We start from the raw sequence: 108451 nt of genomic DNA, 5'->3' as shown, positions 1-108451 counted from the left end.
AGCCCCTGAACAAGCATGCAGCATATCAGGTGTTTCTGACATTATTGTCAGATCTAACTAGATTAGCTGCATGCTTGTTCCTGGCGTTATTCAGACACTACTGCAGCCAAATAGACCAGCAGGGCTGCCAGGCAACTGGTATTGTTTAACAGGAAATAAATATGGCAGCCTCCATATTCTTCTCACTTCAGTTGTTCTTTAAGGGTTGTTAAAATATCTCGACTGAGCCCAGATCAATACTGCAGTAGACCAGCTGCAACCTGCAACTTGTGTCCAGGGCAGAGACATCTTTTAAATATCTATGTGTGCCTTGAAGTCAGGAAACAACAGTTCTTCTTGATAAGAGGTGGAGCAAACAGCCCCACCCCCTCCAACTGACCAATAAACATCTTCTCCAGCAGACAAGGATTGATGGAGTTTTTATTGCTATGTACATAATATGTAAATACGTCTATTTATTTGCCTGTTCTGATTGGTTTGTGAATAAACTGAGATGAAGAAGCTGTTTCCAAGCAGCCCAGCTAAGAACAATGTTTTCACTCTTCCTTATTGTCTGTGGGCATTTTTATTTATGTTGGAGACTTGGAGCGGCCATTTGGTGGCATCAACACTATGAGAATTCACAGTATTTTTTTATTTTTTTTTACAGGACTTCTTAATTTTACTTTAAAGAGACACTGAAGCGAACTAATTTTTCCCATTTTACCTTATAATTTGCTTCAATGCTCTCATGACAAGTAAACCGCCGCATCCCCACCACAAAACGAGGGTTGCAGAGCCCCCAAATCCCTGGGGGACAATCTAGCCGGTGCTTCCTGGAAGGGGCAAAGCTTTCAGCTTCAGCTCTGCCCCTCCTGATGTCAATCGCGGCGGATCTCTGCCTCTCTCCGCCCCTCTCACTCTTCCTTTACAGAGAGGGGCGGGGAGAGGCGGCGATCCGTGCGGCGATTGACGGCAAGAGAGGCAGAGCTACAGCTCATAGTTCTGCCTCTCAGAGCAGCAAAATGCTGGTCGTGAATATTTGCAGAGGGATTTGGGGGCTCTGCAGCCCTCGTTTTGCGGCGGGGACGCTGTGATTTACTTGGCATGAGAGCACTGAAGCGAATTATAAGGTAAAATAAGCAAAATTAGTTTGCTTCAGTGTCTCTTTAAAATCTGGCCACAGTCACACAAAAATGTAAGTGAACTATCTGTACATAGAAATATTAGGAGAACTCAGAACACATTCATTTAGTCGAATGAACTTTTGTACGCCAGATGTGTCTGTCAATCACTGCTTCTTTCAGCTGTTGCATAGGCATAGCGTAGTATGGATACAGAGGCGCCAAAAGGATAAAAGTATCTAAAAAGTTTGTTATACTAAGAAATTGCTTTGTGAGTATAGCTTATTACTCTATCATACTTCAGTTCATCTACCAGTACAGTACAAACTACACTATATTTGGCTCTTAGTGTCCCTACTCTGTGTTCTGTGTTGAATAGGCATGTTCATAGCATCACATATGCTGTCTATGCATCTCAGCCCCTGGCGTCTTCTTCTGTTGCCCTCAATTTTTCCAAGCTTTAGGCTAATTTCCCACCAGGACGTTGCGTTTAGGGGACGTTATAGGGCGCATAACGTGCCCCTAACCAGTCATGCTCAATTTCTACCCAGGAGAAATTCGGATAGTTGCTATCCGGATAACTCCCAGGAATGCTGTGCGAGGGGGTCAATCTTACCTGAATGACGTCTTCATCGGGTCTGTACGCGTCGCCTCCCACCATGCGTTCCAAGAGCCGCATTCGCCCATCACGTGACACAAACACTTCCTCCTTCAACCCGGAAGGAGGAAGTGTTTGTAGTTACGTGACCGGCGAATGCGACGCTTGGAATGCATGGAGGGAGCCGACGCGTATGGACCCGATGAAGACGTCATTCAGGTAAGATTGACCCCCTCGCACAGCATTCCTGGGAGTTATCCGGATAGCAACTATCCGAATTTCTCCCGGGTAGAAATTGAGCATGACTGCCCCTAACGCAACGCCTGGTGGTGTTGGAGCAGGATGCTACCAAGAGCCACATTAAAAGCAGCTCTTGGTGCGCCTGCTCTGTCGGATGCGCTGTGGAGACCACGTGAGCGGAGCTCCCCGCATCACGTGGTCCCGCCAGCCAATCAGCGGCTGCTCCTGGAAGTAAACACTGCAAGTGCAGTGAATATAAAGTAGCCATGTGCCTGGCTACGTAGTGGCCTCTCCCCGCCTCCTCTCCGCTTACAAAATAGAAAAAAACACCCATACTGAGCATGTGCAAACAGTCTAACGTGGCTTAAGCCGCTAGAACGCATCGTATGCTGCACGTCAAACGAACGTGCAGCGTTACTGTGTAACGCAACGTGGGCACTGTGAACAGCCCATTGATTTTTCATTGCTGTGCGGTGGGGTGCGTTACAGGCTGCTCTAACGTGCACCTGTAACGTCCCACTGTGAAAGCAGCCTTAAAGGACAACTGAAGTGAGAGGGATATGGAGGCTGCCATATTTATTACCTTTCAAGGCTTGTTGAAAATAAGGGCGTTTGCGGGTGTTTTCTGAGCGCAGGCGATTTCAGAAATCGCCCTAACAGCGCTTGTGCAACGATTCCCTATGAGTGTTTTCACATATGACCGGTTCCATTCTGATCCGCTCAGCAAAGCGTTGCCTGTACCATTTTTAGGGTGATTTGCCTATAATGACAGGTATAGGGAAATCACAAAGTGCTTGAAAAAACGATTTGTATAGCGATCTCCCTAGCGCTTTTGATGAATAAATACATTGTATTTATTCATTTCCTGGTACAAGACTTCACTTCCTGACTGACGTCAGGAAGTGAAAAAAAACACCTTTGCTTTCTAAGCGCTTAGAAAATGTATGAATCGTAAAAAATTGCTCAGCGCTTAAAGAGAACCCGAGGTGGGGTTCTTACAACGCAATCCCCATACAGAGGCTGAGCCTGCCTATAGAGCCCAGCCTCTGTTGCTAGTCAGATTCCCCCTAAGCCCCCCCTGTGCGCTGTCAGACCCCAATAATCATAGCCGCGCTGTGCTTGCTGTGTGTACCTCACTAATGTCGTTGCTATTTAGCTTCCTCCAAAACCCCCCCTGCACGCTGTGAGACCCCATTAATCACAGCCGCGCTGTCGACACGCAGCGTGTCGCAGCCGGGTGTGTTTACCTTACTAATGTCAGTCTCCGCTCTCCCCCGCCTCCTGAATCGCTCCGGTCCCCGCCCACGTCCCTTCCCTCGCCGCTGATTGGAGGGAAGGGATGTGGGCGGGGACCGGAGCGATTCAGGAGGCGGGGGAGAGCGGAGACTGACATTAGTGAGGTAAACACACCCGGCTGCGACACGCTGCGTGTCGACAGCGCGGCTCTGATTGATGGGGTCTCACAGCGCGCAGGGGGGTCTTTGGAGGAAGCTAAATAGCAACAGAGGCTGGGCTCTATAGGCAGACCCAGCCTCTGTATGGGAATAACATTCTCAGAACCCCACCTCGGGTTCTCTTTAAAAAGCGCTGGGCAATTCATAATGTGAACAAGGCCTTAAAGTGAATGGGAACCCATATTTTAAAAAAAAAAAGTCAGATACTCACCTAAGGAGATGGAGGCTCTGGGTCCCATAGAGCATTCCCTCTCCTCTCCCGGTCCCCGCTGTTGCACTGGCTCCCCAGTAGCGATATTCGACCGTTTCGGTCAAATACCGCGGTTTCCCCGCCGAAGGGAGGCTTCGGAAATGCTTCGGGAGCCCGAGTGCTCCCTGAAGACGGGACACTCTACACTGCGCACGCGCGAGCACCCTTTATGACGCACTCGTGCGTGCGCAGTATGGCGCCGCCTGTCTTCGGGAGGTCTCGGCTCCCGAAGACTTCCGAAGTCCACTCAGCGTGGGACGAGAACGGAGGAGCCAGCGCAGCACCGGGGGCACCGGGAGAGGAGAGGGAAGGCTCATTAGGACCGAGTCTTCCCTCTCCTTAGGTGAGTATCTGATTTTTTTATTTAAATATGGATTCCCATTAGCTTTAAGCAATACCAGTTACCTGGATATCCTGCTGATCCTCTGTCTCTAATACTGTTAGCCATAGACCCTGAAAAAATATGCAGTAGATCAGGTGTTTTTGATATTATTGTCAGATCTGCCAAGATTATAGGCAAGCTTATTTCTGGTGTGATTCAGACATTACTGCAGCCAGGTAGCAGGGCTGCCAGGCAACTGGTATTGTTTAAAAGGAAATAAACATGGCATCTGCCATATTTTTCTCCCTACAGTTGTCCTTTGAGAATTTCTCCAAATAAATCTTTGGAGAAATCCTTGATGCTTAATCTGGAGAATATACCTTTAATTCATTAGTGATAGCCTGCATTGAATTTAAAAAAAAAAGTTACAATGCCAATACAGACATTGCACTCCAAGGTTGCCAGATGTTCTGCATTTCTACTCCTTCCCAGTGTTGGTTAATCAACACTGGTGTCTTTCCCATAATTTTAAAGTTAAATCTTAAAGTGTACTTGTAGCTAAAATGCAATGAGGTTCGCAGACAGCAAACTGTCAGGACCACATCACACTGTGGTCAGCCACAATATCAGCCATACAGAGTTCCCTGATGATCTATTCGAGAAAATGTAAAGATTTCTCCTGGAAAGGGGGTATCAGCTTCTGATTGGAATGAAGATCAATCTGGGGTTACATTTTTTTCAAGTTACAGGTTTACTTTGATATGGCTCATTCCCCACACAGAGTATCACAACATAAATTAGATTGATTGTGAGCAGGGATGAGGGAATCAGCTGAAAACAGATTTGCAAAAGTTCCCCATCTTCATGGAGCTTAAAGAGGAACTGTAACGACAAAACGTCCCCTGGGGGGTACTCACCTCGGATGGGGGAAGCCTCAGGATCCTAATGAGGCTTCCCACGCCGTCCTCCGTCCCTCAGGGGTCTCGCTGCAGCCCTCCGTACAAGAGGACGTCAATATTTACCTTCCCGGCTCCTGCGCAGGCGCTCTGACGGCTGTCGGCTCCGAAGTAGGCGGAAATACCCGATCGCCGTCGGGTCTGCTCTACTGCGCAGGCGCAAGTTTCTGGCGCCTGCACAGTAGAGCGGACCCGACGGAGATCGGGTATTTCCGTCTATTTCCGTGCCGAAAGCAGCCACAGCGCCCCCGCTGGAGCCAGCAAAGGTAAATATTGAAGCTATAGTCGGCTCTGTCGCCGGCTGTTCGGAGGGCTGCAGCGAGACCCCCGTGGGACAGAGGACGGCGTGGGAAGCCTCATTAGGATCCGGAGGCTTCCCCCACCCAAGGTGAGTACCCCCCAGGGGAGGTTTTTGTTGTTACAGAGTCTCTTTAAAGAGACTCTGAAGCGAGAATAAATCTCGCTTCAGAGCTTATATTCAGCAGGGGCATGTGTGCCCCTGCTAAAACGCCGCTATCCCGCGGCTAAACGGGGCTCCCTTACCCCCCAAATCCCCCCTGCAAATTCAACGACCAACTTGGTCGTAGATTTTGCTGCTGCTGGAGGCAGGGCTAACGGCTGCAGCCCTGCCTCTCAGCGCCTTCTATCAGCAGCGGATCTCCTCCTCTCCCTGCCCCTCTCAGCGAAGTAAGACTGAGGGGGCGGGCGAGAGGCGGAGATACGCGCTGACAGACGCGTTTAAGGCAGGGCTGCGGCCATTAGCCCTGCCAAGAGATCCCCGCAAAGAACGGAGGGGATTTGGGAGTTAAGGGACCCCCGTTCAGCCGCGGGATGGCGGCGTTTTAGCAGGGGCACACATGCCCCTGCTGAATATAAGCTCTGAAGCGAGTTTTATTCTAGCTTCAGACTCTCTTTAAGGGGAATCTGTAGTGAAAATAAACTAATGATATAATGAATTTAGTACAGCTAAGCACGTGATCATGCGCACCGCACGCTGGCAGCAGCACAGCCTATCTGGACGGATATATTCGTCCAGATAGGCTTAAGTGGTTAAAGCTGAGTTAACGCAAGTACCTTCTGTTTTAGGGCTGGTTCAGACGGACGCTTGCGGAACGTCACGGTAAATGCTCCCATTCAAGTGAATGGGAGCGTTTACACCGAGCTTTTGCGCGCTTTTACCCGAACGCAGCGTTTGGGTCCTGATTTTTGCGAGCGTTCGAGCTGCCCCTGGAAGCGACATGTCGCTTCCAGGGAGCAGCCAACCGCGACGGCTAATGTTCCCCTAGGGGGAAAAAAAACGCGACCGCATCGGAACGAGGTAGAAAAGGAAATAGTCAACTCCCCAATCATGGTGCTTTTCCGCCTTAGGTTCAGGAAGATTTCACCTTACAGTGCACCTGAGAAGAACTGCAGTGCAGCATTTATACTTACCTCAGGCTTCCTCCGGCCACATGCAGGGCTCCCTCACCGTCCTTCTGGGCTTCTCCATTGTCCCGTAGTCAGCTTCTGAAATTTTAGAGGAGGAAGCCCCAGGTAAGTATAAATGCTGCACTACTGTTCATCTTAGGTGCACATTAAGTGAATCAGCTAGACTTAGCAAATCTTGCAGTGGGAGTTGCTTGCGATCCCTGTAAAAGCAGGAACGCAATGATATGAAACCCGGAAAGTGGCACCCCACGTTATCCGCACATTGCAGTGCTTACAGTGAAGCATACAGTAAATGAAAAGTATGCTTTCCTGTCACTGTTATTACTCACATTTTGTGGTAACATGCTGCACGCTGAAAGTCTGCACTTCAACTGCATCTGAGTTGTTTCATTTAAAATTCATTGTGGTAATGTACAGAACCAAAATTCGAAAAATTAGAAATTATGAAAAATTAGAAAATTAGAAAAATTAGTAAGTTGTCTCTGATCAAAGATTTATGGACCTGATTGTAAATCTTAACTTTTTCCACAATTAAGATTTCCTTAAAAATGGTTCAACTCAATACTGCAAAGATAAGTTCAACAGAGCCTCATTTAAGCACTTTATCCACCACTACAGTATATTTATGTCCTCTGTGACTTTATCTAAGCCACGAGGGCATAAATATACGTCTTGTAGCTGAAGCACAACTGTGCAGGATTGAGCTTGTTCCTGTGCACACCTCCAGCACTATCTAATGCAGCACTAATTGGTGAAAGGGAATATATGTTCCCTGAACCAATAAGATTGATTTATTACCATTAAAGAGAACCCGAGGTGGGGATCTTAGAGTTAAATCTATACACAGAGGCTGGGTCTGGCTATAGTGCCCAGCCTCTGTTGCTAGTTGAATCTTCCCTAAATCCCCCCTGCGCTCTACACTAGCCCATAAATTACAGCGCGCTGGCAACACTGAGCGTGTCGCAGCGGGCTGTTTACCATTCTTTGTGCCACTCACGCAGCTCCCCCGCCTCCTGCAGAGCGCCGATCCACGCCCACGTCCCTTCCCTCGCCGCTGATTAGAGAGAAGGGACTTGGGCAGGGACCGGCGCTCTGCAGGAGGCGGGGGGGAGCGGTGTGAGTGGCACTAGAAAGGTAAACAGAGTCTGACAGCGTGGCTGCAATTTATGGGCTAGTGTAGAGCACAGGGGGGATTTAGGGAATATTTAACTAGCAACAGAGGTTGGGCACTATAGCCAGACCCAGTGTGATGATCCGCTCAGCTGGCTGCACAGGCAGACAGCTGTTTGTCCATTCCTCTAGTCTGTGGGCTGCAGGTCTCTGGAACAGAGACCTGTCTTTCCATTGCAAGTTTCTGGTCTGTTCTCTTGCTGGGGAATTTGCATACATTCTTTATGCAAATCCCCTACCTGCCTTCTTTGATGACTGGCACTATAAGAGCTTTATGTTTCCCAGAAGGCTTGGCTGGTCATTGCCCTTCCATGGTCTGTTCCTGATGGACACTGCTGGAGTGTCAGCCGTTGCTATCTAGTATAGTTAATTCCTGGGGGTTGCTTTAGGCTCCCCTTCTAGCCCAGTCAGGTTGTATTATCTGTTTGTTTGTTCTGTTGCCATTGTCCTGTCCCAACGGTGGTCGACAGGAAATGGTTCTGATCTCTGTTCTTGGAGTATAGCTGGTGCAGCGGTTGCTACCAGCTATCTCTTCTGTTCTGTCTCCTGGGATCGCGCTAGCCACTTTTCGCTAGCGCTGGGGATCCTTCTGTTCCGTCTTCTGGGATCGCGCTAGCCACTTTTCGCTAGCGCTGGGGATCCTTCTGTTCTGCTACTCTGTACCTGGATCGCGCTAGCCACTTTTCGCTAGTGCTGTGGATCCTATCTCTCGCTTGTCCCTGTTTTCGTGTGTCTGTCTTGTCTGCTACGCTTGCTGGAGGCTCGGTGAGGTAACCGTTAAGCAAGCGCTCGCGTCCTCTGTTTCATGTTTGTCTGTTAATGGTTAGTTAGGCGTGCTTGTCTCTATTGTGCTTATCACATGGAGACCGCGCATAACCGCGTGCACTGTTGCGAATGAGTGCGGTGTTCACGGTTAGCTAGCGTTTGTTATTTTCCGTATCTCCTTATTGTATTATTTGCTGTGCCTTTGCTACCCTCGTGCCCTGTTTTGCTCAGTCTTGTGTCTCTGTCGGCAATCGCCATTCTTGCGATTGCATTCCCACTTCGTTTCCGCCGTTGTGTGTTCACCGTCGCTGGGTGGCGACTAGTTTGGTGGACACACATTGGTTCTGTCCCTTTGCTCTGTTTCTTGTGGGCTATCCAGCCCTGCCTGATCGTACCTTGTCCTGGATCTGTAGAATTCCCGTCTGGCATCTGTGGCTGTGCAGCGACTGTGTTCGCCTGCACTCCACAGCGCCATCTGCCGGAGGGAATTGCCCTCTGCGGGTGCATAGCACCTATCCTGGGTGTCCTCAAATATACGCTTGTGGAGGAAATCCGCCGCGTCAGCGCACGTCCGGTGCGCTGACCGCGAATACGATTCCACAATCGTTACACCCAGCCTCTGTGTATAGATTTAACTCTAAGATCCCCACCTCGGGTTCTCTTTAAGGCTGCTTTCACAGTAAGACGTTACAGGTGCACATTAGTGCAGCCTGTAACGCAGCCCACCGCACAGCAATGAAAAATCAATGGGCTGTTCACAGTGCCCACGTTGCGTTACATTGTTGCTATACGCTATATTATTATTATTTATTATATTTATAAAGCGCCAACATATTATGCAGCGCTGGACATTAATTTAGGTTACAGACAATATTTAGGGGTGACGTACAGCAATATGACAATACATGAATACAAGAAAACCAGATCACACAGCACAGTATGAGTACAAGGTAATGCTTAGTCAGTCACTGGATGGGAGCATGGAGATTAGGCAAGTTAGGTTCACTCAGATGCATAGCATGGGCTCACAGTAATGGAGGTGCATGATCAGGTAGGACACAAAAGGAGGAGGACCCTGCTCCAAAGGCTTTATGGAGATGAAGATTTCATTTTTCAGCACGACCTGGCACCTGCTCACAGTGCCAAAACCACTGGTAAATGGTTTACTGACCATGGTATTACTGTGCTCAAATGGCCTGCCAACTCTCCTGACCTGAACCCCATAGAGAATCTGTGGGATATTGTGAAGAGAAAGTTGGAAGACGCAAGACCCAAAACTCTGGATGAGCTTAAGTCCGCTATCGAAGCATCCTGGGCCTCCATAACACCTGAGCAGTGCCACAGGCTGATTGCCTCCATGCCACGCCGCATTGAAGCAGTCATTTCTGCAAAAGGATTCCCGACCAAGTATTAAGTGCATAACTGAACATAATTATTTGAAGGTTGACTTTTTTTGTTTTAAAAACACTTTTCTTTTATTGGTCGGATGAAATATGCTAATTTTTTGAGATAGGAATTTTGGGTTTTCATGAGCTGTATTTCCAAAATCATCAATATTAAAACAATAAAAGGCTTTTAACTACTTCAGTTGTGTGTAATGAATCTAAAATATATGAAAGTCTAATGTTTATCAGTACATTACAGAAAATAATGAACTTTATCACAATATGCTAATTTTTTGAAAAGATCCTGTATATATATATATATATATAGGGTCTAGTTAAAAATGGCGCCATTTACCGTTTTTAAAAAATGGCGCCCCATATAAATGCATTATTGAACGTTATTTTTCGTTTTATACTGTTAAAAAATGGCGCCGCCGTCCAAAACGCTATTTTTCGTTTAGGTGACAATTAGTCCGTGGTTTTGAACGGTATTTATCGTTTATGTAATCATTTCTCCAAAACGATATTTGTCGTTCTTTAATAGTTCCTTTCGACCCATCTTCTAATTATTCAATTATTTTTGTTATACATTTTTCCTAAACGATATTTTTCGTTCTTTAATAGTTTATTTCGAACCGCCTTCTAATAATTTTTTGGCAAACATTTCTCCTAAACGATATTTTTCGTCCTTTCTTAGTTAACAATTTTTTTTTTATTTATTTATTTATTTTTTAAAACCATTGTAGTTATTATCAATATTATTTAAATATGTGACAATCAATGAATGTATTATTTTTATTCTTCTTTATTTACATCAATTAAATCAGTTCATGAAATGTATTAAATATTATGCATCATCTATCATTTATATATCCTTTTCTATGAAAATAATTATAGAATGAAAAGAATCTATTTAAGAATGTTCTGTGTTATATTTTTAAAAGATATATAAAAAATTTTTTTTTTAAGTCTCCTGAGATTTGAACTCGCAAAATTATGAGTCTGCTAACCACAGGCATCTGACTAATCCATTACACTATGCCCTTTTTTTTTTTTTTCACTGCTATTTAAATACTTGTGTTCATTGTGTTAATATATCCTACAAACAGTGCCATCTACTGTTTAAATGAAATATAGTTATGAAGGTTTTCATTTCGAATCAATTTTGTATTTGCCTTAAAGGGAAGGTTCAGGGAGGGGATTAAAAAAATAAAAATAATTTTCCACTTACCTGGGGCTTCCTGCAGCCCGTGGCAGGCAGGAGGTGCCTTCGCCGCCGCTCCCGGTGGTCTCCGGTGCCCGACCCGACCTGGCCAGGGCGGCTGCCAGTTCGGGCTCTTCTGCGCTCCATTTCTTGGCACTTCTGCGTCCCACGTCCGTGCGCTGACGTCATCGGACGTCCGCCGGTTCTGCACATGCGCAGTACAGCCCGGCGGACGTCCGATGACGTCAGCGCGCCGGCGTGGGACGCAGAAGTGCAAAGAAATGGAGCGCAAAGAGCCGGACCTGGCAGCCGCCCTGGCCAGGTCGGGTCGGGCACCGGAGACCACGGAGTACGTGTACTGTTCAGTGAACCCGCCACTGCATACCTGTACTGTTCAGTGAACCCGCCACTGTTCAAAACATTTCCCACACTCAGCACATGAATACGGCTTCTCACCAGTGGGAGATCTCTCATGTCTGATAAGGTTTCCTTTCTCTCCAAAACATTTCCCACATGTGGAACAGGAATGAGACCCTCCAGCAGGGGGAGATCTGTGCTGGGTATGGGGCCTTTCAGGGTTAGACAGGTGAGGGGAGTCTGGGAGAATATTTGGGGTAAACAGGATATCTGCAGGAGACTCTTGTCCAATGACATCATCATCCATTGTACAGTCTGTGGATACAGAGAGACGACTCTCTGAGAGGTTCCTGATGCCGGGACTCCACCCTGTTTTGCTCTCTGTAACAGTTTCCTCCTCTTTATTTGTCCTCATCATGTCACCCTCCTCCACAGACTGCTGATCAGTCACTCCTCACATATGTCTCCTCTTCTTCCTCTTTACTTGTCCTCATGGCACCTTCCTCCACAGACTGCTGATCACTCCTCACATACATCTCTTCAAAGAACAGGTATGCAGTGGCGGGTTCACTGAACAGAACAGGTATGCAGTGACGTGTTCACTGAACAGTACAGGTATGCAGTGGTGGGTTCAACTGTTCTGTTCAGTGAACCCGCCACTGCATACCTGTTCTGTTCAGTGAACACGTCACTGCATACCTGTTCTGTTCAGTGAACCCGCCACTGCATACCTGTTCTGTGAATAGATATATGTGAGGAGTGATCAGCAGTCTGTGGAGGAAGGTGACATGAGGACAAGTAAAGAGGAAGAAGAGGAGACATACGTGAGGAGTGACTGATCAGCAGTCTGTGGAGGAGGGTGACATGATGAGGACAAATAAAGAGGAGGAAACTGTTACAGAGAGCAAAACAAGGTGGAGTCCCGGCATCAGGAACCTCTCAGAGAGTCGTCTCTCTGTATCCACAGACTGTACAATGGATGATGATGTCATTGGACAAGAGTCTCCTGCAGATATCCTGTTTACCCCAAATATTCTCCCAGACTCCTCTCACCTGTCTAACCCTGAAGGGCCCCATACCCAGCACAGATCTCCCCCTGCTGGAGGGTCTTATTCCTGTTCCACATGTGGGAAATGTTTTGGAGAGAAAGGAAACCTTATCAGACATGAGAGATCTCACACTGGTGAGAAGCGCTATTCATGTGGTGAGTGTGGGAAATGTTTTGGAGAGAAAGGAAACCTTATCAGACATGAGAGATCTCACACTGGTGTGAAACCGTATTCATGTGGTGAGTGTGGGAAATGTTTTGGAGAGAAAGGAAACCTTATCAGACATGAGAGATCTCACACTGGTGTGAAACCGTATTCATGTGGTGAGTGTGGGAAATGTTTTGAACAGTGGCGGGTTCACTAAACAGTACAGGTATGCAGTGGCGGGTTCACTGAACAGGTATGCAGTGGTGGGTTGACAGTAGAGGTATGCAGTGGTGGGTTCACAGAACAGGTATGCAGCCAGGAACAAGCTAAGCCTAACTAATCTTTCCCTATGAGAGACAGTCTGCAGCAGCTCGCCCTACTCTCAATAACGCAGGCACACGAGTGACCGTAATGGCCGCTGCCTGCCTTTTATTAGGGGGGGGAGTGGCTCCAGGGGCTAGTGTAGCCTAATTGGCTACACTGGGCCTGCTGACTGTGATGTAGAGGGTCAAAGTTGACACCTCAGGGTGCATTATGGGGCGAACCGAACTTCTGCAAAAGTTTGAAAAAGTTCGCGTTCGCGAACCACCGAAGTTCACGCGAACTAGTTCGCCGGCGAACCGTTCGGACCATCTCTACTCCTGAGCAGGACGTGAAGCTGCTGGCTCCGATGCTTTCTCTCACCATGTGCCTGCACCTGTCACCCTCACCTAGCCTGGCACCCGGTGCACACATGGTTGACAGGCTAGCTGAGAGTGACAAGTGAGGAGGTAGGGAAAAACAGCAGGAGCCGGCAGCTATGTTTACGAAAGGACGCATTCTCTGCTATGTGGGTGGTGGCTACGGAGATCTTCAATCAACTTAATCTAAGATAGCAACATAAGAGGATACAGTTCTTTGGATCGTTTAAAGTGGATATTTGAGACGGAAATCTTTTTTAAAGGTACAGGTAAGTATTTTTGATTAATGTAGAATAATAAAAGACTTTTCTTCGTGGTTGTGTTTTAATTTCATTTAACCCTTGGTGTAAATGGGTAAGGGGTACTTTGTACCCCTATACTCAATTCTCCTGGTAGGGGGATGGGCATCTGGGGTCCCCTTCTTAAAGGGGACTCCTATATGCCACCATGATCCCCCTCCCCAGGGACTCGTCGCCCACACCTCCTCCTGGGGCACCAGAGGTGGGGAAGATCCCCTTGTCAATGGATTGGACAAGGGCTAAGGGGGGGGGGGGTTTGGAGGGGAAGGCTTGGCCCACCCCCCCCCCCCCCCGGAGCCCCCCCATACCTTGAACCATGCAGGATGGTATAGCGCAGGGTGCGAAGCCCCAGTCGTCCGGGGCTATACATTATGGCTATCCAAGCCTGCATGGGGGAAAAGAGGTTAGAGAGGCTTGGGAGCGGGTAACACACGCCATTTGTTTTTTCAGATTTTGCACACACAGCAAATAAAAATAATAACAAAAAATTAAAAAAATTGTGTAAAGGACTTCCAAGGCCACAAATGTGAAACAAAGCTCAATACATTTTTATAATCCACATCCATTGAGGACGCCATACGCACACTACAGTTCATTCCCCCATGGCTCACGGAGTAATAACGAAGCCGGTCGAGTCCAGACCCCTCTTAACGGGTCGGGTTCTCAACTCATTACCCCCTCAATATGGCCAAAACAGATTTCCGCGTCTGCGCAGTCCGCATAGACGTAATTGTGGCTGCATTTGATGTATTCACGCATACTGATGATGCGGTGGAAGGAGGGCCTAAAGCTGCGCAGCCACAATTACGTCTATGCGGACTGCGCATCCACGGAAATCTGTGGCAGCCATATTGAGGGGTAAATAAGAAAGAACACGAACCGTTTGTAGGGTTTGGGAACCGACCGGGGCCGTTATTACTGCGGGTGCCAGGGCGGAATGAACGGGAGGGCGCAAATGGCGTCCTCCATGGATATGGATTATGAAATAGTATTTAACTTTTTTCATACTTGTGGCCTCGTAAGTCCAGCCTTGTTTGGGCTGATCTGTGCAGCATAGGCTCTACAGCCCACAGCACAGATCAGAAGACAGCTAGGGCTAACAGACTTACCATCTTTTTTACCCGGTAGGGGGATGTCCTGCTGGGGGACTCTGATCACCACCAGCTATTTGCTATCAGGGAGGGGAGGGGAGGTTGGCTAATCAAAGCCCCCCTCCGTAGCGATTTTCAGCCTCCCTCACCTTCACTCCCTCTCCTCTTTCCCCCGGGCGGCGCAGGACGGAGATCCGTCCTGCACCGCCTCTAATAGACTTCAGCCTATCAGCTGCCGGCGTTCGTCGACCAATCAGATGCCGGGGATTGACAATCTCCTTTACGGTGCTGCTGCGCAGCGTCCGAAAACTTATGATGTAAATAGGGTGGATTTCTTCCACGTGTGTTAACATATTACATGCGAGCCACGATTGCCGACTCGCAGATTGTTCACAGAGGCACCCTCCATGAACTATGTAGAGGTAGAGGTAAACTAACACTATGACATAAATGCGATAAATATCGTTTAAGTGAAGTGACATCTAATGACATATATAGATTAAAAACGAGAACTATCCATTAAAACGATAAATAACGTTTATGTAATTATTGTAACCACATGCATAGATTAAAAACGACAACTACTCAATCAAACGAAAATTAACGTTTACTTCACAAAAACGATAAATATCGTTTAATGCAAATTTATCGTCGGAAATCTGGCGCCATTTTTTGGCCGGCGCCATTTTTAACGGACCCGATATATATATATATATATATATATATATATATATATATATATATATATATATGCACAAACATCACTTCCTGGTTAGTGGCCATGTTTTTTGTTTGTAAACACTGCCTAAACTGGCAATTAAAAGCTGGGGAGCGGCGGAAACAGCAAAGAGGGACCCATCACAGTGACTCGATTGGTATGTATTTTATTGTACAAATCCGACAGTACAGATTCTCTTTGAGGGCCCGCTTCCACTGGCCACCGCGCGCGGCTGCGAGACACGCGATGGCACTTCCTGGTCAGTGGGAACGCTGACGAATCCCAGAAGCTGTGCCATGCACGGCTAAGGGATTCGCAGCCTCCCGCACGGAAACTGACGGCAATGTTGACCGAATTGCTAAGGTAAGTGATTCGGCCGGCGGCGCCATAGTTTCCTATGGCAGAGTTTCCCCGCACGGTTCACCTGCGGGAAACTCTCCGAATTCGGCCTGGTTTCCGCAGTAGTGGAAACGGGCCCCTCGAGGTTGTTTATTTGTTAGGCAGCCAATAAAGCTTGCACAAATAGAAAAAAGTCTACCGCTGATTGCTGCACAGATATTAAAATAAACTGTTTTTCTCTTTGCTAAGAGAAAACCAATACTAAATACTAAACCAATACTTGTGTCCTGCTGAACCCCATGTCCTCCCGTGTGCAGGGCTGTCTCTGTATGGGAGATAAGCCAGTCAGGGAGTGTCACCGCTATGACATCAGAGGCCTGACAGATAAGACTGAAACAACTTTTATGATATGATATGAAAGAGCAGGACGACATTCCCTCCTTCTACCTAATCCCCATGTAATCCTGCTACAACCCCTGGCAGGCAATCTCACTGAGCCTCCACTCACGTATTTATTATTTTCACAAAACAGAGATGGATTAAGATGTAATGCGGCCCTAAGCAAGGTAGTAGGTTTGGGGGCCCCCCATGTGGTCTTTTGGTAAGCTGACATGGAGAGAGGTCAGGGCCCCTTGACACCCACTAGGCCCCAAGCACCTGCCTAGGTTGCCTGGTGGATGATCCTGCTCTGGGTATATATTTATATTTCTTCCCGGTTGAACTTGATGTATAGAATAGAAGTCTTTTTTTTCAACCAAACTAACTATGCAACCACATAATGGCAATGAGGGGTGTATCAGCAGCACATGGCGCCCCCCAGCGGAATTAGTATGGGGCCCTTTGGGATCAAATCTCCCATTGCCCTCCTGCCTCTTGCATACACACACCTTCCGCCGGCACCCACTCCCCACCTTGCAGAGTAGCGGAGCCTCGGGTCTGGGCTCCGCCTACTGATCACATGACAGGCATCAGGAGCAGGAGGGTGGCAGCATACAGCGTGCGGCTGTTGGAAAGAAAAGATGGGATCCAGCGCAGCACTGGAGCAGGTATACACGGCACTAATTCCCTGCTAATATGCAGAAAGGGAAACCTTCTTCTGGGGGCCATAGCTACACCACTGACAGAGGAGGAATCAATCAACTAAAGTCCACCAAAAGACTCAACCTCAGAGTGAGGGGAACAGTAATAACTGTTTATTAATGTAAAGCCTTCTGCGGTGAATGTATAACTCCACCCACAGGAATAGGTGTGGCTTTACATTGTTTTATTCATGCCAGTGTATTAACTGCAGCAGGTTTAACTTATTAAATAGGCTTCTCTATAATTAATATGTATCTTGCATTGAGGCTGGCTGGCATCAGGACTCCCTGGTGATTTCCCTGCCATTATGCGCTTTATGTGAAGGACCCCAAACAGCAGCGGCTAAGGCCATTACTTAAAGGGAACCTGAGCAGTACCATATAATCCAGGCATGGGCAAACTCGGCCCTCCAGCTGTTACGGAACTAGAAGTCCCACAATGCATTTGCCTTTATCAGTCATGACTGTGGCTTTCAGACTCCTGCAATGCATTGTGGGACTTGAAGTTCCGTAACAGCTGGAGGGCCGAGTTTGCCCATGCCTGATATAATCCAAAATTTCACTCACCTGGGGCTTCCTCCAGGCCAACATAGGCTGCAAGGTCCCCCGGCGTCCTCCTGGCTCCTGTCCGTGTCCCTCCGGTGGATCCGTTACCGGCGACACCCGGGTTGGGTGTTGGGCCGGCTCTTCCTGGTTCCTGTTGCTTCGCGTCATCACGCCGGCCGCTGCGCGTCATCGTCCTGTGCATGCGCGCTTTTTAAACCACACATGTGCTGGACTTTCATGCCGCTGATGACCCGTAGTGGCCGGCATGATGACGTGGAGCGTCAGGATCCAGGAAGAGCCGGCCCGACACCTTCAGCAGGTGTCGCCGGTAACAGATCCGCCGGAGGGACACGGACAGGAGCCAAGAGGACGCCGTGGGACCTTGCAGCCTACGGTGGCCTGGAGGAAGTCCCAGGTAAGTGAAATTTTTGATTATACGGTACTGCTCAGGGTCCCTTTAAAGGGAACCTGAACTGAGTAAAAGTATTTAAAATAAGCACATGTTGTACCTGCAAATGAATATTACATATACTTACCTCGCTGTCAGTTCCTCTCCTCTCAGAAGCTCACCGTTTACTCCTAACAATTATTCCTTCCAGTTCTGACAAGATTTTTGTCAGAACTGAAATATATCAGTGGCTATTAGTTATATATCCGTTGCTGTTGGTTATTCCTGAAAGGACAACTGATGTGCAAGGTAATGTCCATGTTTCCCTTTGGCTCATATGAGTGATATTACAGTTTAACAGTGTGCTGACCAGGAAGCTGTTATGGGGTAATGGCCATTTTCAAAATGGAGGACAGAGAATTCCATTGATCACAGTAGACAAATGGGACGCAGGAGAGGAGAAAGATTGACGAGTAGACTATATGGGAGGTAAGTATAACGTGTGTATATTTACTTTTGACTTAATTTTCAGTTCAGGGATGCTTTAAGTGCATGTATGGAGGTGTGGTAGTGGGCGGGCTTCTTATACAGCAGTACCACCACTATACTTTACCGAGTCTCTCGTTTTACTACTACTAATATTACTATGTGCTTTTATTATAATTACAAGATCATATTTTGTTTCTCTGTACAGAATGCATTCCTACCTAATAAAAGCCCAGAAATCTGCATCCATGGGCTGTGTCTGTGTCAGGCAGCGAGTATGCAGGCACGGAGCCGCGGCTGTTGTCTTGTGTGCGGGCATGGAGCGGACGTGGGCTCACCCGCGTGGAGGTGCACTGGCAACCGCATGCACTATTTGTCAGTCTAGTGACTGTTTTATCAAATGGGCCTAATTGACTAGTATATGTATAATAATATACAATATAACCAGCGGTGCCTCTAGTCATTTTGTCACTCCAGGCGAGAAAACCTGTGGCGCCCCCCCAAGCCCCTCCCCCCCAGGAAAATAATCATAATGCAGCATCGTTTCACCAGAAAATAATCATAATGCAGCATCGTTTCACCAGAAAATAATCATAATGCGGCAGTGTTTCATCAGAAAATAATAGTAATTATCGTAATTCAGAATTGTAATAAACCAGAAAATAATCGTAATGTGGCAGTGTTTCACCAGAAAATACACTTATTGCAGCAGCAGTAAACCGGAAAATATTCGTAAGGTGGCAGCAATTCACCAGAAAATACACTTATTGCAGCAGCATTTCACCAGAAATTAATCATAGGGCAGCAGCGTTTCACCAGAAAATAATCGTAATGGGGCAGCGTTGTCAGAAAATAATCATAATGCGGAAGCGTTTCACCAGAAAATACACGTAATCCGAGCAGATGGAAAGAGTAGAGAGGGAGAGGCAGCATAAGATGTAAGAGGGGGGTAGCGGAACAGAGAGGGAGAGGGAGAGACAGCATAAGATGGAAGAGAGTGCAGAGGAACAGAGAGGGGTAGAGACAGCATAAGATGGAAGAGGGGGCAGAGGAACAGAGAGGGGAGAGGGAGAGACAGCACAGCACTAAAGCACAGGTTTACAGCCTAACCAGCTTTCAAAGAAAACTCTAGTATCAAAAGAGCAGGGCACATTCTAGCAGTTATAACAGTACTGGGAGTCTGCACACAGGACAGGAAGTGTTCTTAGCAGCCTGCCTGCATACCTTCTCTTCTGCCTGTGCATGCAGCTTATCATCTCTGGAGTAGTGATGGGTAGAGATGAGCGTAATGACCTAATTACGATTTCGCGAAATTTCGCGTAATTAGTGTAATTACGATTATGGCCGCAAGTACATAATCGTAATGAAGAAGGATTTCGCAAAATTTCGCGTAAGCGTAATTTTCGCGTAATTTTCGCATTACAATGGGTATTTGTTCATGCCGTAATTTCGCATTAAACGCTACCGTAATTTCGCGTTAATCCGTAACGCTCCTTATAATATAAAAAATCCGCCGACTTTAAGGGTTAATAGCAAAGCCCCCTTAAATGCTAAGAGCCTCAAATTTGGAGAATATATTAAGGAGATCAGGAGGAATAAGAGGAAAATTTTTTTTTTCAAAAAGACCTTATAGTTTTTGAGAAAATCGATGTTAAAGTTTCAAAGTAAAAATGTATACATTTAAAAACCCACCGACTTTAACGGTTAATAGCAAAGCCTGCTTAAAGTTTAGGAACACCAAATTCCTAGGGTATATTAAGGGGATCAGTGGGAATAAGAGGAAACATTTTTTTTTCAAAAAGACCTTATAGTTTTTGAGAAAATCGATGTTTAAGTTTCAAGGGCAAAAATGTCTTTTAAATGCGGAAAATGTCCGTTTTTTTTTTGCACAGGTAACAATAGTGTATTATTTTCATAGATTCCCCCAAGTGGGAAGAGTTTTACTTACTTCATTCTGAGTGTGGGAAATATAAAAAAAAAAACGACGTGGGGTCCCCCCTCCCAGACCTCTTTAACCCCTTGTCCCCCATGCAGGCTGGGATAGCCAGAATGCGGAGCACCGGCCGCGTGGGGCTCCGCACCCTGACTATACCAGCCCGCATGGTCCATGGATTGGGGGGTCTCGGAAGGGGAGGGGCAACCAAGCTTTCCCCTCCCCCTCCGAGCCCTTGTCCAATCCAAGGACAAGGGGCTCTTCTCCACCTCCGATGGGCGGTGGAGGTGGAGGCCGCGATTTCCTGGGTGGGGGGTTCATGGTGGAATCTGGGAGTCCCCTTTAAAAAGGGGTCCCCCAGATGCCCACCCCCCCTCCCAGGAGAAATGAGTATAGAGGTACTTGTACCCCTTACCCATTTCCTTTAAGAGTTAAAAGTAAATAAACACACAAACACATAGAAAAAGTATTTTAATTGAACAAAAAACATAACCACGAAAAAAGTCCTTTAATATTCTTAATTAACCATTAATACTTACCTGTCCCTTTAAATAAATGATCCCACGCAATATCCTCGGAAATGTTCTATCAGTTACAATGTAACAAAGTTGTTACAATGTAACAACTTTGTTACATTGTAACTACGCCGCACCCGACGTCACTCGCCGCTCACCCGCCGCACGGACCCGACAGAGCTCTGAGCTATATAGCTCAGAGCTCTCTAAGCATCTTTGTATTTGGGCTCCAAGGAGCCCCATTGGTCCTTAGCAGACCAATGGGGTTCCTTCTGATTTGAAGAAACCCCATTGGTCTGCTAAGGACCAATGGGGCTCCTTGGAGCCAAAATACAAAGATGCTTCTCAGAGCTCTGAGCTATATAGCTCAGAGCTCTGTCGGGTCCGTGCAGGACGCTAAGTCCCCGCCGGCTCCGCTGCCCTCCCCGCCTCTCCCACATGTCACCCACATGTCACCCACATGTGGGTGACATGTGGGTGACAGATGTGGGCGGGGTGGACAGCGGGAGCCGGCGGGGACTTAGCGTCCTGCAAGGACGCGTAAGTGTATGCGGTGGCTGAGCGGCGAGTGACGTCGGGTGCGGCGTAGTTACAATGTAACAAAGTTGTTACATTGTAATAACTTTGTTACATTGTAACTGATAGAACATTTCGGAGGATATTGCGTGGGATCATTTATTTAAAGAGGAACTCCAGTGAAAATAATCTAATAAAAAAAGTGCTTCATTTTTACAATAATTATGTATACATGATTTAGTCAGTGTTTGCTCATTGTAAAATCTTTCCTCTCCCAGATTCACATTCTGACATGTTTTACATGGTGACATTGTTACTGTGGGCAGATTATGTAGCTGGTCTGGCTTTAACAGACAGCTGTAAGCAGCTATTTCCTGTCTGAACATTGTTACATTGTGGCAGTTTGCCCAGAGTACCGTACGGTACCAGAGCCTCTTGTGGGAGGGGTTTCAGCACAAAATCAGTCATACAGCGCCCCCTGATGGTCTGTTTGTGAAAATCATTATTTTTCTCATGTAAAAGTGGGTATCAGCTACTGATTGGGATAAAGTTCAATTCTTGGTCGGAGTTTCTCTTTAAAGGGACAGGTAAGTATTAATGGTTAATTAAGAATATTAAAGGACTTTTTTCGTGGTTATGTTTTTTGTTCAATTAAAATACTTTTTCTATGTGTTTGTGTGTTTATTTACTTTTAACTCTTAAAGGAAATGGGTAAGGGGTACAAGTACCTCTATACTCATTTCTCCTGGGAGGGGGGGTGGGCATCTGGGGGACCCCTTTTTAAAGGGGACTCCCAGATTCCACCATGAACCCCCCACCCAGGAAATCGCGGCCTCCACCTCCACCGCCCATCGGAGGTGGAGAAGAGCCCCTTGTCCTTGGATTGGACAAGGGCTCGGAGGGGGAGGGGAAAGCTTGGCTGCCCCTCCCCTTCCGAGACCCCCCAATCCATGGACCATGCGGGCTGGTATAGTCAGGGTGCGGAGCCCCACGTGGCCGGTGCTCCGCATTCTGGCTATCCCAGCCTGCATGGGGGACAAGGGGTTAAAGAGGTCTGGGAGGGGGGACCCCACGTCGTTTTTTTTTTATATTTCCCACACTCAGAATGAAGTAAGTAAAACTCTTCCCACTTGGGGGAATCTATGAAAATAATACACTATTGTTACCTGTGCAAAAAAAAACTGACATTTTCCGCATTTAAAAGACATTTTTGCCCTTGAAATTAAAAATCGATTTTCTCAAAAACTATAAGGTCTTTTTGAAAAAAAAATTTTCCTCTTATTCCCACTGATCCCCTTAATATACCCTAGGAATTTGGTGTTCCTAAACTTTAAGCAGGCTTTGCTATTAACCGTTAAAGTCGGCGGGTTTTTAAATGTATACATTTTTACTTTGAAACTTTAACATCGATTTTCTCAAAAACTATAAGGTCTTTTTGAAAAAAAAAAATTTCCTCTTATTCCTCCTGATCTCCTTAATATATTCTCCAAATTTGAGGCTCTTAGCATGTAAGGGGGCTTTGCTATTAACCCTTAAAGTCGGCGGCTTTTTTATATTATACGGAGCGTTACGGTTTAACGCGAAATTACGGTAGCGTTTAATGCGAAATTACGGCATGAACGAAACGCGAAATTTCGCGTTGAAAATTACGCTTACAGTACTTTCAATTACGATTTTAATGGCAATTTCGCTACGCTAATTTCGCATCGTAATCGCAAATTTCGCATGCGTAATTATAGTAATTGAAAGAGCCGATGCCTCAGCCGCCCCACAGAGCTCTGCTTTGCTCTGCAATAAAGGCCGCTGAGGCATGTTGGGAGATGTAGTCCTCCTCTTGCAGCTTGTAGGAGTGTATAGGGCGGAGCAAAGCAGTAGCAGGAGGGATTGCCCCAGTTAGAGAAGCAGTCTGGAGTTGTCATGGAGACGGGGCGGGGCTTTTACTCAAATTCTGAGTGGTGTTTAGTGATATTTAATGAAGAGCCGATTCAGAGCCGTAAGAGACGGCTCTTTAATGGGAGCCGATTCAGAAGAGCCGATTCTCCGAGAAGAGCCGGAATTCCCATCACTACTCTGGAGCAGAAACTTCCCTTCTCCCGGGCTGTGTTGCTGTCTTGTGCGGGGGCGGGGCTCCAACACGGACACATCACATTCTTCTCTCTGTGACTGCATCTGTCCCCTGGCTGTCTCGCTCCAGTGTCTGTGTGCAGCCAGTGACACAGGCGGGGGGTCAGACTGTCGGGGGCATAAGCTGGCTGGCCGCTGGCTCTTGGTTTGACTGGCGTGGGGCGGAGTTAAAGGCTGGGCCACACGAGGTAAACACTTTACCTGTGTGGCTACTGAGAAGAAGGGGCGCGGCTTTAAAGAAGGAGCCTGGCAGAGAAGAGCAGTATTGATTGCTCTATTGGCTGGGGAGAAGTGGAGGTGGAGGCACTGCTGAGCACATGGTAGCGTGCCGAGCACCGGGGACTGAGTCGGGAGGTAATATAATAAAAAAAAAAACATGGTCACGGTAGCAGCGGCGGGGGAATGCGCCTCACCACCTCATGGCGCCTTACCACCTCATGGCACCCCAGGCAACCGCCTATACTTGCCTGGTGGGTGAGACGCCCCTGAATATAACACTCTGATAAATGACGTGTGAATAACATTGATTATCTAGCTACAATGGCACCGGCCAAGGCAACATAGGTGATGGTGGCCACAGAGCTCCAAACTTCTTCTGCCACGCCGCAGCGCTTTTGCCGGGTTTAAAGAGTACCTGATCCAAAGCTTGGGTACAAAATTAGATACTTACCTAAATAGAGGGAAACCTCAGGATCCTTTTGAGGTTTCCCTCGCTACTCCATGGTCCCCCATTGCTGAGCCTGGCCCCCCGAAAGATTAGCAACAAGGCATTGTCACTAATCACATTGGGGCCACGTAGCTTCTCTTTATATAGCGTGCCCGCGCAACAGCTGACCAAGTAAGCTGGAGTAAGCCACAGGCTACTGCCCATGGGTGGGCTTGCGAGGCTACTGCACGGCCACGCTATAGGTTATGCTATAACGATTATAATACGTCTGGCGCACCGCGTCGCATCTGTGCTAGTCTCCATAGTCTTGCATGGCCCTTGCGGCAGGGATGCAGTGGGGTAGCGTACCGCGGAGTGGCGCAGCCCACAAGTGTGCAATAGAGTTGGGCCGAACCTCCGATTTTAGGTTCGCGAACCTGGTTCGCAAACTTCCGCAGAAGGTTTGGTTCGCGTTAAAGTTCGCGAACCGCAATAGACTTCAATGGGGATGCGAACTTTGAAAAAAAAAAATAATTATGCTGGCCACAAAAGTGATGGAAAAGATGTTTCAAGGGGTCTAACACCTGGAGGGGGGCATGGCGGAGTGGGATACATGCCAAAAGTCCCCGGGAAAAATCTGGATTTGACGCAAAGCAGCGTTTTAAGGGCAGAAATCACATTGAATACTAAATGACAGGCCTAAAGTGCTTTCAAACATCTTGCATGTGTATACATCAATCAGGTAGTGTAATTAAGGTACTGCTTCACACTGACACACCAAACTCACCGTGTAACGCAGCGCAAACAGCTGTTTGTGTAGTGACGGCCGTGCTGGACTGGTGCGCACCATGGCGAGAGTGCAGGTTTTGGTGGCTTTACAGCCCATATGGTCGCCTGGCTGATGTAGCTGAATGACAGAACAGTGACTGTCCAGCTGATCAAATTTGGTCTGACCACAATGAGGCAACGACCTTATTATCGTGGGTGTGCCCCCCGAGACACTCATCTAGGCGCCGGTCATTGCTTCATTGTGATACGCAAGCCCCTTCACCACGGCAAGGTAATGATCACGAAGGGGAATGGGCGCATGTACATGCCTTTTCTTTTGTTGTTGCAGCTGCCCGCAGTGCAGCCAGAAAAATTAGGCAGTCATGTACACGCACCAGAAAAATTATTACAGCGGCCGCTGCTAGCAGCGGCCTAAAAAATTCAGCAATCCGCCTGGAGTCCCGGACCCTGTTGGTGGTGGCGGAGAAGGTAGTCAAGCGGCCTGCAGGCAGACATGCTGTGTGGAGGGACTGGGAGCGACTTAGTCTTCTTGGGGCAGGTCAGGCAGCCAGTCACACGGCGTGCAGGCAGAGATGCTGTGTGTGCGGGGACTGACTTAGTCTTGGGGCGGGCAGCAGCCCTCCGGGATCCATGCCTCATTCATTTTGATAAAGGTGAGGTACTTCACACTTTTGTGACTTAGGCGACTTCTCTTCTCTGTGACAATGCCTCCAGCTGCGCTGAAGGTCCTTTCTGACAGGACGCTTGCGGCAGGGCAGGAGAGAAGTTGGATGGCAAATTGGGACAGCTCTGGCCACAGGTCAAGCCTGCGCACCCAGTAGTTCAAGGGTTCCTCATCGCTGTTCACAGCAGTGTCTACATCCACACTTAAGGCCAGGTAGTCGGCTACCTGCCGTTCCAGGCGTTGGTGGAGGGTGGATCCGGAAGGGCTACGGCGAGGCGTTGGACTAAAGAACGTCCGCATGTCCGACATCACCATGAGATCGCTGGAGCGTCCTGTCTTTGACTGCGTGGACACGGGAGGAGGATTAGTGGCAGTGGTACCTTGCTGGCGTTGTGCCATCACATCACCCTTAAAGGCATTGTGAAGCATAGTTGACAGCTGGTTCTGCATGTGCTGCATCCTTTCCACCTTCCGGTGAGTTGGTAACAGGTCCGCCACTTTGTGCCTGTACCGAGGGTCTAGTAGTGTGGCCACCCAGTACAGCTCATTCCCCTTGAGGTTTTTTATACGGGGGTCCCTCAACAGGCAGGACAGCATAAAAGACGACATCTGCACAAAGTCGGATCCAGTACCCTCCATCTCCTCTTGCTCTTCCTCAGTGACGTCAGGTAAGTCAACCTCCTCCCCCCAGCGGCGAACAATACCACGGGAAGGTTGAGCAGCACAAGCCCCTTGCGATGCCTGCTGAGGTTGTTCTCCTGCCGCTGTCCCCTCCTCCTCCTCCTCCTCCCCCAAAGAAACACCTTGCTCATCATCCTCTGAGTCTGACTCGTCTTCTGCACCCGACTTCTCTTCTTCCTCCTCCTCCCCCCTCTGTGCTGCCGCAGGTGTTGAGGAAACAGCTGGGTCTGATGAAAATTGGTCCCATGCCTGTTCCTGCCGTAACGGTTCCTGGTCACGCTCATTCACAGCTTCATCCGCCACTCTACGCACAGCACGCTCCAAGAAGTAAGCGTAGGGAATTAAGTCGCTGATGGTGCCCTCACTGCGGCTCACCAGGTTGGTCACCTCCTCAAACGGCCGCATGAGCCTGCATGCATTTTCCATCAGTGTCCAGTTGTCGGGCCAGAACATCCCCATCTTCCCAGACTGTTTCATTCTACTGTAGTTGTAGAGGTAGTGGGTCACGGCTTTCTTCTGTTCTAGCAGGCGGGAGAACATGAGCAGGGTCGAGTTCCAGCGAGTCGGACTATCGCAAATGAGGCGTCTCACCGGCATGTTGTTTTTGCGCTGAATTTCCGCAAAGCGTGCCATGGCTGTGTAAGACCGCCTCAAATGCCCACAGAACTTCCTGGCCTGCTTCAGGACATTCGCTAAGCCAGGGTACTTTGCCACAAATCTTTGAACCACTAGATTCATGACATGTGCCATGCAGGGTATGTGTGTCAGCTTCCCCATATGCAAAGCAGCAAGCAGATTGCTGCCGTTGTCGCACACCACGTTGCCTATCTCCAGGTGGTGCGGGGTCAGCCACTCATCCACCTGTTTCTTAAGAGCAGCCAGGAGAGCTGCTCCAGTGTGACTCTCCGCTTTGAGACAAGACATGTCTAAGATGGCGTGACCGCGTCGTACCTGGCATGCAGCATAGGCCCTGCGGAGCTGGGGCTGTGTAGCTGGAGAGGAGAACTGCCACTCAGCCAAGGAGGAGGAGGACAGCGAAGAGCATGTAGCAGGAGGAGAGGAGGTGGCAGGAGGCCTGCCTGCAAGCCGTGGAGGTGTCACAATTTGGTCCGCTGCGCCCTGCTTGCCATCGTTCACCACCAGGTTCACCCAATGGGCTGTGTAGGTAATGTAGCGGCCCTGCCCGTGCTTGGCAGACCAGGCATCCGTGGTCAGGTGTACCCTTGACCCAACGCTCTTCGCAAGAGATGACACCACTTGCCTCTCAACTTCACGGTGCAGTTGGGGTATGGCCTTTCTCGAAAAATAAGTGCGGCCTGGCATCTTCCACTGCGGTGTTCCGATGGCCACAAATTTACGGAAGGCCTCAGAGTCCACCAGCCGGTATGGTAACAGCTGCCGAGCTAACAGTTCCGCCACGCCAGCTGTCAGACGCCGGGCAAGGGGGTGACTGGCCGAAATTGGCTTCTTCCGCTCAAACATTTCCTTCACGGACACCTGACTGCTGCTGTAGGCAGAGGAGCAGGAACCGCTCACGGGCAGAGGCGGAGTGGAGGAGGGTGCCTGTGAAGGTGGAAGGGAGAAAGTGGCAGAAGCAGATAATGCACCTGATGGAGGAGGAAGAGGAGAAGGAGGGTGGCTTTGCTTTTGTGTGCTGCTGCTGCTTTTGCTCAGGTGGCCATCCCATTGCTGTTTGTGCCTTTTCTCCAGGTGCCTTCGTAAGGCACTTGTCCCTACGTGAGTGTTGGCCTTTCCACGGCTCAATTTTTGTTGGCAGAGCGAACAGATCGCTTTGGTCCGATCTGAGGCACACACATTAAAAAATTTCCACACCGCTGAGCCACCCTGGGATGTGGGCACCATGGGGACCTCAGCAGCTGATGCTGAAGGGCAAGTTGGCTGGCTGTACATAGGTGGCGATACATGGTGCCGGACCCTGCCACCAGCTGTTTCTGACGAAGAGCTGCCCCAGCTTCTTTCAGCAACTTCTCTCCTCCTACTACTCTCTGACTCCCCCTCTGAACTGTCCCCCTCTTCATCTCCTCTATTGGGAACATACAGAGGATCCCTATTACCGTCATCATCGTAGTCATCCTGCCCAGCTTCGCTTGCCTCAGACAAATCCAAACTTGCACCATCAGTAGGTCCTTCATCCTCCTGACACGTTACATCCATAGTGTTGCCGCGTAACTCAGACATATGAGCTGGTGAAAATTCATCTGGCTGTAACAACAATGGCTGTGCATCAGTGATTTCAACACTAAATAAGTCTTGCGAAGTGTCAAATGCAGCGGAAGTGGTGCTAGTAGTAGCGCTGGTGGCTGAGCAAGATGAGGTGTTCTGTGTCGCTAAATACTCAACCACGTCCTGACAATCTTGGGAGGTGATGGGACGTGCCTTCTTCCGAGCACTGTACTGTGGGCCAGGTCCACACGAAATTACATTTACACGACCTCGCGCAGACCTGCCGGGTGGCCTTCCTCTGGCTCTGGCACTACCTCTTCCTCTACCTGTTTTGTCCATATCGGGTATGCACGGAGTGGTATATCACACTGCGTGCACTCACATAGGTAGGTGGGTTCACTTAACTGCACAGGTATGCGCACTGATGCGGTGGGTTCAATGAACAGAACAGGTATACAGTGGCGGGTTCACAGAACAGGTATGCAGTGGCGGGTCCACTGAACAGAACAGGTATGCAGTGGCGGGTTCACTAAACAGAACAGGTATACAGTGGCGGGTTCACTAAACAGAACAGGTATACAGTGGCGGGTTCACTAAACAGAACAGGTATACAGTGGCGGGTTCACAGAACAGGTATGCAGTGGCAGGTTCACTGAACACAACAGGTATGCAGTGGCGGGTTCACTGAACAGGTATACAGTGGCGGGTCCACTGAACAGAACAGGTATGCAGTGGCGGGTTCACTGAACAGAACAGGTATGCAGTGGCGGGTTCACTAAACAGAACAGGTATACAGTGGCGGGTTCACTAAACAGAACAGGTATACAGTGGCGGGTTCACAGAACAGGTATGCAGTGGCAGGTTCACTGAACACAACAGGTATGCAGTGGCGGGTTCACTGAACAGGTATACAGTGGCGGGTCCACTGAACAGAACAGGTATGCAGTGGCGGGTTCACTAAACAGAACAGGTATACAGTAGCGGGTTCACTAAACAGAACAGGTATACAGTGGCGGGTTCACAGAACAGGTATGCAGTGGCAGGTTCACTGAACACAACAGGTATGCAGTGGCGGGTTCACTGAACAGGTATACAGTGGCGGGTCCACTGAACAGAACAGGTATGCAGTGGCGGGTTCACTGAACAGAACAGGTATGCAGTGGCGGGTTCACTAAACAGAACAGGTATACAGTGGTGGGTTCACTAAACAGAACAGGTATACAGTGGCGGGTTCACAGAACAGGTATGCAGTGGCAGGTTCACTGAACACAACAGGTATGCAGTGGCGGGTTCACTGAACAGGTATACAGTGGCGGGTCCACTGAACAGAACAGGTATGCAGTGGCGGGTTCACTAAACAGAACAGGTATACAGTGGCGGGTTCACTAAACAGAACAGGTATACAGTGGCGGGTTCACAGAACAGGTATGCAGTGGCAGGTTCACTGAACACAACAGGTATGCAGTGGCGGGTTCACTGAACAGGTATACAGTGGCGGGTCCACTGAACAGAACAGGTATGCAGTGGCGGGTTCACTAAACAGAACAGGTATACAGTGGCGGGTTCACTAAACAGAACAGGTATACAGTGGCGAGTTCACAGAACAGGTATGCAGTGGCAGGTTCACTGAACACAACAGGTATGCAGTGGCGGGTTCACTGAACAGGTATACAGTGGCGGGTCCACTGAACAGAACAGGTATGCAGTGGTGGGTTCACTAAACAGAACAGGTATACAGTGGCGGGTTCACTAAACAGAACAGGATACAGTGGCGGGTTCACAGAACAGGTATGCAGTGGCAGGTTCACTGAACACAACAGGTATGCAGTGGCAGGTTCACTGAACACAACAGGTATGCAGTGGCGGGTTCACTGAACAGAACAGGTATGCAGTGGCGGGTTCACTGAACAGGTATGCAGTGGTGGGTTCACAGAACAGGTATGCAGTGGTGGGTTCACAGCACAGGTATGCAGTGGTGGGTTCAATGAACAGGTATACAGTGGCGGGTCCACTGAACAGAACAGGTATGCAGTGGCAGGTTCACTGAACAGGTATGCAGTGGTGGGTTCACAGCACAGGTATGCAGTGGTGGGTTCACAGCACAGGTATGCAGTGGTGGGTTCACAGCACAGGTATGCAGTGGTGGGTTCACAGCACAGGTATGCAGTGGTGGGTTCACAGCACAGGTATGCAGTGGTGGGTTCACAGCACAGGTATGCAGTGGTGGGTTCACAGAACAGGTATGCAGCCAGACAGGAACAAGTTAAGCCTAACTAATCTTTCCCTGAGAGACAGTCTGCAGCAGCTCGCCCTACTCTCACTAACGCAGGCAGCACACGAGTGACCGTAATGGCCGCCGCTGCCTGCCTTATATAAGGGGGGGTGGGGCTCCAGGGGCTAGTGTAGCCTAATTGGCTACACTGGGCCTGCTGACTGTGATGTAGAGGGTCAAAGTTGACCCTCCATGTGCATTATGGGGCGAACCGAACTTCCGCAAAGGTTCGCCTGCGGGACGCGAACGCGAACCACGAAAGTTCGCATGGAACCGTTCGCAGGCGAACCGTTCGGCCCAACTCTAGTGTGCAAGGGGCCTGAAGGTTCACAGACTCGGAGCATGACGGACTGTCTGTGGGAGAGAGTTCCAAAGGAGAGAGGCTGCTCGTGAGAAGTCCTGGATGTGAAAGTGAGAGAAAGTGACCAAGCTAGAGGACAAGAGGGAGTACTGGGAAGAGCAAGTGATTCTGGGTGGGATGGTATCTAGAGATTAATGAGGAAATGTATAGAGGTGATTCAGCACTGATGCATCATGGGATGGGAGATGCTGTTTTAAAGGACCACTATCGCAAAAAAGTAGGCAGTTAAAATCTGACAGAACTGACGGGTTTTGGGCCAGTCCATCTCCTCCTGGGGATTCTCAGGGTTTTCTTTGTTTTCAACAGCAGTTTAACTGCCAAAATTGTAAACTTGCCTCCCTCCCTACACACTTGCACACTATTTTGTCAGTTAGACTTTGCAACTGCTGTTTAGGAAATGCTGTTGAAAACAAAGAAAACCCTGAGATTCCCCTATGAGGAGATGGACTGGCCCCAAACCTGTCGGTTCTGTCAGATTTTAACTGCCTACTTTTTTGCGATAGTGGTTCTTTAAAGCGGACCTGAACTCAGAACATCCTCTCAGTTCTAAAAGGTAAACAACAGCATAATGACCTTTAAAGAAAAACATTTCTTTGTTACAGCTGATACAAATCCTGCAATAAATCCACAGTGTGTCTGCTTCCTGCTTTCATGGAAGCAGACATATTGTTAACATCCTGTGTTTACATATTAGCTCTCTGCCATGGCAGTCGGCTGAAACAGCTGAGAGATCAAATTACACCTTGTGTTTAGTCACAGATGAGGGGGAATTAAACAGGCCAAACTCTCTAAATACATACAGGGGGTATTTCTCTATGTCCTCCTTCTGTCCTGTGCAAGAGTTCAGGTCCACTTCAAGAATGCAAAAAATCAGATCGCCGGGGTCCTCGACCTCCCAGGCTTCACACACCTGGTCCGCCAGTGCTCAGACACTCAATGGTTCACCACTCCACCCGTATGTTCACAGTAACAAAGAATCGAGGTCGGCACTCCACTGGCGATAATAAACTTGCGTTTATTGGAAAAGTTGCAAACACGACATGTTTCGGGGTCACCCCCTTCCTCAAGTGTACATACAACCCTGACACACAGTCTTCTAATATACTCCAACCACTTAAGTGCACCACACCCTTCAAACCAGGACACACCCCTCTGGTCACCTGACCAAGGTGATGTCGTACAGATTAACCCCTTAGGATCAATCCATACATCAATACTTGCTGGGCACTACACATATAATGTCTACCCAGAAAAACACTAAGGTAAACATGAGTGAAAGCATACATAAGCCTAAGCAATGGCACAGCAATTCCAACCATATTAGCAATATCAATTAAATCCATTGTTATAACAATTTATACAGAGACTCACAGACCCAGGGATACGACATGTTTCCCACTTCAAGAATGCCAATTGAAATTGAGCATAACATACCGTGAGCTTCCTGGGTACTCTGACCATCCAGTAATCAGGGGAGCCCCAGCCCAAATGACGTCACAATAGCGACCCATGTGCTATATGCCGACAGGGCCGGGCCCAGACTGGAGTCTCTCAGGACGCTGTGTAGGAGGAGGTGCACACCTCACTCACTCACACATCATACACCTATTGTGTTTGAAGCAGAGAGAAATAAGAAAAGGGGATACATGGAAACAAGGTGTTGGGGGCCCTGGGGCACCTCTTAGTCTAATAGCAATCGGTGTGTGACGGCTGGAGGGGCGCACTTTGGTGTCTCAGCTTCGGATACTGGAGGACCTTGTCCCAGCTCTGTATGCCGGCAGTCACGTGGGGAGCCAATGGGGAATTATAGCATGGACACTCGAGACACAGCGTGACAGGTAAAGTATAAATGCACAGGCACCGGGGGGGGGGGGGGGGGGGGGGTATGGGGTCAGGGCTGCTCAAATCCGGATCCAGGAGACATCCGGATAATTCTATCCGGATATTTCCCAGTTACCTGTGCGGGGGGGACAATCTTACCTGTCTGTTGTCTTCTTAGGTCCGTCCCTCGGCGCCTCCCACGATGCGGTCCAAGCGGCGGTCACGTGATTACAAACACTTCCTCCTTCCAGGTTGAAAGAGGAAGTGCTTGTAATCACGTGACACGCGTGGAGCGCATCGTGGGAGGCGCCGAGGAACGGATGAAGAAGACGTCAGACAGGTAAGATTGACCCCTCCCCCCCCGCACAGGTTTACAGGGAGATATCCGGATAGCAACTATCCGGGTATCTCCCGGATCCAGATTTGTGTAGCCCTACTGGGGGGCACATAATACATTTTGAGGGACAACGGCTGGAGTTTCCATTACGTCCATCGTTTGTGATTATTGACCACACGGCCCAAGATTTCCCAGCATCTCAGATTGATATATTCAACCAATTCCACCCAAAATCAGTCAAAACATCACTTGGGCATGCTTGGTGGTGAGAAAGCAGACAGTTTTTTTTCCCCAGGGACCCTGCAGGCAAACCTCTGCTCTGCATCATGCTGTCATGCTGTGTACATTTACCAGCTTTCCTGCCCTTTAATTGCTCTGTAATTGTGCGTTTATTTCCCTCAGCCAGCCTAGTGATTCACATTGCCTTATGCAAAAACCTGAATGCACCAGGCACTGCACCAGCCCTAAATCTTTAAATGAGAAGTAGCCTGGGGGGAAATCTCCCACCTTCTCCCCTACCCAGTCCTGCCCTGCTAGTAATCGTTCCCTCTATGAACACATTGGCCTGTGCCTTCTGTAGAATGTTTACATAGATTGTCTCAATCTATAATCCTCACTCTGGGAATGCGGGTCCAAACTTCACCGGAGAGAATTGCTCTGTGATTCAGCCGGCAATAAAGAAGGCTTGTCCAGGAGTGAATAACCTTCTTGGATTCCCACACAGCGTCCTGCCCTCGTCCTCCTGGAGTTCAGGACTCGGTGATCTCTCCACCACCACCGTTCCTCCCTTCTCTACAAGCTTTCTGGACAGCAGAGGAGACTATGTGTACGGGAAACTGTTCTAAATTTATAGGGGCCGCCCTGTACCCTTTCAGCGGCTTGTGCATCCTGTGCAACATTTTACTTCTGTTCCCAGACTGGAAACTGGAAGCTGTACAAGACCCTAGCGAGAAGCTCACTGCGGAGGTCCTCTACCTAGGTGGAGTCTTCGGGAGTGGTCTTATGGTGAGTAGCCTAAAGGAGGACTGTTACTGTAGACTTAAAGTGAACCTCCAGACTAAAAATTGACTCAGCAGCACTGGAAAGGCCTGGTGTTTCTTTAACTGTTTCGCAGCATCAGAACTTTTTTTCTCTTATATAAGCCTCATTTTTAGCTGCACAGAAAAAAACTGCCTGGGCATTTTTCACCTAATGCTGTGCAAAGCATGATGGGATTTCTGATGTTGTTGTTCTTGTTCTGCTGTTTTGGTGCAATTTTATTTTTTTTTACATTTTGAATTTGACATTTGAAGCCTAGCGCACGCAGCTGGGAGGGGTTATCAGGACACAGGACAGTTGGAACTGTCTTATGCTCCTTGTCACCTACTTTCAACCAAAAAGATGGCTGCCCCATGACAAAGATGGCAGCCCCCATGAATCACAAACATTTGCCTGTTCTTTTAAAACTGGATCGGTAAGGGCTCTTTCACATTAGGGCAGACTTTCTGCGTTAACGCAAACGGAAGCCGATTGCGTTAACCAAGGTAAGATGAAAGTCCATAGACTTTCATTTTACCTTTCACACTCGACGCTGCGTTTCGATGCGTTGCGGTTCCGACGCACCCGGGCGCAGTTTTTCCTCCAACGCACCCGCGAGCCGGCGGTTTCCGTCGGGTTTAATTACCAGCTACCGTCGCTGATTGCGTCGCACCGCAGATACCCGACGACACGCCGCAGGCAGACAACGCGTGCAGGAGAACGGCTCCTGTTCGCGTTGTCTGATGTGAAAGAGCCCTAAGGGCTCTTTCACATCAGAGCTTGCGTTGGAGAACGCTCAAAGCATACGTTTTGTTGTATGCCTTTTACTGCGTTTTGATATGCGTTGCACTGCAGTGAGTGTGCGTTTTTAATCCGTTTTCAATGCGTTACTGCACATAGAAAAACGCAGGTAATTTTTTTTTCTTTTAGTTGTCAACTTTCTACATTGTTCCTCTGTTGCATTCTGGGACTGATTGCCTGCGTTAACGGATTAAAAACGCGCATAGTGTGCGTTTTACATTGACTAACATTGTAACGCATAAAGCTAGCGTTGGCCAAAAAACTGCGCCTCGGTGCAGTGGAACGCAACGCACAAAAAGGCTGCGTTATATGTGAAAGCTAAAATGAAAGTCTATGGACTTTCATTTCACCTTGGGTAACGCAAACTTTATCCTTTGCGTTGAAACGCAGAAAATCTGCCCTAATGTGAAAGAGCCCTAAGAGATTATATTACCTACCTATTCTAATTAACATAACTAATGTAACTTAATGACAGTATGTTTGTTTAGGCTGAAGTTCCCCTTTAAAGGGAATCTGAGATGGTGGAAAAGAAAAAAGAAATACATGCCTAGGGCTTCCTCCAGCCCCCTCCAGGCTGATCGCTCCCTCACCATCCTTCTGCTCCACCTGGATCCTCCTCAATTCACCCAAGAAAGTCGTCCACATGTGCAGTTAGATGCTCCCCCCCATGTCTGGAAACATTCTGCGCCTGCACAGCCAGACTGTGCTGACTGGCTCTGATTAGAGGATTTTCCGGGGTGAATTATGGAAGATCCAGTTGACCAGAAGGCTCGTGAGGGGCCGATCAGCCTGTAGGGGGCTGTGGGAAGCCCCAGGTATGTATATTTTTTTTTCTTTTCCACCATCTCAGGTACCCTTTAAAGTGAACCTGAGGTGAGAGTGATATGGAAGCTGCCATGTTTGTTTCCTTTTAAATACTACCAGTTGCCTGGCAGCACTGCTAATCTATTTGGCTGCAGTAGTGTCTGAAGTACACTAGAAACAAGCATGCAGCTAATATTGACAGATCTGACAATAATGTCAGAAACACCTGATCTGCTGCATGCTTGTTTAGGGGCTATGGCTGAAAGTATTAGAGGCAGAGGATCAGCAGGATAGCCAGGCAACTAGTATTGCTTAAAGTAGATCTGAGATAAACTTTTACTCATTGCATAATTGTGTTCCTTTCATATAGTTTATAGGGCATTCCTCAAGCCAAATACTTTTTTGTTGTGTTTTAATAATTCCCTATAAACTAAACAAGCCTCGCCCACAGCTCCTTTTGTACCTTGGCACTGTAGCAAGGGCTTATGGGAGCTCAGTCTGGGCAGGAGGAGGAGAAGATTACTAGCCATTGATATCAGAGGCAGAGGGGAGGAGAGGGGACTGAATTTACACACAGGCAAGCTGATAGCATCTCCAGCCCTCAGCCTGTGACAATGTGACAAACAGAACATGGCTGCCCTCATTGGGCTCGATTCACAAAGCGGTGCTAACCCACTTAGAGACTTTAGGCGTGATAACCATTGCACCACGCTGGTGAAAAGCCAGTTTAGGCGTGATAAGTTTAGGTGTGATAAGTTTAGGTGTGATAAGTTTAGGCATGCTAAGTTTAGATAAGTGTAGATAGCGTGCAAAGTCCCGCACGCAAAGCAGCGCCATTAAACTCTATGCGAAGTGCACCAGACTTTGCTAGCGCAAAACTTTTTATCAGCTGTGCACTGCGGTGCTAACCCAGTTGGTGCTTAAACTTATCATGCCTAAACTTATCACACCTAAACTTATCATGCCTAAACTTATCACACCTAACTTATCATGCCTAAACTGAGTTTAGGCATGATAAAGGGGTTTTCACCAGCGTGCTAACTGTTAGCACCGCTTTGTGAATCAGGCCCATTGTATCACAGGAATAAATAATCATAATCTTTTGAAGCTGTTTGCAGCTAGATATGCTGTGTAAACTATCTAAACTTTAGATAAGATATATAGACAAGTTACTTGTTATAGTTAGTTTTTCATCTCGGATCCGCTTTAAAAGGAAATACTGTAAATATGGCAGACTTCATATTACTCTCACCTCAGGTTCCCTTTAAAGGACGACTATCGTGAAAAATTGTAAAATACACATGTACACTCACCTAAAGTACTATTTAGAACACCATACTAATACGGTGTTTGACCCCCTTTCACCTTCAGAACTGCCATAAATGATACCAGAACCGAAAGGCTCTGGTAAAAATGGTAGATGCAGTGTAGGGGGTAAAAAGTACATACCGGCCGCTCCTCCTGGCCCCCTCCCTCTGCAGCCGTTATTGAAATATATATGCCGGTATCCCGGCGACTTTGTTGACCTTTGCCCCGGACATACTGCGCCCTGTGTGTGCAGTATGTCCTTTCCTCTTCCCTTCTGGCCGGCGCATAGTTAGAGGCTCAGAAGCATGCTGACACCTCCGTCTCCTCCGTGCTGCATGTGCGCTCCACTAAACCTAGCGTCACATGCTAATCATGTGATTCTAATCATGTGATGCTTGGTTTAGTGGAGCGTCGACCAGAAGGAAAGAGGAAAGGACATACTGCACACATAGGGTCACCAAAGTCGCCGGGACACCAGCATGTATATTTCAATAATGGCGGCAGAGGGAGGGGGCCAGGAGGAGCGGCCGGTATGTACTTTTTACACCCTACACACTGCATCTACCATTTTTATTAGAGCCTTTTGGTTCTGGTATCCTTTATTCCTACCTGGCATTGATTCAACAAGGTGCTGAAAGCATTCTTTAGAAATGTTGGCCCATATTGCTCGGATAGCATCTTGCAGTTGATGGAGATTTGTGGGATGCACATCCAGGGCACGAAGCTCCCGTTCCATCACATCCCAAAGATGCTCTATTGGGTTGAGATATGGTGACTGTGGGGGCCATTTTAGTACAGTGAACTCATTGTCATGTTCAAGAAAACCAATTTGAAATGATTAGAGCTTTGTGACATGGTGCATTATCCTGCTGGAAGTAGCCAGAGGATGAGTACATGGTGGTCATAAAGGAATGGATATGGTCAGAAACAATGCTCAGGTAGCCTGTGGCATTTAAATGATGCCCAATTGGCACTAAGGAGCCTAAAGTGTGCCAAGAAAACATCCCCCACACCATTACACCACCACTAGCCTGCACAGTGGTAACAAGGCATGATGGATCCATGTTCTCATTCTGTTTATGCCAAATTCTGACTCTTTCGAGACTCATCAGACCAGGCAACATTTTTCCAGTCTTCAACTGTCCAATTTTGGTGCGCTCGTTCAAATTGTAGTCTCTTTTTTGTATTTGTAGTGGAGATGAGTGGTACCCAGTGGGGTCTTCTGCTGTTGTAGCCCATCTGCCTCAAGGTTATGCATGTTGTGGCTTCACAAATGCTTTGCTACATACCTCGGTTGTAACGAGTGGTTATTTCAGTCAACGTTACTCTTCTATCAGCTTGAATCAGTTGGCCCATTCTCCTCTGATCTCTAGCATCAACAAGGCATTTTTGCCCACAGGACTGCCGCATACTGGATGTTTTTGTCTTTTCACACCATTCTTTGTAAACCCTAGAAATGGTTGTGCGTGAAAATCCCAGTAACTGAGCAGATTGTGAAATTCTCAGACCGGCCCATCTGGCACCAACAACCATGCCACGCTCAAAATTGCTTAAATCGACTTTCTTTCCCATTCTGACATTCAGTTTGGAATTCAGGAGATTGTCTTGACCAGGACCACCCCCCTATAACCACATCGTCTTTGTCACTGTACACATTAAATATTTGGTAATGTGAACGTTTGGGCATCCAGGATGGAAACAAGAGTCCAAGGATGCACAATGAAAACTTGTGAGGAGACCTGGGGAGTAATTAGTTGGCTCTGGGGCCCAGGGAAGGGGACTATGAGTACTATGAGTGGTAGCGGCAGTCCTTAGCATAGATTCTTAATTTGAAAATGGGTTGGACCAGGATAATCCAGGAACTGAAAGAAACACAAAAGAGAAAAACAGTAGCCAATTTATTTATTTATTATTTATTTATTGTATTTACAAAGAGCCAACATATTACGCACAATAAATAGGGATACATACAATATTTAGGGGTGACACACAGCAAAATGGCAATACCTGAATACAAGAAACATCAGATCATGCAGCACAGTATGAGTACAAGGTAATGCTTAGTCAGTCACTGGAGGGGAGCATGGAGATTAGGCAAGTTAGGTTCACTCAGATGCCTAGCATGGGTTCACAGTAATGGAGGTGCATGATCAGGTAGGAAACAAAAGGAGGAGGACCCTGCCCAAAGGCTTACAATCTAGAGGGAGAGGTAAGGGCACAAGAGGTAGAGGACCAGAGTTCAGCTGTGGGTTTAGAGCACTTGTGAGGGGTAGTAGGCCAGAGTGAAAAGGTGAGTTTTGAGGGCTTTCTTGAAGATGTTGAAGGAGGGGGCTGCCCTAATGGGTGGAGGTAGGGAGTTCCATAGTGTTGGAGCAGCTCTTGAGAAGTCCTGGAGGCGTGCATGGGACTGGGTGATGCGGGGGGCGGTTAGGCGAAGTTCATTGGAAGAGCGGAGTGAGCGGCTAGGTGTGTACCTCTGAGTAAGATCAGAAATGTAGGTTGGACAGGTTTTGTGGACAGATTTGTAGGTCAGACACAGTATCTTGAATCTGATTCTGGACTGGATGGGAAGCCAGTGGAGGGATTCAAGGAGGGGATCCGCCATGGTGGAGCGATGGGAGCAGTGGATAATTCTGGCTGCTGCATTCATGATGGACTGCAGTGGGGCTGTTCGGGTCATAGGGAGACCAGACAGCAGGGCAATGCAGTAGTCAAGGCGGGAAATTATGAGGGCATGGATGAGGAGTTTGGTGGTGGCAGAGGTCAGGAAAGGGCGAATCTTACAGATGTTACGAAGGTGGAAGTTGCAGGACTTTGTGAGGTTTTGGATGTGGGGAGTGAAGGAGAGTGCGGAGTCCAGGGTGACACCCAGACAGCCAATAGTGCAATATGTCCAAGCATCGGGTAATGATCTGCGTAAGGAGATTTACTATCACTTTTCAGGTAGCAGGCAGATGGCAACCACCAATTGGGCACACGGTGGAATTGTTGCCACTACTCGGGTATGAGAAGGTCCTCACAGGTCACACTCCTGGTTATGAGCCCCCAAGAGGAGACTGAACTGATAACAAAAAACTCCAGTGGAATGGAAGTGTAAATTATTATAAGAAGAGGATGGAGGCACTCGTAACATTCTCTACTCAAGCATTGGGTACTTGCTTTTGAGTATCATTGACCTGAGGAAGCGGGTAAAGCCCACAAAACGCATTGTTATACCCTTGTTGTTCAGTATAAATAAATTGTCTAGTTTAAATCAAGTTGCCATTGGCTTGGTGAGTCTCACCACTGCCTCTCCGTTTTAAGGTGTTTTTATTTGTTTATATTGTTGGGCGCCGCCACCTGCTACCTGTAGATTTTTGAATAGACTTCCTGCTAAAATCTATTTGCTGTGTGTGGCAGGAAATAGATCCCTTTCTCATCAGATATCTGTCTTTTGGGCAAGTCAGGTGGCAATCAATTAGTGTATGGCCACTTTTAGATGGATTTTACATTTACAGTTGCAACTCTTAATTAAAATTTATTTTTTATTGTTTTGTTTTGTTTTCTTTCTTTGCTTTTTAAGCAGGCTGGCATTTACTCTGTATTTGAAGTAGTGTCGAGTGTATTGAATACAGTGTATAGCTGTAGCCATACTGTACGCAAATGTAGAATTCCGAAATAACCATTCAAAACCGCAATTAAGCACCAATTTGACACACAAATGAAATCCTATTCAAATGCAAATCAAACACAGATTCCAATACAAATAAAACATTATTCAAATGCAAATTAAACACCAATTGAAATACAAATAAAACACTATTCAAATGCAAATTAAACACCTGTTCAAATACAAATGAAACATTATTCAAATGCAAAATAAACTCAAATGTTCTAGTGTCGAGGGTCGTCCGGATGGCCTGTGTCATCAAACCTTCCAATCGGAATCCACTGGTGTACAATCCAAATGGGTAGACAGATTTGCTGTAGAGGAGGACATGATTGCACCAGCCATGCTTAGAATCCTTATTCCAAGAATGAACGGGATAAGCAGTGACTCGCAGCAAAGTTCTGAGAAGCCCAGGCAGGTGAGCGGCTAAAGGCAGCAGTACCGAACAGCTAACAAGCATTTTACATGTAGAAAACCCTTGTTCAGAGCAACATATTACATGGGTGGAAATGCCAAACTTGACAGTTCAGCATGCAAGTGTATTAGTGGATAAACCACTGTTGATCTGTCCTCGATCTTGATCTTTATCGTCCCATCTGTGTGTGGAAGAACCGTCCAAGGATCCAATATGGAAGGTGTTGAAGCTCTCCGGCTGAGTCGTCAAGACGCCGGATTGGGATATCAGTAAATTGCAGGCTATTTGTGCCAGTAGGTAAGTTACAAACATTTCTTGGACAAAAATAAAATGCCTACTGTGGCCTGATGCATTTCACAAGGGTCACCCTCACTTCATCAGAGGCAGTTTGGCAATGAGGCAGTTTGGCAGGCTCACAAGGATGAGCCTTGTGAAACATGTCGGGCCACTGCATGCATTTTGTTTTTATTTTTTGTCCAATAAATGTTTGTAACTGTAATGCCTGGCAGATCTCCTGTTTTCTTTCAGCCACTATACCCCAATCTAGTGCCGTAGCTCTGAGCCTGGCCAACGGTCTTCACCTATAGACAAGCCCCCGCTTGAACAGGACATGGAATATGTCTCTTGACCTCGGTTAACCCCAGGTCTTACCGTGCAAGGTATAGTGGCTCAGGCCGAGAAAACCAGAGTACCACCAGAGCAAACTAGACTATGCAGCTGGGTAATATAGGTAGTAGAGCGGAATGCTCTTGTGGAGGAAGTACACATATCACACCAGGAGCTATTAACAAGGCAGCAAGATTGCTCAAAGCGACCGCAGCACTGAGCTTTGATAACCGCCACAATAAACAAGACACAATGGTTGCTCAGTGTGACCAGAGCACTGAGCATCTGATGTTTACCACACTGCGTAACAAGGACAGACAACAGACAGACAGACGGAATGCTTGCCAGCTAACAAGACATAATGGTTGCTCAGTGCGACCGCAGCACTGAGCATCTGATATCCACCACACTACGTAACAAGGACAGACAACAGAGAGACAGACGGAATGCTTTCCAATCTAATCGCTGCCCCAACGATAGTAAACATCCACACTGGCACGGACAAGACAAACCAGTAGGAGCGTAACTAATAGCAACCGCAGCCTATAGTTATGTTCACAGGAACAGGACAAGCAAGAATCTTACCAGTCACCAACGTGGTGAAGGCAGTCTCCAAACTGTCAGGATAGGAAAAGACTTCCCTGTACACCCACGGGTGCAGTGAATGTCCAAGCAGGCAAAGCAAGGTAATGCAATACAATATTCAAACTTTACACAAGGAACCCAGCAAATAAACTATGGCAAGCTGACCGCTATGACGGGCAGGGTGTGAGAGGCGAAGCAGGCTTTTCTGTGGACATCAGTCCATGAGAGCAAACATGCTAATTCCCACAAAACTGAATGGTAATCACGCAATCCTGTGTTAGGCTAAATCTAGGCAAAACGGAATAGATGATCTTCCCACCCCGGCCATCCCTGAATCTCCCAGATGTGCATGTCACTGTTAACCACACTACCATTCGCCCTACCTCTCAAGCCCGCTGTCTGGGTGTCACCCTGGACTCCACACTCTCCTTCACTCCCCACATCCAAAACCTCACAAAGTCCTGAAACTTCCACCTCTGTAACATCTGCAAGATCCACCCTTCCCTGACCTCTGACACCACCAAACTCCTCATCCATGCCCTCATAATTTCCCGTCTTGACTACTGCAATGCCCTTCTGTATGATCTACCTATGACCCGAATTGCCCCGCTGCAGTCCATCATAAATGCGGCAGCCAGAATTATCCACTCCTCCCATCGCTCCACCACGGCGGAAACTGTTCTGTATTTGAACCCTTTTATACAAGACACTGTAGAGGATGTGAGAAGGGTTAAGGCCTCTTTCACAGTGGGACGTTGCGTTTGATGAGACGTTAAGGTCGCATAACGTGCCCCTAGTGCAACGCATTGAAAGACTATAACTTGGACGTTATTTAGCCCTGCGTTTGGTGCGCCGTTTTCGTCAAACAGTGATTGAACGAAAACGGCGCATGCGTTACATTAAAAAAACAAAAACATTACTGAGCATGTGCATCACACATAACGCAGCAAATGTATTGCTAAACACACAGCATGGAACACTTTCTAAATATTGCTACAAGTTACACACAACGCAACGTGTGCACTGTGAATGTTGCACAGACTTAGTATTGCTGGGCGTTAGTCTGCGTTATAACATTTTCTAACTTGCGACTTTAACATCGCACTGTGAAAGAGGCCTTAATGTTTTTGTATGCACTAGTGCTGGGTTCACACTCACCACTAGATCAGATTTAGACGGCCAAAGTGGATCCGATACATGACCCATCTGCATCTGGTGGTGTCTGCTGTAGCGGACATATCATAGACAGTGTATCTCTATGACATGTGCATTTGTCCAAGTTACACAGGACAGGACTTTGCATTCCGCTACCACAATGGACATGTGTGAACCAATCCCACAGATAATATAGGATCCCTCGACACGCCTGTTTGCTTGATGTGATCTGTTGCAGAAAACGATCTAATTGCCCATGGCGTGAACTTAGCCTGCACCGGAATGTTGTGCCCGAGATAGTTCCTTTGAGCTCAAGAAAAAAAATCTTAAGCTGGGAGGGGGAGAGAGAGAGAAGTGATATTTCCTAACATGACACACTGCCTCTGGGCCTGGATCCTTCTGCAGCCCGTCACTGCAGGCGTAACCCTTCAGGTGTACTTTGGGCTTTCGGTTTTAGGGACAGCAGAAGAGGAATTTCTAGCTAACCACCAGGAAATTCTTGTCATATTACTTGGTATTATGCAAGAAAGGATATACGACCTAATGACATCCACTCACACCACCCATAAAAGATATGTGTATTACTGCTATAAATTCAGGATTACGCTTTTAGATACGTATATCCTTATCTGAGTAATCCTGTAATTATAGTAATTCACTGTCCAATGTATTACATATATCATAATATTTTACTTGCCAGAGAGGGGACAGGTGAGTGGCACAAGGATTGTAACTGGATGACAATGATGTAAGAAGGGCAATACACGGTACAATTCCAACTGTTCCATATCAGGACCGGATTTCTGGAAAGGCCGCAAAGGCCCTGGTCTTGGGTGCAGCTGGCCAAGGGGCGGCTGGACATGAAAGAGGTATTGCTGCATATGGAAGAAGAGGCTGTAAATGGAATACAGAGACTGCAAATAAGGAGCAGCACATGGACATAGGGAGCTGCTGCTGCTCAAGGGATCTGTATCTAACTGAAGGAGGCTGCTGTACATGAATGTTAGACATGGAAGAGGGGGATCCACAGTGAATAGGAGGGGGGTGCTCAGGGGCTTTGCTAGCTCCAAAGATCAGTGGCACATGCCCCGGATCTATTCTGGGGTGCCCCGGATGTCCCCCAGGCAGAGTCAGCTGTGGTGCCTCAATGGCGGGTATGCTGGGAGCTGTGGTTCATCAATCAGGGGTATACTAGGTGCTGTGGTGCCTCTATGTGGGTATACTGGGTGCTGTGGCCAGGGCCGGATTTGTACTCTTTACCGCCCTAGGCCAATGTCACCAGCCACCCCCCTTCAGTATAGGTAGCGAGATGACCCCCTCACCCCTTTCCACTAGTATAGGTAGCCTGATGACTCCTCCCCTTTTCCTTCCAGTATAGCTATCCAGAGGATCCCTCCCGCTTCCCTCTAGTATACGTAGCCATATGACTCCTCCCCCCTTTCCTCCTGTATAGGTAGCCAGATGACTCCCTTAATCCCTCCTTTTCCCACCCCCCTTTCAGTATAGGTAGCCAGCTCACCTTCACACCGCAGCAGCCATCAGTGTCACTCATTTCTCCACTTGTCTCCAGTGCAGAAGTTTCCTCTTCCTTTCTGTCTCCAATGCTGCCCAAGTCCATAGCCGCCGGCCACAATGCAAACGTGCACAGAGAGCAAGGTGGCTGCTGCACAGGTTGCTAGCAGCAGAGTACCGTGGTCAGGCGCCCGCCTGATCTCCCTGCATTGCTGCATTTGCAAGCTTGAAAATGCTGCACCAGTTTAGTCTGCTGCATTGGTGCCCTTCATCCTGTGGTGCCCTAGGCCATGGCCTAGGCGGCCTCGGCCTAAATCCGGCCCTGGCTGTGGTGCCATGCAGGATGCTGTGGTGCCTTTATGGGGGCATGCAGGAATCTGTGGTTCTTCCATGTGGGCATGCTGGGAGTTGTGGTGCCTCAATGGGGGGCGCATAGGAGGGGTCCACTAGAAGATCAGGGAATGCTACTTAGACTGCTGTTTAATTCATGTAAATTTGGCTCCACCTATGACCACACCCATGTTCTGGTGTGTGGCCACGCCCATTTTGTGACAGAAGTGCCCAGATCTCTTAGGATCCTAGCAAAGCCCCTGGGGGTGCTACACATGGAAGGGAAGATGCAAGAAAGTTGGCCTAAGGGCGGATAGAAGATAAATCCGGCCTTGTGCCTTATTGCACAGAACAACCATGAAAATATTGAATGGATTACAGAATCAGGGCAGGGAGCCCACTTAGCAGAATCACATGCGTGTTTGGAAATAACACGTAATGTTAGTTTGTGGGCCCTTTTCCATTAAGAACCGCGATCATACTGCAATGCGATCACGTTTATTCCCAACTGCAGCAAACCGCGATTCTGCTGCCATCGGGCTGCGGTCTGGGGGTGCAGCAAGACTTCTGTGACTTCACATTTGCAGAGGGAAAAAAATGAGCGGGAAAATATTGTCAATTGTCGAATCGTGGGGTGAATTGTACAGCAATGCAACTGTTGATTTTCCTGCGCTCCCACTTAAATTATAGGAGATCATTCGGTAAAAAAAAATTGCAGCAGGACGGCGATAGAGATTGGGAGAGAATTGTGTCACAAAGAGATTGAAGTCATGGAAATGTTTTGATTTCCAGTTTCGATTCGTTTCATTAGTTACTAGCATTGTGTAATTGGAATCACAAAATAATGGTAGTGGTAAAGAGCCCTATGTTGAAACTCTTCACCCCAAAGCGGTTTCTACCCTAACGGACAAGAGCGATTTTCCCCTTTCAGTGCTCATCCCTTTCGTTTGCCAATAGCTTAATCACTACTAATCACAATTAAATGATTTATATCTTGTTTTTTTCAACACTAATTAGGCTTTTTGGGGTTGAGATTTGTTTTCAGTAATTACTTTATTTTCTATGCATTTTAAAGGGAAAAACAAGAAAAAAAAATAACACTATTTCTCCAATTTCATCCCCGATAGCTTTAATATAAACACTGCTACTGTACATAAAACCCACACATGTTATCTGCCTATTTGTCCTGGTTATCACAATATTTTTATTATGTCCCTAGTACAAAGTATGGTGACAATATAGTATTTGGAAATAAAGGTGTATTTTTTCTTTGGTGGTTTTTTTTTTTCACAATATTCACATGCACGCGCAGGAGCGCGCACAGCGCAGCAGCAGCACTGTTTGACTTATAAAAATGTCCTGGAGCCATTAAGAGGCTCTAGCAGGACGTTTTTTATAAGTCAGCTTGTCATTAAGCGGTTAATTGGTTCCCATACACCAATTGCTGCCCTCACTTTCTGGGGAAACAAATGGTGGGGGGGGGGGGGGGGAGAGATTTGATAATGCATTTTTTTTATAGATCGATTTTGTGAGCGTTTAGTGAGAAACACTAGCAATGTCCCTAAACGCTCAGCTAATGCTAATGGATGGGCCAAATTCCACTGGAGCAATTGCGATTACCATAATCGCAAATGCAGGACATACAGCATTTTTAGCGTTAGCGTTTCTGCAATGTAAAGTATATAAACGCTGGCGTAATCGGCGTCAAAACCTGCACAGAGCGATTTTGCTAGCGTTTTTACATTACTGCACACTGTAAAAAAATAAAAATTGATTGAAAGGACCAATCAGAATTAAAAACGCTAATCGCTACACAACCGCTGGCAAAAACCTGACACTTTTTAAAGTTGCTACCAAAATCACAAAACCAACATTAAAAACGCTAGCGATTGCGATTAGCTATAGCGATTTGTATGAATGTTGAATGAATGTTTTTTGCATGCTTTATTTGCATTAAAATAGGCATTCGTATACAAATTTTTGCATGAGTTTTTTCAGAATGGAATGAAAGTCAACAGGAATTCACATGTAATGTGCAAATTTATACTGCAAGAAGTAAGATTTTTTTGCACGCATGCGAAAAAGCGAATACGTGAATTTTAGAAAATGTTCCATTGCCTTTCATTGGATGTACTGCGAGTGCTGTTCAGAATTAGTGTACACGTATTTTTATAAATGGGAACCCTGTCTTAAAATTTCAAATGTTGTTTTAATCGATTTCTCCGCCTTGCAACACAGGGTAGGAACACACTAGGCAGAAACGCTAGCATTGCGGAAAACCCAGCAAAAAAGTACATAATGCAAGTCAATGGGCCGCATGGAAAAATGCATATGTTTGTGTTCTGCAATGTATGTTTTTTAACCACTTTACCACCACCGGTGTGTGTATCTACGCCCCTTTTAACACCCTTTCCCCACCAGGGGCGTAGATACACGCACCCCCGTAACTACTGCCGCTGTCCGCGCTTCTGCTCGCTCGTGCGCGTGCTCCTGCGCTTGTGCACGCCGCCGCCCACTCACCCGGAGATCAATGAACGGGAAAAAACTTTCCCATTCGTTGATCTAAGCCCCCCAGCAATGCTCGGCTGCTTCTATGAGAAGCAGCGCGATCATTGTGAAAAAAAAAGTTTCCCAACTTCATAACACTTCCTGTAAGCGTACATCCTACGCTTACAGGACACATTCACAAAAAGGTACTGTGGCCATCTTGTGGCCAAATAGTAACACTACACCCAAAAATATTTTCATATAAAAATACATGGTTTTATATTATAAATTAACTCATTACCTCCCACACTCCCCAATTATTATTTTTTTTTTGGTAATAAAAAGAAAAAAAAATTACAATTAAAAAAATACATAAATAGTTACCTTAGGGAGGGACTGAACTCTTTAAATATTTATGTCAAGAGGGTATAACACTGTTACTGTATAAACTGTGGGCTTGTAAATAGTGATGGACGCAAAACTGAAAAAAATGCACCTTTATTTCCAAATAAAATATTGGCGCCAAACATTGTGATAGGGACTTAATTTAAACGGTTTTATAACTGGGACAAATGGGCAAATACATTTCATGAATTTTAATTACAGTAGCATGCATTATTTAAAAACTATAATGGCCAAAAACTGAAAAATATTGATTTTGTTCCCACATTTTTTCCTATTTTTCCCATTAAAACACATTTAGAATAAAATAATTCTTGGTCCCACCTAAAGAAAGCCTAATTGGTGTCGAGAAAAAAAAGATATAGTTAATTTCATTGCGATAAGTACCGTATTTTTCGCCGTATAAGACGCACTTTTTCTTCCCCAAAATGTTGGGGGAAAAGTGGGTGCGTCTTATGCGGCGAAGGTACGGATTTCGGGATGCAGAGGTGCGCAGGGAAGCACTATATACATTACCTGCTCCTGCCGCCGCGCTCCTGGCTCCAATCCTGGCTCCCCGATCCTCTTCTTCCATCTACCACTGCCCGCTGCTGCCCCCGCCGAACATCGCTGGCCGGTCTTAATTAGCCGCAGGGATACGCTATCAGCACGCTGATAGTGTATCCCTGCGCGGATAATTAGGACCGGCCAGCGTTGTTCGGCGGCATGCGTGACCCCGGCTTGTGGTGTGCTGATAGCGTATCCATGCGGCTAAGACCGGCCAGCGATGTTCGGCGGGGGCAGCAGCGGGCAGCGGTAGATGGAAGAAGAGGATCGGGGAGCCAGGAGCGCGGCGGCAGGAGCAGGTAATGTATGTGTACTCACACTGCCTGCACAGGGGGACACCGGCACTGGAGGACACACAGACAACGGGGCCACAGGCACAGGGGACGCTACCACAGGGGACACTGCTACAACAGGGGGACACTGGCACGACAGGGGGACACTGCCACAACAGGGGGACACTGCCACAGGGGACACTGGCACAATAGGGGACACTGCCACAGGGGACACTGCCACAACAGGGGGACACTGCCACAACAGGGGGACACTGCCACAACAGGGGGACACTGCCACAACAGGGGGACGGGGGACACTGGCACAGGGGGCTGCAGGCAGAACAGGGGGACACGGCAGGCAGAACAGGGGGACACAGCAGGCAGAACAGGGGGACACAGCAGGCACAGGGGGACACAGCAGGCACAGGGGGACACAGCACAGGGAGACACAGCACAGTGGGACACAGCAGGCACAGGGGGACACAGCACATAACACTGTCCCCATATGTGGTGTAATAGTATGTAATGTAACTGGAAAGGGGGAGGTAAAAAGTCCTTAAGACACCCCTGCATCATAGACACACCTAGGTTTAGTTTTTTCTTTTTTTCCTGATTTTTGCCCTCTAAATCTGGGTGCGTCTTATATGCCGGAGCGTCTTATACGGCGAAAAATACGGTAATAATAAAGTTATAGATGAATGAATGGAAGGAGCGCTGAAAGGTGAAAATTGCTCTGGTGCTCAAGGGGTAAAACCCCGCAGTGGTGAAGTGGTTAAAACGCTGGTCTTGCTGTATATTTTTCCAAAATGTATCTAAAACGCACATAATGAATGTCAATGGTGATGCAGAGGTATTGCATTTTAGTGCATTTTGCATGCGTATTTTATGCTTTTTAAACAAAACAAACAAACAAAAAATAAGTCTAATGATGTATTTCCACTTCCTGTTGACTTTCTAGTGATTAGCATAAAACCTATATCAAAAACGCATGCAAAATGCATACAGAATGCATATGCGGTTTATATATGCAAACCGAAAAGGCATTAAAACGCATGCAAAACGCAAGAAAAACATGTGCAGAGGAAAAATGCAAAACGCAAATGCACTGAAAACGCGTAAAAGCACTAATAACGCACAAACACATATGCAGCAAAACGCTAACTTTCACGCACTGCCTATATATGGAAAAAAACATGTACGCAATTTACTGCCCGCCCAGCACTTAATTTAAGGGACCAGAAAACAACACCCAGGCACTTTGGCGCCAGGTGTGTTGCTGACAGATTGCTGGTAAGCTTTATTCCTTTTTTGCTTGAATCTACCTTTATATTTATTGCTTACATGCGACCTTTTTTTAAAAAAAAACCACTCCTTCTTTATGGGCAGACTATTTCAAGTTTGTTCCAATAATCATGTTACCTATCAGTTCAGCTTCTCCCCCCTTCTTTTAAATTACATGTATATTCCTTCCTTCACACACCTTTCCTTGCCACCCTAACCCACACCACTCGAGCCGTTCCTTTCCCACTTCCTGAAGTATACAACTCCCACTCCTTCCCCACATCCCTTGTCAGTGTAAACGCACATTTAGAACCCCACTTCCCTGCAATATACTAACCATCCCAAACTCCCCCATAGCCTATTTCAGTCAATAACGCACATTTTAGAACAAATAGATTAACTATCATTTGAGCATGTTTGTCTTACCACACACCAACACGTGCCTTTGTCTTTTTTTCCCCCCAATAGTGTACTCCTACGTTTACTGCCTGAGGAAGCGAGCTCATACCCGCGAAACGCGTTGTATATCTATACCCTGGAGTGTACCAATAAATTGATTCTGATTATATTACACAGTTTTTGTGTCTGCTTGGAGGGGGCGGATCCACCACAGCCCCCTCAGCTATTTTTAATATTTTAATTACTGTTTTTATTCTTTTTGGCGCCTCTGTTTAACTTATATTGTTATATATGGAAAAAACCCCTTTGGTGGGATCTAGCCACATACATTTGCATAATCCTGCATCAACTTGGAATAATTTACATCTCACTAACCACCCGTAGTCATCACTATAGTGTTATGTAACACATTTCAATATATTGGGAGATGGATAACTGCTGAAAGACAACTATTTATCAGTCAGGTATCCAACCAGTACCAAAGGTTTTGGCTCAGTGCATCCTGTAGAGGGCGATCACACTATCATTTATCATTTGGAAATATGGGTCACAGGCAGGTGATGTGGTTTCCTGTAATATGTTGTATTTGACTTACCATCAACTCTTTTCCTTGTAGGTCCTCCTGTCTGCCATCGCAATTCAATGTGTGGGACGGCGTGGAAAGTGCAACAACCGCTGTGGGGTAAGAAGACATACAAAGTCTTGAAAGCCGCAGGGTCAGCCATACTATCCCAGGAAAAAAAAACACATATATAACTACGGTAGATAAATAATTGTTCTGCTTACATAACACATGTTTTGATTTCAGTGAATTTTATATGGTAAATAAAGAGAAAATTTCTCATTTTTACTTCTCATGACTGCAGCCGATCCTGATGTAATTTCCTCCCTTAGGCCTAGTGCACACCGAGCGGTTTTGGTAGCGTTTTTAGAACCACTTGCGGATGTGGAAACGCTTGGGTAATGTATTTCAATGGGCTGGTGCACACCAGAGCAGGAGGCGTTTTGCAGAAACGCATACTCCCGGGCTGCAGCATTTTTTGGATTTCGGAGGCGTTTCTGCCTCCAATGTTAAATATAGGAAAAACGCAAAACACTTGATAAAACGCTAGATCAGGGAGGTTTTCCAGGCGTTTTTGTTACAATAGCTGTTCAGTAACAGCTTTACTGTAACAATATCTGTAATCTGCTACACAAAACATGCTACACAAAACCGCAAAACGCTTCTTAGTAAGTAAAAAACGCTTCAAAAATCGCTAACGTTTTGCGGATCTGCTAGCGTTTTTTGGTGTTCACTAGGCCTCATTCTTTTTTTCCTCCTAGAACCTGCACTGTCATAGCTAGCTTGCTTTGTACACAGCATACTGCTCACGTGTTTAGGAACTTGCACCTGCACAGTTCCAAACCACACACCGTTGCTAGGAAGAGCTTCCTGGTCTTCATATTTGACTGGTGGATTGCCGAGAATAGAAAATGTTTAATTAGGCAGAATTTTTACATTCTTCCCTTTGGACATTAATGGCCGTGTCTTAAGTTATTTTGATAAGACAGCTGTACACTGACTACTTTCCATTGTATCAAAGTGTCAGTGTTGCCCCATAAAAAGATATACAGTAAAACCTCCATTATCCAGCACCAACGGGGATTGGGTAATGCCGGTAGTTTCGGGTTGCTTGAGAGACGATGTTAAAAATAGGACCAACCAAAAAAACATTACTATACCCCACACTGTATACTTACCATAAACTCTGTATTTATGTTGAAATACAATAATTAAAAACAAATTAGGACAAAGAAAATACTTCACTTAAAGAGGGATTGTCAACCACAAACTCAAATTCCATGTATCCACTGCTCTGTGTGTAATATACAGCCTGGACCCTCATCCTGCATTGCAAACACTCCAATCTATTCAGAAATGTTTCTGCTGTAATAAATCTTATCTCAGTCAGACTGGCTCTATTTTTGCCATTGCCAATGAGAAGAAAGCTTGTCATCACCACTCCCACATTACTGCTCCTCAGTGATGGACTGAGGGCAGTTCGGTGTGTTTACAAAGCAAGCTAGCTATGACAGTGCAGTTTCTAGAAGAAGAAAAAAGTAAGGGAGGAAATTACATCAGGCTTGGCTTCAGTCAGAGGGAAGCAAGGTGGAAAATGCCAGGAAGAGAATTCTCTTTATTTACTACTTGGGCAGCACGGTGGCTTAGTGGTTAGCGCTCTCGCCTTGCAGCGATGTGTCCCTGGTTTGAATCCCAGCCAGGTCAACATCTGCAAGGAGTTTGTATATTCTCCCCGTGTCTGCGTGGGTTTCCTCCGGGCACTCCGGTTTCCTCCCACATCCCAAAAACATACAGATAAGTTAATTGGTTTCCCCTAAAAAATTGGCCCTAGACTACAATATATACACTACATGATACATACACTACACGATACATACATAAACATATGACTATGGTAGGGACTAGATTGTGAGCTCCTCTGAGGGACAGTTAGTGACTAGACTATATACTCTGTACAGCGCTGCGGAAGATGTTGGCGCTATATAAATACTAAATAATAATAATAATAGTAATAATTTACTATATCAAATTCACTGAAATCAAAATGTGGACAGTACAATACATCTGTAGTAAGTAGTTGTCTACTTATATATGTATTTTGTTTCCTGGGATAGTATGGCTTTGATGTAATAGAGGTTTATTACTGTATAAAGAAGTGTAAAAGTAGATTTATGCATCCTACAAGGCCAGGATTTTTTTTTCCTAGTTGCTTGAGAATTCCGGTTAATTCAGTTCTGGATAACCGCGGTTCTACAGTCAGCGCTTTATAAATACAATAAATAATAATAATACTGTAATGAAACCCTACTTACAAAAACGGAAGAGTTGAACTTACTATTGTGAGATCCTGTGTATGGATGTGATGGGACAATAAACGTCTGCACTTTGTTCCCGCGAGACTGTGTGCAGACTCCTCTTTCGATATGGTACAGAATGTCATTAGGGCATCGGTGAAAGACAGAGCTCAAATTAATTTAGAAACACCATGATTTGGCCATATTACATCTTTCCCCAGGATCCATGGTGGCCCGGAGGGGGCAGAGGCGTAGGTAGGGTATTCAGCTCCTGGGAACAAAGATAGTTATTGCACCCCCCTCTGGACAAAATGGGTGTGGCCACTGGCCACACATCAGAATGTGGTCGTGGTCATGGGTGGAGTCAATTGCTATTAAGATAGCCATATGTGCACCCTTACCCCATAGTCAGATGTTCCCCACTTTAAATAGCCAAATGTGTGCCCCTTTTTATAGCCAGATGTTCCCCCTCCCCATCTAGATTGCCAGATGTGCCCCCTTTAGATAGCCTTTTTCTGCTGCTGTTCATGTTTCTGCAGAGATAGGGAGAGAAGCAGGGGCACTTCAGGTAGCCAGAGAGCCAACTGCACGTGGGGGTGCAATGGCCGTGCACAGCTACGCCTCGGGGAGGGGGAATAGTCATTAACGCCGCTAAGAGTTTTTCAGGAGCAGGGTGAGCCGTTTTCCAGCTTCACCCTGCAACCAAATTTCCTGGCACCTGTCAGGCTTGTCTGGTCAATGACTATAGGTCAGGCTGTATGCCCATATGACAGACCTATAGCCCAGCCCGTAACACCTGCACTAAGCTCCTACCTAATACAGAACTACAATAACCCTGCAGGTAGATGTAGCAAACAGGCTGACAGATAGTATTCACCAAACACAACCAATAACAATCATACAAGGCACAGTATCACAAGTATAATAGTCACCTGAGGCCTGGAGGATGAGGCAATCCAGATGAGAGTCAGATGACTGCAAGCAGGTACAATGATTATGCAGTTCAGGCACTTAAAGGGGAATTGAAGTAAGAGGTATATGAAGGCTGCCATATTTATTTCCTTTTAATCAATACCAGTTGCCTGGCAGCCCTGTTGGTCTATTTCTCTGCAGTAGTATCTGAATAACACCAGAAACAAGCATGCAGCTAGTCTTGTCAGATCTGACTTTAAAGTCTCAAACACCTGATCTGCTGCATGCTTGTTCAGGGGCTATGGCTAATAGTATTAGAGGCAGAGGATCAGCAGGGCTGCCAGGCAACTGGTATTGCTTAAAAGGAAATAAACATGGCAGCCTCCATATACCTCTCTCTTCAGTTCCCCTTTAAGAGATAGCGTGGTCAGTACTAGCCAGATGTTAGTCCAGGCAGCGTTCATTCAAGTCCTTATCCAGGCAGAGGTCGATCCAGGCGGCAGACAGGCAAAGTCCAGGTACCCAGCTTCAAGCCAAAAGCTAATGCTATCACGGGCGATGTCTGGGGGCGCTCACCATGCTTAAATACAAGGACTAACCAATCAGAAACAAACAGAATCGAAAATAACCAATGACATACCAGCGTGTCAGCAGATCAGCTGACAGGCAACACACACATGGCTAATGTTTACAGCGGCGGAGAGAGTACTGAAAGCGCGTTCGCCGCCTATCCAATGGGAGCTGAACGCCAGGCTGCGCTCCAGTGACGTCAGTTGGCTGCCGAGACCCGGAAGCTTGCGTCTCAGCCCTGGTCTCGGCGTTCCACCGCCATGCGTGCCCCGATGATCTTACAGCACCATGTTTACATGTATGTGTATGGAGGCCAGAAGATCAAGTATGCAGGCCAAGGGACTTCTGAAGTAATGTATTCACCTCATTTGATCTGAGTGCTCTCTCACCCTCCTGTTATTAATAGTGTTGTGTTTTTCCTCTCCATGCATTGATGACCAAATTTCCTTCCCTTAGATGTTTGCATCGATATTCCTGGCGGGAGTGGCAGTGTGTGGCTCCGTCTACGGCTTCGCCACCTCATTGCTGGGACTGGTCAACGGACCTCAGTGCTATTACAAGTTCCTCTCCGGAAACCAGCGCTGGACGGCCCCCTTCAAAATGGACCTGGAGTATTTAGAGTGAGTGGATGTATGGATTCTATATTATTCTGCACAGTTCTACTGCAACTCTTTAGTTTCCCCAAAATTAAGACATCCCCTGATGGTAAGTCCTAGCAGGAATTTCAAGCGTGCTCGAAATATATCCCGGAAGTAAGCCCTAGTGTCAGTAAGGGGAAAACTATGGCAACTTGTGTTATTACTGGAGCCGAGGGTCTTACGAGTGGGACGATGGCTCCGTCATTGAGCCAATCACTGCACTCACGGCTAATTAGCCCGTGAGGCCATCGGCTCCAGCAGAAACACAAGTTGCTGCACTTCTTCCTAGGCTGAAGCTCGGGGACACAGCGGCATGGAGCCGGGGGAAAGAAGAAGATGCAGGCGGACAGCAGGGCATGGATCTGGGGGTGATAAGAGGATGCAGGGGGGCAGCGGAGGGTTAGGGAGTAGGGACACAGCGGAGGACATGAAGGACATAGGGAGACATGACGAGACATAGGAAGACAAGGAAAAGAGGGCGACAGAGGGGGACACCAGTCATTAGCAATGGACACGCTAGTCACGTACAGTGGGTTGTGTGAACCTCGTTGCGTGGAAAATAACTGCTTTTTCCAACTGCCAAGCAAGCAATATCTCCCTCTTCCATACAGATCACCTGGCAGGACTAAAAATGTCACCATCTGTGAGGGCTGGAACCCACTAGAGCGGTTTTTTGAGCGTTTAGGGAGCAATTTAAAACGCTAGCTAATGTTAATGGATGGGCCAAATTCCACTGCAGCGATTGCGATTACCAAAATCACAGTAGCAGGACATTGCGCATTTTGGAAGCATTTGCGTTTCAATGTAAAGTATACTTGGTGAAATTTGCCTTCTTAAAACAGAAGGAAATTTGCAATAATGTAAAGTATATAAACGCTGGCATAATCGCTCATGAATCGCTACACATAGAGATTTTAGTGCGATTTTAAATTACTGTAAGCTGTAAAAAAAAAAATGCTGATACACTGAAAGGACCAATCAGTGTTAAAATCGCAAATCGCAAATCGCTACACAATCGCTGGCAAAAAGCTTACACTTTTTAAAAACGCTCCCAAAAGCGCCGGAAACCGCTCATGAAATCACTTACAAAACACTAATTAAAAACGCTTTTTGTAGTGGGTTCCAGGCCTGATACATTTCAGAATGTAAATCAGGGAGAGGAAAGACTTTATAGGCAAACGCTGACTAAATAATCTATGAGGCTTTGTTCACATGTAAATTTCTAAAAATCGATTTTTTGAGTGTTTCTCCCGCCACTCCACTGCGCGCTACAATTTTTTGCAAAGTGCTTTTGCAGAGCGGTTCCATTTTGTCACTTCCTGACATCAGTCAGGAAGTGAATTCTTTGACCCAGAAAACAATACATACAATGTATAAATAAATACATTAAAAATACATTGTAAATAAATACCAGGAAAAGAATAAATACAATGTATTTATTCTTAAAAGCGCGAACGCAATCACCGGATGAAAAAAAAGAAAAAAGATTTGAGTGTTTTGCGTTTTTCTTATACTCTCCTTTGTAGCAAAATTGCCACGAAAATGGTACAGGCAGCGCTTTTGTGAACAGAAAGCAAACGAAATGCGCTGATATGAACTATTCCCTACATAGGCGTAACAAGGTCCCACCGGGCCAACCTGCAGAAATACTAAGCGGCCCCCCCCCCCCCCCCCCCCTTGGGGCTTGCTTGGGGCCATCTTGGGGGGCTGGAGGAGTCGCAGCATGAGAGGAATGCCATGCTGCACTTTGGCGGGGAGGGGGGACGGTCCCCCCCTCACCTCGGGTTCTCCCCTCACGCTCCCCTCCAGCATTGAATAGTTTGTGTATGCAGGCGGCGGGCAGCGGCAGATATATACCTTCCGTGCGCTCCAGCGTGGATGTTCCTCTCTCTAGCCTCTGACGCGACTTCCTGTTTATACAGAAAGTCGCGTCAGACACTAGTGGGAGAAACGTCCATGCTGGAGCGCACGGAAGGTATGTATCTGCCTCTGCCCGCTGCCTGCATACACAAACTATTCAATGCTGGAGGGGAGCGCGAGGGGAGAGCCCGAGGTGAGGGAAGGGAGGACCGTCCCCCCTCCCCACCGAAGTGCAGCATGGCATTCCTCTCATGCTGCGACCCCTCCAGCCCACCAAAACAGCCCTGAGCGGGGCCCGGGCCTCCCCGCGGGGGCAGGGGCTGCAGACGCTATTGTTACGCCTATCCCATAAGGATTCATTGCACAAGGTATTTTAGGGCGTTTTTCAAAGTCGCCGACGCTTAAAACACGCGCAAAACGCCCTCGGTGTGAACAAGCCCTAAATGAACATTGTAAACAATAAGCAATTGTATTCCTTATGTTATTTTCACTGCAGTTCCTCTTTAAAGTACCTGGGAAGATGTTACAGAAAAATACCAATGCATTTCTTCATGTAAATGTGATATAATGAGCAGCTGTGCTGATGAGTGCTCCTCCTCCCCCCGCAGGTTGAAGCGGAGCTACCTCTTCCACAAGGAAGTCTGGACTCGCTGCACTCTGCCTGCCGGAGTGGTTGAATTTAACATCATCCTGTTTTCCACCATCATGGTGGCCAGCGCCATCCAGATAGTGCTGTGCTTAATCCAGATGATTAACGGATTATTCGGCTGCCTGTGCGGCACCTGCCAGAAGCGGTGAGCGGTGCTGCGACTCGCCGGTAAGCATTACTCTCCAGTTATCAGAACTGTTATAACAATGTGCATGACCTTATATTTCAATAATAAGAAAAAGCATGTGTGGCAATCCCCCAGGAGCGTAACAATAGACCCTGCGAGGGATGAAGTTGAGGAGGGGCCCAGAAACCGCAGGGGCAGACGTGTAGCTAGGGGGGGTCGGAGTAGGTCAAGTGCCCCCGGGCGCCGGGTCCCTAAGGGCGCCCAGCTGAGCTGCTTTGTTTTTGGTTTTTTTTCTGGGGAGAGGAGCAGCGCAGAGAAGAGGGAGAGCTGTGAGCAGCGGTAGGGAAGGGGGGCCATCTCCCCCCTCATTCCCTCACCTTAGGGGGCTCTCTTTCCCTCGCTGTCCCCTCCATTAATGTCCGGGTGTCTTGCGCAGCGGGCGGAACTCACCTCCGTCTCGCTCCAGCGCCGGAAGTTCGGGTGCTGCAGCCGCTGCTCTGGTCTGGACCAGACCAGAGTAGCGGTAAATCCATCCGGCGATGCGACGAGACGGAGGTAAGTTCCGCCCGCTGCGCCAGACCCCCGGACATTAATGGATGGGACAGCGAGGGAGGGAGAGCAGCTCTCCCTCTTCTCTGCGCTGATCCCCTCCTGCTGGGGAGGGGAACACCTGGCTACCTACTCTGGGCACATATACCCCTGCCTACATATACTGGGACATATACCCCTGCCTACATATACTGGGGACATATACCCCTGCCTACATATACTGGGCACATATACCCCTGGCTACCTGTTCTGTGGACATCTCTACCCCTGGCTACCTGTTCTGGGGACATCTATACTGCTTGCCACCTATTCTGGGGACATCTACACTGCTGGTCACCTATTCTGGGGCTACCTATAGACCTGGGGCTACCTATTTTTGGGTAACCACTGCTGTCAGATTGAGTGTATTTTGGGGAACTGCTGCCAGGTGAGAGGTGTCTACCCTATTAAGGGGGCATTCTGCCTATTTATGTGAAATTCTGTCTATTTATGTGCCTCATGACTGCTGAATTTGTCTTGTTGGGGGCCTCATGGTTACTGAATTTGTCTTGTTGGGTGCCTCATGATTTGTTGGGGGCCTCAAGATCGCTGAATTTGTCTCGTTGGGGGCCTCATGTTTGCTGAATTTGTGTTGTTGGGGGCCTCATGATTGCTAAATTTGTCTTGTTGGGGGCCTCATGATTGCTGAGTTGGTCATGTTGGGGGCCTCATGATGGCTGAATTTGTCTTGTTGGGGGCCTCATGATTGCTGAGTTGGTCATGTTGGGGGCCTTATGTTTGCTCATGATTGCTGAATTTGTCTTGATGGGGGGGGGGGGAGGCTCATGATTGCTGAATTTGTCTTGGAATATGCTGGAAGGTACATACTGAGGGAGGGTGGGTGAGCGTGAGCCTGCTAACCTCCATGTACATTTGGCTCCACCCACAGCCACATTTATTATGTGGCCACGCCCCTTTTTGGCACTGCGCCCCGCAACCTTCACCTTGGGGGCGCATTACTAGTCTTTGTCCTCGGGCGCTGAAAACCCTAGCTACGCCTCTGCGCAGGGGGCCCCATGGGAGGAGAAATTTCTTATCCCTGTCCTGAGAGACTGACAACTAAGGGCGTGGAGAGAAAAAACTTTCTGCTCTTTGCACAATTGTCCTGACTGCGTCTGCTCAGCCACCGATAAGGAATCATACAGAGTTTTGCAGATTTGTGTAGACAGTCCCTATTCAGTGTTCAGCAGTCTCTTGTGCCCAGCCCCCAACCTCTCTACCCCTCCCTGAGTGCTGTGTACTGTAGTGATGCTGGAGGAGTCTGCAGAGCCAGTTCTGCTCCATCAGAGATGGACAGAGTGAGTGTAATAAGCTAAGGCTGGCAGCACACTCGTCTGTCGGTTTTCTGTATGCATTTTCTGCACATCAGGGGCTTGATTCACGAAACCGTGATAGCTGATATCACGGCCGTGCTACCGGTGACAAATATATTCAGCATAATATTCTATTTTTATGATTATCACATAGGTGGATAAAGGCACGCTAAAGCGGACAAAAAAACCTTTTAGAATACTATAAAGTCAATACATTTCTCTGCTAGCTGTAACACTTTGCCTCTGATTTCCCGCAGGGCGCGGCGTGGAGGAGGAGCCATGTGATGATTCCACCGGATGTGATGTGCGTGTAAATAATGAGGCCTCTTTGTGTAGACTTTGTGAATAAAGCTGTATATACAGAAATGAGTACAGTGCTGCACTTTCTTACTTCCTCAAGCTTTGTAATAAAGTGGACCTGAACTCAGCACTTCCTCTCTGCGCTAAATGATAAGCAACAGCATAATAACCTTAAAAGAAAAACATTTGTTATAGCTGATACAAATCCTGCAGTAAATCTGCAGTGTGTCTACCTCCTGCTTTCATAGAAGCAGCCATAAAGTTAACATCCTGGGTTTACAAATTAGTTGCTCTGTCTAGGGCAGAGGAGATTGTTGAGCTGTTACAACTGAGAGATAAAATTACAGCAGTGATTAGTCACAGATGAGGGAGAATTATGCTGGGAATGCACAATGAGCTTTTTGGGGGTGCAGATTTACTTTCTGATCTATTTCTATTCACTTCTATGAGAAAATCAATCAGAAAAACGATCAAAATCAGATCAGACCTGTTGGAAATTATCTATCGAGTTATTTACCTGCCAAAATTAACTCATGGTGTATTCCCAGCATAAGACAGGCTAAATTCTATAAATATGCCGCTAGGAGACTGTTAGACGGCGAAACCGCTGTCTATTTATATTGTACAGCGCTGCGAGTCACTCAGCTGTCCCCTAGAGAGGCTCAGGAGCGATCGGCTCTCATAGGCTGATGCCAATCACAGCTGATCGCTGTCATTGGCTGGCGGGGGGAGGGAGGGAGTTAAAAAAAAAAAAAATAATAGACACATTTATTTTGAAAAATTAAACAAATAAAAAACAAACAAGAAAAAAAAAGTAAACAGGATTGAAGCCCGACGAAGGCTATACAGCTGAAAGCTTGCTTACGCTTATTCTTTTAAGTTAGCCAATAAATGGTATCATCCTGATTCAAAACGTCTTGCTAAATACACACAGGGTGCATTTCTCTATCTTTTCCTTCTGTCCTGTGCAAGAGTTCAGGTGCAATTTAAACCCCTCCTGGCTCCTGACCGCCTTAACGCCGATCGGCATCGGGAGAGTGGTATACCCAGGACCCCCTAACGCTGATCGGCATCGGGAGGGTGGTATACCCAGGACCCCCTAACGCCGATCAGCATCGGGAGGGTAGTATACCCAGGACCCCCTAACGCCGATCAGCATCGGGAGGGTAGTATACCCAGGACCCCCTAACGCCGATCGGCATCGGGAGGGTAGTATACCCAGGACCCCCTAACGCCGATCGGCATCGGGAGGGTAGTATACCCAGGACCCCCTAACGCCGATCAGCATCGGGAGGGTAGTATACCCAGGACCCCCTAACGCCGATCAGCATCGGGAGGGTAGTATACCCAGGACCCCCTAACGCCGATCGGCATCGGGAGGGTAGTATACCCAGGACCCCCTAACGCCGATCGGCATCGGGAGGGTAGTATACCCAGGACCCCCTAACGCCGATTGGCATCGGGAGTATACCCAGGACCCCCTAACGTAGAAAGGCATCAAGTCCTGGGGAGGGGTTTTGCAGGATATCGCGGACGCAGATGCAGCGAATCTACACTTGAATGACGGAACTCCACTCCGTTATCAGTCTCCCAGCGGCGATCACTGCTTGGAGACTGTAAACACTGTAAAGCGCATCTAGTCATTCGGATGTCCCCTATAGAGAGGCTCAGGAGCAACCGACTCTCATAGGCTGATGCCAGTGAGCAATGACAGCCGATCGCTGTCATTGGCTGGCAGGGGAGGGAGGGGGTAAAAAAAAAAAAATATATATATATAAAAAAAAAAATAGACAAATGTATTTAAAAATGTAAGCAAATAACTAAAAAAACAAACAAACACTGCATGAGCGATCAGAGCCCACCAACCCCACCAACAGTAAGCTCTGCTGGTGGGCAGAAAAGGAAGGGGGAGTGGATTCACTTGTGTGCTGAGTTGTACGGCCCTGCAGCAAGCCCTTAAAGAGACCCTGTAACAAAAAAAAAAAAAAACATGCCCTGGGGGGTACTCACCTCTAGAGGGGGAAGCCTTAGAGTCCCAATGAGGCTTCCCCATCCCTGTAGCTGCAGGAAATCCAGCGCTGGCTCTCCCGAAGTGTCCCGGAATCCTCCCCTGACAAGCCTGATTTATTTACCTTTCCTGGCTCCAGCGGGGGCGCTGTTGCGGCTCTCAGCACGGAAATAGCCGATCTCTGTCAGGTCCGCTCTACTGTGCAGGCGCAGGAGACATGTGCCTGCGCAGTAGAGCGGCCCGACAGTGATCGGCTATTTCCACCTATCTCCGAGCGTAGAGCCGATACTGCGCCTGCGCTGGAGTCAGGAAGGTAAATATTTACATCCCCGCTGTTCGGCGGGGCACAGCGAGATCGCCGTGGGACACAGTACGACGGGGGAAGCCTTGATAGGATCCGGAGGCTTCCCCCACCCAAAGTGAGTACCCCCAGGGGAACTTTTCTTAGTTACAGGTTTTCTTTAATCCGTTCAGCCCCACAGTGTCGAAAACCTCATGCATCGGAGCAACGCTTACCTCCCATTCATTCGCCAATAACTTTATCACTACTTTTCACAATGAATTGATCTATATCTCATTTTTTCTGCCACCAATTAGGCTTTCTTTGAATGGTACATTTTGCTAAGAATTATTTTTTTCTAAATCCATTTTAACAGGAAGATTAAGAAAGAAATGACAAAAATTCATTATTTCTCATTTTGTGCAGGGAGGCAGCTGCTGTGTGAGTGTGTCAGCATTTCTGTGTGGCTGCAGTGGTAGGAGGTGGATGCTTGACTACACAGACGTTTTGAATCTGCATGATCGCTGTCTCTGTAAGCAAGTATAGCCTGACTAACATCTAGAACGTGACGGCCCCTTGTGGTTTTTAAATACTTTCTGCGCAGAAAATTATTTTAATATAATACTGTGTTTAGCTCTTGTTGAAGAGCAAATCTGTGAGTTCCATATGTGTAATAAACTTTTTTCACCTATTATTGCTAAAACGAAAAGTGCGTAGACCTACATGTTCCAAGTGTTGTATGAACAAAGTACTACTCCAGCCTGCTCCCTCACATATCCCTGTTGATCCAGAGGAAGGCGAAAAAACCCTTACAAGGCATGGTCCAATTAGCCCCAAAAGGGAAAAATTCCTTCCCGACTCCAGATGGCAATCAGATAAAATCCCTGGATCAACATCATTAGGCATTACCTAGTAATTGTAGCCATGGATGTCTTTCAACGCAAGGAAAACATCTAAGCCTCCTTTAAATGCAGGTATAGAGTTTGCCATAACGACTTCCTGTGGCAATGCATTCCACATCTTAATCACTCTTACTGTAAAGAACCCTTTCCTAAATAAATGGCTAAACTTTTTTTCCTCCATGCGCAGATCATGTCCTCTAGTCCTTTGAGAAGGCCTAGGGACAAAAAGCTCATCTGCCAAGCTATTATATTGCCCTCTGATGTATTTATACATGTTAATTAGATCCCCTCTAAGGCTTCTTTTCTCTAGACTAAATAAACCCAGTTTATCTAACCTTTCTTGGTAAGTGAGACCTTCCATCCCACGTATCAATTTTGTTGCTCGTCTCTGCACCTGCTCTAAAACTGCAATATCTTTTTTGTAATGTGGTGCCCAGAATTGAATTCCAAATTCCAGATGTGGCCTTACTAGAGAGTTAAACAGGGGCAATATTATGCTAGCATCTTGAGTTTTTATTTCCCTTTTAATGCATCCCAAAATTTTGTTAGCTTTAGCTGCAGCGGCTTGGCATTGAGTATGATTATTTAACTTGTTGTCGATGAGTACTCCTAAGTCCTTCTCCAAGTTTGATGTCCCCAACTGTATCCCATTTATTTTGTATGGTGCTAGACCATTGGTACGACCAAAATGCATGACTTTACATTTTTCAATATTGAATTTCATCTGCCATTTATGTGACCATATAGCCATCCTATCCAGATCCTGTTGCAATATGACACTATCTTCCTGAGAGTTGATGATTCTGCACAATTTTGTATCATCTGCAAAAATAGCAACATTGCTCACTACTGCATCTACTAGGTCATTAATAAATAAATTGAAGAACACTGGACCCAGTACAGACCCCTGTGGGACCCCACTGCTAACAGTCTCCCATTTTCAGTACGATCCATTGACCACAACTGTTTGTTTTCTGTCCATTAGCCAGTTCCATATCCATGCACACAGACTCTTCCCCAGTCCTTGCATCCTCAACTTTTGCACCAGACTTTTGTGGGGAACAGTGTTGAAGGCCTTTGCAAAGTCCAAGTATATCACATCTACAGCTTTCCCAATATCCATATTAGCATTCACTACCTCATAAAAGCTGAGCATGTTAGTCAAACAGGACCTGTCTTTAGTAAACCCATGTTGATGCTGAGAAATAAGATTATTTTCTACTATGAAGTCATGTATAGTGTCTCTTAGTAACCCATCAAATAGTTTGCATACAACTGATGTTAAGCTTACAGGTCTATAATTTCCTGGATCAGATTATTTGCCCTTCTTAAATAATGGGAAAACGTGGGCTGTACGCCAATACACTGGGACTCTGCCAGTTGCAAGAGAGTCACAAAAGATAAGATAAAGGGGTTTATCTATAACTGAACTTAATTCCCTTAGGACCCGAGGATGCATGCCATCCGGGCCAGGTGCCTTGTCTATTTTTAATTTATTTAGTCTTGCCTTCACTTCTTCCTGCGTTAAGTATTTAATATTACAGTTAGAAGATTGAGACTCTTCTGCTTCTGTAATTTGCAACAGTGCTGTTTCCTTTGTGAAGACAGAAGCAAAGAAAGCATTTAATAACTCTGCCTTACCTTGGTCATCCACCATTGAGTTCCCACCCTTATCCTTTAGGAGTCCTATACAGTCAACCTTTAGAGTTGATGTACTTGTAAAACTTTTTTGGGTTAGATTTGATATCCCTAGCGATTTGATTTTCAGCTTCGATCTTTGCCAGCCTAATTTCTTTTTTACAATTTTTATTGCACTCCTTATAATTGCTTAGTGCAGCCTCGGTCCCCTCCTGTTTTAGGACCTTATAGGCACTCTTTTTCCTCTTCATTTTATCCCTAACCTTTCTATTCATCCATAGAGGCCTTTTATTCCTAAACATTTTGTTTCCATATGGGATATACATACTACAATATTGATTGAAAATGAGTTTAAAAGCTTGCCATTTCCCTTCAGTGTCATCCCCTTGTAGTACATTATCCCAGTTCACCAAACTTAGTGCCTGCCTAATTTGAGTGAACTTTGCTTTTCTAAAATTCATAGTTTTAGTGGTCCCGCTGTCCCGTGGCCTATCAGTCACCAGATCAAACGTTATCATGTTGTGATCACTATTTCCCAAATGTTCTTGAACCTGCACATTTGATACATTATCTGGTCTATTAGAAATGATCAGATCCAGCAATGCATTCCCCGTAGTTGGTTCCGTTACAATTTGAGTCAAGTAATTGTCCTGTAGTGCTGCCAGAAATCTGCTGCTTTTACCAGAATGGGTAGCCTCAATACTCCAGTCAATGTCTGGAAAGTTGAAGTTGCCCATAATTATGACCTCATTTTTACCTGCAGCTTTTTCAATCTGCTGTAGTAATCACAGTTCTGCAGCTTCATTAATAAGAGGTGGCCTGTAGCATACCCCAATAAGCAATTGGCAACTTTTATTTCCACCATGAATATTTACCCAAACGGACTCCACATCTTCGCAATCTTCCTCCATCTCATCGTTGAGGACAGCTGTAAAAGAATTCTTAACAAAGAGACAAACCCCTCCACCTTTTTTCCCTGTTCTATCCCTCCTAAACACATTGTATCCTTTTAAATTAGCTATCCAGTCATGGCTTTCATCCATCCATGTCTCGGTTATTCCCACAATGTCATAGCCTTTGTCATTCAGAATGAACTCTAGTTCGTCTATTTTATTTGCAAGGCTCCGAGCATTGGTTACCATGCACTTTATATTTTTACCACCACATTTACCAATTGTGTTTACAGAAGATGGGTTGTGACGTAGAAGATGGTTTTTGTGCCTTCAAAATTAAAATGCCTTTGTTTTCTTACCTACTTTTTAGCACTTTTGCATTTGTGAGTTGTTGATATATTTTGTAGATAACAAAAGAAAACATTTCCTGTGACAAAACTCCACAGGAAAGTTACTTTAACAAAAGCCCTTGTCTATGATAACATCTGTTCAGTATCTAGCAAGTAAAAAAAGTATTAGGAATAAGTAGTACTTTCCCTCGGACCAACTGGGATCTCAGGACAGTTAACATTTTATTTTCCTTTTGTGGTTGAATTTGATGGACAGATGTAATAATTTTTTAATCATGTGGCCATACACTCATCGATTTGCACAGTGGCAGCTGCTAATCAGTGGCTGTTACTGCTGCTAGCACAGTGGCAGCTGTTAATCAGTGGCTGTTACTGCTGCTGGCACAGTGGCGGCTGCTAATGAGTGGCTGTTACTGACGCTGGCACAGTGACGGCTGCTAATCAGTGGCTTTTACTGCCGCTGGCACAGTGGCATCTGCTAATCAGAGGCTGTTATTGCTGCTGGCACAGTGGTGGATGCTAATCAGTGGCTGTTAGTGCTGCTGGCTCAGTTGCAGCTGCTAATCAGTGGCTATTACTGCTGCTGGCACAGTGTCAGCTGCTAATCAGTGGCTGTTACTGCTGCTGGCATAGTGGCGGCTGCTAATCGGTGGCTGTTACTGCTGCTGGCACAGTGGCAGCTGCTAATCGGTGGCTGTTACTGCTGCTGGCACAGTGTTAGCTACTAATAATCAGTGGCTGTTACTGCCGCTGGCACAGTGGTGGCTGCTAATCAGTGGCTGTTACTGCTGCTGGTACAGTGGCAGCTGCTAATCAGTGGCTGTTACTGCTGCTGGCACAGTGGCAGCTGCTAATCAGTGGCTGTTACTGCTGCTGGTACAGTGGCAGCTACTAATCAGTGGCTGTTACTGCTGCTGGCACAGGGGCAGCTGCTAATCAGTGGCTGTTACTGCTGCTGGCACAGTGGTGGATGCTAATCAGTGGCTGTTACTGCTGCTGGCACAGTGGCAGCTGATAATCAGTGGTGGTTACTGCTGCTGGCACAGTGGCAGCTGCTAATAATCAGTGGCTGTTACTGCTGCTGGCACAGTAGCGGCTGCTAATCAGTGGCTGTTACTGCTGCTGGCACAGTGGTAGCTGCTAATCAGTGGCTGTTACTGCTGCTGGCACAGTGGCGGCTGCTAATCAGTGGCTGTTACTGCTGCTGGCACAGTGGCAGCTGCTAATCAGTGGCTGTTACTGCTGCTGGCACAGTGGCAGCTGCTAATAATCAGTGGCTGTTACTGCTGCTGGCACAGTGGCAGCTGCTAATAATCAGTGGCTGTTCCCTGAGCCCTGTTTGTTGGTGAGGAGAGATATCGGGGTCTCACTCTCTAGCCTGCTTCCTAGCTCTGTATGTTGGCGAGACGAGCAGAGCAGTGGCATAGCCAAGAAGCCGTGGGCCCCAGTGCATGTTTAGCATTGGGGCCCCCCAAGCTTGTTATAGATAACAACTGATACAACACACCAAAACCAATCAAGGACAACCACAGTGTCAGAGGTGCAAAAAGGGGATGGAAAACTGTGTTAATGATTACTACTATTCAAATCCACTATAGAAGTGGATATTATCAGCACAGGACCAATAAAGAGTTAGTACTGTGGTTGAGGGAGGGCCCCTCTGGCCTTGATGCGGTTGCTACCTCTGCACCCCCTACTGTTACGCCACTGGAGCAGAGATATCGGGGTCTCTAGCTGTACGTTGCTCTGCTATCTGTCGATCTCCCTCCTCCCCATCTTCCTGAGAAGTCACACGGTCAGGCGGATAGGAAGTGAGAGCTGCATACTGGTGACAGTTGTGGCCACAGGCTGTTATTATAGCATGAGAGAAACATCAGCTGAAGAGCGGGGTAAGTACAATAATCCTCTCTACAGTCCTGATTGCTGAACATGACAGACCCCCATACCTTATGCAGCAGACAGCAGTGCCATTCGCTACAGGGAAATGAGGGTGACTCTGGTACTAAGTCGGGATCGGTTAGCTCAGCTCTGCCCTCACCTCACATGATCAGCATAGCATTGCTCAGCAGCTCAGTACACCATTGCTAGCAATAGTGTTGTAGACAGACACAGAACATTTATATCACAGTTTTCTCCTGACAGATTCAAAGCGCCAGAGCTGCAGCCACTAGGACACGCTCTATAGGCAGTAGCAGTGTTTTGGAGTCTTGCCCAAGGTCTCCTTACTGAATAGTGCTGGCTTATTGAACAGGAAGAGCTGAGATTTGAACCGAGGTTACCCGTGTCAGAGGCAGAGTGCTTAACCAGTACACTAGCCTGCCACTGCTTACACTAGCCAGCCACTGCTTACACTAGCCAGCCACTACTTACACTAGCCAGCCACTGCTTACACTGGCCAGCCACTGCATTCACTAGCCAACTAGCCAGCCACTGCGTACACTGGCCAGCAACTGCGTACACTGGCCAGCAACTGCGTACACTGGCCAGCAACTGCGTACACTAGCCAACCACTGTGTTCACTAGCCAACTAGCCAGTCACTGCGTACACTAGCCAGCCACTTTGTACACTGGCCAGTCGCTTTGTACACTAGCCAGTCGCTTTGTACACTAGCCAGCCACTGCGTACACTAGCCAGCCACTGCGTACACTAGCCAGCCACTGCGTACACTAGCCAGCCAGTGCGTACACTAGTCAGCCACTTTGTACACTAGCCAGCCACTGCATACACTAGCCAGCCACTATGTACACTAGCCAGCCACTACATTCACTAGCCAGCCACTACATTCACTAGCCATCCACTACATACACTAGCCAGCCACTGCGTACACTAGCCAGCCACTACATACACTAGCCAGCCACTGTGTACACTAGCCAGCTACTGCGTACACTAGCCAGCCACTGCGTACATTAACCAGCCACTTTGTACACTGGCCAGTCGCTTTGTACACTAGCCAGCCACTGCGTACATTAACCAGCCACTTTGTACACTGGCCAGTCGCTTTGTACACTAGCCAGCCACTGCGTACACTAGCCAGCCACTGCGTACACTTGCCAGCCAGTGCATACACTAGTCAGCCACTTTGTACACTAGCCAGCCACTGCATACACTAGCCAGCCACTATGTACACTAGCCAGCCACTACATTCACTAGCCAGCCACTACATTCACTAGCCATCCACTACATACACTAGCCAGCCACTGCGTACACTAGCCAGCCACTACATACACTAGCCAGCCACTGTGTACACTAGCCAGCTACTGCGTACACTAGCCAGCCACTGCGTACATTAACCAGCCACTTTGTACACTGGCCAGTCGCTTTGTACACTAGCCAGCCACTGCGTACACTAGCCAGCCACTGCGTACACTTGCCAGCCAGTGCATACACTAGTCAGCCACTTTGTACACTAGCCAGCCACTGCATACACTAGCCAGCCACTATGTACACTAGCCAGCCACTACGTTCACAAGCCAGCCACTACATTCACTAGCCAACCACTACATACACTAGCCAGCCACTGCGTACACTAGCCAGCCACTAAGTTCACTAGCCAGCCACTGCATACACTAGCCAGCCACTGTGTACACTAGCCAGCCACTACGTACACTAGCCAGCCACTGCGTACATTAACCAGCCAATACGTACACTGGCCAGCCAATGCTAACACTAGCCAGCCACTGCTTACACTAGCCAGCCACTGCGTACATTAACCAGCCAATACGTACACTAGCCAGCCACTGCATACATTAACCAGCCAATACGTACACTAGCCAGCCAATACGTACACTAGCCAGCCAATGCGTACATTAACCAGCCAATACGTACACTAGCCAGCCAATGCGTACACTAGCCAGCCAATGCGTACATTAACCAGCCAATACGTACACTAGCCAGCCACTGCATACATTAACCAGCCAATACGTACACTAGCCAGCCAATGCGTACACTAGCCAGCCAATGCGTACATTAACCAGCCAATACGTACACTAGCCAGCCAATGCGTACACTAGCCAGCCAATGCGTACATTAACCAGCCAATACGTACACTAGCCAGCCAATGCATACATTAACCAGCCAATACGTACACTAGCCAGCCAATGCGTATGCTAGCCAGCCACTACGTAGAATGTGCTGTACTTTAAAAGGAACTTTACCAAAAGATAGGAATAGGGGTAAAAAGAAAATCAAAACATTGCAGAGTGAGAAGTTGAAAACTAGAAGATAGATCAAGAAATCATTGATATTCACTGTGTAATTCATTCATGTTGTTTAATTGTCCGTGAGCCTGCAAGTCAGCATCTTTACTGGAGGCAGACAAGAAAAACCCCACACAGCACCAGCTGACCTTACCTATAAACCCCAAACAATGTAATAAGCTAAAAGGTGGTATATATACTGTATGTGTGGTATGTGCAGCGGCCCTGCGTTACACAGCTGTGTTACACCACTGTGGTGTTATGCATTGTGCCGCTGACATTATTTTATTACACTGAAACTGACAGTAGTGTTACCACAATGCACTGCAGGGGAAATTGTTTAGGTCAAACAAACAAAAAAAAACAATCGTAGAAACGCATCGGAACACCTGGGAACGTCTTTAACCACTTAAAGACTGCTCCATGCCAATTGGAGTGAACGCAACAGCCTCAGGACCACCTAACGCCGATCGGCGTAAGGTCCTGGTGGTGGGGAATGCAGGAGATTGCGCACGCCGCTGCGCTCGCATCCCTGCTTGGATGGCGGAGCGCTTCAGTCACCCAGCGGCGATTGCCACTGGGAGACTGTTAGACGGCAAAATTTCCGTCTTTTTACTTAGTACAGCGCTGCGATCTAAGGCAGCGCTGTACTGGGTGTGTGACACGGCTCTCCCCTCTAGAGGCTCAGCTGTGATCGGCTGTCATAGGCTGATTCCTATGACAGCTGATCACGGTGATTGGCTGTTGGGGGGGAGGGAGGGTGGGGATTATAAAAAAAAAATAAAAAAAAAATAGACATTTTTATTGTAAAAATAATGAAACAAATATTTACAAAAAAAATAAACGTTGGGGGAGCGATCAGACCCCCCCCCCCCCAAACAGAGAGCACTGTTGGGGGGGAAATCACTTGTGTGCTGAGTTATGCGGCCCTGCAGCAAGGCCTTAAAGCTACAGTGGCCTATTTGTTGAAAAATGGCCTGGTCTTTAGGGGGGTTTAACACTGCGGTCCTCAAGTGGTTAAAGGGGTTCTCTGGGGGGGGGGTTGAAAATAAAATCTGACACTTACCTGGGGCTTCTATCAGCCCCCTGTAGCTGTTATGTCCCACACCATTCTCCTCTGATCACCCGTTCCCCGCCGCCGGCACGAATAATGTGCGCTCCTGTTCGCGTCATTGGGAGCTTACTGCGCAGTACGAAGTTTTCTTGTACTGCGCCTGCGCAGTAAGCTTCCGATGACGCACGTGGGAGCGAGCATTCTCGCGGCCACGCAGTCTGATGGGATGCCACGTTAGACCGGCGCCGGCGGCGGGAACCGCGGATCGTTGGAGGACGGCGTGGGACATTACTGCTACAGGGGGCCGGTAGAAGCCCCAGGTAAGTGTCCAATTTAATTTTCAAATCTCCCCCCCCCCAGAGAACCCCTTTAAGCACTTTAAACACTTAGCAGTGTGTGGCATAGATGGAAAGTAGTTAAAGCGGACCTGAACTCAGAACTTCCTCTCTGCTTTAAAAGATAAGCAACAGCATGATAGCCTTTAAAGAAAAAAACATTTATTTGTTACAGCTGATACAAATCCTGCAGTAAATCTGCATTGCGGCTACTTCCTTCTTTCATCGAAGCAGACATAGGGTTAACATCCTGTGTTTACAAATTAGCTGCTCTGCCGATGCAGCCAGCTGACAGAACCAAGAGAGCAAATTACAGTTGTGATGAGTCACAGATGAGGGGGAATTAGACAGGCTAAACTCTTTAAATACATACAGGGTGCATTTCTCTATTTTCCTTCTGTCATGTGCAAGAGTTCAGGTCCTCTTTAAGGCCTCTTTCACACCAGGACGTTGCGTTAGAGGGGATGTAAAGGTCGCATAACGTGCCCCTAACGCAACGCCTGGTGGTGTTGGAGCAGGACACTACCAAGAGCCGCGTTACAAGCAGCTTTTGGTGCGCCTGCTCTGTTGGAGGCACTGCGGAGACCACGTGAGCGGAGCTCTCCGCATCACGTGGTCCCGCCAGCCAATCCGTGGCCGGTACCAGGATGTAAACACTGCAAGTGCAGTGAATAATAAGTAGCCAGGTGCCTGGCTACGTAGCGGCCTCTTCCCGCCTCCTCTCCGCCCATAAAATGAAAAAAAAAAACCTACTGAGCATGTGCAAACAGTCTAACGCGGCTTAGCCGCGTGTAAAGTACTGCATGCAGTACGTTATGTAGACGCATTGTAACGCAACGTGGGCACTGTGAACAGCCCATTGATTTTTCATTACTGTGCGTTGGGGTGCGTTACAGGCTGCTCTAACGTGCGCCTGTAACGTCCCACTGTGAAACCAGCCTAAAGGTAGCCATACACTGGTCGATTTGCCATCAGATTCGACCAACAGACAGATCCCTATCTGATCGAATCTGATCAGAGAGGGATCGTATGGCCACCTTTACTGCAAACAGATTGTGAACCGATTTCAGCCTGAAACCGTTCACAATCTGTGGTGGTGGTGGTGGTGCTGCAGCCGCTTCCCCCCATACCGCATACATTACCTGCTCCGCCGGCGCGACTCCCGGGTCTCCGCTCTTCTTCTCCGCTCTGGTCTGGTCTCCAGCATGCTTCCCTTCTTCCTGTCTGGGGGAAGTTTAAACAGTAGAGCGCCCTCTACTGTTTAAACTTCCTGCCGGGACAAGAAGAAGGGAAGCATGCCTGAGACCAGAGCGGAGAAAAAGAGCGGAGACCCGGGAGTCGCGCCGGCGGAGCAGGTAATGTATGCGGCTCTATTGCGTCGGTCGTCGGGCACTCGAACGCCGCTAGCGATGCGCTCTTTACCCGCGGGCGATCGACGGTTATTTTCCGCACGGCGCGATCGACGGGATCGGACGGAATGGATCGAAATTCGGCGTGTAGTGCGAACGATTGGCAGCAGATTCGATCCCAGTGATCGAATCTGCTGTTGAAACAGCGGCAAATCGGGCCAGTGTATGGCCAGCTTAAGAGTTAACAGCTGTTCAGATCAGAGACTCTCTGGTTACTCAGTCGATTCGCTCCATTGACCTCAGCAGAGAGGTGTTGCTGGATCTGCAGACGCAGGATATCCTCCCTCCCCAGCTGACAGCAATACAGCCTGATACAGATGAAGGGATTTGCAGCCAACCTATCCGGTGAAGATCGACTTCTTGATGGTAAACGATCAAATGGGAAGGTCAAACCAGCCATGCTTCTCCTGTCTGATCTCCTGTCCAGCAAGTTCCATCCAATTTTCACTAATAGTGATTAGTTGTTTGCACAGAAATGTATCAGGGCCGTTCCTAGGCACAGACCTTCTAGGCTTGTGCCAAGGGTGCACCCTAGTGGTGAGGGCATGTAACATTTGGTGGGCACGGTATGAGATGGATGTGTTGCCCTCCGCTGCTCACTACTTTTCCTCTACCTGTCACTACTCATCACCCACTACTTGTCACCCACTATTTACCACATTCATTGTCACCCACTACCTGTCACTACTTGTCACGCACTATTTACCTTATTACTTGTCACCCACTACCTGTCGGTACTGAACACCAACTGTCACTCTCTTCTTTTCACCCTCTATTTACCATTACTTGTCACCCACTACCTGTCACTACTAAGCACCTGCTGCGAGTGGCAGCAGGTGCTTAGTAGTGACAGGTAGTAGTGACTACATGTAACTGCTACTTATCCACTGACACCTGTCACTATTCATCACCCACTTCCTGTCACTACTTGTCACCCACTATTTACCTCGTTACTTGTCACCCACTACCTGTCACTACTCAGCACCCACTTCCTGTCACTACTTGTCACCCACTATTTACCTCGTTGCTTGTCACCCACTACCTGTCACTACTCAGCACCCACTTCCTGTCACTACTTGTCACCCACTATTTACCTCATTATGTCACCACCCACTACCTGTCACTACTTAGCACCTGCTGCCACTCACTACATGTAACTGCTACTTATCCACTGACACCTGTCACTACATGACTACAATGTTTTCAAAGCAGTGCACTGGGACAGGACAAAATACCTTTTCTTTATTTTTGCTTGTTGCTGCCTGGTAACTGCTCACTGCTGCCTGGTAACTGCTTGTTGCTGTCTGGTAACTGCTCACGGTCGGGTTAAGTCCCGCCCACTTGACCCCTATAGGACCATCCTTATAAATGTCTCCCTTAAGCTCCCCCCCTTGTAATCTTTGGACTCGGAAACACCGAATCTAGGGAGGGAGCCCCGTGCTGCCATGGACACATCTGGAAAGGAAAATTACCGGCAGGTGAGTTTTCAATTTTCCGTATTCCATATGTTTCCATGGCAGCACGGTCGGGAGATAACTAGCAAATAAAAACCCAGGGAGGGATGAGGTGTAATGTTGAACAAGTTTAATTAACTCAAACTAGCAGTTAACACACTGGATTCAAACTGTAATGTAGAGTTGATCGCTGGGTCCACTCTGTAATGTCTCATAAATGTATTTAATGACGACCAATTGGCCGCTTGACAAATTTTTTCAGGTGAAACTTTGCAGAATGCAGCCCAAGAGGCTGCCATACCTCTCGTAGAGTGAGCTGTCACTTGCTGTGGAGGTGGTAAACTGTTACTTTTATATGCCTCCTGGATAGTTTTCATCAGCCAGTTAGCTATAGTTCGTGACGAAGCCGGTTGGCCAACTCTATATCCTGTTGGTATAATGAAAAGTCTTTCCGTTTTACGTAAGTCTTTAGTTTTCTCTATATAGATCTTTAAAGTATTTCCAACATCTAAGGGATGGGGTAATGGGTTAGTCTCGTCAAAAAGGGTTGGCAGTGTCCACTCTTGGTTGAAATGGTAGATCGAAGAGACTTTAGGCACAAAATGTTGTATAGGTCTCAACACTACTCTGTCTGTATAGAAAGTTAAGGCCGGTTCTTCATGGCCTAATGCTTGCAATTCAGAAATTCTTCTGGCGGATGCCATGGCCTCCAGGAACACTGCTTTTTGGGTCAGATGCAAGAGAGAACATTGTTCTGGAGGGTTATATGGAGCTTTTGTTAAGGTTTCCAAGACCAATGGTAAATCCCACTTGGGAAAGAAAGACTTGATTGGTGGTTTCTGCTTCATTACGCCTTTCAAAAACTGTACAATCAATGGATGGAATGCCCATCTTTGGTCTGTTAGTGCTGACAGTGCCGTCACTTGTACTTTCAGTGTATGGTATCCTAGGCCTTTATCTAGTCCGGTTTGGAGAAAACTTAAGACATCCGTTACCAAGGGTTTAAGAGGATTGATGTTATGAAGCGATGAAAAATCTTCAAATCTTGACCAGACTCTATGGTATGAGGCATTGGTTGTTGGTTTTCTTGCCTTTAGAATGGTCTGGATTACATCTGCTGAACAACCTAAAGACTCCAGTTTCCTCCTCTCAATTTCCACACTGCTAACTTTAAGGTGGCAGGGTTGGGATGACCTACCGGTCCTTGCGTAAGTAGATTCGGCGTTGTTGGTAGTAGCCAGGGATGTTCCACCTTCAATTGCAGCGGGAACCATGGCCTCCTTGGCCAGAACGGTATTACAGCTATTAGTGTAACTCCTTCCTGTATCAATCTCTGAAGTAAACGTTGAATCAGTGGAATTGGGGGAAACACATATGCTATGTGAAAATTCCAAGGAGCTACTAGTGCGTCCACTGCTTCCGCTGCTGGTGTTTGCCATCTTGAGATAAATCTCTTGCACTTTCTGTTGTGTCTGGTTGCCATTAGATCCATCTCTGGGTTGCCAAATTGCTCGCATATTTGCTGGAAAATCTTGTCGTCTAGTGACCACTCGTTGTTGTCCAACTGAGTTCTGCTTAGATAATCTGCCGTTACATTCTGTATCCCTGGGAGATGAATGGCTGTCAAGCTTCTGAAATGTGTTTCTGCTATCTTGAAAATTGGGGCAACTTCCTGAAGAAGTTTTTTCGATCTTGTCCCCCCTTGTTTCCTTATGTATGCCACTGCCGTCAGATTGTCCATACGTAAGATTACATCTGCCCCCTGGAGTTGATTCTTGAAGTTGGAGAGGGCCATACATGCTGCTCTGATCTCCAACTCGTTTGCTGATACTTGTCTCTTGGATGGTGCCCAAGTTCCCTGTATTGTGTGAGTCTGCAGGTGTGCTCCCCAGCCTTTCTGGCTGGCATGGATGGTCAGTATTATTCCTTTCTGCTGCTGAATGTATAATGGCTTTGTTAGGTTGTCTCTCTCCAGCCACCAGCGTAAATCGTTTCGCATCTGCTGAGTTATTACGATCGGTTGGTTCCATTGTTTTGTCTTCCATTGGTGAAGAAATTCCGTTTGCCACTGCCTGGTATGCCATTGTGCCCATCGGACCATTGGGATGGTAGATGTTAATGTTCCCAGTAGACTGAGGCACTGTCTTGCTGTTATAACCTCGTTCTTCAGCATCTCCTGTACTAGAGACTGAATATTCAACAGTTTGTTTTCCGGTAGGCTGACCGTATTGTGTTCTGTTTGGAGACGTGCCCCTAGAAATTGAATGTCTCTTGTCGGTTCCAACTGACTTTTTGTGAAATTGATCTTCCAACCGAACCTCTGTAGTTCTGCAATGAGTAGCTGTTTGTGTTGACATATGGTTTCTTGATCTTGGTGGAGTAATAGCAGGTCGTCTAAATAATGATGTAGTCTGAGACCCCTCATTCTTAGTGTTCCCACAAATGCTAATAGAACCTTTGAAAATGTCCTGGTGCGCCCAGGACATTTTCAAAGGTTCTATTAGATAGAGTTGATATGCCGAATGGAAGGCATCTGAACTGTAGATGTAAGTCCCCTATCACGAATCTTAGGTATTTCTGATAGTTCGTGTGGATTAGAATGTGCAGATATGCATCCTCCAGGTCTATGGAGAGAGCCCAATCCTTGACTAACAGGACTTTCACTATAGTTTGCAAAGTTTCCATTTTGAAATGTTCAGTGTTGATATACGAGTTTAGCTTCCTGAGCTCCATGACAGGTCTCAGTTCTCCTGATTTTTTCTTCACGAAGAAGAGAGGAGAGTAGACTCCTAATCCTCTCTCTTTGATTGGGACTTCGATTATGGCTTGCTTCAGGATTAATTCTTTTACATATTTGTGAAGAATACTTCTCTTGTCTTTGTTCACCGGAATGTTCGTGTGTACACACATGTCCAGGGGTAGAGTTTTGAATGTCCATCGGTGCCCCTCGGTTATAGTTTGTCGTACCCACTGGTCGTCGACCTCCTCCGTCCAGACATCTCCGAAGGTCTGAAGTCTGCCCCCTACCGGCGATGCCTGGACGGACGGAACATCAAAACGACTTCTGGGAGTACGAGGACTGCCCTGATTTCTTTTGCCTATTCAATTTTGAGAGGGTGGATTGAGAGCTTTGCCAATTCTTCTTACAATCCCGCGTAGGCCTATAAGAAGTGTTACTTCTAAATCTGGACTGGTAGTTGTTTCTCTGGAATATCGGTCTTTTACTTTTGCGATCCTGTGGAATCAGTCCTGATTTCCCTCCAGTTACTCTTTTTATGGCTGTGTCCATCTCTTCTCCGAATAGGTTCCTTCCGTCATACGGAATTTTGCACCAGTCCTGTTTTGAATTGGAATCTGCAGACCAGCTTTTGAGCCATAATGCTCTCTTCGCAATGACGGAATGTAACATAGATTTCGTAGAGCATCTTAACACATCAACTGCGGCTTCACCTATGAAGTCTGCTGTCAGTTTAACGTCATCCAGAGCTGTGATTATTGTCTCTCTGTCTGTATCAGACCTTAATGCCTCCTGAATATTATGGGTCCACACTCGTAAGGCTTCTGCTACAGAAGTAAGGGCTATAGCCGGTTTACAGGCGCTCCCTGAGGACATATATGATTTCTTAAATTCATTGTCAATCTTCCTTTCCAGAGGATCTTTGAAAGAGACTGCGTCGTCTCTAGGCAGTGTCACATGCTTTGCCAAGCCGACCACTGACGCATCAACTTTTGGTGGTTCGTCAAGTGATTTAAGTTTAGTCTCCTCCATCGGGTACAGTTTGTTAAACCTATTGGAAGGTACTGTCTTTTTATCCGTTTTTCTCCACTCCTCTTGCATTATCTCATGTATAACGTCCATCAGGGGAAACGGTTTCACTGATTTCTTTAAATGCGAGTAATACTCTTTTTGGTTACTTGTCGATGGTTCTTGATCGTCTTGCCACTCTATGGCTTCCCTAATAGCCGTTACATATGGCTGAACTAAGTTGAAATTAAAACCTACTTCCGGTAAGTCCGTCTCTGTATCTGAGTTTATTGGATCTGGTTGTGTAGGCTGTTCCACCGCCGGAGGTTGTGCTGGTGGTAGGGAAGCGATATAATTATTCATGGATTCCTCAACTGCTTCCTTGATCATGGTAGCCATATCCTTAGGTGGCTCCTGTTGTTTCGCCATTGCGTGAAAGCACGATCGACACACTAGCTTATCGGGCAGAGGATAATCGCCACAAGCCCAACACCTCTTCCTAGATGAACGGTGTCTGTTGGGGGATCTGCTGTAACGTCGTCTCCTTGACGGTGAGCGTCGTCTCGAGCGTGACCTGCTGCGAGATCTGGTGTGAGCCTTTTTTGCTTTTTTATGTTGTCGTGAGCGTGATCTTGACCTTGATTGACGTGTGTCAGATCTGCTTGCTCTGTGCTCTGTCTCTTTAATATAGCTGTAGAGACACAAGAGCAGATGTCAGTTCAGCACTCTCCTGAAAATAAAGTATACTCACATAAACAACTTCCCCCCCCTTTCCTACCTACTACTTGACTGGTCAGTGTTTTGTGGCTGCTCCTGCCCCATACTAGCAGCCTCTGCTGTAAAGAAAAAAGTGCAACAATGAGACACCCTAAAGTAAAAACAAATGCACAAAGTAATTCAGCTTTCCAGATAAAAATCACTTACTAGTGACAATATAAGGGGAATCTTGCTGCTGCAGGAGGAAATCCGCCGCGTACTCTCGCAATGCCTCTTCCATAATGAAGATTTCCGTGGTGAGGACGCTAGGAGAGGTTTAAATAACCCTCCCTTCCTCCGTGAACCAATTAGCGCGCAGAGCTCTGCTGCACACGATAACGGAGAAGGGAGGGCGGAATACACTGCGCAGCCAAGGAGGCGCGCTCCCTAAGCCTTGCCCGCCGACCAATAGCCACACAGAAATCCGGAAGTGGGCGGAAGTAATGGCCCGCAGATGGAGCGCACGCGATCCCCCGCCGCCACAGCAGTGAAACGAGCAGGCAGGGCAGCCAGAGCGGCGTTTAGCCGCATGGAAGAAGAAGGGAACCCGGAAGGCTTTATCTATCTAGCGTCCCTTAGTCCGCGACCAGAAGCGGATTACTTCCCAAGCGGTGAGTTATTTAAACTCTGTGCTGGGAACTTCACACAGGTGAGGCCAGGCCTGTATGGAAGGAGAGGGTAGGGAGTTGCAAAGTTGTTCCATAACAAATACTTGAGGTGCGTACACACATGCGACTATAGTCGTTTGTAACGATCGTTCCCCGATCTTTACCAACGACGATCGTTACAAAAAACGAACCAACGACTATTAAGGCAAACGACGAACGAGGCAAATCGCTACAAAACAAAGTTCTGTCTTGGCGGATTTTTACCACCGACGATCGTTAGCAAAAGTGGCACATCGTTGGAAACGATCGTTCGTACCAGGCTGGACATGCGCATTTCACTTTTTCTCCAAGGAACTTTACAATTTTATGCGCAGGCGCATTAAGTGCTTTTACGTGGTGTAACGTTCGTTCTAACGATGTGATCGTTACATACTTTTTACAACTAACTTTACTTCGGTCGTTCTTTCGTCAATTAAAAGATCGTTCGTCGTTGACAACGAACGATCGTTGTCGCATGTGTGTACGTAGCATTGTTCAGCATGGATGAACCATCTAGGTGTCAGGTGTGCACGAGGACAAAAAGATTACAAGGGGGGGGGGGAGCTTAAGGGAGACATTTATAAGGATGGTCCTATAGGGGTCAAGTGGGCGGGACTTAACCCGACCGTGCTGCCATGGAAACATATGGAAACACACTTGAGATAAAAGTCTTTGGAAAAGGCAAGATCACAGACCAATTTTAACCCCTTCCATGTAGTATGAGAGCCATACTGTACACAGTCTATTCTATTGAGCTGAACGCCCCATCAGATAAAATCTTTGCAAGATGCTGCACACAAAGATGCTGTACACATGCAACAGATCAGTATCTGCAAAAGATCAGTTTCTGCAAATTGCATTCATAGTCTATGATATCTGCAGATCTCATACACACCTTGTTTAACAGACATTCATCTGCAGATCAGATCCACCAGGATAGATCTTCAGATCTGCAGATGATTGCCAGATATGCAGATGAATGTCTGTTAAACAAGGTGTGTATGATGATCTGCAGATCTCATAGACTATGAATGCATTTTGCAGGAATGGATCTATTGCAGGAAGAGATCTTTTGCAGATAATGATCTGTTGCATGTGTACAGCATCTGTGTGTGCAGCATCTTGCAAAGATTTTATCTGATGGGGAGTGCAGCTCCATAGAATAGACTGTGTAGAGTATGGCTCTCATACTACATGGAATGGGATAAAATTGGTCTGTGATCTTTTTTCAAAGACTTTTATCTCAAGTGTGTATGCAGCATAAGCGCAATGGATTGTTAACAACCCTCGAGCAGCAGGGTCACGCCGAGGCAGAGGCAAGAGAGGCTCCAGCCTCAGGGCGCAGTGTACGAGGGGCGCACAAATCACTCAGCTATCACTCCCCTATTGTGTTTGAATAAAAGAGAAATAAGAAAATGGAATACATGGCAGTGACTGCAAGCCAGATAACTAGAGATGATGAAGGTGTTGGGGGCCCTGGGACACCTCTTAGTCTAATTGCAATCATTTTGTGACGGCTGGGGTGGGAGGGATGGAGGGGCGCACTTTGGTGTGTCAGTCTTGGGTGCTGGAGGACCTTGCCTCCGAACACACGGAACGGAATGTTTCGGCTGACGGTTATCTTAGATGTATTCATACCCTAAGGGCTAGCTTACAGTGAATGCTTGCCGTCGCCGCACTCTTGCTGGGCAAATTCTGCACCTCTAAATGTAATGGCAATTGTTCCTCTGTGGGCTGAAGAGACATGCAGCAATGTGTTGCTATGGATGCGTAGCCATTGCCTTGTATTTGAGCCACATCTGTGCGGCTACTGGTGCATTGACACAGCACGTTCAGCATAAACCGGCCCTAAGAGTGCATACACACATCAGACTATAGTCTTTGGAAAATGAAAGATCACAGACCAATCTTACCACCCTTCATGTAGTATGAGAGCCATACTCTACACAGTCTTTTCTATGGAGCTGAACTCCACATCAGAAAAAAATCTTTGCAAGATGCTGCACACACAGATGCTGTACAGACACAAAAGATCAGTATCTGCAAAAGATCTGTTCCTGCTAAAAATCCATTCCTGCAAATTGCAATGTTAGTCTATGAGATCTGCAGATCATCATACACACATGATTTAACTGACATTCATCTGCAGATCAAGCAATCATCCGCAGATCTGAAAATCCATCCTGGTGGATCTGATCTGCAGATGAATGTCAGTTAAATCATGTGTGTATGATGATCTGCAGATCTCATAGACTATCATTGCAATTTGCAGGAATGAATCTTTAGCAGGAACAGATCTTTTGCAGATACTGATCTTTTGTGTCTGTACAGCATCTGTGTGTGCAGCATCTTGCAAAGATTTCTGTCTGATGTGGAGTTCAGCTCCATAGAAAAGACTGTGTAGGTATGGCTCTCATACTACATGAAGGGTGGTAAGATTGGTCTGTGATCTTTCATTTTCCAAAGACTATAGTCTGATGTGTGTATGAGCCTTAAGGCTGGGATTACACTTAAAGAGAAACTCCAACCAAGAATTGAACTTTATCCCAATCAGTAGCTGATACCCCCTTTTACATGAGAAATCTATTCCTTTTCACAAACAGACCATCAGGGGGCGTTGTATGACCGATATTGTGGTGAAACCCCTCCCACAAGAAACTCTGAGGACCGTGGTACTCCTGGCAGTTTCCTGTCTGTGAACCTTGTAGCATTGTGGGAAATAGCTGTTTACAGCTGTTTCCAACTGCCAAAAAAGCATGCAGCAGCTACATCACCTGCCAACAGTAAAAATGTCACCATGCGATAAATGTCAGAATGTAAATCAGGGATTTAAAAGATTTTACAATGGGCAAACACTGACTAAATCATTTATACATACTGTATATTCCTGCGTATAAGACTACTTTTTAACCCTTGAAAATCTTCTGAAAAGTCAGGGGTCGTCTTATACGCCGGGTGTCATTGATGCCGGGTGATGCGCCCTATCCTGTTACCGCCTCTCAGATCTCCCTGCTGAGGGAGCGCAATCTATTCTTCGATACCGCTCTGATAAACAGGTAGACAAGGAGAGCTGACCAGAGTTGACCAATGCAACAACAAGTCAATTGACTATATACTGTTATATACTGGGTAACACACACAGTACAGCACCAGTATCTGTTCATACACAGCACCAGTATATGATTTTTTTATTTTTATTTGGTGTGCGTTTGAAGAGGGGTAGTCTTATACGGAGAGTATATCCCAAACTCTATATTTTAACTGGAAAAGTTGGGGGGTCGTCTTATACGCCCAGTCGTCTTATACGCCGGAATATACGGTAATTATTGTACAAATGAAGCACTTTTTTATTACATTATTTTCAATGGAGTTCCTCTTTAACCTCCCTAGCGGTATGGACAGAAATGTCCGTTCAAAAAAACATGCTGTGAACAGTTTAAACATGCATACACATCAATACTCTCCTGCACTGTATACTAGACCCTTGCTTGACACATTTTGGCAAGTTACAGGAAAAAAAACGTTTTAAAAATAAATTTTATCACTGTTTGCACAGAAATTCTGGGGAAATTGAACGCTGGGGAGGTTAAGCATGAAAAATCGTGTCCATGTTTGCATCTTACTGTGATCATTGGAACGCCTCTGCCACCTCTTGACCTCCTCCACACTGTCAGAATGAAGACAAGAGCCACCAGGATTTCACAAGACTCCTCCCAGTTTCACCCATGTAGCTGCGTCTTTGAGCCCCTCCCATTTTGTTGCCACCTCAGAACCATCCCCTCCAGAACCAAGAGGTGCAGGAACTCCTTCTTCCCCCAGGAAGTGCTCCTCCTGAACTCCTGCCCACCTGGTATCCTCTAGCGCAGTGATCTGCAAACTTGGCTCTCCAGCTGTTAAAGAAAGGTCCAGGCAGAATAAAAAAAACAAAATCCACTTACCTGGGGCTTCCTCCAGCCCCTGGCAGCTGTGCCCTCGGCGCAGTTCCGGTGTCCTCCGCTGCAGTAGCACAGAACTACTGCGCCTGCGCAGTATAGACCTGATGACGTCGGCCAGACCACGTGACCCGCGCGGTGGAGCGCACAAGAAGCTGACCAGGAAGCTGACCTCCCGGCGTCCTCCTCCTGCAGCGGAGGACACCGGGAGCCACCGGAGCTGCGGCGAGGGCACAGGACGGCTGCCAGGGGCTGCAGGAAGCCCCAGGTAAGTGGATTTTGCTTTTTTTATTCTGCCTGGACCTTTCCTTTAAGGAACTACAAGTCCCACAATGCATTTGACTTTATGAATTATGACTGTGGCTGTCAGACTCCTGCAATGCATTGTGGGACTTGTAGTTCCTTAACAGCTGGAGAGCCAAGTTTGCAGATCACTGCTCTAGCGGCTAGCCCTTGCTCAGCACAGTTCTCCAGATGTCCACCCTGAACTTCCAAACCCTCTGGGGCAGTACTTACTCCTCTGCCCTGAATCCTGCTGACCCTTCACCTGTATCAACGTACTTTCTTCCCAGTGCTATCAATGCATGTCTGTCTCACGTCTCACTTTCTCCTGCCACTGCCATGTGCACCAGTACCACAACCAATTCTAGGTATGTCAATAGCGTACTGGGCGAATAAAGATGATTCGGAGTGCATTTTCCGTATGCGATTTTTAATTTTTGTGTGATTTTATAAACTGCAGCAAAATACAGCAGAATTAGGAATGCTGGTGGCCCAGATGCTGTTTTTTTCCAAGCACAGAAACATTATTATTATTTAGTATTTATAAAGCGCCGACATCTTCCACAGCGCTGTACAGAGTATATTGACTCACTTAACTGTCCCTCAGAGGGGCTCACAATCTAATCCCTACCATAGTCTTATGTCTAGGTACGTATCCTAGTCTAGGGCCAATTTAGGGGGAAGCCAATTAACTTGCCTGAATGTTTTTGGGATGTGGGAGGAAACCAGAGTGCCCAGAGGAAACCCACGCAGACACAGGGAGAACATACAAACTCCTTGCAGATGTTGACCTGGCTGGGATTCAAACTGGGGACCCAGCGCTGCAAGGAGAGATCGCTAACCACTACGTCGCCGTGCTTAATGCAGTGGTGTAGCAATAGGGGTTGCAGAGGTCTCAACTGCACCGTGGCCCTTGTGCCAGAGGGGCCCTCTCTCAACCCCCAGTAGAAGCTCTTTATTGGTCCTGTGCTTGTGATGATTATGTCTATAAATGCTTTGAATGGTAGTAATCTTTAATAAGCTGTTCCCCATCCCCTTCTTGCACCTCTGACACTGTAATTGCCATTGGCAGGTTTTGGTGCGCCGTATCTATTGTTATGTATAGAGTGCTTGGGGGGGCCTCACGTAATTCTTGCACTGGGGTCCACAGCTCCTTAGCTACGCCACTGGCTTAACGATTCCAGAATCTTGTACAGCCTATATAAGTACAGTGTAAGAGCAGCTCTCTGCGTTTGGTACCAGTGGCAAAGCCCCCGCGACTGGCCACAGTGTGTAGGATAATTCAAAGGCTAATAGTTCTGAGTTGATGGAGGATTATGTAAGTTCTGTATGCAAATATATGCAGCTTGAAAATGGGCCAATCAAATTTCACCTTGGCGTGATTCAATTGGTCTATTTTCAAGCTGTAAATATTTTCATACAAAATTTACACAATCCTGCATCAATTCTGAATTATTTGCATTTAATTGATCAGCTCTACTAGCGTGCACCCAGCCTATGGCCTAGTGCACACCAGAGCGGTTCGGCTGCGGTTTGCGATCCGCTTGCGGCTGCGGATACGCTTGGGTAATGTATTTCAATGGGCTGGTGCACACCAGAGCGGGAGGCGTTTTGCTGAAACGCATACTCCCGGGCTGCTGCAGATTTTGGATTGCGGAGGCGTTTCTGCCTCAATGTTAAGTATAGGAAAAACGCAAACCGCTCTGAAAAACGGCACTTCAGAGCGGTTTTGCAGGCATTTTTGTTACAGAAGCTGTTCAGTAAAAGCTTTACTGTAACAATACATGAAATCTACTACACCAAAAACGCTTCACAAAACTGCAAAATGCTAGCTGAAACGCTACAGAAAAATAAGAAAACGTTTCAAAATCTGCTAGCATTTTGCGGATCTGCTAGCGGGTTTTGGTGTGCACCAGGCCTATGTCCTCTTTCATATGGGCAGAAGCAGATGAAGACCGTGAACTCACTGCCTGTCAGCTGGAGCAGTGCTTTTCAGCGCAGGTAGATTTGGGTGCAGCCGGCGCCACCATAGACTGTAATAGGATTACATCTATAGCGGCGCTCAGTGAGTAACGTCGGTGCCGTCAGAAGACTGAGCTGAAGTTGTTTTTAAAACACAATAATTCGGCCTCCAGCAATAGCTGGAAGCCAAATTACATAATTCCCTCACTATCCATGGTGGCCTGGAGGGGGAATAGTAATTAACACGGCCGGGAACTTGTGCAGCAGCAGGATCAGCCATATACCGGCTGTATCCTACGCCCAAGTCTCCCGGCGCCGATTTCAAATGTATGCATGTCAACTGCTCTCTTGCACCAGCTGAGGGCGTTTGTTAGCGCTTATGCCGGCGACAGACAGTCCCCTATAGAGTCACATGTGTGTGTGGCCACAGCCGTGCTCAGACCCGACATGTCGGGGGTTCTCTGCCGCTGGGTAATGTCACCGTGTGTCAAGGAGGAACAACCTGCGGTGTTACAAACGCCGTCACTTGGCTGCATTTTAGTTGCACCCGAATGGTGCTTGAAAAGTCTAGCGTTTGAAAGTGGACTAATGCTACACACACACTTGAGATAAGTCTTTGGAAAAGGCAAGATCACAGACCAATTTTACCCCCTTCCATGTAGTATGAGAGGCGGCGTACATTTGAATACGGCGCTGGTAGACTTGGGCGCAGGATCCAGCTGTTAAATGGCTGGTCCTGCTTCTGCACAAGTCCGGGGCGTTTAAATTACTATTCCCCCTCCAGGCCGACATGGATAGTGGGGGAATGAAATAATTCGGCTTCCAGCGATTGCTGGAGGCCGAATTATTGTGCTTTTTAAACAACTTCTGCTCCGTCTTCTGACGGAGCCGACCTTCCTCACTGAGCGCCGCTATAGACTGATTCCTATTACAGTCTATGGCGGCGCTGGCTGCGCCCAAAGCTAGCAGCGCTGAAAAGCACTGCTCCGGAGAGGCGAGCCATACCTAACACAGTCTATTCTATGGAGCTGAACTCCCCATCAGACAGATATCTTTGCAAGATGCTGCACACAAAGATGTTGTACACATGCAACAGATCAGTATCTGCAAAAGATCTGTTCCTGCAAAAGATCCGTTCCTGCAAAAGATCCGTTCCTGCAAAATGCATTCATAGTCTATGAGATCTGCAGATCCTCATACACACCTTGTTTAACAGACATTCATCTGCAGATCAGATCCACCAGGATGGATCTGCAGATAATTGTCTGATCTGCAGATGAATGTCTGTTAAACAAGGTGTGTATGATGATCTGCAGATCTCATAGACTATGAATGCAATTTGCAGGAACGGATCTTTCGCAGGAACAGATCTTTCGCAGATACTGATCTGTTGCATGTGTACAGCATCTGTGTGTGCAGCATCTTGCAAAGATTTCTGTCTGATGGGGAGTTCAGCTCCATAGAATACACTGTGTAGAGCAGGGGTCTCAAACTCAATTTACCTGGGGGGCCGCAGGAGGCAAAGTCAGGATGAGGCTGGGCCGCATAAGGAATTTCCCAATCGCGGCGCATCGCCGCCTCTGCCCGCCCCTCTCACTCTTCCTTCACAGAGAGGGGCGGGCAGAGGTGGTGATCCGTGCGGCGATTGAAATCAAGAGGGGCAGAGCTGAAGCTGAAAGCTCTGCCCCTTCCAGGAAATGCCGGCGGATTGCCCCCTGGGCGATTTGGGGGCTCTGCAGCCCTCGTTTAGCGGCGGGGATGCGGCGGATTAATTGGGAGCACTGAAGCGAACTATAAGGCCTCTTGCACACTGCATGCGATTTTGATTCAGATTCTGCTTTTTAATCGTTTTTTACATCCGATTCCGATTTGCAGTTTGCTCTCTGCACACTGCAAATCGGAATCTGAATCGGACGTAAAAAACGATTCAAAAGCGGAATCAGAATCGAATTCACTTGCAGTGTGCAAGAGGCCTAATGAAGCTTTTGCCGGCGAGGGCCACAAAATATTGTATCGAGGGCTGCAAATGGCCCGCGGGCCGCGAGTTTGAGACCCCTGGTGTAGAGTATACTTCATACTACATGGAAGGGGGTAAAATTGGTCTGTGATCTTTCAAGTGTGTACACAGCTTTAGGGTGCATATACACATCCAAATTTGATTGGCCAATCACTGGCCAATTTTACCAGCTCCATGTAGTATGAAAGCCAACAGACTAGTGCCTCATACACACTTGAGATAAAAGTCTTTGGAAAAGGCAAGATCACAGACCAATTTTACCCCCTTCCATGTAGTATGAGAGCCATACTGTACACAGTCTATTCTATGGAGCTGAACTCCCTATCAGACAGAAATCTTATCCCCTTCCATGTAGTATGAGAGCCACACCTACACAGTCTATTCTATGGAGCTGAACTCCCTATCAGACAGAAATCTTTGCCAGATGCTGCACACAAAGATGTCTGTACACACTCAAAAGATCAGTATCTGCAAAAGATCTGTTCCTGCCAAAGATCCATTCCTGCAAAATGCATTCATAGTCTATGAGATCTGCAGATCATCATACACACATGATTTAACAGACAATCATCTGCAGATCAGATTCAACAGGGTGGATTTTCAGATCTGCAGATGATTGCCAGATATGCAGATGAAGTCTGTTAAACAAGGTGTGTATGAGGATCTGCAGATCTCATAGACTATGAATGCATTTTGCAGGAATGGATCTTTGGCAGGAACAGATCTGTTGCAGATAATGATCTTTTGAGTGTGTACAGACATCTGTGTGTGCAGCATCCTGCAAAGATTTCTGTCTGATGGGGAGTGCAGCTCCATAGAATAGACTGTGTAGGTATGGCTCTCATACTACATGGAAGGGGGTAAAATTGGTCTGTGATCTTGCCTTTTCCAAAGACTTTTATCTCAAGTGTGTATGAAGCATTAGAATACTATAAACAGATTGTACAGAAAAGCTCTCATACTACATAGAAGTGGTAAAATTGGCCGATGAAATTTGAATGTGAGTTGTAGGCTTAATTGTCTCCACTAGAGATGGCCAAGGAGAAGGGATGATCAATGAGATGCAAATATTTCCAAGTGCACGCATAATTATGTAAATTGTTATGCAAAATTATGCAGCTTGAAAATGGACCAATCAGTTTAAACCTGGATGGGATTTAATTGGTCAATTTTCAAGTTGCATAAATGTTCATAAAAATTTGCATAAATCTGCATGAATTTGGAAATATTTGCATCTCATGGAACATTCCCATCAATGAGATGCAAACAATTCTGGGTACTTATCCGTTAGCCGGGCGCATCCTCTAGGTGGCGACAAAACTCCACCAGAGTTACATCTATCCCTACTATCCATGTCGGCCTGGAGGGGGAATAGTAATTAGCGCCACCTGCCGGATGCGCCCAGCTAACGAATAAGTACCCAATTCTGAATTGATGATGCAAGATTATGCAGCTTGAGGCCTCTTTTAGGCCTCCTTTCCACGGACTGTTGAGCTGTGTGCTCAGCAAGCAGTTACCAGGCAGAAGTAAGCAGTTACCAGGCAGCAGTGAGCAGTTGAGAGGGTTTGAGAGGCATTTCACTGCCTATCAACAGTTTGTAGAAAGGAGGCCTTAGAATGGAACCGTCGAAATCCACCTTGGTGGGTTTCGATTGGCCCATTTTTGAGCTGCATAAGGCCTCCTTTCCACGGACCGCTGATAGGCAGTGAAATGCCTCTCAAACTCTCTCAACTGCTCACTGCTGCCTAGTAACTGCTTGTTGCTGCATGATAAATGCTTACTTCTACCTGGTAACTGCTTGCTGAGCACACAGCTCAACAGTTCGTAGAAAGGAGGCCTAAATTGTAAATTGGCATACTGAATTTCCATAATCCCGCATCAACTCAGAGTAAGGCCTCTTGTCCACGGACTGTTGATAGGCAGTAAAATGCCTCTTAAACTCTCACAAATGCTCACTGCTGCCTGGTAACTGCTTGTTGCTGCCAGATAACTGCTCACTACTGCCTGGTAACTGCTTACTGAGCACACAGTTCAACAGTCTGTGGAAAAGACGCCTTATTTGCAACTCACTGACCATACCTTTCTACCACACTGCAAAAAGGTCCTCTACCACCTGTTTCTAATCACAACTAAGTACAGAGGTCTGAAATTCGCACATGGTGGTAACAAAGTGTGTTCTCTGTTTCCCTCACAGCTCTGTAGCCTGTGGACTAACCTGACAGCAGTCCCTGAACTGTTGAAGCTGTGGACGGCCCTGACAGTGAGTACTGCGCTCCCTAACCTGCGGACGGCCCTGAGCACTGTATCCTACAGACGGCCCTTCCTGACAGCGGACACAAGAGTTCCTCAGCCTGCAGACGCGTTCCTTAGGCCGTGTACAGCCCTGACAGCTGACACTGAGATCTATACATGATGGACTCGGACCTGGAAGAAAGTGACACCCATCCTCTGCTGAGAGCGATGCGACACAACTATATACCGAGAAGCGCCTCGAGTAAGTATGCTTAAAAGGAACTTGAGGTGAAAAACATGGCAGGTGCCAAAATAATTTCCTTTTAAACAATACCGGTTGCCTGGTAGCCCTGCTGATCTATTAGGCTGCAGTAGTTTCTCAGTCACACCAGAAACAAGCATGCAGCTAATCTTGTCCGATCAGACAATAATGACAGAAACACCTGATCTGCTGCATGCTTGTTCAGGGTTTATGGCTGAAAGTATTAAGGTGTGTACACCCCAAACTACTGATATTGCCGGTCAGGGATCAGAACCTGATTTTCTTGGGGGGCACAGCTGACACATCATTGCATTCAAGCGGTTCTGGAGGTGTGTTTAGCTTCCAAGGGTACAATGGTTAATTTGCATATATTCAGCAGTGTTGCTCTGGGAGACATCTCAACAGTGGCGTAGCTAAGAAGCTGTGGACCCCGGTGCAAGTTTTACAATGGGGCCCCCCAAGCACTCTATACATAACAATTGATACGGCGCACGAAAACCTGCCTAGGACAACCACAGGGCCAGAGGTGTAAAATGGGGATGGGGAACAGTTTAATGATTGCTACTATTCAAAGCATCTATATAAGTGATTATTACCAGCACAGAACCAATAAAGAGCTAATACTGTGGTTGAGGGAAGGCCCCTCGGGGCCCCTCTAGCCCAAGGGCCCTGATGCGGTCGCAACCTCTGCACCCCCTATTGCTACGCCACTGCATCTCAAGCTCACTCCAACCTGAATTATCGCAAATTCTTTCTGTTTTAGGAAAGCAAACTTTTGTTTTTGATTTTCTTGGATGACATCACTGGGCTCAGCTGCACAGTCACGTCAGCTGTGTAGCTGACGATGTGCTGTAATGCTATATATATATATATATATATATATATATATATATATATATATATATATATATATATATATATATATATATATATATATATATATATTTTTATTTTTTTTAGGGGGGGGGGGGGAGTACTGGTGTGCGAGTAACATCATGTGGGGGAGTGGCTTGAACAATGAAGTTAGCCATCGCTGGAGGTGAGTGGATCTGCTGAGCGAATCGCTTATGCGTCGGAGATCAGGCACCTGTGTACACAGGCCAACTCAGCCGACCTGAGTCAGGCCTCTTTTCCACAAACTGTTTCTAGGCAGTGAAATGCCTCTCAAACTCTCACAACTGCTCACTGCTGCCTGGTAACTGCTTGTCGCTGCCTGGTAACTGCTCACTGCTGCCTGGCAACTGCTTGGCTGAGCACACAGCTTAACCGTTTGTGGAAAAGGACTTAGGCCCCTTTTCCACAAACAGTTGATAAGCAGTGAAATGCCTCTCAAACGCTCACAAACTGCTGCCTGGCAACTGCTCAACTGCTGCCTGGCAACTGCTGCCTGGCAACTCCATGGAGAGTTGATAGGCAGTGATATGCCTCTCAAACTCTCACAACTGTTCACTGCTGCTTGGTAACTGCTTGCTGAGCACACAGTTCAACAGTCCGTGGAAAAGAGGCCTAAGGAACAGCAGGACAGCCAGGCAATGTGCTATATAGGAAGTAGGGATGGTCAATGAATGAGATGCAATTAATTTCAAATTGATGCAGGATTGTGCAAATGTTGCCAATGTCTGCAGCTGTAAAACTGAATCAATCAGCGTGAGGCTCTGTGGTGATATGTACGGTAATATGCAGAACATAGCAGCTATATTGCATCTCGTGGAAGCCATATTTTTCACTTTTCTATCTGCTGTGTATCCTTTCAGAGGTGTATGTATGCCAGTCTGGCAGCAGGCTTCATGGAGTTCCTTATGTAAATGTAAATGTAAATTAACTCTGCATTCAGTGGCCAGCAGGAAGAGCTACCATTGTCTGCATTGAATAGATCAATTACGTTGGATAGGCAAATTAACCTAGACATTCAATTAGGAACTGTCTACCTAGCCTCTAATTAGGAGATGGCTAATTAGGCCAATAGCAGCGGTGTCCTTACCTTTTGATCTGCTAGGAAATACTGTCACCGATGTGTTTGTCACCTGTAACCTGTGCCCCCAGCAAGGAAAGAGGTAATTAGATAACTACCCCCTCTTTTGTCCTGCATCCTGAAAAAGGTGTTGCATTAATTTGAACTTTGTATTCATGTAAACAGCTACCTATTGACCAAATATACAATCCGGACTAACTGAGTCAGGACAGTGGGAAGCTAAGGCCTCTTTTCCACGAGCTGTTTCTAGGCAGTGAAATGCCACTCAAACTCTCACAACTGCTCACTGCTGCCTGGTAACTGCTCATTGCTGCCTGGCAACTGCTTGCTGAGCACACAGCTCAACAGTTCATGGAAAAGAGGCCTAAAACAGGAAAGCTTTGAAGTTGCATGTCACAGCCAGAGAGGATATGATATGACAGGAGTTCTGTGCTGTCACACCTGAGGAAATTGGATTATTCCTGGATCTGGACATTTGAGTGGCCCCAGGCCACAAATCTGGCTATAAAACCTCAGCTAGAGCTCAGATTTAGAGTTGTAGTTCTTTGGAGATAGCAAGACGCTAGGACTATCCTGGTCTGACCAGAACCGCGTTCTCCTCGCAACAACGCTCAGATCTATATGCTGGTAACGTTTATCCCCATTTATTTTTTATGCAAACTGTCTTATTGTGTATTGTTGTGATTTTTACTTTTTGTATATAGTGTCTGCACTGTTCCACTTTTTGGAATATTAAATATTTAATAAGTTTGACTTCTGCTGTACTAAGCCAACGCTCATAGCCTAGAAAGAGACTGCAGTGTAATTTACGTTACAAGTTCAGTGCCTGATTGTGCCTTGCTACTGTACGATTGTGTGTGCGTGTGGCGCGTTCCTGTGTTTGGCCTAAGCGCAAAGCTGACCCAAATACGAAAAGGCGGACTGCGTGCAGATCACTCGACAGCAGAGTGGAAATTGTGGAAGTGTCCATCAGCAGCTAGTGGTGGCAGTGAGAAGTGGGGGCGACAGCCTTATTGTAGCTTGAATAAGGCTGCTTCCCTCTTGATCTGGTCAAACCCGCAGTCGGGAACCAGATCTACAAGCATGCCGTGGGGCTGGTTCCTGACAATCAGATTCAATCAATCAGATTTTACCTCAGCAGGATTTGATTGGTTCATTTTCAAACTGCTTACATTTGCATAATGCTGCATCAACTTGAAATTATTTGAGTCTCATTGACCATGCCTGAAACCAGGAAAAGTACTGTGAGGCCTCCTTTCCACGGACTGTTGATAGGCAGTGAAATGCTCCTCAAATTCTCTCAACTGTTCACTGCTGCCTGGTAACTGCTCACTGCTGCCTGGTAACTGCTTACTTCTGCCTGGTAACTGCTTGCTGAGCACACAGCTCAACAGTTTGTGGAAAGGAGGCCTAAAAGTGGATATCCACTTTTCCTATTCCTGTTTAAATTTATGTGGCTTAGATTTGGGGATGGTCAGCAACGTGCAAGTTGATGTAAAATGTTAGTAATGTATATGCGAGTCTATGCAGCTTGAACATGGACCATTTGGAAAAAGATGTGGTAGGGTTCCACTGGTCTAGTTTCAACCTGCATACATTTGCATTAAAAATTCAGTTCTGTATCCACATGGAATTTTTTGCATCTTGTTGACCATCCCTGCTGGGGATTGGTCCATTTGTAACATGCATAACATGTGCATCAACTAAGAATGATTCTCTCTAGTAGGGAACAGAACATTGTCCATTGTGCCTCCCCCCCACCCCCTCTATTCCCTCTCTTATAATTCACCAATATTTCGGATCATTGTATGATGACCTGTCCTCTTTGCTCTCTCCTCAGTCACCCTGAAGACCATTCTGACCGGAATAAATATAGCAAATATTGTACTAGGTGAGTATTCCAGGTTTACATGATTAAGCCCCTGTAAAGGTGGCCACTAACAATACTTTGTTAAATGATCGGAAATGATAAACTGGGACCACTAAATGGCAAAAATCACCTACCCAATCCTATCAGATTGACGGGATTGATCAGAAAATCTGAATCCGTTTCATTAATCTGATCTGATCGGATAGGTTAGGAATTTTTTTTTCCATTGGTGGTACCAATTGATCATTTCTGATAGTTTGTAGATGATTGTTCGGGAAATTGTATCATTAGCAGCCACCTTAGGCTGCTTTCACAGTGGGACGTTACAGGCGCACGTTAGAGCAGCCTGTAACGCACCCCACAGCACAGCAATGAAAAATCAATGGGCTGTTCAGTGCCCACGTAGCGACATACTACACCTCTGATGGTGTAGTATGCTGAGGGTATGAGACACTCAATGGTATGTGCTGAATACTCACAAGGGTAGGTTGCAAGACCAGCAACCACAGCAGGACAGGCTCTAGACTTCTTGCTGCCTGAAAAAAACTTCTGCGGATGCGCCCTCCCCTCCCATTCCCGATTTGGAATGATCACAAAGCACACAACAATTTACTCTGGGAGCATATGCAGCAACTGAGACATGACAAGCTGCAGCTCACAACAATGGGCTCTATTCACAATCACACATGCGGTAAGAGATTTTTTTTTTTTTTTTTTTTTACCAGTGATAATTTCTGCATTTTTTTTTTTTTTCCCACATTCACTAAAAATGTTCCGCATGCGGGAACAATGCGCAAAAAAAAATTGGGAAACTTGCGTAATTACATAGTATATACGCGGAAACCATGCGTAAAAAAAAAAAAAGTGGCATAAAAAAACTTGTCCAAAAAAAAAGGAAAAAAAAAAAAAAGTCCAGCACTCTTCACACAGCACAATAAGCTGCTTTTCCCCAATGATGACCTCTTCACCTCGCTTGCTCTCTTCCTACTCTGACTGCATGCTGTTAGTGTAAACACAGTGCAAGCTGCCCCTGTAATCTCTGCGCTTGAATCTCTGCACCTGATGCAAGTATTTCACCTTGCTTTATGAGAGAACCGGTTCTGTTTGTGCAGAATACTCACAAGGGTAGATTGCAAGACTGGCATTCCGCAAATGCCGATTTTCGTTACTGCGGCATACCGATGTTAGAAAATCAGAAATACTATGGTATTGGACCATTCAGAGAATTCCGGTTTCTGCTTGACCGCATAAATTCAGAAATACTCAGTAGTATTGGACCAATTTAGAGAATGAGTTAATTTGCTACAAAAATCGGAAAAACGAAAAATTTAGGCCAATTAGACAAAAAAAAAGAATTTTTTTTTTTTTTTTTTTTTGATTGGCCTATAATTACTACGGCAATCCAATTTCCGTTTAAAAAATGTAGCATTCTTTGATTGGTTGAATGCTCCCTAGGACTGTGATTGGCCTAAAAAGTTGTTGTAAATCGGATAACTACGGAAATCTGTTCCAGCGGAAATTTCTGACCATTCCTATCGGTGACCAGTTGGTGGAGCTTAGATCAAATCTAATTGGATATTAATGGAACTGTTGCTTCTGTAGGGTGGTATGTATTAAGTAATAATCAGTCTTATGCTGGATACACACGGTGCGTTCGCGCATTCGATTTTCCCGTCAATTCCCGTCGATTCATTTCCAACATGTCCGATTTTGATTTCGATGGATCGTTAGGTCGATTCGGCATACTTTGCATGCAAATCGACCTAACGATCCATCGAAATCCAAATCGGACATGTTGGAAATAAACGAATCGACGGGAAAATCGAGTGCGCGAACGCACCGTGTATCCAGCATTATACTGCTGTTTTTCCCCCACAGGAGCCCTCTACTTCTATGACTGTCCCGGAGAGCCTCGCATACCCTATTACCTGATCATCTTGGGGGCAGCAAGTCTCCTGTTCCTGTTCCTCACCTGCCTGCCCTGTGGGGACGGCCGGGAGCCTGTACAGACCAGCCTGGCCACTCTGTGCGCACAAGCGGTGATGCTGGTCTGCCTGTTTGCTTTCTTTATAGCAGGTAAATATATAGAGGGAGTGGGGAAGGGCATTGCAGGAGGGGATAGACATTGAAGGTGGGCCTGCCGCAGAGGCCACTAGGGGTGGGTTTCCTGGGAGGGATATGGGGAAGCACAAAAGATAGGTTGTCCAAACTGCTCACAACTGATGATCAATGAGATGCAAATTCTTCTGAAATTATGCAAATGTATGCAGTTTAAAAATGGACCAATAAATTTAAACCCAAGTCTGAAGCCTTTCAAAAAACCGTCTTTTTGTGCTGCAGGCTTCTTCATCAATATAACTGAAGCTGACGCAGCAGAATGAGGGCTTTATACCCCCCGAATCCCAGGGCAAAATTCCAAGACTTTTCCAGGTTGTGGATTTTGCTGCCCGGGGGAGGCAGAGCTTTGGGCTGTAGCTCTGCCTCCAGTACAGTCATTCTGCGCTGATCACCGCCTCTCCCTCACCCGGGAATCAGCGCAGATTGGCATGAGTAGAGGTAGAGCTACTGCGCAAAGCTCTGCCTCTACCTGGAAGGAGCCCCAAATCTCCCCCCGGGGATTTCGGGGTGATTAAGACCTCGTTCTGCTGCGTCCCTGTGGCGAATCAGCTTGGGTTATAATAATGAAGAAGCCTGCAGCATAAAACCAGGTATTTTAAAGAGAAACTCCGACCAAGAATTGAACTTTATCCCAATCAGTAGTTGATACATGAGAAATCTTTTACATGAGAAATTCATTGCTTTTCACAAACAGACCATCGGGGGCGCTGTATGGCTCATATTGTGGTGAGACCCCTCCGACAAAGAAATTCTGAGTATGTACTCTTGGCAGTTTGCTGTCTGTGAACCTTGCTGCATTGTGGGAAATGGCTGTTTACAGCTGTTTCCAACTGCCAAAACAGCTAGCAGCTACATCACCTGCCAGCAGTAAAAATGTCACCATGTAATGTCAGAATGTAAATCAGGGATTTAAAAGATTTTACAATGGGCAAAAACTGACTAAATCATTTATACATAATTATTGTAAAAATGAAGCACTTTTTTATTACATTATTTTCACTGGAGTTTCTCTTTAAAAGGCTTCAGACTCTTTAAAGTGGAATGAAACCCATCATTTCTTCTTTGCTCTAAAAGATTTACAGCATATTATACTACCACCATTTTTTTTTTTACTAGAACAGCATTCAACTAGTTAAACACAGGACTTACAAGCTCCCTGCAGGGAAAGCTGGACGCATCATTACTGGAGATAACATTATCTTGTGTTTACTTAATTGTATCAAGTGAGCAATGTAAACATTCTCTGGCAATTCAGACTCTCCAGGACACAGACAGATACTCAGAAAGCATTTCTGGGCACATTACAATATGAATACACCAATCATGAATAAAATGCAATGTCCGCTCTCAGAGCAAATAAATTGTACTTTGGGAACTTGTAATTTCTAAGTGAATAATAATACTTATTCACAAGAGCAAATATAACTGTATGGGATATAAAAAATAGGAAAACACGTTTTTATTTAATATATCAGTTTTATACCACTTTAAATTGACTGGTCAATTTTCAAGCTGCATATACTTGCATAAAAATTTGCATCAACTCGTAAGAATTTGCATATCTTTGATATCACTCATCATGGTTAACACCAGGGAGTCAACCAGTCAGCACCTGAGCCCAGAGAAGGTGCAGACAAATGTAGTAAATGACCAAGTCTCGACCTAGATTTAAAGGTTATAAAAGCGGTTTTTTGTTTTTTTTTACATGTGCACTTGACAAAGGCCTGTGTGCTGAAATGTTGTATGTACCTATGCTGTGATACAATAAAGAAATGAGCTTTATAGCCTTTAACCAGGTCATTTTCCACTTTAGATGCAAAAAAGACACAACAGTGAAACTGGGTGGGGAGAGATATGGAGTGGGGAAAGAAAGCAGATGCTGCAGAGGTGCTGGTTGAACACATTTTAAAATCAGGTGGCCGATTTGGGGGGGGGGGGGGGAGAGTTGGGGGTTGAACTTAGGTGGGAATGGTGATGGGGCTGCAGAGTTGAGGGGTGAATGAATTTGGTCCATGGTTGGAATTAGTGGGGTTGCTGCAGCGTTTGGGATTGTACTAGGCAGACCCATGGTGGGAGTGCTGCAGAGCTGAGGGTTAAACTTAGCTGGCCAATGGTGTGGATAGTGGAAGGGGAGGTTGCTGCCACAGAGTAAAGATTGGATTCAGGTGGCTTATGGTGTTGATAGTGGAAAGGGGGGGGGGGAGGGGATTTTGCAGAGTAGGGGTTTGATGCAGGTGGCCCATGGTGTTAGTGGGGCAGCCGCAGAGTAGGGGTTGGATTCAGGGTGCCCACAGTGAGGGTGCTGCAGAGTTGGGAGTTGAACTCTGGTGGTCCCAGAGGGTGATACAGAACAAGTTGCAACAGAATGGGGTGGGGGGTGTTATAACTCTTGTACCACAGGTAGAGGAGGGTGAGCAAGCACAGAGGGGTGGAAGTAAAGCTACAATGGCCATGGGGGAGGGGGCATGTAAGCAGTCACATGACAGCTTTCACCATTTCCTCTCTTTTGCAGGCAATGTCTGGATCTATACCCTGAGTCAGCAGAGATGGAATTCTGAAACCGATCCCAAGAGATGTAACCGCATCCTCTTTCTGTACGCCTTCTGGACGACCTCCTTGTACCACATGTGCTTTGCCTTATTTCTTGTCACTTACATCATCTTACTGCTCATACTCTGTCTCCTGAAGAAGGCTCTCCTCTGAGCGCCCCCTAGTGGCACACGCACAGCCCTGCACCCGACACATGTTCAGCCTATTCTGCACGTCACATGCGTAAAACTGCAAATGCTCCTGTAGATGAACTGACTACAAAGGAAATGAATGGGGTGTTCTACTTTGAGATGCACCTCTGTGCAGCAAATGGAATAATTACAAGTCAGCGGCTGCCTCACCTTTTACCCTAAGGATGTCACACAATGCATGTAATTTGTAGCTTAAATGATACAGCTGTGTATTCCCGGTGTGATTAAAAGTCTTAACACACAAGTACTTTGCCTTTTACTCTACAGCATAGTGGTGGCAGCAGTAGAGTATTGTACAGTGTCAGCCATCAGTAAAAACAAGAAGTTTAGAATCCAGGTGATACCATTTATTGGCTAACTTAAAGGACAACTGTATCGAGAGGGATATGGAGGATGCCATATTTATTGCCTTATACCAGGACTAATATATACTAGGAAGGAATATACTAATACCAGTTGCCTGGCTAGCCTGCTGATCCTCTGCCTCTAATACTTTCAGCCACAGACCCTGAACAAGCATGCAGCAGATCAGGTGTTTCTGACAACATTGTCAAATCTGACAAGATTGGCTGCATGCTTTGTTTATGGTGTGATTCAGACACTACTTCAGCTAAATAGACCAGTAGGACTGCCAGGAAACTGGTATTGTTTAAAAGGAAATAAATATGGCAACCCCACATCTTGTTACAGTTGTCCTTTAAAAATATGAGTAAGTTTTCGGCTATTCTGCCTTAATCAGGCTTTAATCCTGTATGCGGACAAGTTGTTAGAAGAGACAGCTATATACATGCAACATGTAAAGATGATACATGGGTTATTTTGGAAACATAAATGCATGTTATTACAATGCCTTAACTAAAACACAACATCCAAATAGGGTCTTGAGAGGATGTTAGCTGATTTATGACAAACAAATAAGACCCTTTGTTTATTCACTCCTCACATAACTGAGACTCTGCCTGGCACAGACGCATCGTAAATTCCTACTTCAAGAGCTAGCTGCAAGCAGGTGAGCCGATTGGTGGCTTCAGAAAAGTCGCAAACACACCCTTTGGATGCTTCCTGAGGTTGGTGAGTTTTGGTGGTGTTACACCCAAAGCCACTCTGGAAGTGAGACAGGCAAAAAGGACTCAGGAGATTTGAGCACGCCACGCACTGCCATAGGCTGGTATATGAACTACGACTATAGCGGTGCTCAGAATAGTAATTGCTGCCGGGACTGTTGCAGGAGACGGGTGAGTCATTTATTGGCTTTATCCTGCACCCAAATTTTCCGTGCCTTAAAGGGACTCAGAGCTGAACATGAAAAAGATTTTATACATACCTGGAGCTTCCTCCATCCCCATACGCGCTGATCGATCTCACGCCGCCGTCCTCCGCTGCCCGCATGAGAACCGGCTCCCCGCTCTGCCGTCAGTTGGAGCCAGTCTGAGCGTAAGGGAAGTGCGCTGTTTGCGTATCTCTGCAGCAGTGTATGGAGAGATACGTAGAGGGCGCACTTCTCCTGCGTAGCCTGGCTCTGATGACGGGAGCCGGTTCTCGTAGTTGCGGGCAGTGGAGGATGGCGGCGTGGGATTTATCAGCGCGTATGGGGCTGGAGGAAGCCCCAGGTATGTATAACAGCTTTTTCATTTTCTAGGTCTACGTTCATCTCTGGTTCCCTTTAATTACATGGACGCCTCTTAACTGCACAATGCCAGATTCACTTACACGGTTTTATGTATATAGACAGCAAGTAGATGTCATGATTTAAAATTTCAAATACAGCTTTGTGTATAAGGCCCCGTTCACACTTGCGGTTGTTTGCCAAACGGACCGGATGACCTGACCGGATCCGGATCGGAACCGTACGGTTCTGATCCGGATCGGATCCGGTCAGGTTGCATCAGGTGTTCATCAGGATGCGATCCGGATCCGTTTGGCAAAAGTAACGTAAAAAACAAAAAAAATGTTGGGGTCTGGGAGGTCAGCAGAAGGGGGACCTGTGGAATCAGGCCCTCTGCTGTTTAGCACTCACCTCCACCTGCGACATGCTGCCAACATCTCCGGATCCAGCTGTGCTGCTCCACTCCAAAATGCTTGCCCACGTGTCCCCATCCAATATCGCCGCAACAATCCGCATAGGAAGTGGGGTAGAACATCCGGATTTCTCAGCCAGTGTGTTGTGCGCTCTCCGGTTCCCATTGGTTTGTATTGGCCGGATGGTGCAGTCCGGCTCCGCCCTGGATACGGCTGCCGGAGGAGCCGGATCAAAAAATAGCGCATGTTGGAACGGAGGCCGGAGTCCGGATCCGGCCCGGATCCGGTCTGGCAGAACGGACGCATGTGAACGGACGCATAGGCTTTCATTGCTATGCCGTGCGTCCGTTCCGTCCGTTCTGCAAGCGGTGCGGCTCCGGCACGGCGATTCCGGACGGCCACCGCTAATGTGAACCGGGCCTAAACTGGAATGGTACAAATAGCAAAACTGCTACTGTTATCCTCACAAGTTTGCTTCAGGCGAAATAACGTTGTGTAAAAAAATAATACCTTTTAATGGCTAACTAATAGAGTTAAATGCTGCAAGCTTTCTGGGATCTAGTCCCCTTCTTCAGGCATATTTCCAGATGTTAGCTGAAGTAAAACACTGATGCAGATAAATGGTAAACACGAAGATGACAGTTGTGCTGGTTACTGTTTATCTGTTAGGTGTCAGGTGATCAGCAGGCTGGAGCCAGTGAGTTAGTGCAACCATACATGAAATCCAGCAGGGTTCTGAAGATCATGAAGCCAAATCAATCATGTTACATAAGGTGTCATGAATCCTGTTCCACAATTTAAACCTTCTGTTAATGTCTTGAACATTTTCATAAATTTGTACTCGGAAATTTTTCTTGATTGATCATTTTTGAAGTTACTGTCACAGGAGCCCTAGTGGCTGACCGCCCTTAGCCTTCTAAACGGGGCCATCGCACAGATCGTGCGAACTCTGGTCGCAGTCAATGCGCAGGAACCGTTAAGAATTAGCCGCAGACAACTCAGAAGGGAGCCTGTGAGACACGGGTAATTACAACGTCACCTACTGGTTCAGAGTAAACTGCCACCACCGCGGTTACCATGGGACCGTGGAGCCCATTAACTGACTAATCCTGCGAATAAAACGGTTAAACACACGATATTCTGTCTAGCCAACAACAAACAAACAGTAGCGTATCTTCAGAGACCCGGGATCAGTTCTGTGTGTGCTGATAAGCAGGGTAGCAGACAGTGAATGACTTGGAGGAAGTCTTTTATTCACAGCAATATAAATAATTAATATATACAGACAATTATTAAAATCAACAATTATTAAAACAGTAATAGCCAGTATAAAAAATAAAAGAAGGGAGAAAAATACTTAGTTCCTGGAAAGATGTCCTTTTTGTGGGAAAACAGAGTTCTGGGTTTTCAATTTGAGTTCAGACCAGGTGGATGCCAGCATATCCTCAAGCTGGCATCTGATGAATTCAAGATGTTTCAGTGTGGAGGACCCTGAGTTTGGGTCCTCAGCCATTCTTATGCCCCTGCTTCAGTAGGAGGGAGTGAGGGCGGGGAGCCATACACCCCCTTAGAAGATGAGATGAGCCCTCCCCTTATCCTGGGGCTAGAAATCATATCTACCCATATATGGGCTCTATCTCACAGAACCGTACAGGTCAGGGCAGATTTATTAACATTTTCAGGTCTGTCTTGATTTACCCAGCGCCCTGATACCAGACATGAGGGGTGGGACCCCTGTGGTATCATCAGGCACTTTCAAACTGCCTAACTGGCAGTCCTTAACTCAGAATGTTCTGAAACTTCCTCAGAACCAGCACCGGGGCTCATGCTACACTTCCCCCACGTTTGGCGAAGCTGCCATCTCAGGAACCCCAGAAATATGACAGATCTGGGAAGTTATGGATTTGCTATGAGACTCAGGTTATTCCCAGGCAAAGGCTCTTTGAAGTTTGGAGCAGCCAGCGAGGTGTCGCCTCCCCTGCTGGGAATGAGCCAGTGGGTCTGGCTTTTAGCCCAACTAGATTGCTTCTGCCATGGTGCTTGTCACCTTATACCTGATGGATGGGCCATCAGCACAGCTTGAAGCCAGGGACTCTCTGGGGCAGATTAGGCTCAGGCTCATTAGCATATCAAAAGAGCCACCAGCCTTTAGGATGGTGCTCTCTTTGCTACGAAAAGGACTTCAGCTGTCCCTACACACTCAACCCAGATTGTACCGATTTGAAGCGCAATCGATGCAGGGAATCGAGTGCGATTGCTTTTTCTTCACGGGCGGTTCCAGGACGCGCCTGCGGCCCCGCAACCGTCCGTGACAGTTACCCTTAAGAATAAGTACTTTGAGATCTTGCATGCTGTGTCCTGGTTCACAGAAGTGTTGGCCCACTGGTGTGTCCATTTTACCTTCATTGATTTTAAAGCGGTGATGGTTCATTCTTGTGCGCAGTTTTTGACCTGTTTCTCCTATATAGATTCCTTTTGAGGGGCATTGCATGCAGCGTATCCTGTATACAACATTGGATGATTCACAGGAAAATTGGTCTTGTATTTGATGATATTTCTGTGAGTTTGGTATTTGTATTTGGCTTATGCACAATATATAAGGGCAAGTCTCACATCTTGTGTTATTGCAGGGTAATGTGCCTGGAGTATCTGGTGTAGATAATTGTCATCTTCGTGTGTACCATTTAACTGCATCAGTGTTTTAATTCAGCTAACATCTGGAAATATAACTGAAGAAGGGGACTAAATCCCAGAAAGCTTGCATCATTTAACTCTATTAGATTGCCATTAAAAGGTATTTTTTACAAAACGTTGGTTTTTTTTTCTACCTATATAATTTGTTTGACTAACATGGTACAGAAACGTTTGTACTATCTTTAGGCGAAAGAAAGTCTAAAACCAGCCCTGTCTTGGATGCTTTTGCAGTCTGTTTCTGTGCTCTTCTTCATGCACCCACACGGCCACACCTGAGCAGTAGCAGAGCCTCTTGTGGACAAGCAGCTCCAGCTTATGGTGCAGGCTGTGGATAAATATTGACAAGCTCTTGTGGGATATGTTTCTGGGGTCCCACATTCAGCAATGGCAATGCCCAGGACTTGGGAAGCCTCTGCACGATACAGAAACTTGTTTTTTTTTTTTTTTTTGGTGAGAAATACCCTTATGCTAGGAACACATAGTGCAATTTCCCACCGACAGGCGGGAATCGGATGATTATTTCCGACATCTCTGGCTCCTGATCGACAAAGTGATTGATTTTGTACACTTACAATTGGAAAATCGATTGCTTTATTGATCGGGTGCACTTTGGACATGTACACCCAATGCAACTTCCCATCCAATCACCCGTCGATCAGGCAGGAAATTGCATTGTGTGTACCCAGCATTAGAGCGGAGACTGCACTGATGACAGCTCCTGACAAACGTTGTTGGATAAGATCACGTAACATGTAAGACATCGCCTTCTTCTTCCTTCCCGCTCTGTCTTAAGCTTTGTACTCACCGCCCGACGGCTTCCACCATGTCTCCTTGATGATGAATGTCTTCAGCGCCGCCTCTTCCTGTCGGCGGGTTAAAGCGCAAGGTCACGTGACGTACAGGGCAGCGCGAGACTTTGAGATTGCGGTACTTTGCATGGTGTTGTCAGGAATCTCAAAGATCTAATCCGCCGTGAGGATCCGTCTTCATCGGCGTGACGTTTGTGATCATGCACCTGTACCCACCTTGTGATGTTGTTTGAAAATCGCTGGTTGTCTGGAAAATCGCCAGGTGAGTATGCAGCTTTTAGGCCCTTTTCCACAGGCGGCTGAACTGTGCACCCAGGCCTAGTGCACACCAAAAACCGCTAGAAGATCTGCAAAACGCTAGCGGTTTTTGAAGCGTTTTCTTATTATGAAGTGTTTTGTGTAGCAGATTACAGATATTGTTACAGTAAAGCTGTTACTGAACAGCTACTGTAACAAACGCCTGGAAAACTGCTCTGATCTGGTGTTTTATCAAGCGTTTTGCACTTTTCCTATTCTTAACATTGTAGGCAGAAATGCCAAAAAAATCCAAAAAATGCCTCAGCCCGGGAGTATGCGTTTCTGCAAAATGCCTACCGCTCTGGTGTGCACCAGCCCATTGAAATACATTACCCAAGCGTTTCCACATCCGCAAGCAGTTCTAAAAACACTTCACAAACCGCTCGGTGTGCACTAGGCCTCAGTGAGCAGTTACCAGGACGTAGGCTGCCCTTTAAAATGCAGGTGGAGAAAATTGACAATTACTTGTCACAGTGGAAAACAATGAGAGTAGGAAACTGATGATAGAAAGGACCTGTGTGGTTTGGGTTATAAAATCACATCTTTTGCAGAACATTTCTAGGGGTGGGGTGAATGGAGGTGTGGTGAATCTTACAGGTGTCCCTCTTTCTCAACTCAAAAAGTTGGGTAGTATGCAAATTGGTGATCAACAGGTTGTCTTAGGAGAAAATGTATATGCAATTTTATGCAGGTTGAACACGGATTAATCAAAGACACGGTGGAACTGTAGTGTAAATACATAATGAATATATTTTTTTTTTTTTTTACAATATGCATTAGTGTTTGCACATTGTAAAATCTTTCCTCTCCTTGATTTACATTTTGAAATGTATCACTGGTGCTGACCTCTGTAGTTCTGCCAGGCTATTTAGGGGGAACGTTTATTTCTAAGAATTCTACGCACAGAGGGAGATACTGCTTGCTTGGCAGTTAGAAAAAGTTATTTCCTGCAATGCAACAAGGTTTCCAGACAGGAATTTGTCAGGACCATGGTCATGACTGACATGTGTCCTACCTGATCATGCACCTCCATTACTGTGCACCCATGCTATGCATTTGAGTGAACCTAATCTCCATGCTCCCATCCAGTGACTAACTAAGCATTACCTTGTACTCATACTCAGTGCTGCTCAGCAAGATTTTGGATATCCGGGTTACCCAGATAAACCGAACTTTCTCAGCTATCCGACCGGATTCGGATTCTGGATACCCGGGCCCAAATCCAGATAGCTATCTGTAGATAGTAGGCAGGCAATCCAGATATCCGCAGAAATCTGACTATTGAGATACTGTAACTAAGGAGATGACGTCCCTGACGTAATTGAGCCAATCAGAGGGCTCCCAGCAGAAGCCCTAGCAACCAATCACAGAAGGGAACCCTGGCCAGCCCCACCTGACCTCATTGAGCCAATCAGAGGGCTCCCAGCCTAAACCCTGGCACCCAATCACAGAAAGGAACCCTGGCCAGGCCCCCCTGTATAATAAGGAGTGCTGCCATGATGTGAAATCTCATCCTTGCTTGTGAATGCTCGCTGAGAGACATGCTCTAGTGCTGCTGGCCTAGCAAGTGCTGTATACAGTGATGAATCTAAAGCTGTTCAGTGATTAACCCCTTCACTATTGTTATATTGTTAAAGCGGAATATAACCCTGCATTTCAACTTTGCTCTAAAACATTATTTACAGCATATTGTATGCAAAAAGCATTTTTTTTTACTACACCAGCATTGGAAGGGTTAAACACAGAGGTTTAAAGTTCCGTGGAGAGAAATGCAGAAGTTCAGATTGTTACATTCTATTTAGTTATATGTATCTATTGAGAAATGTTACACACTCTTTGGCTGTCCTCTAGCTCCTTCTGTCAGAGAGATGAGTCACATTCAACACTTAGATACATTTTGTTTACATAAATGTATCTATGTCAGCTTCCGATGCGTCTGCAGAAATCTCCAGGAACTTTAAAGCACTGTGTAACCCTTTCAATGCTGGTCTAGTAAAAAAAAAAAATGCTGGTTGCATATAATATACTGTAAATAATGTTTTAGAGCAAAGTTGAAATGCAGGGTTATATTCCGCTTTAATTAGATAGCAGGTGTGTGTGTGTGTGTGTGTGTGTGTGTGTGTGTGTGTGTGTGTGTGTGTGTGTGTGTGTGTGTGTGTGTGTGTGTGTGTGTGTGTGTGTGTGTGTGTGTGTGTGTGTGTGTGTGTGTGTGTGTGTGTGTGTGTGTGTGTGTGTGTGTGTGTGTGTGTGTGTGTGTGTGTGTGTGTGTGTGTGTGTGTGTGTGTGTGTGTGTGTGTGTGTGTGTGTGTGTGTGTGTGTGTGTGTGTTTTGCACAGACCAGGCCAGCTAGCCTTAGCTACAGTATAGGTTAGGGAATAGGATTACAGTGTTATTGTGTAGTAGTTGTTAGAGTAGTAGTAGTACTACTACTGTGTTAGCTTACTACAGAACTGCTGTGCTGTGAGCAGTGCCAGTGTGACAGTTAGTGTGCACTAGTGTCTTCTCCTCTGCTGTCTGACTGTCACTCGGCACGTGCAAAGTGCCACGTTCGGCATGCTCCTGGCAGGCGTGGCACCTGCTGCTGCTGCCTTTGCTGCTTCCACCTCCAGGGTGCCACAGGCCACTGCAGCTGTGCTGATACCACCTATATTTAACTCAAAACACAATTGCTGCATAATTTTTGGAGGTGTCTGGGCTGAAAACTGTCATGTCCCAGTTGTGCGGTTGGACTTTGGACACAATGGGCTCTATTCATAAAAAAGTTGTGGCGAAAAAACTCCTGGAGGGAAAATACCGCAGCGGTATTTTAGACTTCTGGGTGGTCATTCAAAAAAATGTTGCCACCTGCGATGCAAGTGCGGAGATCTCCCGCTGAAGGCTGGCGGTAAGCTGTCGGAAGGCATGCGGAAACACTTCAGCCGGCAGAGTCCCTCCGTGCACTGCTCTCTCTGGGAGGTCTGTCCCATTCACTTGTATGTAATCCGCAGGCTTCGAGGAAGCGGTATTTCCCGTCCACATCCCGCTTCCTCTAATCTTTATGAATGGCCATTTTGTTACTTTTTTCTAGATAAATCTAAAAAAACACTGCAGAAGGCGGAAATTTCTCGCTCTGCTGGGGGATTGTAGATTTTCATGCGGGAACAGCTTTTATGAATGCCCACTTTGCTAAATGGTCGGGAAAGTCCGCTGTTTTGAGCGGAAAACTTGCAGTAAGGTTTTATGAATAGAGCCCAATGGCTCTAACTATTTGTACTTAGGGTATACACCCCTGGATGATTATAGCGCACCAGGCAAAGG

The 108451-nt window shown here is 46.7% G+C and overlaps 1 protein-coding gene and 1 long non-coding RNA gene across 2 annotated transcripts; one reads left to right on the top strand and one right to left on the bottom strand.

The window, feature by feature from the left end:
• The first annotated feature begins 33719 nt into the window (after positions 1-33719).
• LOC137562578 (transmembrane 4 L6 family member 4-like) lies at positions 33720-60348 on the top strand. Its single transcript, XM_068274065.1, has 5 exons — positions 33720-33902; positions 51083-51148; positions 55261-55424; positions 57911-58119; positions 60237-60348. The coding sequence occupies exons 1-4, from the start codon at positions 33720-33722 to the stop codon at positions 58098-58100; spliced, it is 603 nt and encodes a 200-aa protein (XP_068130166.1). The 3' UTR covers positions 58101-58119; positions 60237-60348.
• On the bottom strand, positions 37975-101994 carry LOC137562579 (uncharacterized). The gene is made up of 3 exons (XR_011030142.1): positions 101353-101994; positions 51062-51141; positions 37975-38689 (listed from the first exon to the last, which is right to left on the bottom strand). It is a non-coding gene; the product is annotated as an uncharacterized lncRNA (long non-coding RNA).
• Positions 101995-108451: the final 6457 nt, after the last annotated feature.

Source organism: Hyperolius riggenbachi, chromosome 3 (genome assembly GCF_040937935.1).
Source record: "Hyperolius riggenbachi isolate aHypRig1 chromosome 3, aHypRig1.pri, whole genome shotgun sequence".
In the NCBI taxonomy this organism is placed as follows: domain Eukaryota; kingdom Metazoa; phylum Chordata; class Amphibia; order Anura; family Hyperoliidae; genus Hyperolius; species Hyperolius riggenbachi.
The sequence above is the reverse complement of the archived record's forward strand: the minus strand, read 5'-3'. Positions and strand labels throughout refer to the sequence as shown.

Excerpts from the sequence above, each read along its gene's own strand:
- LOC137562578 (XM_068274065.1), top strand. The coding sequence starts at position 33,720 with ATGTGTACGGGAAACTGTTCTAAATTTATAGGGGCCGCCCTGTACCCT. Across the intron at positions 51,149-55,260 it reads AGTGCAACAACCGCTGTGGG|ATGTTTGCATCGATATTCCT; the intron begins GTAAGAAGACAT and ends TCCTTCCCTTAG. Across the intron at positions 55,425-57,910 it reads ATGGACCTGGAGTATTTAGA|GTTGAAGCGGAGCTACCTCT; the intron begins GTGAGTGGATGT and ends CTCCCCCCGCAG.